This window comes from Babylonia areolata, chromosome 29, assembly GCF_041734735.1.
Source record: "Babylonia areolata isolate BAREFJ2019XMU chromosome 29, ASM4173473v1, whole genome shotgun sequence".
Taxonomy (NCBI): Eukaryota; Metazoa; Mollusca; class Gastropoda; order Neogastropoda; family Buccinidae; genus Babylonia; species Babylonia areolata.
In genome coordinates, this window is record NC_134904.1 from 15,069,075 (window position 1) to 15,211,574 (window position 142,500).

At 44.0% G+C, this 142,500-nt stretch overlaps 4 protein-coding genes across 6 annotated transcripts in view; 3 read left to right on the forward strand and 1 right to left on the reverse strand.

Moving 5' to 3' along the window:
* Positions 1-11,900: 11,900 nt before the first annotated feature.
* On the reverse strand, positions 11,901-16,089 carry LOC143274766 (uncharacterized). The gene is made up of 2 exons (XM_076578689.1): positions 15,575-16,089; positions 11,901-14,034 (listed from the first exon to the last, which is right to left on the reverse strand). The coding sequence occupies exon 2, from the start codon at positions 13,274-13,276 to the stop codon at positions 11,948-11,950; it is 1,329 nt and encodes a 442-aa protein (XP_076434804.1). The 5' UTR covers positions 13,277-14,034; positions 15,575-16,089; the 3' UTR covers positions 11,901-11,947.
* Positions 16,090-18,434: 2,345 nt separating this feature from the next.
* Positions 18,435-71,732, forward strand: LOC143302353 (piwi-like protein 1). Of its 2 annotated transcripts, none has more exons than XM_076616994.1 (19): positions 18,435-18,492; positions 20,698-20,815; positions 24,484-24,814; positions 26,145-26,359; positions 31,953-32,077; positions 33,122-33,202; positions 37,498-37,698; positions 39,545-39,653; positions 42,312-42,435; positions 46,601-46,718; positions 49,649-49,775; positions 54,868-55,055; positions 56,552-56,703; positions 59,144-59,268; positions 62,667-62,841; positions 64,803-64,935; positions 65,992-66,132; positions 67,048-67,195; positions 70,517-71,732. In XM_076616994.1, exons 2-19 carry the CDS (start codon positions 20,711-20,713, stop codon positions 70,631-70,633), a joined length of 2,715 nt encoding a protein of 904 aa, XP_076473109.1. In that variant the 5' UTR covers positions 18,435-18,492; positions 20,698-20,710; the 3' UTR covers positions 70,634-71,732. The 2 variants fall into 2 exon arrangements, with proteins under 2 accessions (XP_076473109.1, XP_076473110.1); XM_076616995.1 differs by lacking the exon at positions 18,435-18,492 and adding an exon at positions 18,538-18,558.
* A 15,779-nt stretch (positions 71,733-87,511) lies between these two features.
* Positions 87,512-123,666, forward strand: LOC143274918 (piwi-like protein 1). Its single transcript, XM_076578905.1, has 19 exons — positions 87,512-87,589; positions 90,265-90,404; positions 93,698-94,139; positions 97,649-97,863; positions 99,287-99,411; positions 104,431-104,511; positions 105,060-105,263; positions 107,695-107,803; positions 108,952-109,075; positions 109,823-109,940; positions 111,951-112,077; positions 112,930-113,117; positions 113,685-113,836; positions 114,756-114,880; positions 115,514-115,688; positions 117,916-118,048; positions 119,509-119,706; positions 120,903-121,050; positions 121,412-123,666. The coding sequence occupies exons 2-19, from the start codon at positions 90,282-90,284 to the stop codon at positions 121,526-121,528; spliced, it is 2,904 nt and encodes a 967-aa protein (XP_076435020.1). The 5' UTR covers positions 87,512-87,589; positions 90,265-90,281; the 3' UTR covers positions 121,529-123,666.
* A 12,220-nt stretch (positions 123,667-135,886) lies between these two features.
* LOC143274736 (ras-related protein Rab-34-like) overlaps positions 135,887-142,500 on the forward strand; it is a 17,413-nt gene continuing 10,799 nt past the window's right edge. The window contains exons 1-4 of one of the 2 annotated variants that reach the window (XM_076578646.1): positions 135,887-136,089; positions 137,661-137,770; positions 138,609-138,700; positions 141,181-141,246. In XM_076578646.1, coding sequence (XP_076434761.1) covers positions 137,702-137,770; positions 138,609-138,700; positions 141,181-141,246 — 227 coding nt within the window. In that variant the 5' untranslated portion in view covers positions 135,887-136,089; positions 137,661-137,701. The remainder of the gene's footprint in view (positions 136,090-137,660; positions 137,771-138,608; positions 138,701-141,180; positions 141,247-142,500) is intronic. The other variant, XM_076578645.1, reaches the window with a different exon arrangement.

The window sequence follows — 142,500 nt, forward strand, 5'->3', positions numbered from 1 at the left end:
CATGATTAACTCCTTGAGTGCCCCAGCACGTATCACCTGCGCAGTGCATAGTAACGTCACTGCTGGAAGGGAAATAACTCGGGAAGGCTGAAAATTCAGACAGTTTAGATTATCTAGAGTGGTATATCTCCAGACCGTTTACTCAGTTTTAGGTTTATTCTTTCTGAAAGTTGTATGACTCGAAACACCACTTTCTACTGTTTTGTTGTTTTTGATGTTTTTTTCTTTTTCTTCTTCTCCAGCACTGAAGGGGTTAATAAGCTTTAAGTTTGAGCAGTTTAGTAAACATTACAACAGTCTTCTTTTCCTCCCCCCCCCCCTCCTCAAGTTCTTCCACTTCAACCCCCCTCTTCGCAGACATAACTGATAAGCTCAAAGTTTGAGCAGTTTAGTAAACATTACAACAGTCTTCTTTTCCTTTTCCTTTCTCCTCAAGTTCTTCCACTTCTTTTTTCTCCGTTCTTCTTCGGTCCGGCTTCTCCTTTAACTCCCGGCCGGCGAAGAGTCATTGCCAGACCCACCGCCACAGAGCTGTTCACAACTTCTTCTTCTTCTGCGTTCGTGGGCTGCAACTCCCACGTTCACTCGCATGTACACGAGTGGGCTTATACGTGCATGACCGTTTTTACCCCGCCATGTAGGCAGTCATACTCCGCTTTCGGGGGTGTGCATGCTGGGTATGTTCTTGCTTCCGTAACCCACCGAACGCTGACATGGATTACAGGATCTTTAACGTGCGTATTTGATCTTCTGCATGCGTTTACACACGAAGGGGGTTCAGGCACTAGCAGGTCTGCACATATGTTGACCTTGGAGATCGTAAAAATCTCCACCCTTTACCCACCAGGCGCCGTCACCGTGATTCGAACCCAGGTCCCTCAGATTGAAAGTCCAACGCTTTAACCACTCGGCTATTCACAACATTCCTCCAGGTTGTGTGTCAAGTTGAATAAAAGCGGCCTGGGTCTCTGCAAATGGTTTTCACTGTCCATTGTGCAGTGTTATCAGCCACGTCTGATTCTCTTTAACTCACTCAGTACGGCCAGTCCTCTCTTCTCCTCTACACAGACCCATCGGATGTCCAGTGGGTGTTTGAATGACCCAGCCTTTAGCTTCCGTCGTCAGAATTGTGGTATTCTTTGTCAACATTCACCTCTTCGGTGTAAGAGCCTTCCGCTTGCAATATTTTGATGATGGTAATTGGGGTCAAACGCTGTTAACGTCGTCTCTTTCGCCGTTCGTATGGAGAGAGTTAACGAAACGAAAACTAAAGATTTATGTCAGTTCTCGCATCTCCCTCAGTCCCTTTTCCCTCCCATTCAGTAATCTCAACCCTAGACCCCCCACCCTCCGTCAGCCTGCTAACGTCAGTTATATAATGATTAGTTAATCATAGCTCCTGCCCTGTGCAAGTTTAGTCTCTACATTACTGTTCTTCGGAAAACTCGCTGTGTAAATTACGCATTTGGAGTGTACACAGAATGACAAATCGTCAATCGGTCACTGTATTAAGTACGCATTTTTAGTGGACGAATACACAGAAATACAAATCGTCAGTCAATCGGTCACTGTATTAAGTACGCATTTTTAGTGGACGAATACACAGACTGTCAGTCAGTCGGTCGCTGTTTAACTCTCTCCATACGAATGGCGAAAGAGACGACGTTAACAGCGTTTCATCCCAGTTACCATCATCAAAATATTGCAAGCGGAAGGCTTTTATACTGAAGAGGTGAATGTTGACAAAGAATACCACAATTCTGACGACGGAAGCTAAAGGTTGGGTCATTCAGACACCCACTGGACATCCGAGGGGTCTGTATAGAGGAGAAGAGAGGACTGGCCGTACTGAGCGAGTTAAAGTAGGCATTTGTCGCAGTGGACGAATGCCCAGAAAGACAAATCGTCAATCGGTCGCTGCCGGAACTCAGCCCACTCTCGGCCATGGTAATGACTAACGTGTCATCACTGGACACAACATCAGACACGATGATCTCACCGAGTCATCAATGTGACAAGTGCAGCAAACCATCAAAGCGCTGGTTGATATTGATTGATGTGGATACCAAGTTATATAGCGCCTATCCTCGGTCGGAGACCAAGCTCTAAGCGCTTTACAAACACGGAGTCATTTACACAACAGGCTGCCTACCTAGGTAGAGCCGACTGACGGGGCTGCCATTGGGCGCTCATCATTCGTTTCCCGTATCATTCAGTCAGATTTCAGGCACACACACATACACACTCAGACGAGCATGTAACATTTAATATTTTACGAGTGTGACCGTTTTGCTTATTTATCCCGCCATGTAGACAGCTATACTCCGTTTTCGGGGGTGTGCATGCTGGGTACGTTCTTGTTTCCATAACCCACCGAACGCTGACATGGATTACAGGATCTTTAACGTGCGTATTTGATCTTCTGCGTGCGTATGCACACGAAGGGGGTTCAGGCACTAGCAGGTCTGCACATATGTTGACCTGTGAGATCGGAAAAATCTCCACCCTTTATCCACCGGGCGCCATTACCGAGATTCGAACCCGGGACCCTCAGATTGAAAGTCCAACGCTTTAACCACTGAATACAATTGACAACACGAAGATCTGCTGACGTCAGGTGTCTTTTTTGTGTCTTTTTTTTTCTTTTCTTTGTTTTTGTTTTTTGTTTTTGTTGTTGTTTGGGTTTTGTTGTTGTTGTTTGTTTGTTTGTTTTTGTTGTTGTTGTTTGTTTGTTTTTTACTTGTTTGTTTGTTTTCAATGTGAAAGTCACTGAGTCAAAACTTCGTTGATATGACCACGAAACAAGATCCAGTGGCCTCAAGTTGTTCAGTAAAACAGTCCTCCAAGGAACTGCTGAGAAAAGGGAGGCAAAGGGGTAGACAGAAAAAAACGCCACCATACCGGTGGGATATAATGGGACCACTGAGATATAATACAGATATAATCAATATATATAATAATATGTCTATGGTATGGACGGACAATGTTGCAATATGGACGGCAAAACCATTTTAAAGAGTCCCGGGGTTTTGACATAAAACCGACAGACCTGGAGGATTCTGTTGAAGAGTTCTTCTGTGCGACGTTCCAGTGACTCTTCACAGAGTAAAGAAGAGGAAGAAGGCACCCGACGTTGAGTGCAAAATGAAGGATAACTCTGTAAATTTTCATTGTCGAAAATGTGAAATAGGGTTGTTTCCCTTCCTTTGACAAACCAGAAGGAGTTTCGTAAACAAATTATTGTCATTGCATGGATTTCACTTTATGAAAAAATGAAACCGCCTTCTGGGTCAGGATTACCGGTTTTATTTTCAATATCAATATGAATTAGAAGAGTCATTTTCCACGTTTGTTTCTATTATTTCGTGATATAATCAACGCTTTTTTTTGTCTTTTCTTTTTTGCTGTTTGTTTTTTTTAACTATTGTTTGCAGCTTTGGTTTATTATCTTTAGATTCTGGTCTGTCACATTATCTTCACACAGACTCAGTGGAAACAAACGATTCTGTATCCATTCATAATATCTGCCAGAAGTCTATACGATTCTACGTTTTCGCAATGCATGTCAGTGCAGATATGCAAATGCAACTGTGGAATAGACGCGGGTTGTGTGCCCTACCTGGCTATTTTGATGGGAATGTTTGTGTGTGCGTGCGCGCGTGCCTCAAGTTTGGTGTGTGTGGGTGTGACGAGGAAATAGACAAGTGGGAAGGACAGGGGTTTACGTCAAGTGGATGTTGATTTCACTGTGGAGTTGATTTTTTTACCGCAGAACTGATTTGCAATTGAATTGAGATGTTTAGTTAGTACATTGTAAAATGCTAACTTTACTGTTGAAATTTGATGTCTTTCTGCCTTATCTGGGTGTTATGTGCTTTAAATTATCATATTTAACTGCTCTGTGTTGTAATTTATTATATCTAACTGTTCTCTCTTGTAATTTATTACTGATGTTTAACTGTTCTGAGTGTTATTTTGTTTTATTTAACTATATTGTGACATGTATCATATTTCACTGTTTTCTTCTTCTTATTTTTCATATTCAACTCTTCTATGTGGCAATCTATGATATATGATTGTTCTATGTTGAAATGCATATAATTGTAGTTAACTAGATTTTCAATTATCATATTCAACTGTTCTGCGTGGTATACCTAATCTATTACATTTAACTGTTCTGTATCATTTGCATCACATACAATTGTTCTTTGTTGTAATTCATCTGATATGTATGTATGCATGCATGTATACACATCACTTACTTTTGTAGATGTGATACGTTCCATTCCATTGCACACAGAGGCAGGATTGCGTCACCAAAAGTTCCTATTTTGTTGTACCTTTCGAACTATAAGCTGAGTAGATATGACTTTTATACAGACTAAGATAGAGCAGTCAAAGGTATGAAAAATCTGAGACAAAGCGAACTGGCTGAAAAGGGTTTGACACACACACATGCATAACAGATATGCAACAAACATGCAGAGAAAAACAAAAACAAAAAACAAACTGGGTACATGACAGCCAAAACAATCATTACACAACAGATATCAATCTTTTCGGAAGGCCATTGGGGAGTCTCGTCCTCAGAAAGAAAAGATCTGAGCACATCACTCCTCTTTTGCAACATCTTCACTGGCTCCCTTTCTCACACAGAATGAAGTACAGGATCAGCACTCTATGCTATAAATGTATTCACAAATCTGCCCCTTCCTATCTCTGTGGCTGCCTTCACCTCTACACTCCATCTCGCTCTCTACGATCGGCTTTGGATCCACTCTGTTCACGCATACCCAGATTCAAAAACATTCGACTGTTGGCCGCCGTTCTTTCTCTGTCTCTGGACCTTGCAATTGGAATGAACTGCCTCTTTTGCTTCGTCAAATCTCCGCAACTCAGCTCTTTCAAGTCTGGCCTTAAAACCCACCTCTTCCCAAAATAGCTTCCCTTCCCTGCCTCTTCCATTTTCTCCAGTTTTTGAGTCATGCATGCGTGTGATTGACTCGTGCGAAAGCGCTTTGATTTGTCTCTGCACAAGATTCAGCGCTGTATAAATACTATTATTATTATTATTATTATTATTATTATTCATGTTACGTGGCCATACCAGCGTAGTTTTCTGTCCCAAGCTGATGTCAGCAGACCGATGTTCATGAAGTGTATGTAATGTGTTGCTTGATGGCTTGGCGTAGTGTGTTGTTGTTGTTGTTGTTGTTCGTTGCTGATGTCATCATTGTATATCAGTAATATTTGCGATAATACCTCATTAATTTTCCACTGAATTAGTAATGAACCAAACACCTCACACCCATCGGTTATGGGGTCGAGTCAGAGACAGGATTCGCTATGTCCGGCTGTTTGACAGCTGTCATCCACAGGGATTGCAAGTCCGTGAGTGTTTCCTGCAGCAGTTAAGGTCAAATCTCTCTCTCTCTCCCTCCCTCCCTCCCTATCTGTGTCTCTCTCCCTCTGTGTGTGTGTGTGTGTGTGTGTGTGACATCTTCAGTTTTACGTCTATTCACTATAAGTGTTATCAGACGAAAAGAAGAGAGGTAGTGGGTGAAAGAGAGGGAATGCTTGTGAATGTTAGTGACAATTAGTGTAGAAAAGTATTTATTTATGTACGCTTATAGTTGACTTCATCAAGTTTTTGCGCCTTATCCATATTATTATTATTAGTAGTAGTTCTTTTTTATGTATTTATCTATTCACCCCTTTTTTTCTTCTTTTTTTTTCTTTTCCTCAAGGCCTGACTAAGCGCGTTGGGTTATGCTGCTGGTCAGGCATCTGCTTGGCAGATGTGGTGTAGCGTATATGGATTTGTCCGAACGCAGTGACGCCTCCTTGAGCTACTGAAACTGAAACTGTAGAAAAGTGTTAATGTATGTATGTGTGTCTGTGTGTGTGTGTCGCCGGCTCTGTGTGTGTGTGTGTGTGTGTGTGTGTGTGTGTGTGTGTGTGTGTGTGTCCAATGATAAGAACACTTGACTGGAAAGCAGTTATTCATAATGATGACAATAGCTCCGAACAGTAGCAGAACGGCTATTTTTCCGACCATGATGAAGTAGTTAATGACGGAAGAAGAAGTATACCGGTATGGGGGAAGAACCTCTATATTCAGTCACCCATTCTCAGAACAGAAAGTCATTCCAAGTATTCATTTGATTTGATTTGATTTATTTCAATAGAAGAAGCTGAAAGCTGGTAAAACTGCCAGTCCAGATTATATTGTCGGTAAAAAATTTAAAAAAAAAAAAAATTAAAATATATATATATGGCACACAGTTCTGTTGTGAATTTCTAGTTATCATTTTAAACAAATCATTTGAAAGTGAAACATTTCTTTTGAACTGGGCAACATCCATTATTGTGCTGTCCATAGTAACAGAAGATGAAAAACACTCGTGTTAAGTTGAAGAGGATGCTGTAAGAAAGTGCGTTAAAAACACTGTACTCTGTTCAGTACAGATATAGCACGGAGAATATGTATCTGTTCAGCATACTGAGGGCAGAAAATGTAGATAAGATCCTCTCACTTGCATATATATATATATATATATATATATATATATATATATATATATATATGTGTGTGTGTGTGTGTGTGTGTGTATCTGAGGCAGTACATTTGCATACGGAAATTAAGACGACTATAGCTTCAAACACCTATTAATCAATTGTGAATTCTTGCTGATTCTATAAGAAAAAAAAAAGTAATTTTAAAACGTGAGGGTCAATTTGGTTCATGTAATTCAGTACTGGTTTGAAGAGTGTTCCTGTTAAATGCTACAATACTCTTTTTCTTTTTTCTCTTTTTTGTCACAACAGATTTCTCTGTGTGAACTTCGGGCTGCTCTCCCCAGGGAGAGCGCGTCGCTACACTGAGAGCGCCTCCCTTTTTTTTTTTTTTTCCCCTGCGTGCAGTTTTATTTGTTTTTCCTATCGAAGTGCATTTTTCTACTGAATTTTGCCAGGTGAACTGTTTTGGAAAGAGTGTTTATATTAGTATTATTGTTTCATCATATACATTGCATTATAAGTTTTCAGCTTGATTGTGTCAAACTTGACGAATGCTCGGGTAAAAAGGTAGCTGTGACGCCCATTGTTACGACAGGTTTAGCTGATGACGAAAAACAGTGTCGCAATGTCGTCAGATCTATTCAGTCCCCTCCGCTATTGCCGTCACAGTGTGCATCGTATGTGTGATCGTGTGCGTACGTGCGATGGGTGTGTATGGTTGATAGTGCCCGCGCAGATGTGTCGTAACAACAGTTTTGTGGAGATTGCATAATATATGGATCAACAGTGCGTGTTGCTGATTTCTCGTTTCTTTACCATCGATGAAATGTAACATTCTGTGAACAGGTGAGAGGAGGAAGATAGTGTGCCAGAACAGAGGCCATGTGCTTATGAAGAACTGAGTGTTGACTTTACCAAAAAAACACGACAAACAACAAAACAACGCTAGAGAGATCAACCCTTTTCTTGCCGTGGGTTCTTTTACGTGCGCTAAGTGCATGCTGCACACGGGTCCTCGGTTTATCGTCTCATACGAATGACTAGCGTCCAGACCACGGCCACTCAAGGTCTTGTGGAGTGGGAGAAAATATTTGCGACTGAGCCGTGATTTGAACCAGCACGCTCAGATTCTCTCGCTTCCTAGGCGGATGCGTTACATCTGGGCCATCACTATATGATAATGATTTGTATTATACAGCGCAGTTGAACATGTTATACATGGAAAAGTGCTTTATAAATTAGATTATTATTGTTATCATCAATATTATCATTATCATTATTATCATTATTTTCTTTCCCTTGTATTGTGTTCAAACTTTGCAGTCGAATGACTCGGGTGGGGAAAAAGGTACCGGCTGTGACGCCCCTTGTTACTGACACGGGTTTTTCAGCTGATGACAGTAAAACATCAGTGTCTCAATGTCTGTCCATCTATCTGTCAGTCTCTCTCGCTTTGCCGTCACGGTGTGCCACGGTATGTGTGTGCGTGCGTGCGTACATGCGTGCGTGTCTGTATGTGTCTGTGTGCCTGTGCGCGCAGGATGGTGTCGATAACATCACACGTTTTGTGCGAGTCATTGCATAATATACGTGGAATTCAACAGTGCGTGTTTCCTGTTGTTCCTCGTTTTCTTTTCCAGCCGCACGTGACATACATCTGTAACATTCTGTGACAGAGATAGAGAGAGAGGAAGAGAGAGAGTGTGACAGAGACAGAGCCAAGCATTAGTGAAGAACGAGTGTTGGACTTTCACACACACACACACACACACACACACACACACACACACAAAAACAAACAAACAAACAAAAACGCTAGAGAGATATATATTCACAAGATCAACTCTACAACAAAGGACCAATGTTGTTGACTGAGAGAGCCAGGGGAATTGCTGAACACACACACACACACACACACACACACACACTGGCGCGCGCGCACACACACACACACACACACACACACACACGCGCGCGCGCGCGCGCACACACACACACACACACACTGACACCGACACAAACGCGCGCGCTTTAGTTACTGCAAGACCACCAATGTAAGCCTACTTCGTCACCAGACGGTCTATCACTGACTTCCGTGCTTCATCTTGAGCATGGTTGTTGTTGAGTAAGGCAAAACTCAACTGACGAGCTCCACAGCTGGAATCACTGACACGGAGAGCGAGTGGCGGAACCATAGACATGATCATATTTGATGCAAACATTTATCTCAGTGGGCGGAACTAAAAAGCAGGATTCCGACAGTCGGGTCATTCCTGTTCAATCATTGATCTCTGTGTCTCTGTGTGTGTCAGTACCGGTGAGTGTGTGTCAGTGTGTGTGTGTGAGTGAGTGCGCGCGCGCGCGTGTGTGTATGAGTGCGTGAGAAAGAGTGAGAGAAAGTGTGAGTGTGGGTGGGTGGGTGGCCTACGCGTGTGTGTGTGTGTGTGTGTGTGTGTGAGTGCGTGTGTGTGTGTGTGTGTGTGTGTCAGTTTGTATGTGTGTGTGAGTGAGTGTGCGTGCGCGAGCGCGCGTGAGTGTGTGTATCAGTGTGTGTGAGGTAGAGTGAGACTAGACTGAAAGAGAGAGAGTGTGTGTGGGGGGGCGGGCGTGCGCGCGTGGGTGTACGTGTGTGTGTGTGTGCGCGCGCGCGGCGCGCGTGTGTGTGTAACACTCTACGGATATTGTCTCCCGTCCTGCTCTCAGTATCTGACAGCGATTACGAATGTGTGGAAGTCTCTGCTTCCGGCGAAAACCAACATCCATTGGCGACGGTTAGCAGCAAAATCTGGAACGCTGCCCATGAACCGAAAACTGTTTCCGGTTTCAGTTTCACTGAGTTCACGTCCGGGAAAGGTCACAGCGTGCGTACTGTTCCACATTTCAGTCGCCCTGTCGCCGGGGGAGGGGGCGGAGAAGATGGGGAGTGGAGTGTGTATGTGTGTGTGTGTGTGGGGGGGGGGGGGGGGGCTTGGGGGGAGGGGAGTGGGGATGGGGTTCAATGCCTGGCCCAGGAAAACAAAACAACAACAACAAAAAAAGCCACAGTGGATATCAATTTATGGTTGGTATGAAAGTTCAGCAAAGTATCCAGACGAACCATTAGGAAGATCAAGTACTAGTAGGTGAATACTGATGTGCACATTTCATGATTTATTCTTGAACTGGCGCCGCCCAGGTATGAAGAAGTGGAAAGAAGCGTGAGATGGCGTTTGGTGTAAACATCACACACACACACACACACACACACACACACACACACACACACACACCGGCACACACACGCACACACACATACACACACAAACGCACGCACGCACACACACACACACACACACACACACACTACCCCCACTAACTGTACGAAGCAACCGCAACAAAAATAGATAAATTCATTAATTGGATGATTAGATAAATAAATATATAAATGAATAAATAAGCAGATATACAGATAGATAGATAAATAGATAAATAAATAGCCTAATAAAAGATAAACTAATAAATAAATAAATAAATAATGAATAACATAGACACACAAACAGATGTATATGCAGACAGGCAGACCGTCAACGCAATCACCAGAACTTCATTTCTTCTTTCTACCACTCACTCTCAGTCAACAGTGGACTGGGACAAAACCCAAATGCTCTGTTTTATCATAAGTAGTATTCGTATTACTATTAGCATTAACATCAGTTATAGAGAGAAACCTCAAAGTTATTGTGAGTATGCGATACACGCATCAGTCGGCAGTCAACCTCAGTATATCAGTGACTTCTTCTTCTTCTTCTTCTTCTTCTCCTTCTCCTTCTTCGTTCGTGGGCTGCAACTCCCACGTTCACTCGTATATACACGAGTGGGCTTTTACGTGTATGACCGTTTTTACCCCGCCGTGTAGGCAGCCATACTCCGCTTTCGGGGGTATATCAGTGACAAGATATTTTCCTCTTTCTTAACCTGCAAGACAACTGATCATTTTCTTCTTCTTCTTTTTTTTCTTCCCCCCCCCCCCCCCCCCCCCAAGACCCGTCTTTATTCAGCGTTCCAAGCCATCTTATTTCTTCAATAGACATCCTAACACAACAGTGTCAATGATTGTTTTCAATGGAAAATACATGCGACTGTTTGACAGCCATAAAGAAAGAAAGAAATACAGAACCGAGAGAGAGAGAGACGGAGAGACACAGAGAGAGAGGGAGAGACGGAGAGACACAGAGAGAGAGGGAGAGAGAGAGACGGAGAGACACAGAGAGAGAGGGAGAGAGACGGAGAGAGGGGGAGAGAGACGGAGAGACAGAGAGAGAGAGAGAGACGGAGAGACACAGAGAGAGAGGGAGAGAGACAGAGAGAGAGAGACGGAGAGACAGAGAGAGAGAGACGGAGAGACACAGAGAGAGAGGGAGAGAGACGGAGAGAGAGAGGGAGAGAGACGGAGAGACACAGAGAGAGAGAGGGAGAGAGACAGAGAGAGAGAGACGGAGAGACACAGAGAGAGAGAGAGACGGAGAGACACAGAGAGAGACGGAGAGACACAGAGAGAGAGGGAGAGAGACGGAGAGACACAGAGAGAGAGGGAGAGAGACAGAGAGAGAGACGGAGAGAGACGGAGAGAGAAAGAGGGAGAGGGAGAGAGAGAGGCCAAGGTGAAACAAAGGAGAAGGTATGGGGAAAAGACAGTATGAGAGAGAAAAGACAAAACCGGCAGGTCAACATCTTTGTTAGGGTAATGAATAAGTACACTAGTCGAACTTGTTTTTTGTTGGGTTTTTTGTTTGTTTTTTGGGTTTTTTTTTTTTTTTTTTTTACTACAATTACATCAGGCCTATTTTGTTCCACGATAAGAAAAAGAGAAGAGAAATAGTATATCACAAGATAAATTAAAACCTCTAACAAAACAAAAATTACTGGGCGAATATACACATGTAAGAAAGTGAAAACAAACAAACAAGCAAACAAAACGCGACGAAGACAAAATATCTGCATTCCTCGTATCCCTCGCCTAACAGTGCTGATATGATCTAAAAGAAAATGTGAACAGTTTTCGGATCACCATCACGAACAAAAACAAAATAAAACTAATTAAATAAAACGGGAGTGGAAAAGAGAGGGACAGAGAGAGAGAGGCGCGGGGAGGGGGAGAGGGTGGTTCGTGGGGGGGGGGGGGGGGGGGAAGCTTGGAGGGGGTAAAGGATGGGGCAGCGAGTAAGAGGTGAGCCCACCAAGGAGACACACACACACACAGAACATCCACAAGTCCCCCCACCACCCCTCAGAACAACACCAACAACAGAGAGAGAGAGAGAGAGAACATCCAACCCCCCCCCCCCCCCCCCTCACCCCCCCCCCACCCCCCTGTGAGCCAGCCAGCGTTACTTTCGACAGAACATCAGCCGGCACTCCTGTCTGAAGCGCGCACTGCACAGACCGTAGATCAGAGAGTTGACGGCACAGTTGACGAAGTAGGACCGCACACCGATGTTGTAGGCATTGAGCGCAGCGTCGGACAGCCCCTGGCTGAAGATGTTGGACATGACTCCTGTGGCGTTGATGACCGTGTGGGGGAGGTAGGTGAGAAACAGGTGGCGGTCAGCACGAACATCATACGGGTGGTGCTGGACGGGATGGTACTGACCACCCCGACCACTGTCCTACCCGGAAGGCCAGGCGGTGTGCCCGCTGCGGTCTTCCCCGTGGTGCCGGTGTCTTCGTCAGGCTGGCGACTCCTTGGTGAGACGTGTCTGTCACCACCACCACCACCACCACCTCCACCAGCCAGGTTCTGAGAGGAAGGCCAGGTCACTTGGCTGTCCAGCTTTGGGCCGCCGGCTGTGTCCGAGTGAGCAGCAGTCTGCAACGGGGTCAGCTCAGCGCTGGGTGATGACTTCTTGCCTTCAGAGTTCGCTGGGTCCTTCTCCGGCACGGCGGGACTGAGCACCTGGCGGAGATGTTCCGAGTCTTTGGCGGCAGCGACAGGAGCTGGCCCTGGCTGCTTCCACTTCTGCCTGTCCCTGTGTCTCCTCAGCTTGAGAGCGATGCAGAGGTACGACACCGCCATGATGGCCATGCCGAGAGAGAAGGCCAAGGCCATGAGCACGCTGTAGACCAACGGGAGCCGAGTGCCCCGGAAGTGATCACTGATGGAGCACATGACCCCCGTAGCATTGCCCACACCCACGGGCACGGTGCGGGAACCGGTCAGGACGCCGTAGAAGACGGAGAGAGCCAGTGAGGTGACAGCACAGAGGGCCACGTTGAGCCGGATCCTCCTCAGGGACTTGGGCTTGTCGTGAGGCCGGCAGATCTTCTCGTAGCGGTCCCTGGCCACTGCCACCAAGACGAAGGCCGAGGTGGCGTTGACGAAGCTGTTGAACCCCCTCACGGTCTTACACAGCCACGGGCGATCGAACGTGAAGGTGTAGCGAATGCCGAGGATCTCGTTTGGTAGGAACAGGGCGTTGGTCAGCAGGTCACACACGCTGATGGCCAGAATGTAAGTGCGGGTGGCGCTGGGTTTGAACCTTCGGTAGTAAATGAGAAAGGCCAGGGTGTTACCCGTCAGGCCCACCGCCATCAGCGTGGCAATGTACACAATGGTGGGCGTCAGAGAAATGGTGATGGACAGGTTGATAGCCTCCAGGTCCACCCCCTGGCTGCTGTTCTGCAGCAGGGCCAAGGAAGAGTTGCCGCTGGTCTGCGCCGTTGTAGAGCTGGGTAAGGTCACACTGTCAGTGATGACATCTCGGAGTTTGACCAGGTCCATGGTGACACTTTCCCAGTCCCACACAACGACGATGGCGGCCTAGCCACAGGCTCAAGACTTTATTGTTTATACACATGTACAGAAATTGACCGTTCTGGAGTGGAGATGGCCTAGCCACAGGCTCAAGACTTGTTTATTGTTTATACACATGTACAGAAATTGACCGTTCTGGAGTGGAGATGGCCTAGCCACAGGCTCAAGACTTGTTTATTGTTTATACACATGTACAGAAATTGACCGTTCTGGAGTGGAGATGGCCTATCCACAGACTCACGACTTAATAGTTTTATACACAGGTTCAGAAATTCGCCGCTCGGGATCGTTCTTTAATTCAGTATCAGTCATTATTTCTGGTCTACGTAATGGCGATGATTTCTCCTGGAAACAGTGTCCAGCCTGTTGTTGTCTCAGCACAAAATACCCATTGCTGCTCCTTGGCAATCGTTAGCGAAAGACTCAGGAACCGGAACCATGTGCTTGTTAATTTTACAGTCAGCATGAACATACAGTTTCGGGGTAACGTGTCCAAGACCTCGTGTGACCTGTGAAGATGACCCGACCGGCGAGACAGCCGGTGAAGAATGTGATCAGAGGGGGCGGGGGGGTGGGGAGGTGTGAAAAGGAAGAGACCTCACGACTTCAGACCAGCCCCCTCCACCACACTGACCAGCTGGTCCTCAGGCCAGTTTCAGGTTCCATGATTTCGAGGCGTCTGAGCGTGTGCACTGGTCAACACGAGCTACACCACAAGCCAGCATCTGGAAACAAGAGCACATGACTGTTAGCTCACAAACCTCTGATGAACTCGTTCAATCAATCAATCAATCAATCAATCACTTTATTGTCTGATACAGACTGTACAGAAATTCGCCTTTAGGCTCGTCATAAAGAAAATAAACCATTACTTTAAAAGTGAAGACATTCATTCTGTGATTTAAATTAAAACACTCACACGGGCATGGCTGGAGATGGTTGGGGAGTGAGGGACGGAGGGGCGTTGCACCATCAACATCACAGTACACTTGTTCACAATGATATACACGATGGCTCGACATACAAATACATTAGTTAATAAGTCTTAATCATAAAACTAAACTTGGTTATAAATACATATATAACAAGGAACCTTTAAAAAAAATGCACAGTCACACAGTCACACACACACACACACACACACACACACACACACAGGGCCACAATGAAAGTTTGAGAACAGATAAGTCGCATATAAATTTTTTTTAATGCACACTCACACAGTCGCACACACTCACACACACACACACACGTGCGCACGCGCGCGCGCGCACACACACACACACACACACACACACACACACATCCAGGGCCACAATGCACGTTTAAGAACAAATAAGTCCCATATTAAGACCATTTCATATGTAGAATAGTAAATTATTCATATAATAAAATACTAAATGAATAAATCACTTCATCTATTGGATGAAGGCACACAAAACCAAATATAGATCACAGGCAAATAAAAAACTTAATTCTGTAGGTAACAAGTTAATCAAATAAAGTCGCACTGTATGACAGTTGAGTACAGTCACTGTGACAAAGAGGCGTTTGAAACAGATACTGCTGTAGGAACGAAAGATTTTTTTTTTAATATGTTTTTCTTTGGAAGCCGCGGCATTTTATATCGCCGATCAAAGGGAAGCATTTCAAAACTGAGATACAGAGGATGGGAACAGTCATATGTAACTTGATCTGGGCAGCCTTCCTCCTCGCTGCCTGGTGGTACAGATCATCAAAGGACAGTTGTTTCGTTCCGGTAAATTTGCCAGCCATGTTCACAGTTCCTGAGCACGCCGTCCTCTGTTTTTCATACTGATAATTCCATACCAAGAAACAACGTTAAAGATTAAAATGCTTTCGATAGATGTTCTGTAGTTTTTTTCTGGACTAACACTCATCAAAAGCTCTAAGCTTCCTCAACAGATATACACGTTGATGGGCTTTCTTTACTAGCATGTCATTCATAACGTTTCAGTCAAGCCAGAGAGGAATGTTTAACCAACCAAATGGCAAGTTACAAAATGACAGATCCAACAGATCCAACCCAAGTGCCCGTTGAATAAAGACGCACACTGTCTGCCTGTGACGGAGTGTACCGTACCCCCACGGGGACTGCACTGACCAGAGTATTAACAAACCCGCTTCATGTGTTTTCAGACAGACAGAGACAGACAGAAGAGAGACAAATAGGCTGACTGACAGACACACAGACAGACTAAGAGTCCAACCGGAAAATACCGAAAACACATGAACTTTCCTCACCTCAGTGCAAACGTTACACCAGCAGCATCGGGCAGTTCACTGCCTCAGTCGCCCATTCAGTGCCAGAACCACATGGTGATTGAACTAAAAGAGAAACAAGAAAGCGTTCACCAGTCAGCCAATGAACCACAATCTCTTCCCATCCCCTCACTGTCGCCAGCACGAAAGTTCCACAGAGATGGACATCCTATCTGGGAGAAACAAGAAAGCGTTCACCAGTCAGCCAATGAACCACAATCTCTTCCCATCCCCTCACTGTCGCCAGCACGAAAGGTCCACAGAGATGGGGGACATCTTATCTGGCGAAACCACCCAGTCTGAAGGATATCAGTACTAAAAACATAACAAGTAAGTTCAACGATCTAGTATCCATCGCCTTTCGAAATTAATGTCAGGATGCTCGAATGATGTCAACCTCGAAACCATAGGAAGAGGAACTTCACGAAGCAATGGGTTGGGCCATCAGTTGATTCTCTGACAACCACAGACACTTGAGATGGGAGTGTCAGTTTCTTTGGCTGGGCCAGTCACGCTGCAGATCCAAGGACTGACGCTGCTGTGTGACTCGTGTCCTGAACAGGTCTTCGCTACATTTCCGGACGTTGAAACGGCCCGCCAGAAGTGACGTATGTCTCTCTCTCTCTCTCTCTCTCTCTCTCTCTATATATATATATATATATATAAAGAAAACCAGTACTCTAAGAACTCGCAGAAAAGCGAGCTCGCAGAAAAGGGACGGCAGCCAACAGACCAGCATCAGCTTACACATGTGACCGCTGCGACAGAGACTGTCTCTCTCGCATCAGTATCTACAGTCACAAGCGACGCTGCTTCAGTGGTCCAAGTAGACAGCCCGATTAGACATTAGGTCGGATACACTCTATCCATGGTCAGCCATGACCGAAGGAGGCCTACTACTGTAAAGAAAACCAGTACTCTAAGAACTGTGCGGAATCATATGTAAATCAGTAGCGGTGTAAGTCCGGAACATGCCACCAGTTGCTTCTGCCCAGTTCAGTGCTGGGGAATAGCAGTGAATGGGAAGGAAAGGGAAAGGATGGATGGAAGAATAGCAGGGTTTCGTGTGAATAATATAACATCACACGCACACACACATACACACACACGCGCGCGCGCGCACACACACACACGCACACACGCACACACTGACACGCGCACGCGCGTACACACACACTGACAAACGTGCACATGCACACGCACACACACACACTGACACTTCCCCCCGCCCCCGCCCCCCCCCCACACACACACACACTGACACACACACACATACACACAACCACACACACACACACACACTGACAAAGCAGTCATGTACATCACATTACAATCAGCAGATGCAGTGTCCTTCACTGGTTGATGCATGCGCACATCAACTTGCACACACACACACACACACACACACACACACACACACACACACACACTGCACGTGAGAAGCGTGAAAGTCGGTTTGTGGACACTCTGCACTGAGCTGTATATGTACTGAGTGGACGGAATGATGAGAGCGAACAGGGCACAGGGATAAATAATAGGGGGTGGTGGGGGTTGGGGTGGGGGGGGGTGGAGGGATGGGAGGGGCTGGAGGAAGGGCGGGGTGGGGGGGAGGGGCATGACAGTGAGGGGGGCGGAAGGAGGTAGAATCGGGTGTGTAGTTCGTGCGCATGATATCGCCTGGTCTGCGTTTCATGCTTTCCGGCTTTGGAGGAGAGAGAGAGAGAGGGACAGTTTGAGTCGGGAGTGGGATAGAAGAAGAGGGCGGGGGATGGAGGGGGGAAGGGGGAGGGAATGGGGGAGGAGGGGTTCATATCGTTCGACCTGGATCCAGTGAGTTCATGACTAGATGTAATGAGGGAGTTGAAATGGCTTCTCTCTCTGTGTCTCTGTCTCTGTCTCTGAAGGGTGTTCGGTGTGATTGACGGAGGCGGCGTTGGTCCTGGTAGTTTTCTGCCGTGGGAGTGTAATAGCCGAGTGGTTTAAGCGTTGGACTTTCCATCCCGGGTTCGAATCACGGTAACGGCGCCTCAGTGGTGGCCGGTAAAGGGTGGAGATTTTTCCGGTCTCCCAGGTCAACATATGTGCAGACCTGCTAGTGCCTGAACCCCCTTCGTGTGTATACGCAAGCAGAAGATCAAATATGCACGTTAAAGATCCTGTAACCCATGCCGGCAGTGTTCGGTGGGTTATGTGGAGACACGAAAATACCCAGCATGCATGAACCATGACAGAGTCATCGGCAAGTCGATGTTGGTCGTGTAACGGAAAGAAGAAGAGAAGAAGAAGAAGGAGGAGTCCTGGCTGGGGGTCTGAGGGGGGGTCATTGTGTCTCTGAAACGACGGTACTTGTGGTGATGAGTTTAGCGATCTATCTGCGATCTGTCCTTATCTCTCTGACTGTAGTGACGTCCCCCTCTATTATAACGTCTCCTTCCCTCTAAGAGAGACTGAGTCAGAGACAGAGTCTTGTCTCACACCGGGAGAGAGGACCCCACCTTAGTCCCCATCAGTATCCCTTCAAGTTCCCAGCCGAAATCCGAGTCCAGCACCCGGCTCCGCCAGCACGGTCGCGGCCTCACACAATGAAACACTTTATGAGCGTATACGTCTCATAAAATTTCATTTGAGAGTAAATTTCTCGAAGGAATCCCCCCCTCCCCCCCGCCCCTACCCCCACCCAACTCCCCGTGCACGTTTCTCGTCAAATGGGTAAAATCTTACTACCAAACTTTTACCCCGGAGAAACAATTCTCGTGGGGAGTCAGTAAAATTATCATGGCTCTACACCGTTGACGTTTTCGGCGTCACGTGACAGAAATTGTGCGACAGTCTTGGATGCTGAAGAAGCTAGCGCAGACTGGCGGAACGCACGCGGACAGTGTGGAGGGCGTGAATTTCAGGTAGGTTCGTTTGTCAGCTGATGGAACGGAAAGTACGACATTGAGGTGTGAACTGAGTCCTCGGAGGTGATATGTTAGTGTTTATTATTTTAATTAATGTGAATGACGCAGAAAAGCAAAAGCTTCCTATTTAAACCAAGCTTAAGAAAATACATATATATACTGAATTAAAAAAAAGTCAGCGAGGTTTAAGCACGCAACTCATGCCATTAAAAAAAAAAAAAAAAAAATGTGGAACTTGACCATTGACCTATCCAGGGAATGAGCCAGAGCCGGTCAACAACCAGTTGGTGTAAGTGCTTGATGTATTTGTGTATTGTGTGTGTGTGTGCACGCACACGTGCGCATGTGTGTGCATGCATGTAAAAGAGTGCGTGCACGCAAGAGGTGTGCACACATGTAGGGGTGTGCACAAATTGTTATTCGTGAACAGTAGCCCAGTTTAGTTATGAAATTCATTTTAATAATGTGTGTACCTGTGTATCCTTCATGTTTAATATAATTATTTTGAGTTGTTTACTTATTTCAGTTTGGTTTGATTTCATTTGAGTTGTATGTTTTATAGAAAAATGTATACTTTTTTTCTTTTTTTCTCCCCCTTTCTCATTTTGGTAGGTTCTCAAGACCAAACTAGTGTACACTGTCAATGCTTAGGTCTGGCATGTATTTGTATTTCTTTTTATCATAACAGATTTCTCTGTGTGAAATTTGGGGAGAGCACATCATTACACTACAGCGCCACCCATTTTTTTGTATTTTTTTCCTGCATGCAGTTTTATTTGTATTTCCCACAGGTGCTCCCCACTTTATTTTAATTTTTTTTTCTTTTTTTTTTCTTTATAAAACAGTTGTGATGCAGCATATTGGGGTCCAGTCCACACACTTTCATGGCCCCTTGAAACTGTCGCATGAAGTATATGAGTAATATATTGTTTGACACATTTATTTTCTAGTTATACCAAAACTTATAATAGTCATAGTATCCAAAATTCTGGGACTGATTTGAACAAAGTTTTTGTGTATTTTCAGTATACCACCATGAAAACAAATGCTGTATAGTTTTTGTGCTGCTGATCCCCCTTTGCCTATTTTAGTTTCTGAAGGAGGTGTTTTTGTGTTCAGACAAATCTATTTTCGCAGCGCCATATTTCCTAGGCAGACGCCTGACCAACAACATGATGGGCGCAATAGCCGAATGGTTAAAGCGTTGGACTTTCAATCTGAGGGTCCCGGGTTCGAATCTCGGTGACGGCGCCTGGTGGGTAAAGGGTGGAGATTTTTCCGATCTCCCAGGTCAACATATGTGCAGACCTGCTAGTGCCTGAATCCCCTTCATGTGTATACGCAAGCAAAAGATCAAATATGCACGTTAAACATCCTATAATCCATGTCAGCATTCGGTGGGTTATGGAAACAAGTACATACCCAGCATGCACACCCCGGAAAGCGGAGTATGGCTGCCTACATGGCGGGGTAAAAAAACGGTCATGCACGTAAAAGCCCACTCGCGTATATACGAGTGAACGTGGGAGTTGCAGCCCACGAACAAAGAAGACGACGACCAGCAACATAACCCAACATGCTAGTCAGTCCTTTGAGTGCAGGCATATATTTATCTGTCAGAGTGGATTTCTTCCACAGAATGTTGCTGGAGGACAACACTCCTTACCATTAAAATTCTATGAATATTTTACCATCATGATAATCATTAACAGGAGAAAATGTAAACTTTCCACAGATTTGATTTTATTTCAGCTGATTTGATACCTGTCAACTATTCCCATGTGTTGGAAGCCATTAGTACATCAACTTTATCTCACTTGAAACTGTTGCATGTGTTCTTTTGCAGTGTGCACTTGAGCAGAGTAGAACTGAATGTTGATCTGAAGGCTTTAATGTGTGCGGATTTGGTTTTTGAAACATGAACAGTTAGCAGACTAACCTGAAGCTCATCCAAGAATTCATTAAAAGAAATCAAGATTTTGGTGAGTTGAAGGGCAGCTAAGAATAGAAGAGAACGTGACACTCCTGGGATCGTTAAAATCCTCAGATAAGCCGCATCATTGTATAAGCCGCAGAGGTTGAAGCTGGGAGAAAAAGGTCGCGGCTTATAGACCAAACTTTACGGTAAATGTGTTTTCCTTTTTTTCTTTTTTCTTTTTTTTTGCTTTGTTTAATTTTTGTCTCATTATTTTTGATGCACAGAAAATCAAAATAGATGGAACCAGAGAAAAAAGGCAGGGCAAGAGGCCGAGGACTGGCACCAAGGGGACGGGGTTTTAGAGAGCAGCAAGAGGGTCGAGTTCCAAGACCAGGTGACAGGGTAAGAGACTGATTGCATGGGTGATTCTAGCTCCATCAGTGTGGAAGAATTGAAGGAAAGTGCCTTTCCCAAGGACACAACACAATGCCAACAGGGGGCCTCGAACCCTGAACACTTGGGAGCTGCAAATTAGCGCTTAGATTACCATCCCTGTTGTTTGTTCCAGATTCCTCAGGTGTGTCAGGAACCATTGAATTAGCGCTTACATTACCATCCCTGTTGTTTGTTCCAGGTTCCTCAGGTGTGTCAGGAACCATTAAATTAGCACTTAGATTACCATCCCTGTTGTTCCAGGTTCCTCAGGTGTGTCAGGAACCACTGAATTAGCGCTTAGATTACCATCCCTGTTGTTTGTTCCAGGTTCCTCAGGTGTGTCAGGAACCATTAAATTAGCACTTAGATTACCATCCCTGTTGTTCCAGGTTCCTCAGGTGTGTCAGGAACCATTAAATTAGCACTTAGATTACCATCCCTGTTGTTCCAGGTTCCTCAGGTGTGTCAGGAACCATTGAATTAGCGCTTAGATTACCATCCCTGTTGTTTGTTCCAGCTTCCTCAGGTGTGTCAGGAACCATTGAATTAGCACTTAGATTACCATCCCTGTTGTTCCAGATTCCTCAGGTGTGTCAGGAACCATTAAATTAGCACTTAGATTACCATCCCTATTGTTCCAGGTTCCTCAGGTGTGTCAGGAACCATCCCAACATCATCAACAGGAAAAAAACTGGCTTTTAACTTCTTCTTTTTTCAAATTAAAGAAGACAACACGTCATGATGCAGATCCACCATTTAACTCATTGAGCCCTGCTCTCAAGCATTGCTCTAGCGTCAGAATTTGTCTCAGTAAAACAGTTTTCATGTTCCTACATATATACAAAATCTCAAGGAAAAGGGATCTAACTTCTGCAGCGTGTCCAGATGTGTCCACACACAATGTTGAGGAAAACTGGTATTATATTTTCTGTGGGTTTTTGTCTCCATCAGTACAGCATGGACGCCAGCCGAGGCTGTAGACTTCCCAGGGTTGAATGGGTTAATGTTACATTTTAAGGGTGAACTGATGCTGTATTCCTTTCATCCTTATTTGGTCATTGGTTTATTTCATGCATGGTTTTTCTCAGATATTTCTTCTTCGTTCGTGGACTGCAACTCCCACATTCACTCGTATGTACACGAGTGGGCTTTTACATGCGTGACTGTTTTTACCCCACCATGTATGCAGCCATACTCCGTTTTCAGGGGTGTGCATGCTGGGTATGTTATGTTCTGGCTATTGTGCCTGTATCTCAGGTATTTAAATCTCCTCCTCCCTTCATCTAATTGTATTTCTTTTTTTTTTAGGGGGGAGTGTTGTGTGGCTTTGAGGACATGAGCAAATTTGTTTTCTTGATTTTGGTCATTGGCAACCCTCCGTCCTGAAAGTTGTGGTTAAAATGGGAATAGATTGAAACTTGCTCTGGGTTGCTGGGAGGAGGGTAGAGGGGGTTGTGGCTGGGTGGGAGGGTAGTTGATGAAGCATACGAGGTGTTTGATGAAATCAATAGCTGAGTGGTTAAAGCATTGGACTTTCAATCTGAAGTTCCTGGGTTCAAATTTCAGTAATGGCACCTGGTGTATAGAGGGTGGAAATTTTTCCAATCTCCCAGGTCCACATATGTGCAGACCTGCTTGTGCTTGAACCTCCTTCGTGTGTATTTGCAAGCAGATCAAATATACATGTCAAAAATCCTGTAATCTATATCAGCGTTAGGTCGGTTATAGAAATAAGATCATACCCAGCATGCACGCCCCCAAAAATGAAGTTTGGCTGCCTACATGGCAGGGTAAAAACAGTTGTGCAGGTAAAAGCCCACTTGTGTACATACAAGTGAACGTGGGAGTTGCAGCCCTCGAACGAAAAAGAAGAAACAATAATCAGACACCAATCACTGTGACACTGACAGGAACTGAGTTTCTGCAGTTAATGGTTTTTGATTGAGAGGACTTTGTATTTGTATTTGTATTTCTTTTTATCACAACAGATTTCTCTGTGTGAAATTTGGGCTGCTCTCCCCAGGGAGAGCGCGTCGCTACACTACAGCGCCACCCATTTTTTTGTATTTTTTTCCTGCTTGAAATTTTATTTGTTTTTCCGATCGAAGTGGATTTTTCTACAGAATGACTAGCGTCCAGACCACCACTCAAGGTCTAGTGGAGGGGGAGAAAATATCGGCGGCTGAGCAGTGATTCGAACCAGCGCGCTCAGATTCTCTCGCTTCCTAGGCGGACGTGTTATCTCTAGGCCATCACTCCACATGTGAACTGTAGTTCTCTGATCTTTTTTTTCTTGGTCACCTGATGCACATCACCACAAGTGTGCTCCCATTTTCTCATTAACTTCTTGAATAAAGTTGTTAAAGACAAGATTTTTTTAGCTCGATCGTTTCCGAAAAAGAAAAAGGGAAGGCACCATGGCATTTATCAAAGTGAGATTTTGTAACAACTGTTTCTGTTTGTGTGTGTTTTGTGTTTGTGTGTGTGCGTGTGCATGTGTGTGTGTGTATTTAGTTAGAAATAAAACTGCTTGCTGGTTACCAAATGAAATGCACTCCTTGCTTTTCATTTTCTTTTTTTCTTTTTTTTCTTTCTTAAAAATTTTTTTTTTTAAGTGTCCTGTTGGAGGCTTTCTTCTTTTCCTGTTTTATTTACAAAGTATATCTGAGCAATGAAGACTTCCTCCCTTGTTTGTAGCCCTCAGTCTGTGGGGACCACAGTTTTGTGCCATTTCGGGGTTTATCGAAACAAAGTAAGCTTACAGAAGAAGTTGTAATGATTTTCTTAAAGGGGTATGCTCAAAGGGAACCACTCTCTGGAGTGCAAAAAAAAAAAAAAAAAAAAAAGAAGAAGAAAGGTGCCTTTGGTTCACATCCAAAAAATCTAAAATGTGATACATTGTAGTTCTGAAGTTCACTTGTGTGTTTACAGTTGTCATTAATCAGTGTTAAAAGCATTCCACTTGTTGTACGCATGTGTGTGTGTGTCTAAAAATGTGTGTTTTTAAGGAATGTGTTTCTTTTTAATCTAAGCATTATTTTCTTGATATTTTTATTGTTTGGTGGATCATGCTTTTTTTTTTTTACTCATTCTGTGAACACATTTGGATTGAGCTGTTGTAATGTTTTATGTTATGTTTATATCTGGCTCGATGATGTAAGGCGCTTTGAGCAGCATCAGTACTGGATATCGCGCCATAGAAAAGTTATGAATTATGAATTATTATTATTATTATTACTTCAGCTGTATGTTTACTGGTTGTCATTTATCAGTGCTTTTATGCATTCCACTTGTTGGTGTGGTTCTGTTTTGCCTTAACCCATTCAGCCCTGGGGGGTCCAGCCTTGATGCAACAACAACAACAACAAAAACCCACAGAAAATATACTGTTTTTCTTCAAATTATGTGCAGACACATCCAGAAATACATTTAGAAGTCAGTTCCCTTTCTTTGCGGTTTATACACATGCAGGATCACAAAAACCATTCTAATGAGACAAATGTTCGGTTGTCAGAGCTTAATATGTAAGAAACACCTTAAAAAACCTTTGCTGATGCCTTGTTCTTGTGTGTGTGTGTGTGTGTGTGTGTGACATACTATAGTTCTAGTTAGTGGTGGTTACCTTTTGACAACAGGGGGGAGCCGCTGGAGGTCCCCAACCCTCCCAAGGACCCCCGGCACCAACACCACTCTCACCGCCACAAGGTCAAGGTCCCCAGCCATCACCACAGCCACAGTCAGGTCCTCCAGAAATACGTTCCCTGCTGGCTCTTTCTCGGGCAGTGGCTGATAAGCCTTCAGGTCAGGGCGCTTCCCAGGGTAAACAGACCAGACCGGGAGACCAGCAAGTGGAGGATCTTGGAAGAAGGCTGCAAGGTGCGGCTGTAGGGGATGGGCAACCAGAAGAACGAGTCAACCCATATGAGGACCTCAATTACAGACCTGTAAGAATAAGGAACAAAAAAGGTGAGTTGCTTTAAAATGCAAGTGTGTAGACGTGTACATCTGGGCATTCCAGTTTTCTAAAGTCTTTGATTGTTTTTGGATTAGCAGTCATGCATTTTGAGTGCTTTCCTGGTTTACAGATGTGTTTTTGTTTAATTCTGGTCTAAAGACAGCATTATTACAATATTTTGTGCACAGTGACATAAGGAAAAAAAATCTGAACAGAACGCCTTGTCTGTAAAATGAATATGCTTGCTGCATGTGAACATTGAAACGCAGGGTTTGAATTCACTAGAATAAGCTAGATGAAAGTGTAAGGAAATTGAGTTGTGGTTCTCCATCTGCTATCTTTGTTTCGATGTCAGCTTTTGGGAAGAGTATTTGGCAAGTTTTGGTATTTTAGTTATGAAGTATCCTTGCCAAGGAGTAATGATAAACATAGGAAAAAGTTGCACTACATATGAAAATGAAAACCTTTCAATGTGCTTTGCCGTATGAGAAAACTCTCACATTTCGGCATATAACTCGTGGTTTGATAAAATTAAAAAGAAAGTGTTATTTCATGATGAGCAAAAAATATAACTTTGATCAAATGATGCATTTTACACAACTTCTGTGCATGTAAAGTAATTGAAATGATGTCTTAAACACCTGCCACCATTTCTCCCATCACCACTTTTTTATTTCTGTGTGAAGCAGTGTCTGGGTTTTACATGGGTGAAATAATTTTCTGGGTTTTCTCGTTACGCATTTTCAGATCACTGAAACACAATATCAGTAGTTGAAAGTGTCTTGCTGGCAGTACATGGATACAGAGACAGTTTGGTGGGTTACAAAAACAAGAACATACCCAGCATGCACGCACCCCGAAAATGGAGTATATCTGCCTACATGGTGGGGCAAATAAGCGAAACAGTCACACACATAAAATGTTACATGTCTCTGTGTTCGTGTGTGTGTGTGTACATCTTCTACTTCTTCTTCGTACGTGGGCTGCAACCCCCACGTTCACTCATATGCACACGAGTGGGCTTTTACGTGTATGACCGTTTTTTACCCTGCCATGTAGGCAGCCATACTCCACTTTCGGGGGTTGTGTGTGTGAATAAAACAGATTGAATGATACAGGAAATAGATAATGAGCACCCAGTGGCAGCTGTTAGTCAGCTCTTCCCAGGTAGGCAGCCTGTTGTGCAAATGATACCATGTTATAGAGAGCGTAGAGTTTGGATTGTTACCAAGGATAGGTGCTATTTAAGTATACATATCATCATCATATCATAGTTTTTTGGGGGTGTTTATTTAATCGGGGTTGTTTTTTTTTTGTTTTTTTTACTGCTTTCTTTGCCAGGCGCTTCCGGAAAAAAAGTTATCTTGAAGGGCAACTTCTACAGACTGAGGGTCCCAGAAACGTGGAGAATTCACCAGTACCATGTGCAATACAAGCCTCCCATTGAAGGCTTGAAGATGAAGAAAGGCCTCCTCTACAACCATGCTGATGTGATCGGCCCTGTAAGAGCCTTCGATGGAATGATGCTGTTCCTGCCCATCAGACTCCCGGATGACGTGAGAACCTCTTCTTCTGCGTTCGTGGGCTGCAACTCCCACGTTCACTCATATGCATACGAGTGGGCTTTTACGTGTATGACCGTTTTTACCCCCGCCATATAGGCAGCCATACTTCGTTTTCGGGGGGACGTGAGAACCATTGCTGTTTGTGTCACTTGTGTAGTAATGCCAGTTTGACGCTGACATCAGGGGGAAGGTGGCGGAGGAGGGTGGTGGAATGTTTTAAGACGCTTATCTGCCGATTCAAAAGTCCACGAGGGTTTGGGTTCAATTTCCAGGTCTTGCTCTTTCTCCCAAGTGTGACTGGAAAATCAAACTGAGCAGCTAGTCTTTCGGATGAGTCGATAAACTGAGGTTCAATGTACAGTGCGCACTTGGCACACTGAAAAAGAACCCAAGGCAACAAAAGTGTTTTCCTCTGGCAAAAATTCTGTAGACGAAATCCACTCTGATAGGTACACAGATATATATATGCATGCACTCAAGGCCTAACTAGCATGATGGGTTATGCTGCTGTCAGGCATTTGCCTAGCAGATGTGGAGTAGTTAAAACGAATTTGTCTGAGCAAAGTGACGCCTTCTTGAATGATAACTGAGACTGAAGCTGTCATTCTTTTTTTTTTGTTGTAAATCCATTTATAATTTGGAAAGATAAGTAAATTCATCATCAAGTTGTGGGTCCCCATCACTTGCAGTTGCACCCATCTGGTAAGATAACATGAACTGTTTTAACTAAATATTCTTCTTGGCTGTGGAAACAACGCAGAGTTTGTAATCAGGCTCCATAAAATAATAAGTGCGCCCATTGGTTGCTGAAAATAATTTTGACTGCTTTTGTGAATAACTGTTGCGGCAGTGCAAATTTCACAGCGGCTGTTCATATAATCTGTCAGTTGAACACTAATTTCTGCTGTATTTTCTTGATTGCCTTTATAGTTTTGACCAATAGCTAGCAGTATTATCAACTGCTTTCAGTACTTCCACCATTTTGGGGAGTGCAGTTGATCAAACAAGTTAGTAAGCGACAGTGAAGATTGATTTCTCATCACAATAGCAAAAAGACTTTGCTGTGTGGAGGAAAATGGAGGGGAGACAGAGAAAGAGCCCAGAGTCTGCACCAACATGCCGCCATGGAGATGGGGCTGGAGCAAAATCTGCTCTTGGAAATGTCAGCGTTGAACCTTCTGAGTGGTGGTGAACAGCCAGCTCGGCAGTGTGCTTCTCTGATGGGTCGGCCCTAACGTTTTCTGTTGTAGCGTCACAGCAGATTTCTCTGTGAAATTCAGGATGCTCTTCCTTGAGAGACCGTGCTGCCACGGTGCAGCGCCACCTGTTTTTCTGCGTGTTTTTTTTTTTCCTGTTTGCAAGTGTACTTATTTTTCTGTCAAAGTGGATTTTTCTACAGAATTTTGCTAAGGACAACCCCTTCGTTGTCTTGGGTTCTTTTTCGTGAGCTAATTGCATGCCGCCCACATGACTGGTTTATCGTTTCATCTGAAAGACTAGCACCCAGACCACCACTCAAAATCTTGAGGAGGGAGAGAAAATTCTTGGCGAGTGTTTGGATTGGATCTGGCACACTCAAGATATTCTCGTTTCCAAAGCAGACACGTTGCCACTACGCCACCGATCCTCACACTGGCATGATTGAGATACTCTGTCCTGCCTGATCCGGAATAATCCCCATGCTGTGGTGTTTCAGCCAGGGCTGCAGGGGAGAATGGGGACCCTGAGGTCTGTCTTGTGGGCAGCTTTAACTCTTTCACTGCCATGAAAAAAAACAAACAAAAAAACAACCAATGTGGTGTTTCAAATCATGAATGAATATCCAGAACAATCGGCCAGAAAGTGAGAAAACAGCCTGGGAGATATTCCACTCCAGATCAAACTTGTGAATTTTTCAGCCTTCAAGAGATACTTCCCTCCTTCTGACATCATCAGTGACATCATAGTGACCCTGAAATCTACAAGCATGGCAGTCAAGGGGTAGGGGTCAGTGTCGCTGACGACTCCAGGGCCTTCCTTTTGGCTGGATCCCCAGCGGTCACTAGAGCAGGGATCCAGCCCAGCCCTTCCCCCCACAGAGTGTGACGGGACACCCCACACTCCCCAGTCCTTCCCCCCCCCACAGTGTGACGGGACACCCCACACTCCCCAGTCCTTCCCCCCCCCCCCCCCACAGTGTGTGACGGGACACCCCACACTCCCCAGTCCTTCCCCCCCCAGACTGTGACGGGACACCCCACACTCCCCAGTCCTTCCCCCACAGAGTTTGACGGGACACCCCACACTCCCCAGCCCTTCCCCCCACACAGTGTGTGACGGGACACCCCACACTCCCCAGCCCTTCCCCCTACACAGTGTGACAGGACACCCCACACTCCCCAGCCCTTCCCCCCACTCCCCAGCCCTTCCCCCCACACAGTGTGACGGGACACCCCACACTCCCCAGTCCTTCCCCCCACACAGTGTGACGGGACACCCCACACTCCCCAGTCCTTCCCCCCACACAGTGTGTGACGGGACACCCCACACTCCCCAGTCCTTCCCTCCACACAGTGTGTGACGGGACACCCAACACTCCCCAGCCCTTCCCCCCCCCACAGTGTGACGGGACACCCCACACTCCCCAGTCCTTCCCCCCCCCCCCCCCACAGTGTGACGGGACACCCCACACTCCCCAGTCCTTCCCCCCACACAGTGTGACGGGACACCCCACACTCCCCAGTCCTTCCCCCCACACAGTGTGTGACGGGACACCCCACACTCCCCAGTCCTTCCCTCCACAGTGTGACGGGACTCCCCAGTCCTTCCCCCCAGAGTGTGTGACAGGACACCCCACACTCCCCAGTCCTTCCCCCCAGAGTGTGACAGGACACCCCACACTCCCCAGTCCTTCCCCCCACTGAGTGTGACGGGACACCCCACACTCCCCAGTCCTTCCCCCCACTGAGTGTGACAGGACACCCCACACTCCCCAGCCCTTCCCCCCCCCACAATGTGTGACGTGACACCCCACACTCCCCAGTCCTTCCCCCCACACAGTGTGACGGGACACCCCACACTCCCCAGTCCTTCCCCCCCCACAGTGTGACGGGACACCCCACACTCCCCAGTCCTTCCCTCCACACAGTGTGACGGGACACCCCACACTCCCCAGTCCTTCCCCCCACACAGTGTGACGGGACACCCCACACTCCCCAGTCCTTCCCCCCACACAGTGTGTGACGGGACACCCCACACTCCCCAGTCCTTCCCTCCACAGTGTGACGGGACTCCCCAGTCCTTCCCCCCAGAGTGTGTGACAGGACACCCCACACTCCCCAGTCCTTCCCCCCAGAGTGTGACGGGACACCCCACACTCCCCAGTCCTTCCCCCCACTGAGTGTGACAGGACACCCCACACTCCCCAGTCCTTCCGCCCACTGAGTGTGACGGGACACCCCACACTCCCCAGTCCTTCCCCCCACTGAGTGTGACAGGACACCCCACACTCCCCAGCCCTTCCCCACACACAGTGTGTGACGGGACACCCCACACTCCCCAGTCCTTCCCTCCACAGTGTGACAGGACACCCCACACTCCCCAGTCCTTCCCCCCACACAGTGTGTGACGGGACACCCCACACTCCCCAGCCCTTCCGCCCACACAGTGTGACGGGACACCCCACACTCCCCAGTCCTTCCCCCCACACAGTGTGACGGGACACCCCACACTCCCCAGTCCTTCCCCCCACTGAGTGTGACGGGACACCCCACACTCCCCAGTCCTTCCCCCCACAGAGTGTGACGGGACACCCCACACTCCCCAGTCCTTCCCTCCACAGAGTGTGACGGGACACCCCACACTCCCCAGTCCTTCCCCCCACACAGTGTGACGGGACACCCCACACTCCCCAGTCCTTCCCCCCCACAGTGTGTGACAGGACACCCCACACTCCCCAGTCCTTCCCCCCCCCCCCCCCCACAGTGTGACAGGACACCCCACACTCCCCAGTCCTTCCCCCACACAGTGTGACGGGACACCCCACACTCCCCAGTCCTTCCCCCCCACACAGTGTGACAGGGACACCCCACACTCCCCAGTCCTTCCCCCCCACATGTGTGACGGGACACCCCACACTCTCCAGTCCTTCCCCCCACACAGAGTGTGACAGGACACCCCACACTCCCCAGTCCTTCCCTCCACACAGTGTGACAGGACACCCCACACTCCCCAGCCCTTCCCCCCACAGTGTGACGGGACCCCCCACACTCCCCAGTCCTTCCCTCCACAGTGTGACGGGACATCCCACACTCCCCAGTCCTTCCCCCCCCACAGTGGGTGATGGGACACCCCACACTCCCCAGTCCTTCCCTCCACAGTGTGTGACGGGACACCGCACACTCCCCAGTCCTTCCCCCCACACAGTGTGACGGGACACCCCACACTCCCCAGTCCTTCCCCCCCCCACAGTGTGACGGGACACCACACACTCCCCAGTCCTTCCCCCCACAGTGTGACGGGACACCCCACACTCCCCAGTCCTTCCCTCCACACAGTGTGATGGGACACCCCACACTCCCCAGTCCTTCTGTGACGGGACACCCCACACTCCCCAGTCCTTCCCCCCACAGTGTGACGGGACACCCCACACTCCCCAGTCCTTCCCCCCACAGTGTGACGGGACACCCCACACTCCCCAGTCCTTCCCCCCACAGTGTGACGGGACACCCCACACTCCCCAGTCCTTCCCCCCACAGTGTGACGGGACACCCCACACTCCCCAGTCCTTCCCCCCACAGTGTGACGGGACACCCCACACTCCCCAGCATTTCCCCCCCTGCCCCCCCCTCCCCCCATGCCCCTCCTTTTACTGGACATTGAGTGATGGTCTTGATACTAGACGATAAACCGATGTCCTGTGTACAGCATGCAATTAGCACATGTAAAAGAAGCCATGGCAATTCTTGTAAGTGTTTGAACATGCCATTGGGAAGATGACAGATTAAAAACATGAGGGAAAAAAAAGAAGAAAAGACAACGGAAAGGAGAAAAATGATGATGGAAGGGGAAAAAAAAAAGACCAAAAGAAAAAAAAGATACAAAAGACAAAAAAAAACAAAAAAAACAACCTTCTAGGGATGCTGAAACTATCCTGCTCATTTGCAGAACGTTTAGGCATCCACTGATTTCTCCTAAAAAAAAAATTAAAAAAAAAAAAAATGTAAAAGAAGCCATGGTAATAAAAGGGTTGCCCTGGCAAAGTTATGTAGTAAATTCCACTTTAATAGGAAAACAAATACGCTTGCAGGCAAAAAACAAAACAAAAAAAAAACCACCCAAAAATGGGTGGCGCTCTCACAGTTGCAATGCACTCTCCCTGGGGAGGGCAGCTCGAATTTCACACAGACATATCTTTAGTGAAAAAAGAATGATAGAATACCCCAAGAGTTCCAGAGATTGACATGGCTGTCTGAACCAGATGTGGGGTATGGCTGTATGGTGTCGTTTTTTGTTTTTGTTTTCAGTATTGTAATTTTTGTCTTGTACCTTTGCAGTGTCACTAACCGTACTGACCATTTCATTTCAAGTTTTGATCTGGCTTCAGGAAACCGTGAAGTACTGCTACAGAAGATGTGATGGTGAACAAATCAGGATCAAGATCAAGTTCGTATGTGAAATGGTGAACATCAACCCATCGACAATTCAGGTCTTGAATGTCATCTGGAGGAAGTGAGTGTTGATTTTTTTTCTTCTTTTTTTCTGGACTTTATTGGGTCGACCACCGTTTTATTTTGTACATGAATTCATTATAACAATTCAGAGTGGATGGAAAAGAAAGGGGAAAAAACAAAGAAAGAAAAAAATGAATACAGTGTACATTAACAATAACATCGTCATCATAAATCATTATACTTATATTGTTCTATCAATTTGGTCAATGTGGACACATTTTCATCATGTGTAACAGTGCAGTTTTATAACATATAATAGACATTATATCTAGCATCAGCATAGAGTGGTGATTTGCCAGAATGGTAACATGGTTACAGATACTATGCACTCCCTTTTCTTTGGGATTGAGTGCAAAAGTCACTGTAGTCGTTTAATGAACCTGAACAATTCATCTTGTATTTTTATAGCCCAGCTAGGGCTCAGACGTGCAACTTCGTTTTTTCAGTGGATTTTTACTGAAGCACAGCCACTCCTATGGATGGCAGGAACAGGCAGAATGATTTCTAAAGTATTCACCTCTTGATCAGTTGCACTCTGCATCAGTATGAATCCAGTTGCAAAAGGTGTTGAATGAATTATTTCAGAAGACAAAAACCGACACAGGTATTTGATTCAATAGTCAGGACATTAGTATAAACATACAATTATTTTCATTTTACTGCTTGTAAGACAGGTCCCCCCCCCCCCCCCCCTTCCCTGTTCCCCCCAAAAAAGAAAAAAAAAAGATGCAGTCAGGTCACTTTCAGTCATATGTGATAAAACTTGTCTTTTGACCAGTTTATCAAGAGCGAGTTTGCTTGAACTTTTGCAAAAAGTTATGACAGCTTAGCACTTAGTGTTAATAGAAAAAAAGGCATTTTAGTCCTGGAAAAAAATCCTGGAGTATTGCCGTTACTAAATCACTGTGAACTCTTGTCATGTGGCTGGTGTGTACATAATAAAAGGTCTTTCGGGGGGGAAAAAAATGTTCAAGACTTGTTTGGTGGTGATGGTTGTTTTTCTGCTATCTGTTACAGCCAATGCTGCATTGTGTGCTTTCAGGATCATGACTATGATGAGCATGCAGCAGATTAACCGCCACCACTTCAACACAGAGAAGGCATACAAAGTGGAAGAGCATGGGTGAGTCGCATTGTATCGTATTGTATTACTGTTTGTGTCTGAATAGATTTCTCCATCAGAAATTTGGGCTGCTGTCCCCCGGGCAAGATATGTCACCATAGTGCAATGTGATCCTTTTCTTTTTTTTCTTTTTTTTTTTTTTTATATAATTTGTTTCACTACTGTGGATTTTTCTACAAAATTTTGCCAGTGGCATCCCTTTTGTTGCTGTGGGTTCTTTTACATGCGCAAAGTGTATGTTGCACACGGGACTTTAGTTTATCAGTTCATCCGAATGGCTAGTGTGCAGAGTATACTGCCGTTGAAGGTGTAAGTGGAGGGGGAGAAATGTCTGGTGAGTGTGGGGGTCAGTCCTGTCCTGTCAGATTCTCTGGCTTCTCGGGCAGATGGCTTACCACTTGGCCAGTTTCAGTTTCAGTTTCACTTTCTCAAGGAGGCGTCACTGCGTTCGGACAAATCCATACACGCTACACCACATCTGTTGAGCAGATGCCTGACCAGCAGCATAACCCAACGCGCTTAGTCAGGCCTTGAGTGCATGCTTACATATTTGTGTACCTATGAAAGTGGATTTCATTTTACGTAATTTCGCCAGAGGACAACACTCTCGTTGCCATGGGTTCTTTTTCAGTGCGCCAAGTGCGTGCTGCACACGGGACCTCAGTTTATCGTCTCATCCGAAAGACTAGACGCTCAGTTTGATTTTCCAGTCAAACTTAGGAGAAAGGGCGAGAGCGGGATTCGAACCCACACCCTCACGGACTCTCTGTATTGGCAGCTGAGCGTCTTAACCATTCTGCCACCTACCACTTGGCCACAACTCCACATTAGTCGTTGCAGGCCAGCATTTATTTGATGCTTTTCTTGTTTTAGCCAATATATATATATTTATATAAACAATATTGGTATGAAATTAGATACTTTTTTTTTACTTCCATATGTATACATACTTGGTCTGTGTACTTACATATGTATACTTGGTTTGTGTATTAATGCTGGTTTGGTTGTGTGTGCATGTCCATGGTAAAATACGACATAGCATTTTCTCAGCAAGTGTTTGGTGCACCGTATACTGCACCCTCCAACAATGTAGTGTTGTTGTTTTTTTTACTTCTTCAGATTTCTTTACCAACTTCACCTTACTGAAGACTTACTTTTCAATAAATGTGTTCATAAACTGGACAGTGCCTTTCTCTAGAAGTGATATTTTCAAGCCAAAGTTTTTATACTATATCGAAATTACTGGAATAATCAACCGTCCTCTTTAAAACTGATTACCAGTCATATTAATTCCAGAAGTTCGGTTAAGAAGTGTCTGGCAAAGTGGGGAAAATGTAAAACAGCAGTTTGGGTTGAAATTGTCTACACAGTTTCTTTGACACAACCAGTGATATGTTTAGGACCATTATTTATTTGATTCTTATTCTGATTATTTGTTATAATTTGTCTTGTATGTGAATGATTGATAGTGTGTTTGTGCAATGAGTGATTTTCACAATTGAAACTAATTCTGTTACTTTATGCATGCTGCCTTGCCCTTTAGTAAGACACAATGCCCAGCGCTCGGCTTATATCACAGATTGACACAAGTTTTGCAGTTGGGCCAACAGCAAAGTGAGAGAGGTATGATCGAAGGTTTCTCCAATGCAATGGGAAGTCATTTACAGCTTAGTCTTTTGTGAAGGACTATGAATCTGAAAGTAGGAGGCAAGATTTCGCTGTATCTTACTGCTGCAGCCCTAGGGGCTAGCTGGCCTTTGGAAATCATCCCAGCGCCAACTGTCCTAAAACCCTCTTGGTCAAGAGAGTGGGAATATAACCCTCCACTATAATCAAATTCTAGCCCAGATCTAATCAGGACAGCAGTTGCCTTCTCTGCTGTTCTGGTGGTTATAGTCAGACACGACTATCATACTCATACAAAAATTCCTGACATGGAAGGTGATAAGCACAAAGTGCACTCCCGGAGTTTACAGAAATACACACATGTGAACTGCATACATTCAATAAGCCTCGTCTCCTGAAAACCCTGAGCAGTCAAGAATCGTCCACATCGATGGGAGCTCTGCTGATCATGGGTGTGGCATCCTGTGTTGGGATGCCATCTTCGGAAGCTGGATCAGAATCTGAGTTGCATTTGTATGCCATCCACTCGGCATTGTTATTTTGTTCCAGTCTCTGAAAGTCTGATTTTGTCGTCTGTTGATCATCTTGTTTATTGGCTGGAACAGTTTGTGCCATTTCTGAAGCTTTCCCTTGATTGGACGAGTCCCAGTCCATCAGCTTGTTAAATCAGGATCCAGTCCACTACCATGACTTTTGGACTGAGACCGTATTTTTTTCCTCAACCATGACTGCTGTACATTATGCACAAATACACATTATTTGTGGATTGAACTAGAAACAGAACAAGCAGGCATTCTCCAGAATATATCACAGAATAGCAGAAGCTCAAGTTACAATACCAGTGAAGGAAAAAAATGGATAGATTGATGTTGTCAGGAAATAAGTTGAAAAATTATGAGATTGCCTCACAGAAATAACCAAAAACTTTACTTCTTGCACAGTCGATTGCAGAGCCTAGAGGGGAGATTTCTGTGACCAGTCAGTATAAATCTGAAAACAAAGCACTCACCCTACAGTTTTGTGTGTAAACAGAAATTGATCAGTGTAGTAGTAGAGTTCAACACTTGTTGACAGTTTCAAAAAAGTGAGCATCATCAAGGCAAATGCAAACAACAAAACAGTCAATACATTATACATTTTACCTTCTGCACAAATGGAAAGTAGTGCTGCAACCTGAATTTTGTATACCAGCATATTGGAAGAGGCTTGTGCACTTTTCTTACTGGACGCTGCGAGATCATGTTTCTTGCGTTTCTCATGCTGTAGTAACAATGGATCTGATTTTACGAGTGAGGGAGTCTTTTATCCTGTTTCTTGTTGTTGTTTTTTTTTTGGTTTTGTATTATTGCAAGCGCTACTTTGTTGAAAGATGACGACAGCTTAGGTTTCCTTCAGCCATTGTTTGCTAGTTCTGAAGTTATTTTAGAGATTCATGAATAAATTTATCCCCAGCTGGGATACTGCTTTCCTTTCCCTCCCAAAGGACAAAACTGTAGTTACGCTTCCTTTAGATTTGGCGTCGTATGCCGTTTAGTTTTAATTCGGTAGGATGGTGAAGGCGCCAAATGCAGTTTGCTTTTGATTCAATACGATGGTGAAAGTTAACAGTGCTGAACTGAACTTTGAGTTGCTGCAGTGTGTGTGTGTGGAATTTCTGAGAGGTAAGACTGAAGAATTAAAGTGGTGTTCAGTGTGGTCGTGTGTTTCGATCAGATACGCTGTCTGATGTCGAGAGGTGGCACCAAGTGATGGGTCAGAATTGTTTTCAGGCGCAGACAGGGTGCATGCAGCTACTGAGACACAGACATCAGATTTGTGTGAAAAAGGTTGTGCCACAGCATAGGCTGGAAATTGTTGTTGTTTTTTTTTTATGCACGCTCCTTTTAGGGCTGGATGTTTTTTTAAACATGTGTACTTGCTTATTATCAGTTACCCTTGTTAATTATCGTCCATCATCGATTACGATGTTGAAACCGGAAGTATATACTGGAGGTGGTGAACTAAGGGAGAGAACCTTGGAGACATAGCAACTGATGATGGCGGTTGTAAACCGTATGTTCAAGTAACATGGTGTTGTAGTCTAGTGTCAGTAGTTGACCAAGTCAAAGTGGCAATTTTTTTTTTATAGTGAACAGTTCATAGGACATAGTGGTCCACCAAATTTTCAGCCCTCATCAATAACGTTTTTGTAATGTTGAGGTCATCTTATTAAAAAAAAAAAAAGGCTTAACAGGGCTCATGTTTTGAATACAGTTTTCATCGGACTTGGTATTGTGACAGACTATGTTGACAGCATGATCCCTATTTAGATTTAACTCGATCCGGACGAAGTGTGTGCAAATTTAGAACAAAAAATATGGATACTTTCATCATCTCACTGTACGATATCGTAAGAACGGAGGAAGTTTTATATTTTGTCCCCTGACTGACTCAGTATGTTACTGATCAGTTTGGAAGTTTTCAGTTAATAAATTTCAACATTTGATTTTTGGTGATTTTATTTCTTATCCATACAAATGGGTCGTTTACAGGGAAAGTCAAGGGAGCTAACTGGCAGTACTAAGTCAGTTAAGGTAAAGGTCACAACATTGCATGTGCTCTTGTTCATTTGGTCAGGTCATTCTGAGGTTTTCTTCTTTCCTTTTTTTTTTTTTTTTTTCCTTTTTCAGACTTGAAGTGATGCCAGGATTCCAGACGTCCATTCTGCGGTTTGAGTCAGATATTCTGCTGGACATCGACATTGCCCACAAGATCCTGAGGATGCACAGTGTGTTGGACCAAATGAAGAGTATTGAGAAGATGTATCCAAAAGAAGGCGAACGCATAAAGCGTTGTAACAAAGAAATCATTGGATCTGTGGTGTTGACCAAGTAAATCTATTTTGAACTGGGAATTGGAATGTCTTTTCTTTCGTTCTTTTTTTTTTTTTTCTTTTTAATTAGTTTTCTTGCTTTAAAAGAGAAACAGTTTTTTGTGTTTTTTTTAATGTTTAGGATGTGTGAGGTATATGTTGGAAATGTTTGGTTTTGTATGTCTGTTATTAAGTATTATTTCGTTCATTGTGTATGACAGGCGCAATAGCAGAGTGGTTAAAGCGTTGGACTGTCAATCTGAGGGTCCCGGGTTCAAATCACAGTGACGGCGCCTGGTGGGTAAAGGGTGGAGATTTTTATGATCTCCCAGGTCAACATATATGCAGACCTGCTAGTGCCTGAACCCCCTTCGTGTGTATATGCAAGCAGAAGATCAAATATGCACGTTAAAGATCCTGTAATCCATGTCAGCGTTCGTTAGGTTATGGAAACAAGAACATACCCAGCATGCACACCCTGAAAACGGAGTATGGCTGCCTACATGGCGGGGTAAAAACGGTCATACACGTAAAAGCCCGCTCGTGTGCATACAAGTGAACGCAGAAGAAGAAGTTCATTGTGTATGTGTATGTTTTCTGCCTTCCCATTCCAGCCCCCTTTCTTTTTTCACGCAACCCGTGACACTTTTTTTTTTCTCTTTTCTGCAGTCTGTGATGTACTGTCTGCGGTGTTTTGCTCTGGCAAATAGGTAGTGAAATTGTGAACACTGGGATGGGCACTAACTATCCATTCTACATTATTTGCCTGTTGGCCATATTTGTGTATTTTTTGTTTGGCTTTGAAGTGGGTTTGTTTTTTTTTTATCCCTTTTTTAATGATTTTTTTGTAGCCTGGCGATGATGAATTAAGCGGAAGGGCTGATGTCCTGAGCACAGCCCAGAACTATTTGCTCTTTGGAGCTAAATGGTTAGGATAGTGTGTCATTAACTGTTTGATGCCTGTGGATGGGTGTGGAGGGGGGGGGGGTGTTGTGTGTGTGTAGATGTGACAGTCATGAGTTGACACGACTGAGCATTGGTATGGTTTGGCAGTCCTGATACGGCCCTGCGCGGTCAGCTGGAATACAAGCAACAGTAAACCGATGTTCATGATCCAGTTGGATTTTTGATCCTCTGAGAAACTGATGGAATGGTCAACGTTAGAGGCATGTCCAACGGGCGCAATAGCCGAATGGTTAAAGCGTTGGACTTTCAATCTGAGGGTCCCGGGTTCGAATCTCGGTGACGGCGTCTGGTGGGTAAAAGGTGGAGATTTTTCCGATCTCCCAGGTCAACATATTTGCAGACCTGCTAGTGCCTGAACCCCCTTCATGTGTATACGCAAGCAAAAGATCAAATACGCACGTTAAAGATCCTGTAATCCATTTCAGCGTTTGGTGGGTTATGGAAACAAGTACATACCCAGCATGCACACCCCCGAAAGCGGAGTATGGCTGCCTACATGGCGGGGTAAAAACGGTCATACACGTAAAAGCCCACTCGTGTATATACGAGTGAACGGGGGAGTTGCAGCCCACGAACAAAGAAGAAGAGGCATGTCCTTTGTTTGTGGACATGAATGTGACTGTGCTTGTGCCTAGATTTCTTTTCTGTGTAGGTTTTTTTTTTGGGGGGGGGGGTATTTTCTTTTTTCCATTTGGTCAGGTTCTACACGACCAATATTTAGTATGTCAGCCCTGACATAATGCTGAGTATTCAGGCGGGCTTTAAGTGACAAAAATATGAGAGATAAAAATCAGAAAGAGAAGAGAGCAAGGATGTATTCTGAAATATTACATAGTGAAGTGATGTGATGCAAAATGTGGTTATTTTGTCCTCTGTGTGTGTGTGTGTGTGTGTTTCAGGTACAACAACAAAACCTACACTGTGGATGACATAGACTGGCTCAGAAGAGTTACAGAAAAGTTTGAGAAGGGTAGCAGTTTAATCAGCTATGTCGACTATTACAAGTCGGTCGGTATTGTATTGCTTTGTATTATTTTTTTTTGCCTCAACAGATTTCTGTGTGTGAAATTGGTGCTTCTCTCCCCTAGGGAGAGTGCATTAACACATTCCACAATACATGGCCACCCTTTTTTTCTAATTTATTTTTCCTGTCTCCAAATGGGTTTGTTTTAGAATAAAAGGGGTTCCTCTACGAAATTTTGCTAATGACACTCCTTTGGTTGCCACAGGTTCTTTAAATGAGCTAACTGCATGCTGCATGTGGAAGATTGATTTATCATCTCATCCAATTGACTAGCAACCAGACCACCACTCAAGGTCTGATGGAGGGAATGGTAAAAATCCTGGTCTGCTGGTGGGACTCGAACTCATGGGCGGTCATTTCCTTTTTGGTTGATTTACCTAAACTGGGCCACCAGCGGACAGTTACTGTGTGTATGTGAATGAACTTGAGTATTGTCAGGCAGGCCATCACGCTAGGCATGGCTGTGATGCAAGACGTTCACTTTCATTGTAGTATTTCACAACTCGTCATCGTGGGTGAATGTGTATGTGAGTGCGTTTGTATGTGGGTGGGTGTGTGTGTGTGTGCGTGTTTCAGCTTGCTTGAACTTGTATTTGATGATAAAACAGGAGAGGCAAGGCCTTCAAGACTCACTTGTGATACACTTTTTTTTTAAAATCCAAGCTTTTTATGTATTGAGTATAATTTCAAAATGTAATGTTTAAGATGAGAAAGATCAGTTTAAAGCAAATTAAGTCCCCTAGCATTAATTACAGAGTAATTTCCCTTTTTTACTATCTGCACCAAAACGTTTGCAAAATAAATAAAATTTCCATGCTTAGCAAAAGAAGTTCCTGTTTGAACAAAAAATGATAATAATGACTGCTCGTGTTGTTGGTTCAGAATATCAGATCAAAGTGCCAAGTTTGGAGAATACAAAAAATATAAATATAACAGTAAATGCAGTTTGCAAATAATTAGGCTTCTTTTTTTTTCTTTCTTTTTTTTTGTGCCCATCCCAGAGGTGCAATATTGTTTTAAACAAGATGACTGGAAAGAACTGAATTTTTCCTATTTTTATGCCAAATTTGGTGTCAACTGACAAAGTATTTGCAGAGAAAATGTCAGTGTTAAAGTTTACCACGGACACACAGACACACACACACACACAGACAACCGAACATCGGGTTAAAACATAGATTCACTTTGTTTACACAAGTGAGTCAAAAACCAATTCTACATTGATCTGGGTCACAAAAACACAATAACCCTGATCAGGAATTCAAGTAAGTCCAGATATTATGGAAAAAAAGATCTGAGCTTGGTGACACATCACTTGTCATATCAACAAAACTGCATTTGAGTGTTTTCCGGTAATTACAGATAAAACTTTTCATTACATGACAGTTTCAGGACAGCGTGATAAATGACATCTTGTACACAACAGAAAAAGGAAAGATTTCTGACAACCAGTTTGATGTACTGATAGTCTTACTAAAAAAATGATTGTATGTAAAAAAATAGATTGCATAGATTTTGGTCTGAAATTGAAAGATGTAGATGTGTGTGTGTGTGTGTGTGTATACAATTGCTTAGATTTTAATCAGCAGTTTCAACAACAAAAAATGTAATAGTGAGCAGTGAATCATAAAAGAAACATTTCTCTGTGGCTTAACCAACTTGTTTTTCACTTGATGATATCTGTGCATTTGCCCGTGATTAAAAGAAAGAAAAAAGATGTGCATGTCATATTTGAAAGATTTTTCAATGATCTGTTCATTTGTGAACACACCATTGGCTGGGCTCATGATGTTCTGTACAGTTGTCTTAACTCACTCAGTACGGCCAGTCCTCTCTTCTCTTCAACACAGACCCCTCGGATGTCCAGTGGGTGTCTGAATGACCCAACCTTTAGCTTCCGTCGTCAGAATTGGGGTATTCTTTGTCAACATTCACCTCTTCAGTATAAGAGCCTTCCGCTTGCAATATTTTGATGATGGTAATTGGGGTGAAATGCTGTTAACGTCGTCTCTTTCGCCGTTCGTATGGAGAGAGTTAACTCATCCTACTCCAGGTATGCCTTAACTCCTACCATGATTACTTCCCCTGTGGACCAGGTACGAGTATTCTGGTACCAACACACTATAACTTATTTCATTCATTCTTGCTTGGTACAAGTGGCATTCTAAACTGAACCGTTTATGGATTCCAGAAGCATGAAAACGAAGCTTTGTTCGACTGATTAAATCGACAGTTCTCCTGTTTTCGCTGTTTTAGTGAAGCTTCAGTTGCAGTTTCAGTAGCTCAAGGAGGCGTCACTGCGTTCAGACAAATCCATATACGCTACACCACATCTGCCAAGCAGATACCTGATCAGCAGCGTAACCCAACGCGCTTAAAAATGGCAGCGGTGGGATTCGAACCCACGCCTCCGAAGAGACTGGTGAAGCACTCTGCAGTGGTCTCATGTAGAGCTGGTCCAGGGGAGTAGTAGCAGGGCACGTAGCTGTGGGGTAGAACGAGTTAAGAAAAGACTGGTCAAACATGGGTGGGTGGGTGTATGTGTGTGGGTAAGGGTGTACGTGTGTGGGCGTATTTGTGCGTGTGTGTGTGTGTGTTTACTCATGTGTGTGTGTGTGTGTTTCTCTGGCTGCTGTGTTCAGCAATACGGCAAAGAAATCAAAGACCTGAACCAGCCGCTGCTGATCACCAGGGCGAAGAAGAAAGATCTGCGCAGTGGACAGTTCCCCAACATCTACCTGGTGCCAGAGCTGTGCATTCTCACAGGTATGGACATAGTGGATTATTTTCATGCTTCTAATTTTACCAGCTAATTGTTGAGTGTTTTTGCGTTGTATGCTAGATTTAGAGATCGATCAGTCGTACATGCTTTGGATGGTAATGTTCACGCCATGTAACGAGTTGCCATCATTTTAATCGGCCATTGTTTACCTGGAAGTCATCGCATAGAAACTCCATAATTAAAACACACGAGAAGTTTATCGATTGATGTTTCTGTTTAAGAATATGGTAATCATTATAGTAATGGAAACACAAAGTTTGAAAACATATTGATACATGAACAATATCAGTATATTGATGTTTATTTCATCTGATTGAAATAAAAATAGATTTAAGTAGTTATGATAACTGGTGAGAACGTCTGGAACAGAAGTGGATTTCTTTTCGTTTCATTACTTGATCCCTCGCTCCCTCCCTCTCTGCCCCCCTCTCAACCTCCCTCCCTCTCTCTCTGTCATGTGCAGTTTCAGTTCAGTTTCAGTTTCTCAGGAGGTATCACTGCATTCAGACTACTACTACTTCGTTCGTGGGCTGCAACTCTGGGCTTTCAACTGGGCTTTCACGTACCCCGCCATGTAGGCAGCCATACTCCGTTTTTTTTAGGGGAGGTGCATGCTGGGTATGTTCTTGTTTCCATAACCCACCGAACGCTGACATGGATTACAGGATCTTTAACGTGCATATTTGATCTTCTGCTTGCGTATACACACAAAGAGGGTTCAGGCACTAGCAGGTCTGCACATATGCTGACCTGGGAGATCAGAAAAATCTCCACCCTTTACCTACCAGGCGCCATTGCCAAGATTCGAACCAGGGACCCTGAGATTGAAAGTCCAGTGCTTTAACCACTTGGCTATTGCGCCTGTCGCTGCATTCAGACAAACCACATATGCTACACCACCTGCTAGGCACACGCCTGACCATAATCCAGTGCACTTTTTTTTTCTTTGTAATGAACCTTTTTTAATTTCATTTCAGACAACGAAACCGAACATTGACACACGACCAGAAAAAACAACAAAAAAAACAAAACAAAATGGATAATCATCATCATTTCCTTACACTGAGTATATCATTCAATTATCCATGCAAATACATACAAACTCACACACATGCACACATACGTACATACGTACACATATAAACACAAACACACACTACCACAAGCACACAAATCCACAGACATGCACACAAACATATCGGCACCTGTATACACGCACCTTCATCCACTGATGTCTGCATGCAATGTATACATTAAACGTCATTGAACACAGCACCCATACCTCATAGCATGTTCAGATAATCGATGCTGTCCTTTTGTGGGTTTTTTGTTGTTTTTTTGTTGTCCTTCTGTATTCCACTCATGCCCCTAGAAATATTATGCAGCGATATGTATATATTGAACGAGTGATAAGTATAATCCAGTGCACTTTGTCAGGCCTTGAGTGCATGCATATATATATATATGTGTGTGTGTGTGTATTTGTGTGCCTTTCAGAGTAGATTTCTTCTGCATGATTTTGAAAGAAGACACTTTTGTTTCTATGGGTTTATGTGTCAGTGTGCCAAGTGCGTGCTGCACACAGGACCTGGGTTTATCATCTCCTCCAGATGACTGGACACCGTTTAATTCTTCAATCACACCTGTGAGAAAGGGCGAGAGCAGTATTCAAACCCAGACATCCCTCTCACAGACTGTGCATTGGCAAATAAGCTTAACTCTCTCCATACGAACGGCGAAAGAGACGACGTTAACAGCGTTTCACCCCAATTACCATCATCAAAATATTGCAAGCGGAAGGCTCTTATACTGAAGAGGTGAATGTTGACAAAGAATACCACAATTCTGACGACGGAAGCTAAAGGTTGGGTCATTCAGACACCCACTGGACATCCGAGGGGTCTGTGTAGAGGAGAACAGAGGACTGGCCGTACTGAGTGAGTTAAACACTCTGCCACCGCCCTGTTTATGTGCATGATACTCTTGATCAGGAATGCATGTTCTTACAGTGTGTCATCACATTCCCTTTTTTTTCTTTTTTTTTTTTTTTTTTCTTTTGCTTGCTACCCCAACATCTGCACCGTTTCAGTGGCATTACACCCACGCCGCTCATTTAGATTCCCCCATACACGGCCACACCCAGGTACGTCCATCGCAGTTCCAGCATCGGCAGTCCACCGGGAACCATCGATGTTAGGTCACCAGGAGGCCACACACCAGAGGAGACCCTGCACTGCTGCCGAGTCACTTCGGTGGTGTTCAGTGGTGCCTGTTCTGATTCAACGTACTCAGGACACCACCTACTAAGCCCCCTACTAACGACAATAATGGCTTAGTCGCGGAGCCAGACTGAGTGAGCGTCCCTCCCAGAGTGGAGACCGCCACCACATTCCTTTCCCGTTCCCCTTGTCCTAGCATGACAGCACAAGCAGAGAAAAAGCATGAGAAGTTTTCGTGTTGGAATACCACCCCTGCCAACCACCACCCACAGGGTTTCACCAACTATGCAAGACTTGATGAATAATAATGATAATGGTACTTATATAGCACTAAATCTTGTGCATAAACAAATCAAAGCGCTTTCGCACCAGTCATTCTCACGCAAGCATAACTCTAAAACTGAAAAAAAAAAAAACTAAAAAGACCAGGAAGAGGCAGGGAAGGGAGGCTATTTTGGGAAGAGGTGGGTTTTAAGGCCAGACTTGAAAGAGCTGAGTGTGGAGACTTGACGAAGCGAAAGAGGAAGTTCATTCCAATTGCAAGGTCCAGAGACAGAGAAAGAACGGTGGCCAACAGTCGAGAGTTTGAATCTGGGTATGTGTAAGTGGAGTGGATCTGAAGCTGATCGTAGTGAGCGAGATGGAGTGTAGAGGTGAAGGCAGCCACAGAGATAGGAAGGGGCTGATTTGTGAATACATTTGTAGCATAGAGTGCTGATCTTGTACTTTATTCGGTGTGAGACAGGGAGCCAGTGGAGATGTTGCAAAAGAGGAGTGGTGTGCTCAGATCTTTTCTTTCTGAGGACGAGTCGGGCAGCAGAATTTTGTATGCGCTGAAGGGACTGAATGGATGAAGCAGGCAAACCAGACAATAGAGAGTTACAGTAGAGTTATGAATCTGTTTGTAGATGGGTGAACTGACAGCTGGTATGGGGGAAAACGTACACTGGCAGGCAGAAGAAAAATGTGTCAAAATGGGTCACACTGCGCTTGCAGCAACACACTCTCCCTGGGGAGACCAGCCTGAATTTCACTTACAGAAATCTGAAAATGCAATGCAACGCAGCGCAATGCAATACATGCAATGCAGTGCAATGCAACACAGCGCAATGCAATACATGCAATGCAGTGCAATGCAACGCAACGCAACGCAATATATGTAGAAGTTTCACTCAGAGAAATCTGTTGTGACAGAAATGGAAAACAATACAATACAATACAGTACAATACAGTACATGTAGAAGTGCTTTCTGGTCGATAGAGAGGAAGAAGTGTGCATTATAGGGAGAATTTGACGGGCGCAATAGCCGAATGGTTAAAGCGTTGGACTTTCAATCTGAGGGTCCCGGGTTCGAATCACGGTGACGGCGCCTGGTGGGTAAAGGGGTGGAGATTTTTACGATCTCCCAGGTCAACATATGTGCAGACCTGCTAGTGCCTGAACCCCCTTCGTGTGTATATGCAAGCAGAAGATCAAATACGCACGTTAAAGATCCTGTAATCCATGTCAGTGTTCAGTGGGTTATGGAAACAAGAACATACCCAGCATGCACACCCCCGAAAACGGAGTATGGCTGCCTACATGGCGGGGTAAAAACGGTCATACACGTAAAAGCCCACTCGTGTGCATACGAATGAACGCAGAAGAAGGAGGGAGAATTTACTAACAGTACAGGTGCACCTTCAGTAATTACTAAACCTGTATACTTTTAAAACTTTGAAGCTGAAAATTCCTTTTTATAAGGTCCAAAGCTTCTTCAAAATCTTAGCAGAATTAAAAGCCTGAGTCAGTGTTTCTTACGGAGATGATTAATAAGGTCATTGATAGCTATATATTTTTCTGAGTTATCTGTTTGCAACAGATCCAATCATTCATTCTTTGTTTTTTTATTTGATTGGGTAGAAACCCATTTTCATGGAACTGTTGCAGGTTTGACGGAATCCAACAGAACCAACTACGCACTGATGAGAGATGTGGCCACCTACACACGGCTGGAGCCTGAAGGGCGTATCCAGAGACTGGATACATTCATCAAACAAGTACACAGGTGAGTGGTGTTGGTTTATATAGGCACTGTCTGTGTCACCAGACTAGAAGATTTCATGAAACAGGAACATGAGTGATTGGTGTTGGTTAATAGAGACTGTCCGTGTCACCAGACTAGAAACATTCATGAAACAAGTACACTAGTGAGTGGTGTTGATTTAACTCACTCCGGACGATGGAACGCAATAGCGGTTTTGACAATTAACAATTTTTCCACGTTTTCCTCATGAGGTAGCATTACAGTCGCAGCTACACCAGGCATTGTGAACATGCCAAGAGCCAAATGGAAAGTTTCTTCATGAGATTACATAACAACACACTCCACAGCGAGTCAGCAAGTTCAGGACCCCACACAAGCTAATCTGCATACGTATCAAAAATGGCATCGCAGGAGATACAAATGGAAATTTTTGGAGCAAACTAGATCACGACAGTGGCTTTTGCCACTGCTGAAGTGATTGAAATGCTTCAAACTGAAGGTTTCGACGTCAACGAGGATGATGAAGACATTGAATTAAGTATCTGCAGTGAAGAAAGCTACCAGCAAGAAGGTACTGATAGTGACTCAGCTTCTGAGAGCAGTGAAGAGGGAGGGGGGTGGGCATTCACATGACGTGAGGAGAGGGGTCAGTGGGCCAAGTACAGTGAGTTTCATTCAGTACTTTGTTTTGTATTTTTTGTGATTTTTTTTCCCTAACCGTAACAAATGGGTCATCTGTTGGGAAAAGCAAGGGAGAAAACTATTTGTCCAGAGTGAGTTAAAGGGACTGTCTGTGTCACCACAACTAGAAACATTCATGAAACAAGTACATGAGTGAGTGGTGTTGATTTACAGGGACTGTCCGTGTCACCACGACTAGAAACATTCATGAAACAAGTACATGAGTGAGTGGTGTTGATTTACAGGGACTGTCCGTGTCACCACGACTAGAAACATTCATGAAACAAGTACATGAGTGAGTGGTGGTGCTTTACAGGGACTGTCCGTGTCACCACGACTAGAAACATTCATGAAACAAGTACATGAGTGGTGTTGATTTACAGGGACTGTCCGTGTCACCAGACTAGAAACATTCATGAAACAACTACATGAGTGGTGTTGATTTACAGGGACTGTCCGTGTCACCACGACTAGACAACATTCATGAAACAACTACATGAGTGGTGTTGATTTACAGGGACTGTCCGTGTCACCAGACTAGAAACATTCATGAAACAACTACATGAGTGGTGTTGATTTACAGGGACTGTCCGTGTCACCAGACTAAACAACATTCATGAAACAAGTACATGAGTGAGTGGTGTTGATTTACAGGGACTGTCCGTGTCACCACGACTAGAAACATTCATGAAACAACTACATGAGTGGTGTTGATTTACAGGGACTGTCCGTGTCACCACGACTAGAAACATTCATGAAACAAGTACATGAGTGAGTGGTGTTGATTTACAGGGACTGTCCGTGTCACCAGACTAGACAACATTCATGAAACAAGTACATGAGTGAGTGGTGTTGATTTACAGGGACTGTCCGTGTCACCACGACTAGAAACATTCATGAAACAAGTACATGAGTGGTGTTGATTTACAGGGACTGTCCGTGTCACCAGACTAGAAACATTCATGAAACAAGTACATGAGTGAGTGGTGTTGATTTACAGGGACTGTCCGTGTCACCACGACTAGAAACATTCATGAAACAACTACATGAGTGGTGTTGATTTACAGGGACTGTCCGTGTCACCAGACTAGACAACATTCATGAAACAAGTACATGAGTGGTGTTGATTTACAGGGACTGTCCATGTCACCAGACTAGAAACATTCATGAAACAACTACATGACTGGTGTTGATTTACAGGGACTGTCCATGTCACCAGACTAGAAACATTCATGAAACAACTACATGAGTGGTGTTGATTTACAGGGACTGTCCGTGTCACCACGACTAGAAACATTCATGAAACAAGTACATGAGTGAGTGGTGGTGCTTTTTTTTTTTTTTTTTTTTTAGAGACTGGTCGTTTCTCAGGTCCTCCAGATGTAAAGGCCCCAAGCAGAGATGATGAGCTGCTTGAGCAAGACAGTAATAGTGGTAACATTATGTATCACAGTACATGATGACTTATAGAAATGCACTGCTTGTTAAGTAGGACAAAGAAAAAAAAATATAGTGGTGATGATGATGTGTTTGAAAAGCAATGTGTAAGGGATGATAGAAATTTATATTTGATGTAGAATTTAGATATGTTCACAAAGAAACCACGGATTTGAAGGAGAAAGATTTGTTATTAGCAGTATCAGTATTAGTGTTATAATTAGTAGTAGTAGTATTTTGTTTTTGCCCCAGAGGAAAGAGGTTACCCTCTTTCACAGATGTTTAGGGTACATATTAGTTACTTGCAACAGGGCTGTTATTTCTTCTGTTGGTTTTTTTTTTTTTCACGCTTTATAATTCAGAAGGGCAATGATATCCATATCTTCATCTGCCATCCTAAATGTCTGTCAGTTTCTCAAATTTCCTGACCAGCACTGCAGGTGTCTGTATCTCTTGGGCCTGGTAGGCGCGGAGTTACAAAATGAGAGTACAACCTTTGTCGAGTGGTCCCAAACCTAAATGGACCCACATGATAGCACCATAATCATCACCTGTATTATTCATCTTCATCATCATCCCCCACCCGACCCCCCAAAAAAGAAGAAGAAAAAAAAAAGGAAACAAAACGTCCCAAATTCTGGGGCACAAAAAAACCCCAACATCTACACACAAAAGAAAGAAAACAAAACGTCCGAATTTCTGGGGCTAAAACAGTCCCCACCCCCCCCCCCCTGACCCCCCCCCCCCCCCCCCCCCCCACCTACCTCCCCACCTCCCCAAGAAGAAAAAAAAACAGGATGTATTATTTCAGTACTGACGCCTGCGTGGTTTAGTACGTCGGCAGTGGTTCAGGAGCTGAGGGGTTGGCAGATGGAACTGGAGAGGGACGTGGTCACCATCTCCGCCCGCCAGCTGGAGAGGGAACAAGTGTACATGCGGGAACGTGACAAGGATGTTCTGGTGAGATGGCCTTCCTGTCTGTGGACTGTGATAAGAAACTCTATTTATCTTTGTATTTCTTTTTATCACAGCAGATTTCTCTGTGTGAAATTCGGGCTGCTCTCCCCAGGGAGAGCGCGTCGCTACACTACAGCGCCACCCATTTTTTTGTATTTTTTCCTGCGTGCAGTTTTATTTGTTTTTCCTATCAAAGCGTATTTTTCTACAGAATTTTTCCAGGAACAACCCTTTTGTTGCCGTGGGTTCTTATACGTGCGCTAAGTGCATGCTGCACACGGGACCTCGGTTTATCACCTCATCCGAATGACTAGCGTCCAGACCACCACTCCAGGTCTAGTGGAGGGGGAGAAAATATCGGCGCCTGAGCCATGATTCAAACCAGCGCGCTCAGATTCTCTCGTTTCCTAGGCGGACGCATTACCTCTAGGCCATCACTCCACTCTAGGGAGAGCTGGACAGTACAAGATCTTCTTCAGAGAAGAAGCCCCCACCCCCCCACCCCCCTCTCAAGTGTTTCGGCCCTTCGCTCCTTACACTCTAAGGGGGCTGGGACTGTCTTACACTACTGTTGTCTTAGCACGCATGCATGCAGTTCTTCTTAGCTTTGCCAGACTCCCCATCTCGTTTCTCCTCACCCTTCGTTCTCTTCTTAACAAACCTTTCATCGAACCTTTCTTCTCCCATCTCCAGTTTTTGTCTTCTTTCTTGTTGCATTCGTCCTGTAGGTTTTCCTTCCGCTCTTGACAGAGGGAGTCGGTGTAGTGACCTTGTTTCTGTTGTCTGCGTGGGTGGGTGGGGGAGTCGGGTGTAATGACCGTGTTTCTGTTGTCTGCGTGTGTGTGTGTGTGTGGGGGGGGGGGGGGTCAGTGTAATGACCATGTTTCTGTTGTCTGCGTGGGTGGGTGGGGGAGTCAGTGTAATGACCCTGTTTCTGTTGTCTGCGTGGGGGGGGGGGAGGGGTGTGTGGGGGGAGTCAGTGTAATGACCATGTTTCTGTTATTTACGGGGGGGGGGGGGGGGGGGGGGGAGTCGGTGTAATGGCCATGTTTCTGTTGTCTGCGTGGGTTGGTGGGGGGTGGGGGGGGGGGGGGTCAGTGTAATGACCATGTTTCTGTTGTCTGCATGGGTGGGGGGGGGGGGTCAGGGGGGGGGGGGGTCAGTGTAATGACCATGTTTCTGTTGTCTGCGGGGGAGGGGGGTAGTAGTCAGTATAATGACCATGTTTCTGTTGTCTGCGGGGGAGGGGGTGGGTGGCTGGGGGGGAGTCAGTGTAATGATCCTGTTTCTGTTGTCTGCGTGGGTGGGTGGGTGGGGAGTCAGTGTAATGACCCTGTTTCTGTTGTCTGTGTGGGTGGGTGGGGGAGTCAGTGTAATGACCATGTTTCTGTTGTCTGCGGGGGAGGGGGTGGGGGGGGTCAGTGTAATGACCTTGTTTCTGTTGTCTGTGTGGGTGAGGGGGGGGGAGTCAGTGTAATGACCCTGTTTCTGTTGTCTGCGTGGGTTGGGGGGGGTCAGTGTAATGACCTTGTTTCTGTTTGTGTGGGTGAGGGGGGGGGGGGCAGTCAGTGTAATGACCATGTTTCTGTTGTCTGCGTGGGTTGGTGGGGGTGTGGGGGGGAGTCAGTGTAATGACCATGTTTCTGTTGTCTGCGTGGGTTGGTGGGGTGGGGGGGGAGTCAGTGTAATGACCCTGTTTCTGTTGTCTGCGTGGGTTGGTGGGGGGGGGGGGGGGGGGGGCAGTCAGTGTAATGACCATGTTTCTGTTGTCTGCGTGGGTTGGTGGGGCGGGGGGGGAGTCAGTGTAATGACCATGTTTCTGTTGTCTGGGTGGGTGGGGAGTCGGTGTAATGACCCTGTTTCTGTTGTCTGCGTGGGGGGGGGGGGGGTCAGGGGGGGAGTCAGTGTAATGACCCTGTTTCTGTTGTCTGCATGGGTGGGTGGGGAGTCAGTGTAATGACCCTGTTTCTGTTGTCTGCGTGGGTTGGTGGGGGAGTCAGTGTAATGACCATGTTTCTGTTGTCTGCGTGGGTGGGGGGGGGGGTGTCAGGGGGGGAGTCAGTGTAATGACCCTGTTTCTGTTGTCTGCGGGGGAGGGGGTGGGTGGGTGGCGGGGGAGTCAGTGTAATGACCCTGTTTCTGTTTGTGTGGGTTGGTGGGGGGCGGGGGGGGAGGGGGAGTCAGTGTAATGACCATGTTTCTGTTTGTGTGGATGGGGGTGGGGGGGAGTCAGTGTAATGACCCTGTTTCTGTTGTCTGCGTGGGTGGGGGGGAGCGGGGGGGAAGGGGGGGGGGGGAGTCAGTGTAATGACCATGTTTCTGTTTGTGTGGATGGGGGTGGGGGGGAGTCAGTGTAATGACCCTGTTTCTGTTGTCTGCATGGGTGGGGGGGAGCAGGGGGGAAGGGGGGGGGGAGTCAGTGTAATGACCCTGTTTCTGTTGTCTGTGTGGGTGGGAGGGGGTCAGGGGGGAGTCAGTGTAATGACCCTGTTTCTGTTGTCTGCGTGGGTGGGGGGGGGGGGGGGAGTCAGTGTAATGACCATGTTTCTGTTGTCTGCATGGGTGGGAGGGGGGGGGGGGGAGTCAGTGTAATGACCATGTTTCTGTTGTGTGCGTGGGTGGGTAGAGTGTGGGTGTGTGCGTGTGGGTGTGTCCATGTCCTGGTAAACTTCAACAAAGTCATTTTCTCTAGAAAATAACTTTGTCGGTACCAGATTCAGCATTAAATCAAGGTGGCAATCCTTCCAACATTCCAGATATTCCACATTCCACTTTTTGGGGTGCAAGGGGGATTGAATTGTATTTACACATCATGAGACTTTTATATTGTTTGCTTCTAGTCAGCAAGATTGTCTTGGTTAACTGCCAGGTAGTCGCTGAATCAGTGCAAAAGGCGTTAAGTTAAGTTGCAGATTTAATACATTTTGACATTGCAGTTGTCTGCAGTTAAAAGAAATATTCTGGATGGGCCACACACACACAGCACCATTGAGTTGTTTATTTCATGATGATATTATAAAAGAGGGTACTGAATTAACTGGAATCAACTTGCTGAATATTTTGAGTTGGCTTCAGCCACCATTTTGCTTGAAGGTCGGGTTCAATGGGAATGGTTTAACATGCTGATAGCTGCTTTTGGTATGAAGTTTCTTAGCAGTAGAGTCGTGGAAAACCGAGAAAATGGTAAAAAGTTCAACAAACATGTGACAATAAGCTGTTTGGATATTTAACAGTGAAATTCCATTCTAGTGTGACCAGAACTCTCTAGCTTTGATAAACCGTCACATTCTGACACAACTTTTCAGTCAACTGCAAAAAAAATTTTGTTGTTGTTGTTGTTGAACAATAACAAAATTTGGATCAACTCAGTACAGTTTACTTGTCATTTAACTGCAGCTATTTCAGTTGTTTAGAACAAAACATTTTTCATTCATGTTTTATTCCTTTAAAAGCAAAGTGATTAATGGCTATTTTGCCTGCATATCAGTTTGTGTGCAGTGTGCTGTAAAAAGGTTTGGAGTGATGATTTTTGAGAGCCGGAAAGTGGTGAGAAGAAAGGGAAAGGTTTGAAACTTTGACAGGTGTAATTGTAAAACAATGAAATGCCAGTTGATGTGGATTAGTTATTCCATCATTCCATTTCCAGCACATTCCGTCAATCAATCCGTCTCCTGCACAAAGTTTTTGGATCATTAAACACTGTTCTGATGGTTAAAAAAAATGAAGTTTTGAATCAATATAGTATTTACATGTTTTGTGGAGTGATGGCCTAGAGGTAACACATTCGCCTAGGAAGCGAGAGAATCTGAGCATGCTGGTTTGAATCATGCTCAGCCGCCGATATTTTCTCCCCCTCCACTAGACCTTGAGTGGTGGTCTGGACGCTAGTCATTCAGATGAAACAGTAAACCGAGGTCCTGTGTGCAGCATGCACTTAGCGCACGTAAAAGAACCCATAGCAACAAAAGTGTTGTTCCTGGCAAAATTATGTAGAAAAAAATCACTTCGATAGGAAAAATAAATAAAACTGCACGCAGGAAAAAATACAAAAAAAATGGGTGGCACTGTAGTGTAGCGACGCGCTCTCCCTGGAGAGAGCAGCCCAAATTTCACACAGAGAAATCTGTTGTGATAAAAAAAAAAACAAGAGAGGCAAGGCCTTCAAGACTCACTTGTGATAAATTAAGTCCCTTTGCATTAATTACAGAGTAATTTCCCTTTTTTACTATCTGCACCAAAACGTTTTCAAAATAAATAAAAATTCCATGCTTAGCAAAAGAAGTTCCCATTTGAACAAAAAATGATAATAATGACTGCTCTTGTTGTTGGGTCAGAATATCAGATCAAAGTGCCAAGTTTAGAGAATACAAAAAATCTAAATATAACAGTAAATGCAGTTTGCATATAATTAGGCTTCATTTTAAAAATTTTTTGTGCCCATCCCAGAGGTGCAATATTGTTTTAAACAAGATGACTGGAAAGAACTGAATTTTTCCTATTTTTATGCCTAATTTGGTGTCAACTGACAAAGTATTTGCAGAGAAAATGTCAATGTTAAAGTTTACCACGGACACACAGACACAAGGACACACACACACACAGACAACCGAACACCGGGTTAAAACATAGACTCACTTTGTTTACATAATGTTTACACAAGTGAGTCAAAAAAAAGAAAACAAAAAAGAAATATAATCCTCTTGTAGCAGCTTGATTGATTGATATAAGAAAAAATCCAGTGTGCATTGGGAAGTCTCCACCCATTCATGTTCCCCTTTTTTTTAATCAGTACGAATCGCACATGAGCCATGAAGTATCTGCTTCATTGGGAAAAAAAAGAAAAAAAGAGAAAAAAGAATAGTCATTGGAATTGCACATGACCCTTAAAGACTTTGTCTCTCTCATTTTAATCTCGTGTGTGTGTGTGTGTGCGCGCACGCGTGCGCGTGTGTGCATGTGTGTGTGCGCGTATGTGTGTGTGTGTGATGCCAGGATTTCCTTGCAACGAGGTGATAGCATCCCTATTTGCCAACCGTCCAGATAAATGTACCTTGGGCTTCGATCTCGGTTCACCCGTTCGTTCTTTTGTTGGCAGCTAGCCTTCAAACAGGATGAGGCAGACTGGTCCAGGGACATGCGGAGGAAGGTGATGAGGTCTGTGGTGCCTTTGACCAAGTGGGTCTTGCTCTTCCAGAAGCAGTCCAAAGAAATCGCCCAAACCCTCTCGCATAGTCTCAGAACAGTCGGGCCCGACATTGGCATGCGTGTGGAACATCCCACAATGTGAGTGGATTGATGGTGGAAGAAAAACCTACCTCTCCCCTACCTACCCTTCTCCTTTCTGTCTGTTTTTTTCCCCATGTCTGTCTGTTCCCCAGTGAGAGCTTATCCTAGAGCAGTGACAGCTTATCCTGGAGCAGTGACAGCTTATCCTAGAGCAGTGACAGCTTATCCTGGTGCAGTGACAGCTTATCCTGGAGCATTGACAGCTTATCCTAGAGCAGTAGCAGCTTATCCTAGAGCAGTGAGTGCTTATCCTAGAGCAGTGAGAGCTTATCCTAGAGCAGTGAGAGCTTATCCTTGAGCAGTGAGTGCTTATCCTAGAGCAGTGAGAGCTTATCCTAGAGCAGTGAGAGCTTATCCTAGAGCAGTGACAGCTTATCCTAGAGCAGTGAGTGCTTATCCTAGAGCAATGAGAGCTTATCCTTGAGCAGTGACAGCTTATCCCAGAGCAGTGAGTGCTTATTCTTGAGCAGTGAGTGCTTATCCTTGAGCAGTGACAGCTTATCCTTGAGCAGTGAGTGCTTATCCTTGAGCAGTGAGAGCTCTCCTAGAGCAGTGACAGCTCTCCTAGAGCAGTGACAGCTTATCCTAGAGCAGTGACAGCTTATCCTAGAGCAGTGAGAGCTTATCCTTGAGCAGTGGCAGCTTATCCTAGAGCAGTGAGTGCTTATCCTAGAGCAATGAGAGCTTATCCTAGAGCAGTGAGAGCTTATCCTTGAGCAGTGAGTGCTTATCCTTATCCTTGAGCAGTGAGTGCTTATCCTTGAGCAGTGAGTGCTTATCCTTATCCTTGAGCAGTGAGTGCTTATCCTTGAGCAGTGACAGCTTATCCTTGAGCAGTGACAGCTTATCCTAGAGCAGTGAGTGCTTATCCTTGAGCAGTGAGTGCTTATCCTTGAGCAGTGACAGCTTATCCTTGAGCAGTGACAGCTTATCCTAGAGCAGTGACAGCTTATCCTAGAGCAGTGACAGCTTATCCTTGAGCAGTGGGTGCTTATCCTAGAGCAGTGACAGCTTATCCTTGAGCAGTGACAGCTTATCCTAGAGCAGTGACAGCTTATCCTAGAGCAGTGAGTGCTTATCCTAGAGCAGTGACAGCTTATCTTAGAGCAGTGACAGCTTATCCTAGAGCAGTGACAGCTTATCCTTGAGCAGTGACAGCTTATCCTGGTGCAGTGAGAGCTCTCCTAGAGCAGTGACAGCTTATCCTAGAGTAGTGACAGCTTATCTTAGAGCAGTGAGTGCTTATCCTTGAGCAGTGACAGCTTATTCTAGAGCAGTGACAGCTTATCCTAGAGCAGTGACAGCTTATCCTTGAGCAGTGAGTGCTTATCCTTGAGCAGTGACAGCTTATTCTAGAGCAGTGATAGTTTATCCTTGAGCAGTGAGACTTATCCTTGAGCAGTGACAGCTTATCCTCACTGGGCTGAGCAGCCTCAGGAAGCGGTATTTCCAGACGACTTCCCATCCTTTTCTTTCATTTCCTTTGTGTCTAGGGTGGAGCTGAACAACGACCGTAACGACACGTACCTGACGGCGCTGAGGTACAATGTGCAGCAGGACACCCGGATGGTGCTCTGCCTGGTGCCCAGCAGCAGGAAGGACTGCTACGATGCCATCAAGAAGTTCTGCTGCATTGACAGTCCAGGTGCTGTCTGTCGTGTTGTGTTTGCATTTTGTTTGGAAGAACCGGATGTTTTGGGAGTGATGTGTACGTTGTGTGCCTGTGGACAGGTGCTGTGCAGAGATACCAGCTGTTACATTTTCGGTGTATTTTGTTTTCAATCAATTGTAGTTTGTTCCGATGGTATGCCAACGTCCAAAATTGATCCGACGAGTTCATTTTCAACTTCATAGCATGGTCACATGCTTTACTGTCGTAACATTACCCAGACGCTCTCGATCTGTTGATCAGGAGGCCAGAGCAATCACTTCTAATCTTGGTCACACGTGATGATGCTCAGCTGATCGAGTGAGTGTTGACATTGAAACGGTATTGAGTGAACCAGCCGGCTGAACTGTTTGCCTGAACAAGAGAGAACGTGGCTGAATCAAGTTGCGGCTCTTGTCAGACAGCGTCTGTTGCCAGGTGGATTTAGCTGTGGAGTGCAAGGAAGGGACAAGTCGATGTGGCTCAAGAGTCCAAGTGTTTCTACCTAATTCAAAATGTTCTTACCAAGTTTCCTGACTGTTCCTACAAACACTTGACAGGGGCTGGCATCTTTGGTAGTGAGTGCCTGTGGAGGATGTAGTGAGTGGTGTTGTGTGCCTGTGGAGGATGTAGTGAGTGGTGTTGTGTGCCTGTGGAGGATGTAGTGAGTGGTGCTGTGTGCCTGTGACAGATTAGTGAGTTTTGTGTGCAGATGTAGTGAGCGGTGTTGTGTGCCTGTGGAGGAGGTAGTGAGTAGTGTTGTGTACCTGTGGACGGATGTAGTGAGTGTTGTGTGCCTGTGGCAGATTAGTGAGTGGTGCTGTGTGCCTGTGGAGGATGTAGTGAGTGGTGTTGTGTGCCTGTGGACAGATGTAGTGAGTGGTGTTGTGTGCCTGTGGACAGATGTAGTGAGTGGTGTCGTGTGCCTGTGGAGGATGTAGTGAGTGGTGTTGTGTGCCTGTGGACGGATGTAGTGAGTGGTGTTGTGTGCCTGTGGAGGATGTAGTGAGTGGTGTTGTGTGCCTGTGGAGGATGTGGTGAGCGGTGTTGTGTGCCTGTGGCAGATTAGTGAGTTTTGTGTGCCTGTGGACAGATGTAGTGAGTGGTGTTGTGTGCCTGTGGACGGATGTAGTGAGTGGTGTTGTGTGCCTGTGGAGGATGTAGTGAGTGGTGTTGTGTGCCTGTGGACAGATGTAGTGAGTGGTGTTGTGTGCCTGTGGAGGATGTAGTGAGTGGTGTTGTGTGCCTGTGGAGGATGTAGTGAGTGGTGTTGTGTGCCTGTGGAGGATGTAGTGAGTGGTGTTGTGTGCCTGTGGCAGATTAGTGAGTTTTGTGTGCCTGTGGACAGATGGAGTGAGTGGTGTTGTGTGCCTGTGGAGAATGTAGTGAGTGGTGTTGTGTGCCTGTGGAGGAAGGTGGCAGAATGGTTAAGACGCTCAGCTGCCAATACAGAGAGTCCGTGAGGGTGTGGGTTCGAATCCCGCTCTCGCCCTGTGGACGGATGTAGTGAGTGGTGTTGTGTGCCTGTGGACGGATGTAGTGAGTGGTGTTGTGTGCCTGTGGACAGATGTAGTGAGTTTTGTGTGCCTGTGGACAGATGTAGTGAGTGGTGTTGTGTGCCTGTGGAGGATGTAGTGAGTGGTGTTGTGTGCCTGTGGAGGATGTAGTGAGTGGTGCTGTGTGCTTGTGGCAGATTAGTGAGTTTTGTGTGCCTGTGGAGGATGTAGTGAGTGGTGCTGTGTGCCTGTGGACAGATGTAGTGAGTGGTGCTGTGTGCCTGTGGACGGATGTAGTGAGTGGTGCTGTGTGCCTGTGGCAGATTAGTGAGTTTTGTGTGCCTGTGGACAGATGTAGTGAATGATGTCGTGTGCCTGTGGACGGATGTGGTGAGTGATGTTGTGTGCCTGTGGACAGATGTAGTGAGTGGTGCTGTGTGCCTGTGGACAGATGTAGTGAGTGGTGTCGTGTGCCTGTGGACAGATGTTTGACTGGAAAATCAAACTGAGCGTCTAGTCTTTCGGATGAGACGATAAACCGAGGTCCCGTGTGCAGCACGCACTTGGCGCACTGAAAAAGAACCCATGGCAACGAGAGTGTTGTCCTCTGGCGAAATTACATAAAATGAAATCCACTTTCATAGGTACACAAATATGTAAGCATGCACTCAAGGCCTGACTAAGCGCGTTGGGTTATGCTGCTGGTCAGGCATCTGCTCAACAGATGTGGTGTAGCGTGTATGGATTTGTCCGAATGCATTGACGCCTCCTTGAGAAAGTGAAACTGAAAACAGAGCCTGTGGACGGATGTAGTGAGTGGTGTTGTGTGCCTGTGGACGGATGTAGTGAGTGGTGTTGTGTGCCTGTGGACGGATGTAGTGAGTGGTGTTGTGTGCCTGTGGACGGATGAAAAGAGTGGTGTCGTGTGCCTGTGGTTGCAGTGCCGTCCCAGGTGGTGGTGGAGAGGACCCTGGGCAACAAGAAGCGCCTGATGTCTGTGGCCACAAAGATTGCCATCCAGATGAACTGCAAAATGGGTGGAGTGGTGTGGACCTGCCCCATTCCTGTGAGTGATTTCCATTGCGCAAGTTCGACTTTTCTAGTCGCTCCAAGCATTTCTCTTCACCTGCATGGATTCCCCCCCTACCCCATGTCCACTCCCCATTGCTCGTCCCCTTCTTGTCTTGAAGCCTTCACTGCACACACACGCACGCATGCACGCACGCACGCACGCACGCACATATATTTTTTCTTTCTTTCCTTTTTTTTTTTTCTTTCTTTCTTTTTTTTTTTCTTTCAGCGCTGCTGAACATACAAAATGATCTTTCCTTACACCAGTATTACAGCATTATAGTAAATGAAGTTGACACTATCAGGATCGGATCAGATCCTATCAGGAACTGGATGAATTCTAACAAAAAAAAAAAAAACAATTAAAGGAAGTGAAATTCACATAACATTAATGCGCAAAACATTGTAAGGCAAACGGCCACAGAGGGAAGATAACAGTCTCGTCCCACTTCTTTGTGATTTATCTGAAGTTGAATAAACCTCTCCGCTCCTGTCAGCCATCATTTCTGTGCAACAGCAGTTCAGGGGGTTGAGTGTTGCCTTGTAGACAGTCGAGCACATGGTCTGTGCCAGTTTTGGCAAAGCCTGGCAAGCTCTCTGCCTTCCTGAGAGAGCGGTACATGCAAAGGCGTGATGGGGGAAAAAAATACAAGGTCACTGACATAGTTGTTGTGGTCAGTGCAAGTCTGACCAGTGTTATCCGGAAAGGAATGGTGTCTTGTTTCCATTTCCAAAGCCAAAGAGGAGGAGAGAAGAGTGTAAAATGTGGATAAAAGTGCATGTCGGACCCAACAATCAGCTGCAACAAGACATCGTTACCGTTGTATGTCAGTTCCAAGGTATGTAAAATGTGGATAAAAGTGCATGGCGGACCCAACAATCAGCTGCAACCAGACATCGTTACCATTGTATGTCACTTCCAAGGTATGTAAAATGTGGATAAAAGTGCATGTCGGACCCAACAATCAGCTGCAACAAGACATCGTTACCATTGTATGTCAGTTCCAAGGTATGTAAAATGTGGATAAAAGTGCATGGCGGACCCAACAATCAGCTGCAACAAGACATCGTTACCGTTGTATGTCAGTTCCAAGGTATGTAAAATGTGAATAAAAGTGCATGTCGGACCCAACAATCAGCTGCAACAAGACATCGTTACCGTTGTATGTCACTTCCAAGGTATGTAAAATGTGGATAAAAGTGCATGTCCGACCCAACAGTCAGCTGCAACCAGACATCGTTACCATTGTATGTCACTTCCAAGGTATGTAAAATGTGGATAAAAGTACATGTCGGACCCAACAATCAGCTGCAACAAGACATCGTTACCGTTGTATGTCAGTTCCAAGGTATGTAAAATGTGGATAAAAGTGCATGTCGGACCCAACAATCAGCTGCAACAAGACATCGTTACCATTGTATGTCAGTTCCAAGGTATGTAAAATGTGGATAAAAGTGCATGTCGGACCCAACAATCAGCTGCAACAAGACATCGTTACCATTGTATGTCAGTTCCAAGGTATGTAAAATGTGGATAAAAGTGCATGTCGGACCCAACAATCAGCTGCAACCAGACATCGTTACCATTGTATGTCACTTCCAAGGTATGCACAACGTGTCTTATTGTGTGTGTGTGTGCGTGTGTTCGTTCTTTAGTTTGGCATCTTTTCACTATCAGTGATATTAGATGTTTAAATAAAAAAAAGGAGTGGGGGGGAGGTTGGGGGAGGAGGGAGGGGTTGGAGGGGGGGGGGGGGGCAGGGAAGAGGAAAACAGAAAAGGTCAACTAGAAAACTACCAAAAAATGCATAACTCACATGCAATTACATTAAACAGTAACAATTCAATAATAATAATGATAATAATCAGAAACCATTAACACAATTCTGAAGTGTGTGTGTCTGTGTGTGTGTGCGTGTACTTACCAGTGTGTGTGACCTCTGTGTGCCGTGGATTGTAATGATGGTGTGGATGTGTCGTAATTGATGATGATCTCTCTTTGAGAGAGAGAGAGAATACTGTACATGAGAAAAACTATGTTTACTCTGAATGTTACTGTCTTGAGATGATTTCATTCAGCCTAACCAAACCAAACCACAAGGACTAGTTGGTGGCCTCCATTGAGTCACTTCAGACCAGAAAGAGTGCCACTTGATAACCACCCTCCTCTAAGTCTCCACTATCCGCAGTACTTAACTTTAGTATATCCAGGACCATGACTGAATCAAATCAAAAGAAGAGCCTGGCAAATAGATGTTTGCCAGAAACTCTTTCCTTCACTTGCGTTACTTCAGCTTCAGTTTAAATCCCAGTGCACGCTTTAGATGTACGATTGTTGTTGATATTGTGTAGTCATACCTGTAATGATCAGACATCCAGACACTTTCTTTTGACAAACATCATGACAGGCGCCATAGCCGAATGGTTAAAGCGTTGGACTTTAGATCTGAGGGTCCTGGGTTCGAATCACGGTGACGGCGCCTGGTGGGTAAAGGGTGGAGATTTTTACGATCTCCCAGGTCAACATATGTGCAGACCTGCTAGTGCCTGAACCCCCTTCGTGTGTATATGCACGCAGAAGATCAAATACGCACGTTAAAGATCCTGTAATCCATGTCAGCATTCGGTGGGTAATGGAAACGAGAACATACCCAGCATGCACACCCCCAAAAACGGAGTATGACTACCTACATGGCGGGGTAAAAACGGTCATACACGTAAAAGCCCACTCGTGTGCATATGAGTGAATGCAGAAGAAGAAGACAAACACCATGAAAACCCAGCAGCCAACTTCAGGCAAAACACACGTTCACAGATGGTGGGGATGCTGGGAAAGAATGGATCAGCCGTCACAAGAAAATGAAATTGCACATCTTGATCATCTGTTGGTGAATAGTGGGGTCCTGTCGGGTTCATGCCAGCATACACACTGTCTGTGCTTGTAGCTTGGAATCACACAGCAAAGTGTGACAACGGCACTGTCTAGTACATGTATTGCTAGTTATATCTGATTGCAGATGGTGGTAAAGTTTAAAGTGAAAGGATGGCTCCACCTAGTGTTGCTAGTTATATCTGATTGCAGATGTCAGTGAAATCTAAAGTGAAAGGGTGGCTCCACCTAGTGTTGCTAGTTATATCTGATTGCAGATGTCAGTGAAATCTAAAAAGAAAGGATGGCTCCACCTAGTGTTGCTAGTTATATCTGATTGCAGATGTCAGTGAAATCTAAAGTGAAAGGATGGCTCCACCTAGTGTTGCTAGTTATATCTGATGGCAGATGGCAGTAAAGTGAGAGGATGGCACTATCTGCTGTTGCCATTTATGTCTGATTGCAGATGGCAGTAAAGTGAGATGATGTCCCCAGCTAGTGATGCTAGTTGTGTCTGATTGCAGTTGCAGAATACGATGCTGGTTGGCTTTGACACCTACCATGACTCGGCGTGTAGGGGCCGGTCAGTGGGGGGTGTGGTGGCCACCATCTCTAAGGACTTCACACGCTACCACTCCACCGTCACCTTCCAGACGTCTCACGTGGAACTTCTCAACCAGCTGCAGAGCTGCGTGACGTGTAAGTACAGGGGCTGTACTGGGCTGCGTTTCTCATCTCGGGGGAGTCACTGACGTGTCCATCGCTGGTGATGTGACTTCCATGATGATGATGATGATGATGAAGCACAGGGTTGTTAGGGTCAGCATGTTGGTAGTTTTCCTGTGTGAAGGCACTGACAAAATTAAAAACAAGTTTGTTTTTTGTGTTTTTTTTGTTTGTTTGTTTTTTTGTTTTTTTTTGCTGCCCCATCATCTGCGCCATTTCAATGGCATGACTCCCACGCTGCTCATTTAGATTCCCCCCATACACGGCCACACCCGGGTTCGTCCGTCGCAGTTCCAGCGTCGGCAGTCCACAGGGAACTATCGATGTTAGGTCGCCAGGAGGCCACACACCAGAGGAGACCCTGCACTGCTGCTGAGTCACTTCGGTGGTGTTCAGTGGTGCCTGTTCTGTTTTAACGTACTTAGGACACCACCTACTAAGCCCCCTACTAACGACAATAATGGCTTAGTCGCGGAGCCAGACTGAGTGAGCGTCTCTCCCAGAGTGGAGACCGCCACCACGTCCCTCAAACAACAGCCCCCCATGAATCTGCCGACACTGACGACATTGACAGGACTCACCCCAAGCACGGAAGTGGAGGGGTATCGAAACTGAGGTCACCAAGAGAGCAGGGCATGAAAGGTCACAGACTTTGAGACTATTTTGTTTATATTGATGACGATGAAGGAGAAGGAGGATGACAATGATGATGACGATGTTGCTATGGAGGTCCATTTTGGTTTGGGACTGTGTGACAAGGCTGTACTCTACGCTTCCTGTCATAATGATATCCCGGCGTTAACCAGGCCCGAGAGACACAGACACTTGCAGTGTTGGTCGAGTAATTAGAGCAACACACCCAAAGACGCATCCTTAAAGTGGATGACACTCAACTGTGTGGTCCCAGTCTCCCCATTTAAGCCCACAGCACACTCAACTCTGGGTAGGAGCCGGCCATGGGCCGAAAAACCCACCTCCGCTGGGATTCGAACCCGCATCCTCCCAGCCGTCAGTCCACGACGCTAACCACTTCACCACGGCGGCTGGTTAAAAACAAGTTTTGTCATGAATGCATGTTCTTAGTTTTTATTCTACAAACGAACATGGGGATGCAAGCCTTCCAGATAAAAAAAAAATTTTTTTAAATCATCTGCCTTCAGATCAGTAAGATTTTCTTTGTCTTCTCCAGATCATTTCTGGATTAACAGAAACTATGTTTGGTGGATTCCTTATCAGGAACTTGTGGTGTGAAAATCCCAGTCCATTACTTTGCTGCAGTGAAAAGAAAAGAAAAGAAGAAACGTTTTGACTGCCGACCCTAACTGTACTCCTGACATGTTTATTGCATGCCAGTATTAAAAAGAGGGTTTTGAATTAACTAGAATAAACTTGATGAACATTGGGAATTGCCAGTACAATTTACAATTTATAAAAAAATCTTTGTTCACCTTGCCTCAGTGTCAGTTTCTGTGGGAAGCATTCAGCATACAGTAGCATCTATTGTTATACAGATGCTAGAGCAGTAAAAGTCTTAGGAAAGATGGGAAAGTGTGAAGAGTTTGACAGAACATGTAAGTTGTAATCCAAGGCTAGAACTGGCATTGGGTCCATGCACTGACTAGATATTTTACAAGTGTATTGAAGTTTTGCTGCTTTTTAATGGACGACACTCCACACTGTAGGGGTTCAGGGGTGGGGAGGGGGTGGGGGTGGATCTTCTACTATACAAATTGTCAGGTAAGAGTAATTATAACCTAGCATTCAGATTGTTATCAGTCTTGATGGTCCCATTATTCACCATTGTCCATCCTGCCAGACCATAGTGGCTTTTTTTTTCTGACGGAGATTGCTGTCCTTAGGCACTTTTTTTGCACATCGGAAGGGGACACAAATTTCTGTCTTGGGGCACTCAAGAGGTTAATCTTTGTGTGCAGCATGCATCAATGCATACCGGAGATCAAATGGTGCAGCTCCAGAGAAAGTGATTGTCTTCAGGGATGGAGTGGGCGATGGACAGCTGCATCTGGTTCATGATCATGAGATTCCGCAGATAAAAACCGCTGTTGGGTAAGAAAGGATACTGTGCATTATCTTGTGCTGATAGAACTTGTTTTGGGAGGGGGGGGGTGGACGGGTGGAAGGGTTTGGTCTCATACTTAATTGTGGCACCCAGTCTGTCCTTGTTGCTCATAAATCCACTCTATGTTGAAGTATGTAGTGCCACAGGGTTCAGTCTTGGGCCCTTTTGTATTTACTGTATACACACAGCCTCTTGAGTCTGTTATTTGACAGGTTACTCATACCATTTTTTGTGCAGACGATTCCCAGCTCCACAACTTAGCTGTTCCCTCAGACTTTCCAGCTCTTACCTGTAGTTGATGAGGATGTTGATGATAGATATGGATACTCATATGGATGAGTGAAAACAAGTTGATGATGAAGATGAAACTGAGCTTATTGCAGCTGCCACCAAACAAAAGATAACCAGGTCACTTCTACTGCTGTGTCCACCTCTTGCTGTCACATACCATTCTCCCAGTCTGTTAGAAACCACGGCTTCTACTTAAACGAAACACGCCCCATAGCTGCTGATTAGAAGTGATCTTGTAAACACTGGGATGGGCAGTATTATTTGCCTGTATGTCCTTTTTATGTATATTTTTGTGTGACTGTTTTTTGGTTTTTTTTGTTTGTTTTTTGTTTTGTTTTTTTTAAATCTGGGATGATAAGTTAAGCGGAAGGGCTGACATCCTCAGCACAGCGTAGTCTTGTTTTAAGGAGCGTAATGATTAGGATATGTCATGAACTGTTATTTTGCAAGTTTTTGTTGTTTTTGTTTTGCTTTTTGTTTTTCATTTGACAGAATTTTATTTTCCAATGTTGTTGAATTTTTATTCTGCTGAGGCAGTCCACACCTGGCCCTGCGCAGTCGGCTGGACAACAAGTAACGGTGTCAGAAAAGTCTGGCTTCAGGTGTGCAGGTCAGAGAGATTCAGAAACCTGGGGCTTGTAGGCCTTGTCTCTTGATTGTCAGTGTGTTGATTGCAGTGTGTGCGATGGCGAACACTTGTGTGGACAGCGGTGTCGGCTGTGGATTACAGGACCATGGTGCGTTGTGTGCAGCAAAGCCAAACTGTCCTTCGTGGTGGTGAAGAAGAGAACCAACGCCCGCTTCTTCCGGGAAGTACAGGGAGCCAGTTCCACGAGCCATGTCAACCCTGGGCCTGGCACCGTCATCGATGACGTGGCAACCAAACCCACATGGTAAGGAAAAAGAGTCTGGACTTGTCATCTGCACTGTGTCAGTGGCATTACTTCCACACTGCTCATTCTGAGTCCCCCATACACAGCCACACCCAGGTTCGTCTTGTCACCGTCCCAGTTCCAGCGGTCCACAGGGAACCATTGATGTTAGGTCGCCAGGAGTCTTTTACTGTACAGGATGGATTATCGTGCTTGGTGTGTTCAGATTGTCCTGGTTATATTGTTGATAGGCCAGCCAAGTCCCAGCAAGATTTAATGAACTGGATGTTGTTGTTTTTTTTAATGGGAGTGGCTTGGTACTGGAAAAAGTTGAACCAAACCGGCTTGATGAAACCAACTGATGAAGAGGGACCTGTGGCACTACAGCTACTCTGTTGAACCCAGAGTAACACAGACTGAATAGGGAAAAACTCCTGTATCAAGTTCTTTACATTGTGATAAAGCAGTTGTACCAGTTTCCCTTTTGAGTACACATGGCAGAAGATGTCAATAAAGGGTTTAGCTGTGGTAAAGATGTCAATAAAGGGTTTAGTTGTGGTAAAGATCTCCCTTAGGAAAAAAAAAAGAGTTGAATGCTTGAAAATGAATGTAACTGGTTGCCAGCAGATTTTTTTTGCAATAGAAGTTTGAATGTGATGTTGATTGTGTGAAAAAGACATCAACATTTTGAGTTTAAATGAAATATTTTATCCTCGGGTCTCAGAATATGTAATGAAGGGATATGAGAAAAGTTTGGGGTTTTTTTTTTGTTGTTTTTTTTAATTTCTTTCGTAATGCAGCTATGACCGGTGGGAACCCAGTTTCGGTTGCATTCCTTTTGAACTTGTGTACTACCTGCAGACAGGACGTCCTTAAACTGTAGATGTAAATGGATTGGTGTGGTACAGCAGGTGTTGGACTGGTGTCATGTTGCAGGTATGACTTCTTCCTGGTGGCTCAGTCTGTGCGTCAGGGCACAGTCACCCCGACCCACTACAATGTCATCCTGGATGAGCTGTCAATGTTGCCTGACTACTACCAGCGGCTGGCTTACAAGCTGACTCACATGTACTACAACTGGCAGGTAAGCCTTTATCCCGCTGTGCTTTGATGTCAGTCATTGTGAGAATACATACATATATGTGTTACGCATAATTCTTAAATCTTCATTGTTTTGGCATGGCAACAGCGGTATCATTGTTACTCTGGTCACTGTTGATCGACTACCACAATGAAAAGGCAACTCTCAAGTCTTGATAGGGATTGTCAGGTCTGTGTTGAAGACAGGTTTGGGTTAATAAAATGTCAGTATTGAACAAAGTGGTTTTTTGTTGTTGTTATTTTTTAATAAAGGCCTAGCTTGTTGACAGAGGCTTGGGTTTGTGAAGGCTCAGCTTGTTGACAAAGTTTTGGATTTATTAAGGCTCAGCTTGTTGACAAAGGTTTGGGTTTATAAAGGCTATTTGTTGACAGAGGTTTCAGTTTATAAAGGCTCTGCTTGTTGACAAAGGTTTGGGTTTATAAAAGCTCAGTTTGTTGATAAAAGTTAAGGTTTTAAAAGGTTTAGTATGTTTACAAAGGTTTGGGTTTATAAAGGTTCAGCTTCTTGACAAAGGTTTGGGTTTGTAAAGGCTTCAGTTTGTTGACAAAGGCTTGGGTTTGTAAAGGCTCATCTTGTTGACAAAGGTTTGGTTTTATAGAGGTTTAACTTGACAAAGGTTTAGATGAAAAAGAGGCATTGTTTGTTGTATGTTTGGGTTTATAAAGGCTTGGTTTGTTGACAAAGGTTTGGGTTTATAAAGGTTCAGTGTGTTAACAGTGGTTCAGGTTTAGAGGCTCGTCATTTTGACAAACATTTGGGTCTAGGAAGGCTCAATTTGTTGAAAGGCTCAGTTTGTCAAAGAAATTTGGGTTTGTATAATCTCATTGTGTTGAACAGAGGTTTGAATTTAAAAAGGCTCAGCATGTTGACAAACGTTTGTAAAGGCTCACCTTGTTGACAGAGGTTTGGGTTTATGAATGTTCAGCATATTGAACAAAGCTTGAATGAAGATTTGGGCTTACAGAGGCTTGGAATCAATGGCAGATTAACTCCCTCTGGACAAAGGGCCCCAGTCGAGGCCCTACTGTTCTCAGCCATTTCAGACGAAGGGCCCTGATTGGGGCCTTATAGTTTTGAATTTTTGGAGTGGCACCTAATTTCCATAATGACATTATGAGCTAAGAATATGTTAACCCTTTGAGCCCTGACCACCACTTTACCGGTGGTGGGGAGGGGTGGCATAATGCCTGGCCACCGGTTGAGCGGTGCATAAACACTTGTGTCGTGTTTTGCTATTGGTTGACTTATATTGAAGAGCCAATCAGAAAAACCGTAATATTCTGACGTCAGCGATCGTACCAGCATTGCCGCGCATTTGTGTTTTCAGCATGTGCTTTGGATAAAAAAGATCGATTTCTACCGTGAAGCGTGCAGTCTCAACCTGACACGCCTCCTTTGATCAACTGATTCTGCATGCTCAGATTCATTTTCAACATCACTGTCTGTAGCAAAATCATCCGATTCGAATTCCACCTCACTATCAGAGTAATCATTGTCATACTCTACTTCCGATCATCAAGCATATCAATCACTTGCTGCATTGTGTACAGTTGTTTTCTCACACGTTTTGTCCCTGATTTCTGCCCTGACGGGCCAGGTTGAGACTCTGCACGCTTCAAGTGTTTGCGCACCGCTCAACCAGTGGCTGGGCATTGTCATTTTTCTCTGCCACCAGTAAAGTGGTGGTCAGGGCTAAAAGGGCTTAATACCAATTATTTGCAAATTTTGGCACAGGAGCTCAGGCAGAAGGGTTAAAATTGCTCAGGAACTCAGGGCTCAAAGGGTTAACTGACCTTTCCACTCTCCACTGCGACCAGTGTTGTTGTGCTCATGAGCAGGAGGGTTATTTTTGCTGTGACTGATTCACATGAACAGTGCGTGCCAACAAAGGCTTCTGACCCAGTTTTGTCTCGGTCACAAGGCAGACAACAGAATTAGATGAAGGGGCCCTGTTGTCGCTATATAACATTCTAAATTGAATTGGTTTCAAACTCTTTGTGCTTTCCTGGATTTGTTTTCAAGTCATCAGTGTGTGCAAATTTCGAAAAAAAAATATGGATACTTTCATCAACTCACTGTATGATAGCATAAGAAGAGAGGAAGTATATTTTGTCCCCAACTAACTCATGTTACTTATCAGTTTGGAAGTTTTCAGTTCATAAATGGTAATATTTGATTTCTAGCAATTTTGTTTCTTTCCCATACAAACAGGTCGTCTGTGGGGAAAGTCAGGGGAGCTAGCTGGCAGTACTGAAGGGAAAGATTTTTTTGGTGTATGTGTGTGTGTGTCTGCTGCCCCATCATCTGCACCATTTCAATGGCATGACTCCCACACCGCTCATTTAGATTCCTCCATAAACGGCCACACCCAGGTTTGTCCATCACAGTTCCATTGTTGGCAGTCCTCAGGGAACCATCAATGTTAGGTCGCCAGGAGGCCACACACCAGAGGAGACCCTGCACTGCTGCCAAGTCACTTCGGTGGTGTTCAGTGGTGCCTGTTCTGATTTAACGTACTTAGGACACCACCTACTAAGCCCCCTACTAACGACAATAATGGCTTAGCCGCAGAGCCAGACTGAGTGAGCATCCCTCCCAGAGTGGAGACCGCCACCATGTCCCTCAAACAACAGCCCCCCATGAATCTGCCGACACTGAAGACATTGACAGGACTCGCCCCAAGCACAGAAGTGGAGGCGTATCAAAACTGAGATCACCATGAGAGCAGGGCATGAAAGGCCACAGACTTGAGACTGTTTTGTTTATATTGATGATGATGGAGGAGGATGGCGATGACGATGTTGCTATGGAGGTCCATTTTGGTTTGGGACTGCATGACAAGGCTGTACTCTATGCTTCCTATCATAATGATATCCCAGCATTAACCAGGCCTGAGAACTACAGACACTTGCAGTGTTGGTCAGGTAATTAGAGCAACACACCCAAAGACGCATCCTTGAAGTGGGTGACACTCGACTGTGTGGTCCCAGTCTCCCCATTTAAGCCCACAGCACACTCAACTCTGGGTAGGAGCCGGCCACAGGCTGAAAAACCCACCTCCGCTGGGATTCGAACCCGCATTTTCCCAGCCGTCAGTCCACGATGCTAACCACTTCGCCACGGTGGCTGGTGGAAAAGAATTTCCTTATTGAGTCAAAATGGGAACATGTTGTTTTCTGCAAGATACTCCCCAGCTGCTTGCCAGTTAGTCACTGAGGCATGCAGTGGAAAGCAAAATGTTTCCCCAGTTTGTCACTGAGCTATGCAACTGAAAGTAAAGAATTTTTCTGTCCTGTGTTTCAGGGAACCATCCGTGTTCCTGCTCCCTGTATGTACGCCCACAAACTGGCCTTCCTGGTGGGACAGTCCCTGCATACAGCTCCTGCAGCTTCCTTGAGCAATTGCATGTATTACCTGTGAGATTCCACTTGGTGTTACTGCATGGATAAGGCAGCAGTACCAGTTAAGTTGCCCATTGCTTGCCTGCTGATTGCATTGCAGTGTGGGTGTTGACTGGTTGACTCAGGGTGTCTTCTGGACAATAGAGGATGTGCTCTTTAGGGCGACGTTTTGGACTTCATGGTGGAATGCGAGGATCCACTATAATCTTCCACTCTTGTTTTGTTTATCGTGCTGTTGGAAAGCAAAGACTGCTTTTGTTTTTCTTTAGCTTGTTGTTGTTGTTGTTTACTTTTTAAATTCTTCGGTTTCTAGTTTTTGGTTCACATGTGTGAAAAAGAGTGAGTCTTTGTAATAACCATGTTTCGGTTGTCCATGAGTCGGTATGTCTGTTGCCAATATTGTGCAACTGTTCTGCCTGTTTGATGATACATCATTGTGACCTTGATTTGGGGCCAGGATCAAAGAAATCAACTTTACACTTGCTGTCCGTAAGTTGTTGAATGAATTGGATGAATCCAGCCTTGGGCAAAATGAAACTAAGCCTTTTTTTTTCTTTTTTTTGGCAGAAAGCCTCGATTTTTTTTCTAGACTTGATAATTGGGCATTCTTACTATGTTTTATTCTTTTTTGTGCCTTGGATGTGTGAGGTGTTGGTTGACATTTTTTGGTTTTATATGCGTGTTGTTATGATATAATTTGGTGTATTATATGAATGATGAAGTTCAAATTCAGGTTAATTGGGTATTTTTTAAAATCCTGAGATGAAAATTGACAGAATGGTCAACATCAGAGGCGTGTCCTGGGTTTGTGTGCATGGATGTGACTGTATTTATGACTCATTTTTTTCCCTTGTATTTTCTTTTTTTCCAGGTTGTAGGGGACCGATATTTAGTTTTCCAACCCTCATACGGCCCTGCATAGTCAGTTGGGCAATATGCAACAGAAGATAAAGACAAAAATCCCAGTGTTTTTTCATTCATGGTGTGTGCGCATGTGGGTCGCTGATTATAATTTTTTCTATGCCCAAATTGTATTCATGTTCTGTTTTATTTTGTCAGAAATGCTTTATCAGTTGTTGAGTTTTTATTCCATATTCAAAGTATGACAGGGTTTTTTTTGTTTTTGTTTTTTGTTTGTTTTTTTTGCCTTTCTTGAATAAAACATTTTAGAAAAGCATTAAATGGTTCTGCTCTAGTCTGTTGTGTTTTGGTGTGTGAGCACTTTTCCTTGTCAATTTATAATTCATCCTAAGAACCCATAGCAACATAAGTGTTGTCCTCTGGCAATATTCTGTAAAAGAAATCCACTGAGAGGTACACAGGTATGCATGTACTGAAGGCCTGACTAAGCCTGTTAGGGTTATGATGCTTGTCAGGCATGTACTGAGCAGATGTTTTGTTGTCTGACCGCTAGACATTGGTTGAGATGTTAAAGCGAGGTCCTGTGTCTAGCATGCACTCGGCAACACTGTATGAAATAAATATGGTAGAAACAAATTGACCGGAAGTTGTCACTACACACATGGCGCGTACGGGGGAGTATCGGGACCAGGGAGTATCCGTCGACACGCTCCCCAACTGAACTGATACAGTTCAAATCATGAGATGAGATTTTTTCCATGAATTTAAGGAAATCAGTAAATCTCAGCCCTAGGGGTCGATCCTGATTGAGATTCGTGTAAATCCGTCGAGAAAATAAACTTGGGGTTGAGCAGCCATAAATATGCATTACAGACAGATAGATAAGCTAATAGAGTGGGCAAACACATGGAATCTATATTTTAATACAGATAAGTCAAAAGTATTACATGTTGGGAAGAACGACCCCCACAATGATTATGAGACTCAGTGATGGGCAGAAGAGTTTAAGTAAATGTTCAGAAGAAAAAGGCTTGGGAGTTATCTTTGATGATTATTTAAAATTTGATAGACATGTAATATTAAAGACAAACAGAGTACTCAGGATTATAAAAAGAACATTCTCATATATGGACAGTGACACTTTTGTTATATTATTTAAGACACCAGTAAGACCGCACCTCGCATATGGAAATGTTACTTGGTACCCGCTATACAAAAAGCAGTCTGTTGCAGTTTAAAAAGTTCAAAGAAGGGCAACAAGGTTTGTTACTGGACTGCAGGAAAAAACATATGAAGAAAGACTGAAATTATTTAATTTAACATCTTTGAAATTTCGTATAATTAGAGATCTAATACAAACATATAAAATACTCAGTAATACTGATAAATTCGACCTTTTTTCAAAAAAACTTTAACTAACATAACAAGGAATGCCACTAACAAACTAGTAAAGTATTGGAGAACTAACATTCGAAAAAATTGTTTTAGTAACAGAATTGCACCTTATTGGAATGCACTACCTCTGTATGTTAAAAGCAAGTTGAAATTAATTTATGATGAATGATGAACTTTTTTTTTTTTTAAATTCTATTACTCCTGAGCAAGCAGTATACTTGAAGCTCCAATCAATATTTTTGTTAGACTGGGACTCGCGCGTTGGTCCGTATTCCCAAACGGTTTGGATTCTTGCTTGATTGAAAACTAGTGCGGCGAACTGTACGCTTAAGATGACCCTTTCAAAACGCCACCCAACGGCACACTTTTCTGCGTGTTGCGCTGTGCATGGATCTGCACCTGAATTAAATACACTCCAAAGTGGAAAAGCTCTCCAGTCAGTATTCATGTATAGAGGCTTTCAGTAGAGAGTGACTTGTCAGAGCACCTGTTTCTTTACCGTGGCGGTTGACCGCTGAACATGGTCAAGTCTACGCTCACTGGCAGTCCGGGTAGCTGTTGTCAAAACTTGATGACGGCCGATCCGTCCTGACAGGCGATCTCTCCATAGCACGTATTTAGACCACTAGGAAAAATGACAAACGGCACACACGCACACACACACACACACACACACACACGTTTCAAGTTTTAATTATCCTTTCACTCCTATTGGAGTATGCAGTATTCTGCTGCCGCAAAATAATCTTTTCATGCCCAGAAAAACTGAACATTTCAAAACACACAATGTCACATAAAAGTTGAGAGAACACAATGTCTTTTAACTCCAAAAGTGTAGCTAGGCAACATTTGCAAATCTAATCATACAGGTAAAATTACTATTTTGCCTCCAGGACAGGAATGTCAGACCCCTGCCGGAGTCTGCACTAGTTGGGTCACGGTAAGTATGTTATTCAAACGTAATTTTAGATAGAAAATTTCCTTTTTGCCTCCTCTGAGCATCTTACAAAAACTGTTAAAAACCGATTTTGGAGACTTTTTTTTTTTAGGAACACACACACACACACTCTTGGTACACACACACACACACACAGAGCACCCCAGCGTGGTACACATGCACACACTATACAACACACGCGCGGCGCGCCCACAATGAAACCGTGTGACCTGAACTACGAATTTGACGTCAACTGATGCCAGCCGTTAGTTACATCAGCCAATCAGTGACGTAGCAGTTGAGAAGACTGAGGACTCGGTAGGACTTAATGACTGTAGATACTGCCGAGTACAAGTCAAGTTGTTTAGATCTGGGATCTCTTGCCGGTGCACTAAAGATTAATTCGGCACTAATCCGGCGGAGTTATAAGCAGTATTAAAATGTATTTGTTCAAAACGCGGAGAGATAACCATGTATTCAACTGCACTGACGTGAATCTCGTTAGTTTGATTTCAGCACTGCAGGGACACTTGCATTATCGCGCGCACGCACGCGCACACACACACTGAGGCCGACACACACACACACACACACACACTGACACACACACCGAGATTCAGAAGGCCAGTGAACTGGCTGTGATTCTCAGTCGTTTATTTCGATAAGAGCAGGGGCATTGCACTGCACATTGTCACGTTGTCAGCACACACACACACACACACACAGATTCAGAAGCAGAAATTACGTGATTCTCTATTTCGATATGAGCACCGGGGGCCCGTCATCGCATTGTGTCAGTACACACACACACACACACACACACTCCCTTTGGGAGTCCCATCACACACATGAGTCTTAGAGACTTACAGAGAAACAGGTAGTATTACCCCTTGATGAACACAGAAAAGTATCTGCCACAAAATTTGTTTTAAGAAGCTCAGTGCCCGAGTGTAGGACGCTTTCTCCAAAAATGAAGTTCACTTAAAATCAAAGATTTTGCAGAAAGGGCCAGAACAATCCAGTCCCTATATGAAGCCTGTCAATACATTTACTGAAGATATCGTCATCGATTCAGAAGTTGATTTTAAAAATATTGCTGTTAAACCGTCATTCTCAACCAACATGATACCAACCTGGGAACTGAATTGAGAAAACCAAACTTTGATACGGACTCCACAAATCTGCAAAAGAAAGAATAAAAAATGATTCACCGAATATACTAAAGAGCTTCGTGTTCTCTCATTTTGAAAATGAATGTAGAAATTATCTTAAAATCTATACAGATGGCCAGTTCAGTCCTTGATTTCTTGATGAATGCGGGCAGAGCGGGAGCAGCTTTTGTGATACCGAAATTGAACCGTGAGAAAATGTACCACCTGGGCAAATATCTTTATCTTATCTACTGAGCCGGCTCGTCGCAATACTTATGGCCATAAACTACATTCTGGATTTTATATCAAAAGGATAGTCAAATCCTACTTTGCGTAGATTCAAAATCGGCGTTAAATGCACTTAGATCTGCAAATCAAAAATCACGCCTTGAGATGATCACAGAAATAAAACACATTGTACATCAATTATTGATCGAAGGCATTGTACATCAATTATTGATCGAAGACATCCATGCAACTTTCATTTGGGTGCCTTCTCACTGTGGAATTTTTGCAAATGAGAGGGCAGATCAGGCTGCCAGAAAGGCAGCGCGAAACAGTGAAGGCTCAACTGATCCTCCTCAGGATTCCATTAGATCTACAAGAATGTTGAGGTGTATAGTGTCAAGTGATCGACATAAACATAGGCTAAAAGACTGCCAGTATTACCGTCACTGTATGAAGACAGTTACAGCAAGCAACCCCAAGGCTTTCTTAAATGATTTATCTGTCTCCCAGTCAACTGAGACCAGGTAGAAGTTTAATTCATCGATTCCGTTTGAATGCCCTTCGAACTAAATTTTGCAAAAATATACAGTGTCTGTGCGGAAAAGAAGTCAATGTCTACCACATACATGTCCAGAGTCCAAAAACAAGACAACTGTTCTTTCAAAAACTAGCCGACCAGTTTCCACCAAACAAATTTTTGACCTTCGGAGATGTTTTGAATAATTATTCATTACTTCAAAAAAGTTCTTAATGTTTGTTTCAAAGTCCAGTTGGAATCTACCTTTGACTGATCACGTTTTTGTTATCATTAGCATGCTTTTTTTTCTTTGCTTTTTTTTACTGGTATGTAGATGTTTAACTCACTGTTGTAATTCATATTATGATTCACTGTTAGTCACTACAGTCCTTCTTAGCTCTTCGTTTTCCACTACTCACGATAGCCATCCCACAACCTCTTCTCATGTATCCCACGCCTCATCTCCAATGCGCACATACTTTTTTCTTCTTTTTTTTTTTTTTTGTGCCCGTCTAATATAGAATAGAATATGTCTTTATTACCAAGTGTACCGGGGTCACAAGGAATATTGGGGGGGGGGGGGGGGGGGGGGGATAGTACATAACAAAGTACGAACAAAAATCGAAAATCATACACAAACACAGATACAGTAGAAATTAGAGTATATCGCTAAACAGTGAAAAGACGTTAAACTTAACACACACACACAACTGAATACCAGCCTGGATGCCCATGTGGTAAGCATGTCAATCAACATAAGCAGAGGCAAATGTTTCGCTCTGGAACTCGGAATGGAGTGTTTTGCCTCACGTAAACTAGTATTCATCACATATTCATAGTGTGACTCAAATGCCAGATCTTTGTCATTGTCCGTATCAGTGTGCACGAAATCTGTTTAAATCCAAGTCTTACCTAGATTTATTTCTGTGAACACTTTACTTTTTTTTTGAAAATTGATTAAATCTGCAAATGTATGCATTATCGTGTTTATAATAACTCACTCTATACCATGGTAGTTAGTGTTACGTAAGGGGCCACAGATGCTTCACGTTATCAGAAAGCAAACTTCAACAGTGCTTGGCAGCAAGTGGGGGTCAATGTGTCCAATGCGTCCAAAGTATTCATACACGTCAGTAGCCAATGTGTGCAAGAGAGGTACTGTCTTATTTAGAAAGTTAAAATAAACTGTGGTGTGTAGTTAGCAGGAACATCATTAAACAGTCATGTGATTTGACACGAGAGAATATATAATCTCTCTCTCTTGTGTAACTGTAGCCATAGCTGAAAACAATGGCCCCGCATCCTGTTTGTGTTCAGTTTGGTTGTCAGCTGAGATAACAGCTTGAGGTTTACTGACGTCGCCTGCCCTTGAGAACACCATGGGTGAAGCGAGAGATACAGCATACGTCTGAGTGAGTGAGTTGATCGAGCATCACTACACTAACCTCTCTCTCTATTTTTGTGTGTGTGTGCCGGTCAGTCTGTCCCTCTCTCTCTCTGTTACGCTCTCTCTCTCTCTGTATATGTATATATATATATATATATATATATATATCTGTGTGTGTGTGTGTGTGTTTCTCTCTTTTTCTGTCTCAGTGTCTCTGTTTCTCTCTCACATACGCAGCCATGGCAGCACTGATGCCGTACGAGATAACACCACGGACGGATATTCATTTATTTATTTATAAGTTCGTGGATAACACTTGCACAGCTCGGCGCCGGATGGCCAACTCAGTCAAGTGGCTCATCCGCAAGTACAGCGTGCTCTTCACTTCCTGTGCAGTTGCCGTTTGTAGTTGTGGTTGAGGAAGGTTTGCATCACTGATAAAAAAAAATAAAAAAAATTTAGCCGTGAGATCCACTAACCTGCAAGTAGTGGAAGGGGTTACTTTGCGGGTGGGAATTCGAGTTCATGAACTGATTATGTTAGCCCTGACAGCGAGCACGGACACTCTATAACCATGATTTTGAGGTGGCGTCCTCTCATGGAGTAGAAGTCATTGCTCAGTGTGTGGGGAAAGTTTTCCCGCTTCCACTGGGCTAGTATATAGACCACTGAGCTGAATAGTATTGATGACGATGTAGAAGCACAGCCTGTTAGTTGCTGCAGTCACCTCCGGACCCACACTGAGGCACCGGCATCTGATATTTGAAGCCATGTGTTACGTCATCTTCGAACCTGAAGGACGAACATCATACAGACGCTAGTTACTGCGGTCGCAAACTTCGCTGGGATTACAATATTATATGCGGCCTGCGAAGTGCTGGCCAGGCATCCTGCTTGCTGTGGGTGCTGTCTGTGTCTTGGCGGCTGTGCCGTGGGGGAGGGTGGTGTTTGTGAGGGAGGAGGTCCTGGTGGGGGGGAGGGCGGACCCGGTGCCGGCTGTGGCGGAGCCCAGAGTGCATTTTACTGTCATCTGTCGGTGAGGATTGAAAAACAAAATACACAAAATATAAAATAAGATAAGATAAAATAAAATAAAATAAAATAAACAATAGAAATAAATCACGCGCGCACATGCGCATGCATACACACGCACGCAACACACACACACACACGCACACACATCGTGACACACACACACACACACACAACCGACAAGTGATAACAGCCTGTGCCCCGGTGCCCAGATGGTAAATATGTCAATCATGCTCTGTCAACATAAGCAGAGCGGACCGTTTTTCTTTTTCTTTTTTTTCAGTTCTTTAAAAAATATTTAAATTTTTTTTTTATTTTTTTTTTTTACCATGCACGTTTGACGTGGTGTGCATGGAGGTAACCGATTTCACTATCCACAGATAGCCAGGGCTCTTTTTCATCAGTGAGGATTATACTTAAGTCATGAAAGCTGTGTCTTTCTTATATGATTTTTAATTACCATTTTTATCATGTGTGTCAGTGGCTATGCACCAACACTGACCACACACAAGACTCACCAGAAGAATGAAGAGTACAGGAGAGTGTTGTCTGGAAAGTGATTAATTAATTATGTGGAAGTGACCTATCCAAACTGCCGCGATAATAGACAAGAGCTATAACTTTGTATTGTTATTGAAATTTAACAGCGAACCCGGGCCTGCGTATGCCGCCGCGGTTCTTTAAAAAGTAGTGTGACTCGGATTTTTTTTATGTTTTCACTTGTTGTTAAAGTTCAGTGTTGTCGCGTTGTTGCACTAAAAGTAACACAAGCAGGGCAGTTCTGTTCCCCCGGCTTTGCAATTATAAACTCAGTATAAAATCTGTTCAGCACAGTGGTAATCAGTGAACACTGAGTCAGTTGAAACTGAATCTGAAAAAAACACACCATACACTTTAATCCAGCACTGAGGCCACGATTTACAATTCCTGCTGTAAATGCAGGGGTTTTACTTTAATGAAGAATAGAAATACTGATTCCTGTAATCCATAAACAAAGGTGACGATTTAATTGACTCTCCAGAGCCGATCACTATATACGGCCTACATGATTATACGAGTAAACAAACTCAAGCGCCTGTGAGGTGCAATGCTCAGTGACAAATGATCCCCCTATTCCCGAGGGCTAGTGAACCCTCGGACTAGTGAACCCACGGACTAGTGAACCCTCGGTCTAGTGGGACGTTCCCTATTCCCGAGTTCCTGATCTGCCAACCTAACCACCAAGTGTATCACGCTGCTTCCAAAGATGAGAGCCTACACGAATTCTCTGCGATTCCGAGTGCCAGTGAGCACGGCACCGACGCAAAACAAATCGCGCGCTCGCACACACACACACACACATACACTGTGACACACACACACACACATCCACTTACTCGCATGCGTACACAGTACCCTCGTCTAATATCACTTACAGTGAAAAGACGTTAAACTAAAGAACGAACACACACACACAACAGGCGCGCGCGCACGCACACAACATATATCACGCCAATAAATTCAATAATTTATTATCAAGATACATGTAATCCCTTAAAAAAAAAAATTAATCTCTTCTTAAAACTCATGACCACACACAAAACAGTAATGGATGCCGTGCATCCCGCCTTTTATTTCATATCAAGCCCACCTCACTACACCCTCCCACTCCCTTCCCCCTGCACCCCGCCTTCAAAAACAGCGTGTCGTCAAGAGCGCAGTGCCATCTCTACCCTGCTTCGTTCCACATGGAACGATTCATGCCGTGTCGGCTGTTTCGTCCAATGCATGGAGTAGTAGTGACCTTGACCCAAGGTTTCGCACGTGCGCGCTCGTTTCCCGCCAAAGTTTGGACAAAATGGCAGCTGTTCAAGACAAGCATAATTATGGTCGAAATCGTTGGTTGGAGCAAATTTGTGTTGATTGGTGCATCCATGACAGAGCAGTTGTCTTTATCAAATTAATCTACTACTATTTTGCTCATTATAGGTGTCAGTGTCTGTCGTGTTCCAGTGTGTGTGTGTGTCTGTGTGCGCGCGTGCGTGCATGCGTGCGTGTGTGTGTGTGTGTGTGACCATATGTGAATGTTTCCAGCGTTTCACTTTAGGTGTGCGGCGTTCCACTGAGATTTATGCTAACATATAATACATGTTAGTGCATGGTGTGTGTGTGCGTGTGTGTGTTCGTGTGTGTGTGTGTGTCATGTGCCTGTGGATAAAGTGTGGTCTCTGCACCCTACACACTGCTTTCAGCCACATGTTTGACCCACAGACATAAACAGTTAAGTCTCTGTTTAAGAACCCACCTCTGTCCTACTTTCCCGTCCTCTGTTCACGCCCTACCCCCCACATCCCCCCTCCACTCCACCCTGCCCCTGACCAACGTTTTCCTCCCTTCGGCCTCCCCCATCTCCCACCCACTCTACCCCTTTCAAAACTCACTGTGTAGAACCGGAAGCCGAGTATTGCAAATATAATACCCTGAGGTGAGAGCTGATTCACCAACTAAGCGCAGAAACTAGAAACGGAAAAGCGGCAGAAACAACGTTCAGAATATGGTGCAACGCGAGTTTAACCACAGAGTTGGTCACTTACTGCAGAAGAGGGGAAGGGATGGGAAGAGAAAGAGAGGATGTACGAAGATAAGAGAGATAACAGCTGGGTTGTGGGTTGTCTTGCTAATAAAGGAATGAGGGAGGAGGGTGAGGCCTGAATGCGGGAAAAGGGAGGGGGGGGGGGATGTCGGAGGGGAGATAATAGAGGGCATGGACTTGTGAACAGATGGATCTGTTTACAAGTCTGTGCGGTCATGGTCAGACAGACCCAGAGGAAAAGAAGGAAAACATGCAGATAAAACAGTGCCTTTCTATTGGGAAGGCAGCTCGTCCAAGAGCTATACTGGCCCCCCACTGCAGTTAGGACTGGGTGTGCAACTTTTTCATCAGTTCAGTTCGAGAAGAGTCAATCATTTCTGATATATATATATATATATATATATATATATATATATATATATATATATATATATATATATATACACCAGACAGTGTTGATCACAACACCTGTACGCTGGATAGCCACAATACTTTTCATGAAATGGGTATCATTGCTGTAAATATACCTTGCGGCAAGTTGATGAAAACAGTTCCAAGATTAGAAGTCAACACTGACCAGGTCTAAAGAAAAAGCTCGCATTGTGACATCTTATTACCAAAACAGAAGCAGTAGCTTGGACAGTCTCTGGTTCAGTGACATCAGACAATTTAACTGAAAACACATGACCCATAATGACAAGCTGACTTCATGTGGGAAGTTTCTTGGCCACTTCGTACCTCAAGGCCTGGTTGGTCAGGTATGATGCAAACTGTTCACACGGGCAGTCACTGTGGCATCTCTGGTGTTCACTTCCTGCCCATGATCGACTGATCTCAATCCAAGTGACATGACCTGTCTCTATTCCACCATGCATTAATTTTCATCATTGTGACAAAAGAGGCCACACAACTCAACACCTATACTGGCTCTGGATCAACTACTCTGGTGGAAAGCCAAGGACATCATTCTTGCAAATGAGCCTTCCAACCACTGAGTCATATGAAGTCGATGGTGCTGCGCCTTCAGTGGTGCTTTCTATGTTGAAAGGAGCTTCTCAGGCTGCACTGGACGGTTGATGGAGGGCGGTGGGTTGCTGGAGTTGTCCTATGCTCCAAACACTGCCATGCACATGATGCAAGGCAAAGCAGTGACACGAGCAGTGAGAGGACATTTTTTTTTAGTGGACTCTTGCTTGCACGCACCCTGTGACTACTAAGACATTTGGTGTCAAGCTGCCAACTACACTGAATCTATATCTTGTTCCAGAAGGTCATTATTTAGAACCAGTAGATCAACATGTTCAAAGTGAAGTTCAAAATTCAAGTACCACTTTCTAGTCAAATACTACTGATCACACGGACTTCGTAGGACAAGTTTTAGATGAAAATCTTGGTCTTGGACTGCCTTTGTATGATTCTCGCATGGAAGGCAAACCTGTGGCTCATGACCCTGAGGGAAACACGCATCTTATCTCCAGAATATCTGACAGGTTGGATGCAAAGAAAGATGAACTGAAACAACAACCCACAGCTGCCTTGTGGTTGCAATAAACGCATCTCATAGATATTTTATGACATTTTCTGAAGGCACAGAGGAAAGGAAACAGACATCTACATCTGAGTACGTTGCAGGAGGTGATACTTTTTCTGGTTTCAGCTGGTCACCGTGAATCTGTACACAAAGTCAATCCAGCTGTGCCTACAAGATATGGTGCAGCTTGAACAAACCAACACTGAAATGTATACCAACAACAAATTTGAAGAAGGTCATCCGCGGAGGTGATCAGTTCTGGGCTGGTCTTTCTTCTGACACTGTTATTGAGCAAGTGCATCAACTGACACGGGGAATGACACGTCAGTGGTCGTGGAATGGCAGACTGAATCCCAACGTGCAGCATGGCTTCTAGAGAGAGAGAGTGTGTGAGTGAGAGAGAGAGTGTGTGTGTGTGTGAGTGAGAGAGAGAGAGTGTGTGTGAGTGAGAGAGAGAGTGTGTGTGTGCCGCATGCGCATTTAGTGATATTTTACTTAGAAATTCAAAGTAACTATTAGCTTCTCTCTCTCTCTCTCTCACACACACACACACACACACACACACACACACACACACACACACACACACACGCACACTTGTTTGAAATATCCCCATAAAAAAAGATAATTGAAATGCGACGGTAAAAACAAAACAACTGAATTACAGACAATTCGCAATGACAAACTGACAAAAGAATAAGCGAATAAATCAATAAATCGATAAATGAGTAACAAACAGATACAACGAACAAACAAACAAACAAACTAACTAACTAAATGACTAACTGACTAATTAGTTTTTGAGAAGAAAAAAAAAGAAAAAAAGAACAACACAGAATAATGGCTTGTCGTTACTGCAGATTACACACGTATCTCAGTTGATGACCGTTCGTGTTTCCATTTTTGGCACTCAAAAAAATCTCAAGAAAGTTTGGTATCGTAATTTTTTCAGCGAAAGAAACTTTGAAAGCGCGTCGGTCATAGACGTTCACCATTGTCCAACACATCACCAGGGTCTCTCTTCTGTGCCACCCGGCTTTCATGGCGTCTATCCAGACGCAAGATAACTGTTATTACATTTCAGTAACTTACTTTGTAATTGACAGTTTTAAGTGTGTTTCATTGTCTCGGAAACACTAATTCATTGCTAACAATTCAATGCAAAACGTACGATCGTGAGTGAAACTGTACTGACGAAACAGGTTGAACTGCACGGAGAGTAGAAATTAACTCACTCAGGACCAATACCGCCTCGGACTTCCACTGGATGTCTGAATGACCAAACCTTTTGCTTCCGTCGTCAGAAATGCAGTATTGGTTCTCTACATACACCTGTTCAGTATAAGAGCCTTCCGCTTGTGATAGTTTGATGATCATGTTAATTGCAGTGAAACGGTGTCATCCTCGTCTTTTTCGCCGTTCGTATGGAAAGAGTTAAGCACGACGGAGGCTGCCCTCGCGATTGACACTGGAAGCAGCAGCATCAAGTATTATGTTCCTTCCATCTCAACCTATTTATTTTTCTTCATTTTATTTTCCTGTTCTTATCTGACATTACCGTAGATTTTCTTAGATTTTTTGCAGGCGATAGTGCGAGAAATCATGATCACGAAGAAGAAGAACAACAACAACAACAACGACAAACGGCCAAAAAGAAAAAAAAAAACAACACAACAACAAAAGCCACCGCCACCACCACCACCACCAAACTTTTCTTGCAACTATTTTTAAGATTCGGTCACTTTTTTTTCTGACAGAAATATTACTAAACTAGCCAAAATCAACGAGTCATCGAGGCAAACTATCCGGCAGCGCAATCGCTGAATTCCCAACCTTCACTCCTTCACCCCGACTCCTACCGTGTTGTTGAATGCGCGTGGGGCTGGGCCCACTGATCTAAAAAAAAAATTAAAAAGAAAAAAGAAAAAAAGGAACATACATATCATTAACTGTGCCGGTAGGGTGTATTTTCCTAAACAGGGACTGTTATTATATGGATTGGACCAGGTAGAGACGTAAACATCCAAGTAATATATATATATATATTATTTTTTTTCAGCCTTTTTTTTTTCCATGTCAGGTCTTTGTCCAGATTCTTGGTACCTTCCACACGCGAAGAAGAAGAAGAAGAAGAAGAGAATGAGCGAGGGATTGGATGCGGGGGTTGGGATTTGGGGTGTCAGTTACTGACTGAGGAGATTAAAAAGCTAACGGTGGAGCTGTATAGGACAGTAGGTGGATGGGGTCATCAGTCGAACTGCCAGTAACTGAGAAATAACGAGCTGTCCACAGCCACAAAATAGCATGTGACCTCAGAAAATGGTAGAAGATGGTATTTTATTGTATTGTATTTTTGTCACAACAGATTTCTCTGTGTGAAATTCGGGCTGCTCTCCCCAGGGAGAGCGCGTCGCTACACTACAGCGCCACCCCCCCCCCCCTCCCCCCCCCCCCCCCCCCCTGCGTGCAGTTTTATTTGTTTTTCTTATCGAAATGGATTTTTCTACAGAATTTTGCCAGGAACAACCCTTTTGTTGCCGTGGGTTCTTTTACGTGCGCCAAGTGCATGCTGCACACGGGACCTCGGTTTATCGTCTCATCCGAATGACTAGCGTCCAGACCACCACTCAGGGTCTAGTGGAGGGGGAGAAAATATCGGCGGCTGAGCCGTGACTGGAACCAGCGCACTCAGATTCTTCGGCTCACTTCCTAGGCGGACGCGTTACCTCTAGGCCATCACTCCACTAGGGATAACAGAAAGTGGTATGCTCTCAAGGACTGGCCTTAAAATTTGGTTTATTTCATTTATCTGTTCATCTGTTGGTTAATTTTTATTACATGATTCTTATCAGGTAAATGTGATGTTTAGAATGCGAACCACTTTCCACTCTTTGACACTTCTGGACTAGGGAATTTAGATTAAAATTTGAGTGAGCAACACCCCCGAAAGCGGAGTATGGCTGCCTACATGGCGGGGTAAAAACGGTCATGCACGTAAAAGCCCACTCGTGTACATGCGAGTGAATGTGGGAGTTGCAGCCCACGAACGCAGAAGAAGAAGAAGAATGAGTGAGCAACATCATACATCATTTCGTGATAAAATTTCACCAGACAGCATAAGCCAGAGTCAAGGTAATTAAAAGGGGTGATTTTCTACTTTGAGTTTTGATGCAACAAGTATTGAACTGAAAGCAGTCTTATCAGTCAACATGAGTAAACTTGTTTCGAAATCTTAGGCTGTATCTGAATACCACCGAATCTCGCCATGTGTCAGAAACAGTGACTGTGTCTAAACTTAATCGGATGAGAGAAAACTGCATAAACAAACCATAACAACAACGAAATTAACATACACATTTATTTTCAAACAATATATCAACCATTTGGTGCGAATGAATATTCAGTATTGGAGATTTCCGTGTAACACTTGTAAATTTCACACACTGTTGAAAACACCACATTCTCTGAATCTGTGTTCAAACACACGATTGAAGGGTGTTTTTCAAACAGATTTACGCTTTCCCGCGATGAATCTGCATGATTTATGTGAAAATAGTTTTAATTTTGTTTACATGTATATTCAGTTTATTGGGACGTTTACATGTACAGAAGTAACACAGAAAAGAGGAACCGAAAATCAATATGCGACGTCATATGTATTTTGATTAGTTGAATAGTCATTTTTACCAGAAAATGAGTGTATGTGCTGTCGAAGATAGCTGTGTTGACCACCTGTTGCAAGTAAAGAACGAGTGTTGTGAAATCAAGAATGTGCTTGCCTTTGAATGAATGAAAAACATGTCAAGTGGAACCGGTTGTTTACGTCTGTCACACTAGTTTTTTGCGTAATATTTCAAACTTAAGATAGCATTTTTATTGATGATCGATGTTTTATAATTACAACAAATAAAATATAGACCAGGTATTTATGGACTCGATTTTGATAAGGTTTGTACTTATTTATTTCTGACCACTTCATGTTCAGACACATTGCCATGTCACAAAATGGCGCCGAAATTTTGAGTGTTTTTAATAGCGGTTTACAACATATTTAAGACAAAAGAACAAAACAGATTCTCACAAAATTGTTGCAGATATTTCTTTATTCAGTTGCAATCCTGAAAGAGAGAGAGAGAGAGAGAGAGGGGGGGGGGAGAGAGAGAGAGAGAGAGAGAGAGAGAGAGAGAGAGAAGAATTATCATTGTAAACACATGACTATATTGAATCAGACTGAGAGACCCCCATTTCCAACAATGTTCTGGAGACCGACCCATTTTTATCTTCCAGTTAGTCTTTGCTCTTCATGGCTATTTGATGCACTTCATTTTGCCACCTTCATACTCCAGCCAAATGCATTCTCTTTCCGACACTAAATTGACGTGTCTGCTGCACCAGGATTCACATTTACAAGTACTGGTTCATTTCCAAAGAAAAATATGTTTTTCATACCGTTCTTTTCACATCTAGACATGATGTTGGTCGATTTTGCGATCACCTGCCTCCCATACTTTCTGAATTAATTCTGGACAGTGCTCCATCAATATTTATTTAAACAAACCTGGTTAAAACGTATTAATGTATATATATTCTACACATCATTAAGCAGAGCCTGAAGTATTTCTTGTGCTTTGCGTAAAATGTCAAAAAACTATTGCACTTTCGAACTAAATGGTCCCATATTGCCATCGTAGATTCACCTTTGCAGTCAGTATGATACTGTTTTCATTTTCCGCTATGAAATGTCATGACTGGTAAGAAACTGTAAAACATTCATAAAAGCAAATTTGCGTCTTCTACCAATTTAGTATAAAATACACGAAAATTAAAAATGTTTGTTTCCTTTTTACCCCAAATAATTCTCTTACTTTCTGTACGGTATCTGTCATTTGCTGCAGTGCCCAATGGATAGAGGTATAGGACAGCATCAGCGCGGTAGCAGTCAGTCACATGTACTGTACCGCGCTAAACGCTGCCGAGCGACTTGCGGTCCGCGCTTGCATAACCGCCTTAATATGCTCTCGCCTTGCGACTCCTTGCGACGGCCAGAATCGTGAAAAATAATTATTAGAAATCAAAATCTACCGATATTCCCGCCCCTCTATAGCGATAAACTTTACAACAACATAATCAGTATGATTTATTCTATTGGATCGTAAAGATAACGGTTTTGTTGCTTGCATTTGGACCATTTTTGTATCTGCCATGGACGATTCATTGAAACCGAAACTGAAACTGTGTGTATGACGATTGGACTGAAGTTCAGCCAATCAGATGATTCTTTGGTCACATGGTCAAACCGTTTCCGTGCGTGGGGCATTTCTGCAGGTCGTTGGAGGGAGCTATACGAGAATCGAGAGGACAGAGGTACAACATGAATTTCGATTTTTGTTCTTTCTCCAAAGCATGTCAGTTATCAGAATTGAGTCCATGCATAGGACATGATACTCAGGTTTCAATTTAGAATAAAAATATTAAGGATAAAGGTGTTCTTCGCACGTCAAAGATGAAGACCATGAGATGTTTATCTTGTTGCAGTATCTGATTCCGGTGAATGCGAAGCCAGCTCGTTTTATGGGAAGAAAAGAAAAAGTTTTTTTGAGAAAGCAGATGATAATTTGTGATTTTTTTTTCGTTTTTCTTTTATTCGCGTGAACGTTAGGAGGCAAGGTGGGATGACGAACGGCGAAAACATTACGAGGAAGCGGCTGGACAAAACTCGCGAAATTGTGGCAGGCAATATGGCGGACAGATACATGGCGGGCAGATATATGTCACAAACAATTCCGGCCCATTTCTAAAATTTAGGCACCGAAAATTTGATGAACATCCCCACCCCAGACAAAAACAGAAAACAACAACTGCAGTTCGGTATAATTTTTAGTCCATATTCGCGGAGTTCCATTTGAAGTTCCTTGTATTGACTCAGAACGCGTGCTAGAATTCGTCCACATTTTTCCGCCACGAGACTTCACTGACATGGGTCATGTTGATGTGACCAAGTGTCGTGACCATGAGGGGGGTTGGGGGGAAGGGGGGGGGTGAGGGAATAGTACATAACAAGATACGAACAACATAATCGAAAATCATACACAAACACAGATACAGTAGAAATAAGACAAGTGCATATCAGTATAAAAACCTGCATACTCACCATGCACGCACTGCACACGCACACACACACGTTTGAACAGAAGCTGCATATTACATGTGGATGGGCTGATGACTAGATATTCAGGTAGATGGTTGTTGGTTGCACAATGCTATTTATCACACTGGATTTGTTCGAGAGACAGGACATTGACTGCTTTGGGGAAAAAGCTATTGGTGAAGCGATTGGTTTTCATCCTTATACAAATGTCGACCAGATGGGAGCATCTCGAAAATCCCAAAAGCTGGTTACACATACTTAACCATGACCCACTAGTGCAGACTCCGGCAGGGGTCTGACATTCCTGTCCTGCGCAAATTACTATCCGCCTATGTGGAGAAAACAAAAGTAGCTACGGCCGATAACCTCCCGGAAGTAGGTAACCTCCCCTTTGTCCCCGGTGTGATTCGTCCTGGCTGATTGATTTTGCTTCTTTGAGTAGCCGCTTGTGATATGTCTTCTAGAGAATGTAGATCAGCTGCGGTAATCTTGGTGGCAGTTTTTACGATTTTGTTAAGGGCTGCAACTTCTGCCTTGGAAATGTTTCTGTACCAAACAGTAATAGCAAAGTTTAGCACACTTTCAGTGACTGCTCGGTAGAAATCAACCATGATTTCTTTTTTAATTCCAAACTTTTTGAAGCGCCGAAGAAAGTACAAGCGCTGTTGTGCTTTCTTGACAATTTTTTGTGTATTTTTCTATTTTAAATCGTTGGAAATGGTCAGTCCGAGAAATTTAAAGTCGCTGATGATCTCTACTTGCTTGTCTTCAATGACAAGTCGTAAGGGGTCAGATCTGGTCTTCCTGAAATCTAGAATTAATTCTTTGGTTTTTGATACGTTGAGTTCTAAGCTGTTTTGATCACACTAGCTGACAAGTTCATGTACTTATATTTTGACTCATCACTGTTCATAATCAGCCCATCTAGAGTTGTATCGTTGGCAAACTTGACCATGGTGTTACATTCATTTTGAGTTGCACAGTCATGTGTGAATAGCAAGTACAACAGTGGGGATAGAACACATCCCTTTGGGGTGCCTTAACAGATTATAAGTAATGAATCAAATCCAAATGCACAGCGATGCATGGAACACTTGTCTACTGAACTGCTGTTGTCCACTTTTGTGGGGAGGGGTTGCATGGGTGGGGAAGGGGATCCAGTGAATATTTTCTTACAGCAAGATGAGGGGATGTTTCAATTTATTAGTTTGTGATAACCATAATCTTCAAATGTATAAAACAAGTGCCATTAATACATTAAGCAGCTGTGATAACAAACAGCTAAATAACTAACAAATATTTTAGCTTGAAACCATTTTGGTGTTTTCATTTACTATTAAATACTGTGAAAGCTTCCAGCTGAAATTTGTTAACAGTGAGCTCTTGTGTAGTAATATTGTGTGATAGTGTTCATGGGTTTTTGGGTGGCAGGGTGTGTATATGTGAGTGCTTATGTATAGTGTTTATATTAAAACATGACAGTGGAGGAAACAACATAACTGCACTTGATTATGTCTAACACATTTGCTAACAGCACATTTTCCACCTGTAAATTAAATTTTCTTCTTTTTTTTTTCAAAATATTTTGGGTATTTTACTTTTACATGTGAAAATTTGAATTATCTTTCCCTTATTGTGAGTTATTGCATCCTGTCAATAAATTATGTACTCCATTTTTCTTTAGCAATGTTCAATATATTTTTACATACTTTTAAGCGCAAGTTTTTGATTTTTTCTGATTTGTTTTTAGAGTTTGGTGATTATTTGCAAAAATCACAAATAGGGGAGTGAAAGGGTTAAGCAATATATATATATATATATATATATTACAGTAAAATTTAGCTGTATCTCTTGAAACTGATGTGTGCTTTTTTCATATTTCTTCCCACAGAAATTCCAGATGTTGACATGGCGGACCAGGAAAATCCAAATCCTGGTCGAGGCAGGGCAAGAGGTCGAGGACGAGGCCAAAAAGCAAGAGGACGGGGCTTCAGAGAATCAGAAAATCCCATTGCAAGGCCAGGTGATAGGGTAAGATTACTGAACTATATTGTAGATTGTATGAGTGATGGATGCTTATTTTTTTAACCCTATCCCACTCGGAAGACCTGCTGCCACCCACCGTGTTTCCGCTTTGAGAATCCTGGAAGACTCGTGAGAACCCACTGAAACCGGATTCGGGTCATCATTTTCTCGGTTCGATATCCCATAAGCCTTTACTTTTATGCAAATGAGCGAGATCTGACGCGAGACTTCCGTTCTAAAACTGCCATTTGCAATTTACAGCGTGTTGATCGGTGCAGTAGTTTCTGAGCTACGATTTTTTTTAAATTGTGGAAAATTCAGTCAGTCATCAATGGAAAATGGCAGCAGAAAACAACCGTGAGTGGTGGTACAGCGTTATGGGCCACACAGATGATGATGAAAGTGATTTTGAAGGGTTCGAATGCAGTGAGATGGTGAAATATGATTCTGACTCTGATGCCGATCTGAACCTGTTGGTGAACAGTGAACTTCTTCGTCAGTTACAATCAGACTCATCGTCGGAAGATGCAGAAGATGAGAATGGTGATCACAGTGATATTTTTGAATTACCAGTTGTTTCTGGTTCAAGCCAGGCGAAAAAAAAAAAAAAAAAGACAAAAAATAAAGAAGACTGTGACAGCGAACTGGTCAACAGTAACAAAGGATGTGAACGCACATGGAACTTTTCAAAAACTGGACGAAGAGTACAAGCTGGAAATCGGTGTGTCACACAATTTGCCAGTGGATGCCACGCTCTTCGATTATTTTTCATTGTTGATTCCGGAGACTTCTTGGTCTGATAGCAGTACAGACCAATGAGTATGCCAAGGAAAAACAAGAAAAAAAAGGAGACCACTGCTGAAGAGATGAAAATATTCATTTATATCCAGTTTCTTTTTGGAATCGTAAAACTTCCAGACCTGTCAATGTACTGGTCAACAAATCCAATGCTGAGGAATTCCGCTGTGGCAGATGTTATGAGCAAAGGAAGATTTCAGAAGCTCTCAAAATACTTTCACTTGAACAACAAACAAAATGTTGTGCCCAGAGGTGAACCAGGCTATGACCCCCTACTCAAGGTTCGACCTCTACTGGATCTGGTGTCAAACAACAGCCGCACCCACTACAACCCAGGCATGGACATCTCTATCGACGAGGCCATGATCAAGTTCAATGGTCGTCTTTCCTTCAAGCAGTACATCAAAGGTGTGTATAGAACATGAAAGTGTGTGTCAGTGTGAGAGTGAGTGAGTGTGAATGCGCACATGCGCGTGTCAGTGAGTTTGTGTGTATGTGTGAGTGTGTGTGTGTGTTTTATCAGAAAATGATACTCATACTCATAGTGAAAATATTTTTTTCCAGGATCATTCCACTTCAGTCTGCTGACAAGATGGGCAAAATCAGAACTAACCAAAAAAAAAAGAACAAAAAAAAAAATTTTTTTTCAGGCAGCTGGTATTGTTAGAACTAACAGAAGAAATACATATATTTCATGCTTTTTGTTTCCAGGAAAACCAAATCCCTGGGGTATCAAGGTCTGGTGTGCTGCTGATCCCAGGACAGGATACCTTCTCAACTTTGATGTGTACCAGGGGGCTGTCGCAGAACCAATGCTATATGGCCTGGGGTACCATGTGGTGATGAAGATGGCAGAGCGCTTCCTGGACACTGGACGTCACATCTTCTTCGACAACTATTTTTCATCAGTGAAACTGTCCCAAGATCTGGAGAAGAGGAAGACATACATGTACTCCATTGTTCGGCTGAATAGATCCGGTTGGCCCAAGGCGCTCAATGCCACAGCTGCCAAAAAGATGAAATGTGGCGACGTGCAGTTTCGGCAAGATGGCAACATGGTTGCAGCTCTTTGGAAAAACAAGAGGCCACTTGCCTTCTTGTCAACCAATGCGGAACCAGTGATGGGGGAAGTAGAGAGGAGAGCGCCTGGTGGAAAGAGGAAAGTGACGGTTCCGGTTCCAGTCCTGGTCTACAACCAAAGCATGTTTGGTGTAGACCTCTTCGACCAGTATGTCTTGTACTACCCTGTGGGACAACCCTCCATCAAATGGTGGCGGTACCTGTGCTGGCGGCTGCTGCAGGTGGCAAATGGTGAATTCATTCATCATCTGGAAGATGACCCACCAGCCTTCACCCTCCAGAAAAGGACTTCATCTGGTAGACTTTGTCTGGCTGTGAAGAAGACTGTCTGAGGCAAACATCAGCTGCCCCCATGCAGCTCCCCAGGCCATCTCTCGGGCAGGAGTGACCGCTTCACAGCTTTTGACGTACACCATTCAACGGATTCCCAGCACCAAAAGAAACTGCTTTATTTGCCAGAAGGCAAAAGTGCAGACTGAGAAGGGACATGGTGTCAAGAGCATGTTCGGGTGCCTTGTCTGCAAAGTGCATCTGTGCAAGGGACAGTGCTTTGTTCAGTTCCACCAGGAAATCATCCAGAAAGTGCACACAGATACACAGTAGCATGCACACACAACAGACAACACTGGCAGAACATTAGGCTGCATTTATTGGTCTTTTTTTCACAGTTCTTTTTCAGTGTTCCTGCTTCCTGACCAGATGAACCCTTTTTTTTTTTTTTACCTGAAAAAAGACATGGAAAAAAAAAAGAAAGCACAAACAGTTTGACAATCATATCTTTGTACAATGTTGATGAAACTTTTGAGATGGTGTGGGTGAAAAAAAATGTACTGAGTTTTATCTTTTGTTGGTTGTAAATGAAACCATGGTTCACAGAAATGAAAAAAAAAAAAAGGAAATCCTACTTTTTTTTTTAAAGTTCTGTTTGAAATTATCACTCTGGACTTGTGTATTTCTTACAAAATAATCTGTGTGATTTTTTTCATCTATGTCCTGATTAAAGGTGATTGAATATATTTTTGTAAAGTGTATGTAAATGTTGTGCAGAGTTATTTCCCTTCCGGTGGGATTTTGATAGGAAATCGCCACAAGACTGAATGAGTGGGAATGGTTTTAAAAGAAGTCATATCCAGGGAAAAGGGTCACTACACTTACATGAATTTATAAAAATTGAACTAGTAGCTGTGGTGAAGTGGTTTGTGTTGCAGACTGACAATGGGAGGATACAAGTCTTGAGTCCTAATGTCATATTCTGTTTAAAGCATTACACTTGTTGCTGTAGTCCTGTGCTGCCTTGAACAAACAACCTCAAAAACTTTCTTTTTTTTTTTTTTATTTTTTTTTTTTTAAGATAACTTTGAGAAATTGTTTCATGTGAAACAGTATGATGGTTGTAATAAGAGGAGGTTACCTGTTAACAGCCGGTGGGAGCAGGACCCCCACCCTCTCAAGTACCATCAGCTTGGGGTCCCCCACCCTCTCGTGGACCCCCACAGCCACAGCCACAGCCACCGCCACCCCAACCAGCACCACAGCCAGCAGTGGTGGTTAGTGACTTTCCACCAGAAGGGGCGGTAGGAGGGAGTGGGCGTGCGACTCGCAGAGGCACTTCCCGAAGACCTGGGGACAGCAAGGAGGTGGAAGAGGCTGCCCGCAAATTGGCAGGTACAGGAATAGGAGGCAGTGGAGAAGGTGGAGTTGGACCAGGCCGTGGAGTTGGAGCAGGTGTTGGAGGTGGGCCAGGGCGTGGAGGTAATGGAGGCAGACCAGGGCGTGAAGGTGGACCGGGAGGTGATCGACCACCACGACGCAATCCATACGATGATTTGTCGTACAGACCTACTCATGTGGAAACAAAAAAAGGTAAGTTGCTGAAAAAAATATCAGTTTATCAAGAATCCAATAATGTTGCAAGTGTGTCTACCATATGGGTGATGGGTGGGGGGCGGTGAACCCTATTACTCCATGACAACATCCCTTCTGCCATTGATGTTCACACCAATAAAGGAGTAAGAATAGAATAGGAGATTGTGTAAGAAAAAGGGAAAGGTTGGGTGGAAGGGAGTGAGGGGATGCACAAGAAATGTGGGATAAGTTTGTTTTGTGTGCAGGGCTCGACATTAACGGTTGCCCGACTGCCTGGGGCAAGTAGATCATCGTGTCGGGCAAGTATTGCCCTCACCGAACTTGCTATATTTTCCAAGATTAGCATGTTTTGTTTTCAAAAATGTCCGTCACGTTCAAGACACCGATCGTCTGACACTCTTCCTCTAGCAGACGATGTTTTAAGTCTGTGACAAGTGGTCACCAGAAAAAGAGAGCTATCATACAGCTCTAAAAGGTGATTTGCCATTGGTTGCTATTTTTGGAGAGCCAATGGTAATTCTTATTGCGTAGTTCATCTTCCACCCATCACATCACAACTAAAAAAAATCACGTCGCAACGTACTCTGTCGTTCCATTTTAAACAAGCAAACGAACAAAACAAAACAAAAAAACCCAACAGAGTTTGTTTCTATGACAGACCTGTTTACCAGTACCATTTTGGGGTAATTTGTACATCATTTTGACTTACACGAAAATAGATTTCAGTATAACTTGTGAGGAAAGAAAAAAATGTTTTGGCCAAAGTGAGGAGTTTTCACTGCTGCTGGGGTGGCGACGGGTTACATAACTGCCAACCAGGCCTGTCTGTAGCCAGTCCAAGAGGGCAACCTTCATGGGCTGTGCCCATCTTCCTCCCCCCCAACCCACTCTTCCTCCGCCAACACCTCACCCCTCCACTGGCAAGGTTGTCAAAACCACTGCAGCACTATCCCTTCACCACCCTCCCCTCCCATCCATTTCTTTGACTGTGATCTGCCTGTCTTTCCGTCTCATTCAGCCTCTCTTTCTCTCTGTCTCTGTCACTCTCTCTCCCTGGCATCTCAGTGTAAAGGTCAAGTTGGTAAATCATAAAGGAAACAGCCATTCTGTAGAATCATAACTTAACCCTCAAAGTGCTGGATATAATAAAATATACTTACAGAAATCATGCTTAAAACAAAGGGATAGTTTGCCTCCGCTACCTGTGCTCTGATTTGGGGCATCTGTATGCTTATCAGTAAGAATAAATAGGTAAACCTATACATTTTTGGAAAGTAGAGTGAATGAAGAATCAGATAAAAGTAAGAAAAAGGCTGTACCTTGTAAGTAGTTGGAGATATTCCACAGGATATAAACAACAAATTTTGCAAACTTGTTTTCCGAAAACGTCATCCACAATGTTTATAGGTATTTTCACATCTTTTACTGAGTCAAAATCTCAAAATTGGCATTAAACTGTGCAGAAAATGTTCTGGCTGCAGAATCATGAAATGAATATAACTGAAACAATGAAATTATAAGCACTGTATTATTTGTTTGAGACACACCCACCGACGCCACGCACGCACACATCTACAATACTTTATGCAATCACAGGCAAAAACAGAAATAAATGTTTTCTTTTAGCTCATGTTGCTTTCAAAAGCAGCAAGAATGCTTTAAATCAAAATAATTTCCAGTTTTCTAGCTTGATTTGGTCAAGAAATCGCAGTAGACCCATGCCTAACCCACTTTACCACCCCTCCCCACCCCCATCACCCACCCCCCAGTTTTTGTGGCTGGAGACACAAAACAGAATGAACAACAAGCAAGCCAGCATGCCCAAGTGTCAAAATAACAAAGCCGTTTTCACCAGAATCCCTGTCAGCAAATGAATCATCACTAGTGATAAGGTCACTCATTTCCTGAGCTTTGTCAACTTCAGTGTCACTCATTGTTTACAAAAAATACGAAGATCTGGACTTATAAACTCGTCAAAGTTTGTGCAAACACAAGCAGGGAGGCAGTAACACCAGAACGAGGCAGTTTTACGAAGGCTGCCGAGCATAGTGGCCCATCGCACTTCACCGGGAAAGCCACGATCGTGGCTCATCGCGCTCTCCGGGTTAAACCAAGTCAACACAGACATGACCTCCACAATCCCCACCCCCCCCACCCCCACTCCCACCCCCCATCTCATTCCTTCACCCCCCAACCCCCTAACTTCTCTTTGACCCCTCCTCCAGACACCTCCCATATAGCAGACTTAATTGTCCTTAGCCCCCCCAGACCGCCAACCCAGTCACCCCCCTCCCCCCTTTTTTTTTTTACATGGTCAGACTGGGAATAGTAGAAAGGATGGAAGCAGGGTAGAGGTCAAAAGTCCGGTTTTGCTGAGGGGATCCACACATATCAGAGGACATTGTGGAAAGCTCCGTTGCTAAGCAACCTCCATGTAGAAGAACAGCTGTACCACCTTCCCTCTCTGGAACTGTGACCCTTCACCATCCCCTTTCACTCACACACACACACACACACACACACACACACACACACACACACTCTCTCTGATGCCGGGTGAGAACAACTGAAACCCATCCTGGTGTGGCCATCCTGGCAAGTGAATTTTCAACGGAGTTGCCATACCAGGCAAGTGAGAAACAGTAACTGTTGACCCCATCTAACAGAATCACTTGGATCTGTCAAATCCTGACCGTGATTGTCTCACAGTACAAATGCTGGCTTTTCTTTTTAACTCTGCATGTTGCTGTTTGCAGTGGAGGTTAAAAAAGAAATAATTTCTGTGGCTGACAGTCAACTGCAAAAACATGCCAAAGGCAGTTTTTGTCAAGTGAGACTGTTGAAAACAACAGTTATCTTTGGTGAAACCCAACAAAACAAACATCAGTTAAAGAAAAGGGTTTGACTACTTTGTGTGTGTGTACTTTGTGTGAATTTTCCAGTCACTTGCCCGACTGGGCAAGTGGGAAGAAAAGTTAATGTCAGGCCCTGGTGTGTGGTGATTTGAGTCATTTTACTCAGTGGATCTGGGTACTTTGTTACTGATGGCTGTATTGGCTGTCCAAATAGCAATTTTGTCTTGTCACCTTACAGCTGTACACCAAATCTTGATTATGCTTATCAAAGTCATGACTCCAAATATCTGATGATCAGACAGAGAATATCTGACGATCAGGATCAGGAGAAACCCTGAATTACATGCAAGTGTTAAGAAATATGCTTGTCTAGTCTGGAAAATTCAGTAAGGGCTTGGTTTGCCTGGGCAGTCAGGCAACTGTTAATGTTGAGCCCAGTATGCATGTTTGCTGTGAAGGTAAAACCCCCAGCCCCTTCCCCCTAAAAACAACACCCCCCAAAAACCAACACAAAAATCCTCTCCATATGTTCAGTGTTACATCCATCTTCAAGTATTTTACTTCGTGCATGTACTTTATTAAAATGAATTGTTAAGGGAAGTGAGCTAGAATGGTTGAAGGTAGTGAATAACTGTTTTGCTTCTTTAACAGGAAAAGCGGGAAGGTCTATTGCTTTGAGAGGCAATTTCTTCAAATTGAGGGTTCCACAACAATGGACAATTTACCAGTATCATGTGAACTTCACCCCACCAGTTGAGGGTAAAAGGGTGAAGAAAGGCCTCCTCTACACCCATGGTGATATCATTGGCCCTATCAGAGCCTTTGATGGGATGCTTCTCTTTCTGCCAACCCGACTGCCTGATGATGTAAGCAGTTTTTGTTTTTTGGCAACTTTAAAATAAAAAAAATCTGCATTTCTAAAATACATTAATGTGAAATTCTTTTTTCTCTTAACTGTTTTGCTTCAGTTTGGAAAAACTGCAAATTTTATGCTGCAGGTGTGTTATATCATCACTTGGAATTATGTTAGCATGAACTTAGATGTAAAAAAGATGTTTGTATGAAGAAAACAAGAAATGATGGTTTTAGGTTGAAAGACATAACAGAATTGTGCATGAAGGTTTGTGACGATATAATACAGTGTAACCAGCAATGTCTACAACACCTGTTATCAGAAAGTTCATTAGAGTGAAGACAGTTTAGCGCACAAGTTTAAATGTTTAATAAATACAGCAGCTCACAAGCACTTGGTATTCAGTTGGTTTTCTATTCAGTGTGTCGGTTTTGTGTATAGATAGCTCATGTGTGTAAACAGCATGTGATCAGGGTTTACCGATTGATCATGGGTGTGTGTCATAAAAATGTTTATAAATGCGAACTACTAAGATCTTTTCTGCGCATTTCCAGTTTCACAAGTGCAAGTCTTACAGGTTAAACCTTATTTCCAGATCATGACAATTTTACTTTCTTTCCTCCAAGGTTCAGTGCGAGCCTTATACATTACTGCATTTCTGGACTGTGACCGGTTTTTTTTTTTCCAATAAGATTTGGAGGTGGCATTATTATGGGGGGGAAATTGTTCATTGAATTGCTTTTAAGACAGTATGACAATTCTGTTTCCACTGTTAAAGAATCTGGATTGACCACACTGACTGCACCACTGATATGCTTATTGCTTACAAATGTTCAGAGGATACTGACTATAATGAATATGATGTACAACTCTTCCATCTGCCACCTTGCCTCAAAGTTTGTTTCTTGATTTCTAATATTTTTTATCGATTCTCATAAAAAATGGAACGTCCATTTTCTGGAAAAAGTTGGGAAGGCCATGCTCTATAGTTTGCGGAAGACATCTTTAAAACAAAAGCTGAAGAGCTGTTTTGAAAGTGTTGGTCCATGTCCACTGTTGTCCGCTGTTCTTTCTCTGTCTGTGGACCTTGCTTTTGGAATGAACTTCCTCTCTCACTTCGTCAGGTCTCCACATTCAGCTCTTTCAAGTCTGGCCTTGAAACCTACCTTTTTTCAACATAGCCGCCTTCCCCTGCCTCTTCTTTATGTTCAGTCGCTCAAGTGTAGCGTTATGCATGCATGTGAATGACTGGTTTGAAAGCACTTTGATTTGTCTCTACACAAGATTCAGCGCTACATAATACTGAATTATCATTATCATATGTAGACCCCATAGTAAAGTAGCTTTGAGAATAGTGACTTTTCATGTACCAGTTAACTTGATGTGAACTCAACTTATAGTAGAACTGATCATTTTAAGTTTTCATGTGTTTTCAGGAGACTGTGGTGCATTCTAACAGAAGGGCTGACAATGCCCAAATCAAGATCACTTTGAAGTTCACATGTGAACTTGTGAACATCAATCCAGCAACCCTTCAGGTCTTGAACATCATCTGGAGGAAGTGAGTAGTGATTTGCCAGAATGGTGCATTGGTTACAGATTGTAAGATGGGAATACCCTTTTCCTTGGGATCAAGAGCAAAGGTCATAATGGTCTCATGAATTTGAACAATTCATTTTCTGTATTTATAGGCCAACTAATGCGCAAATACGTAACTTCTTTTTTCAGTGGATTTCTGCTGAAGCACAGCCACTCCTGTGGATGGCAGGAGCAGGCTTCTTCTTCTGCGTTCCCTGTGATCATGGTCTCAGACTTGCAGTCCTATGCTGGAGATGAAGGTGGTGGTCTTGGTCTTTGGTGCCCCAGAGCTTTTCTGCCAGTGTGGCTCCATAGGGCCACTGCTGTGTCCGTGCATCTTGGTACAGGGGGCAGGACTGCAGGATTTGCTCCGGGGTTTGTGGGCCTGTTTTACACGGGCAGTCAGGAGTGTGACAGCTTTATTCGGTACATGTGGTCTCGCAGGCGGCAGTGCCCCGTGCGTAGTTGGAATATGATTGTCTGCTGGAATCGCTGCAGGTGAGGCATGACCAGATGTTGTTGCTGGAATATGTTTTTGAATTTTCGTTTGACCAGGGTTTTTGCCTCCCTGTATGAGACTGGCTGGTTTGCTCCAGTCTGCTGCCAGACTTGGCCAGTCTGTCCGCCTCCTCGTTTCCTGCCAGACCACAGTTTTGGATGGTTGATCTGCAGTCTTTCAGAAAGACGTGTTCAGGCGGGTGTTGGTCTGCATTGATCAGTCTGGCAGCTTCTCATAGAGCAGTAAGTTTAGCCCAGTAGTTTGACGAGCGTCCACCCGCAGGCAGAGAGTGTGTAGAGGTGTGGCCATCTGGGTGACTGATGTAGATTCCACTTCCTCCATTCTTGGTGGCTGCATCAGCAGATCCGTCAGTGTAGATGCGAGTCCACACTGAGGCGTCGTACTTTGCGTGCAGCATCTCCAGCGTGAGGGTCTTCAGCATGTAGTCTGGCTGGTCTCCTTTGCTGGTCACTCCTGGCATGTCTGTAGCGTAGAACACGCTGTCCTGCTGAAGATTCCATTCTTCGGCATCTTGGAGAGGCTCTCATTCTTCAGGGGTGCTGGGGAGGATGTCGCTGTGGGTTCTCAGCAGTTCTTTTGCCAGGTGGTTGAAGCTGCTTCTCTTCAGTCTGTTTTTGGTCAGTTCTTGCAGCTGTTGGTGGGCTGGGTGTGAGGGAAGTCTTTGGAGTTTTTCATGCTGTATGAGAACTTTCTCTTCTCGTCTGGTGTCCAGGGGAGCGAGTCCTGTGGTTGCTTCAAGGGTGATGATGGGAGTGGTTTTCAGTCCCCCAGTGATGAGCCGCATGCTTGTGTTTTGCACTTTGGCCAGCCTGCTTGTGTTGGTTTGTGCAGCAGTGACTCAGGCTGATGATCTGTATTCCATTACTGGGTGGATGTTTGTATATACCTGTTTGAGAATGGTGTTGTTGGCTCCCCATTTGGTGCCCGCTAGTTTCTTCATGAGGGACAGCCTTTTTGTAGCCCTCTTTTCTGTCTCTTTGATGTGCGGGTTCCATGATAGTATCCTGTCCAGTTTGACACCAAGGTAGGTTGGTGTGTCTTCTTGTGGAATTTGCTGGTTGTTGACCGTCAGTTTGATGTTCTCAGTAGTGGTGGAAAGGGAGAAACAAGTGGCCACTGTCTTGAGACTGTTGATGGTGACACACCAGTCCTGCACCCATTTTGAGGTGTTCAGGGCGTCTTGCATCCTGACTGTTGCTGTTGAGGTGGACTGTGTGTTATTCCACATTGCAAAGTCATCAGCATGCAGGGCTCAGGAAATGTGGGTGGTCAGGCATTGTGTGATGTCGTTGATGAAGACGACAAAGAGGGTGGGAGAGATGACGCCTCCCTCCTTCCCTGATGGTGATATTGTGACTCAGGCTGCCATTGAGCTTGACTTGCTGTTCTGTGGCTCAGGAAGCTTTTGACCCAGTTGAACATATGCCCTGTCACTCCCATAGTCGATAGCTTCAGGAGGAGGCCTAGTTTCCACACCTTATCAAAGGTCTTGGATAGGTCTATGAATGTGGCGATGACTTTCTTCTTCTCCTGGAAGGCGTTCTCTATTGACTGTGCCAGGTGGATGAGCTGGTCTTTGGTGTTTCTATTTTTCCTGAAGGCCGTCTGTTCTTTGGTGATCAGGTTGTTGGTTTCCAGGTGCCACATCAGTCGTTTGTTGACCATGCGCTCGAGAGTCTTGCCGAGGCAGCTGAGCAAGCTGATGGGCCTGTAGCTGTTCTTGTTCTTGGGGTTTTTCTCCTTTTTCAGAATAGGGATGATGGTGGCTTCCTTCCATGCTGATGGGAAGATACCAGTGTTCCACGACTGGTTAAAGAGCTCAAGTAGCTTCTGTCTAGCAGATGGCCCAAGATGATTGATCATTTCGTTGCAGACTCCGTCTTTGCCTGGGGCTTTCTTGTTCTGGAGCTTCTTGATTGCATCGTTGAGTTCTGCCATGGTAAAGTTTGAGGTCATGGTTGGGGACGTGATGGTCTGCAGCTGAGTCTGATTCTGAAGTTGGCGCTCAACTTCTTTCCTTCTTTGTGGTGGGACCTTTATTATGCTTTCGTTTCTAAAGGCGTCGGCAAGATTTTCTGCACTTTTCCCAGTGTGGAAACTGCCATCTTCTTCCAGTACTGTTGTACCACGAGTGGATGTGGCGTCCTTGTTGAGGGTCTTGACGAGTCACCATAGTTACCCTGTGCTGCTTTCCAGGCTGAGCGATGATGTCTTGTCATGCCAGCTTTGTTGGAGTTCCCTGACTTTGGTGGTGTTGAACTCCTCTTTCAGCTCATTGTGCCTGGTCAGTGGTGGTTGTCTCAGTGTTGGGGTTTAGTTCCATGCTTTCTCTGGCCATGGACAGCTTCTGATGGAGATTGGCCAGTGTTTTGGACCAGTAGGGTTTGTAGTCCTTCCTGAATCCACGGGGGATGGATTTCTTGGCTTTACCGAGAATGGCTTCTGTCAAAAGCTTTGTGTTCCGATTGACGTCCTCTGTGAAGGTGATGTTACAGAGGGTCTCTACATGGAGCTGGTAGTCTGTCCATTTTGCCCTTTTAAAATTCCACTGGCTCTCTTTCTACGGTATTCTTTAGTGGTCTTCATGTCAGATGTGGAGAGTGATGGGTAGGTGGTCACTTCCACCAAGCTGGCTGTTGACGACTAATGACCCGCTTCTGGATGTCTTCCGTGGCAAGGGCAAGGTCGGGGGTGGATGTTTTTTTCCAGGCTCTGGAGTAGTAGGATGGCTTATCCTGAGGCTTGTTGATCAGTATCAACTGGTTGTCCGTCATCCAGTCCTGGATCTCCTCTCCTCTGGAGTCAGTAGTCTCATACCCCCATGCGGATCACCTCTCCTCTGGAGTCAGTGGTCTCGTACCCCCATGCGGATCTCCTCTCCTCTGGAGTCAGTGGTCTCATAACCCCATGCGGGTGAGTGGCCATTGAAGTCACCTGTGATGAGCTGTTTCTCTGAAAACAGCTGGAGGGTGTGGAGGTGTAGCCTTGTGCTTGATGAACTGTAGCAGTTCGTGATGTAGAGTTTTTCGCCCTTCATGAATGTTCTGATGGTGATAAATTCAAGTTCCCCTTCTGCTGATTGGGCTGTCAGAACTGCCGGGATGCCTTGTTTTATGAGGGTTAAAACTCCTTTGAGTCCAGTCGGTCTATCTCGTCTGAAGATAACGTATCCTCTAACAAAGAATCTGCGGTCTTTTGATAGGTGGGTTTCCTGGATGCAGATGATATCCACTTTGTTGTCTCTCAGGAAGGCCTGCAGCTCTGGTTTCTTTTTCTGGATCCCCTCCGCGTTCCACTGTACCACTCTTAAGGCTGTCGTTGGTAGAGAGGTGTGACCAGTAGCTCTACTCTGCTTTCCCCTGTCCCAGGTCCGCAGAGCCGCCAGTCGCTGAGGTGGGCCCTTTTGAGGCAGAGGGCCCGGCACCGTCCCTGCCTGGCATAGGTCCACGGGGATGGCACCACATCGAAATACCCATTTGTTTTTTCTGAGGCATGATCATTTTTAGGGTTGTGTGTGGACTCGTTGCCCCTACCGGAGTTCCCACACTATGCTGGAGCATAGTCAGATTCCACGCTGACTTCGTTGGGTGACCAGCAGCCGAGGTCCACAAGCTATGGTGTGGTTCGCCCCTCGTTCTGTCCTGGATGGCCGCAGCATCTTTTGCATCCATGCTCATGCCCTCGTAGTTGTCCAGGCAGCTGGGGTGTCTGTCGATGGTGGGTGATGGGCATATCTACCTGTCCTCTGTCTTCGTTGGACGAACTTCCGTAAGGGTGGATGTGCCCAGTCGGGGGTGCTATTTCACCCATAGCTGGGGGATTTTAAAATCAGTTTCCATCTCCTAGGAGGTTTTATGGCTCTCCAGCCTGACCAGTCCATGCCCGTGCCACTTTCGTCAAGACTTGCGTCGTGTCCACCCTGTCCCGTGTCCCTTGACTGAGGAACACCCACATTAACGTGGCATGGAGGTGCGGCTACGGTGTTCACTCTCATGCTAGGGATGCACTAAGGCACCCTAATATGAGAGTTCTTTGCAGGGCAGAATGATTTCTAAAGTATTCACCTCTTGATCAGTTTCACTCTGCATCAGTATGAATCCAGTTGCAAAGGGCCTTAGATAAATAGTTTCAAAAGACAAAAATGAACATAAGCACTATCTTTTCTATTTTATTCAATGATCAGTGTACGATACAAACTTGATGATTTAATTTCCATTTTGCTGCTTATGTGAAAAAACAAAACAGGAACAGACAGACAAAAAAAACAACAAAAAACCCAGCAGTCTCTGGTCTCTTTGTCTCTGTGAGGAAGACTCAATTGTTATTCAGAACAGTTTTGCTTGAACATGTATGTATATTGTAATAGAAACTAATTTTGGATTATTGCCGTACAAAATCCATATCAGCATTAGTGCAGACTGTTTGCATTATACTAATTCTTTTGGAAAAATATTAATTGAAAAAGACATTTTGCACTTTCAGGATCATGACTATGATGGAACTGCAGCAGATCAACCGCCACCACTTTAACACACGTCAGACACTGACAGTGAGAGAACATGGGTAAGTTGTGTTGTTTTCTAGTTGATTGTTGCAGATTAGTATCGTTTGTGTGTGGGGGGTCCCCCTCCCCTCCCCGCACCCCTGCCTCCCCCAACACATACACAACACTTTTTGTGTATGGTATTAAAATGTATGATTTATTATTCACACAATGTCATGGGTGCAACTCCGTCCTGAGATGGATTTCCGTTTTTAGGTTTTTGTCATAAATGGAACCTCTGTTTTCTGCAGGAAAAAAATAAGTGCCTACCCGTTTGTGTTAGGCAGTCGATGGCCAGTGAGACCTGTGTAGTCAGTCCAAGAGAGCAATGTACTGAATGGCTGCATCCACCTCCACCTCGCCCTTCCACTCCACTGGCAAAGCTGTTAAAATCATTGCATTGGTTTTGTTGTACAATAAGATTTATATGTGAATCATGAAGGCTTTGCTTTTTTGTTTAAAGATTCGGATTCCATAATTTGTGTATTGGATTAAATATGTATCACACATAAGTCCCGCATTGTTGATGTGTGTGATGGTGCTATATTTATCTTTTCTCCTGTTTCAGACTTGAAGTGATGTCAGGATTTCAGACGTCCATTCTGCGTTATGAATCGGATATTCTGTTGGACATTGATGTTGCCCACAAAATCCTGAGACAACAGACGGTGCTGGATCACATGAGCAGAATTCAACAAGAGTGTAGGGGTGATGAAAGACTTACTCAGAAGAGGATTGAGAAAGAGATCATTGGAGCTATTGTGATGACCAGGTAAATATATTTAGAAATGGGAACAGACACATGTTCAACATGCATGCAGAAAAATTTCCAGCAAGCGTGTCCTAAAACAGGGCTTATACGGATTTAAAAAATTGAAGAATTTGTAATGAAGTTAAATCTGGTTGTATTTTAAAACATGAATATTAGATTACTTATGTTTTTTTGTTTGTTTTTTTTTGGGGGGGGGGGGGGGGTTCCAAAGGGTGCAAATTGAGTTTGGTTGGAATGAGTTAGAAGAAAAAATAAGACTGACCCCTTTGAGGCTTTCACTCCCAGCTGCAGGTATATATATATATCCGCTGTTTAGGGATAACTGCATTATCAACAGTCCAGTTGGTCACACAAGTATACTTGTTTACTTGAAAATGGCAACTGCCTTTTAGCGTATTTGAAACAGTATCTCGAGCTTCAGCTCTACTTTGATGCAGACTTTTATGTATTGTATAACAGAGTTGTTGAGTGTGTCAACATTGGTTCTAGGATGTACAGTGCAGAAAAAGAGGCTAGAATTTTGTTTGATTTGCTGCACAATCGCCACAATGACTATTTGTCTCCAGAATCGGTTTTTAATTTTTGTAATATGCTCAAAGGAGGCAAAAAAGTCATTTTAGCTGTAAGAAAGAAGATTAGATTTGCAAATGTTGCCTAGCTATACTTCTGGGAGTTAAGACATTTGTGTTTTCTCAACTTTTATGTGACATTGTTGTGTGTTTGGAAATGTTTGTTCTGGGCATGAAAAGGTTATTTTGCAGTGATCCTCCATACTCCAGTTGGAGTGAAAGGATAATTAAGTCACTCAGGACAAGTTTTCTCCCTTTCTTTTCCCCACAGATGGCCCATTTGTAAGGGTTTGGGAAAAAATTACAAAAAATACAAAATACAGAGTAAGAAAATGAAACTTCCAGAACTGGTTTATTACATGTTGAGCTATTACATATATATATATATATAAATCAAATTTCTCATCTTATTTTTACAGTTTTGCCATATGTAGAAAATAATGCCAATTTTTCACCCCGAATCACCATACCCATGCTTGCTTTCTGCATTAAATTCACTTCTTCGTCATCATCCACCTCTTCAATGTCCGACCCTTCAGTTTGTAGCATTTCAAGTACTTCGGCAACACTAAAACATTGCCGTCGCTGCCTTGTTTGTTCCACAACATTTGAGAAGAGCCCGCTTTGCTAACAGGCTGGCACGCTAGCAGACGACCGGTCATTGACTTTGTCAGAGTGTGCGAGACAGGCCACACATGGCAGGCTGGCCAGTCATACCATTCGATTGTGGAGTGACCCCCAGAATAGCGCACTCTGCTTGGCTGATCACGAAATCAGTGTACAGCGCGTGATGGATTTTTATTTCTTGAAAATGCTATTCCATTCCATCATCTGAAACTGAATACATTTTATGTAGGAATGCTCACGCATTCCTTGGTCCGGAGAGAGTTAAAACTTGAAACTTGAAAGTGATAGAAAATGGAAGTAATGTTCATCATCCTAAGTGATTTCTGGTTATCCTGAAGATTATAATAATGCTATAGAGTACATGGACAGATGGGGAGATACGATAGTTTTGGAAGTGGGTGTTGAAAAATCCCAATATTTTGCTTGAAAACTTTATTTTGGGGTTTTCAGTTCACTATGAAGCCATAAGATGAAAATTTCAAATGGAAATATATATATATATAGCTTTTGTACTATATTGTATAGTAGTGTTTATGTTGGTGGTCAGGAGTTTGTATGTGTGTTTATGTAGGGTGTTAATGTGTGATAAAGGAAAACAGCACAACTGTTATTGGTTTGTGTATAACACATTTGCAAATTATATTAAAGCACCATCTCTACCCATAAGATAAATGTACTTAAATCTTTTTTTTTTTTTTTTCCCCCCAAAAAATGTGTTTCTAGACATTTCCCGATTCTTATTCCTGTCAACATTGAACATGTAATTATTGCGTTTTGAATTCTTCAAGAAAAATACTTTTGAGCATATTTTGATTTTTATGATTTTTTTCCTTTTATGGAATTTTTTTTTTATCATGATTTTTTTAAATAATTTTTTTTTATTAGAGCTTGATTTTTTTATTTGCAATAAATGGAAATAGTTTCAGGAGTCAGAGTTGAATAACTGTCAAGGTTTGACTTTCTCTTCATAAAATAAAATCATTTTGTTTTTGCTTTGAAGACTGGAAATTTTGAAGAACTTAGATGTTGGCTTTTCACATGTTGTTACCAGTGGCAAGGTGCTGTAGAGTTGTTTTATCCAGAAATTTGGCAGATGTGAAAATTTTCGGTGTTGCAAAAGACTGTTCTTTAAATCTGCCTTTATTTCTGTTTTTGATGAAGGGTGCTTTCTTAAATTTTACACAATTCCGTGGTATGATGTAAAATGTAATTTTTTGCATGTGTGTGTGATTTAGGTACAACAACAAAACATACACTGTTGACGACATTGACTGGGATAAAAGGGTCACTGACTTGTTCGAGAGGAACAACAACATGATCTCCTTTGTCAACTACTACCTGTCGGTCAGTACATTTGACACTTTTGGTCCACTGAGTGCATAAGTTACTGTGTTTATAAATATAATGAACTTGAGTATTGTCAAGCTGGCCATCAAGTTCGGCATGGCTGTGGTGCAAGACGTTTCACTTTCAGTTTAATTAGTAATATTTCTCTATTAGTCATCCAGGGTGAGTGAATGTTTCAGTTTGCGGTGAATTTTAATTGGGCAAGAGATACTGCCTTTTCGAAAAGTTCCAGAGGCCATTCCTGCGATCAGTGCAAATCCATGGAGTAAATACATCTGGGAGGGGAGGGTGGGGTGTGAGAGCATAAAACAAGCACACAGCAAACTTTGGTTTTCTTGAATAATTTCAAACTGAGAATTAAAAATATTTAAAAAGGTGCAAAACCATGGCCAAAGTTTGTTTTCCACGGTTTCCTTCAAAGCTTTATTGGGCAGTTTCAGCAAATTACTTTAGGTATTTAATGAATATTATTTTGTCATTTTATTGGCAGGCATATGACATGAGGAACAGATGTAAGATGGAAACAAAGACCATTGTTGCTTCCATCCTTTGGTTGCAGAGCTTATTTTCGTTGGTTTATTTCTGGACTTGCAAGTGTAATTTGTTGCACTGTTCATGTGCAAGTGTGTGTTTTCAATCAACTTAAATTACTGTACGTGTCTGAAATTGTCCCCTCCCTCCTGCCACCTCTGTTTTGTTTTATTTCATTACATTTATTTCTTCATTTCATTTTGTTTTTGCTGTGATCTTACAGACCTGCTAACAATGAGGATAAAGCTTATCAGTTTTCTGTTCGAATAAAATAACCAGTTTTGTTATTTTTTGATAAAGAGGGTTATGGTCAAGTGATAAGAATTTTACTATTCTCATTTCATAAGATAATGAAAAGTAGTTTTTTAATCAGTTAAACATAGGAGTGAACCATTGTCATTTGTGGAAAAGACCGGAAGGTTTAAGTATGTTTGTTACAGACAACCCCCACCCCCCCAAAAAAAACCCAAATTACACAGTTCATGATTTTTATTGAGTGGATTTGTTCCTAGGAAAATAAAACTGGCCTTGATTTTCATTGATTTTGAAAAAGTACTTGTGCATATAGTGATGATGAGTATTTGTAAATGCATTTTTTCCCCTTCTATCTTTAGCACTACAACTTGGAGATACATGACCTGAAACAGCCAATGCTGGTTACAAGGGCGAAGAAGAAAGATCTGCGCGGTGGAGAAAACCCCAACATCTACCTGGTGCCAGAGTTATGCTTTATCACTGGTACGGATGGTTACTTTTTTTTTCTTTTTATTATTAATTTTATTTTTTTACCAAGTACTGGCAACAAAAGTTATGAATTAGATTATCAGTTTTTGGTTTTTACCAGTATGTTGTATTTTTCGACTTCTTAAAATGGGGAAATAGGAAAATTGAAGGTTGAAAAGAGATAAGCTGGTGAAACTTCTTGAAATGAACAGACTGCCAAGTTATTTCATAATTCTCTTTCTCTCTCTCTCACCCCCCCTTCCCTCCCTCTCTTGTTCACGATACATGCTATTTTACTACATTCCTTGTTCCAGCGTTCCAGCCTAAGCAGAGATACCCCGCTTCACCCACCATTCTCAGTGTTACAATATAGCATAAGCTATACCATAAACAACAGTATTAACAGTATTTTCAGTAAAGTACTGTTTTTCCTGAAATCTTTTCTTCTCTCTGTATTGGGAAACACAACACAGATTTTATCTTAAGACTGGAATGCTTGCTCCATGCCACAGGGTTAAAAGTTTTGTATGAGACAATTTATCGATATTGTTGATGTTCCTGTTGTGATAAGGAACTCAGCTGTTGGCATTGTTCGCTACCAATCAGTTAAGTGTTTTGACTGTGAACTGAATCACTTTTCAAACAGCACTTTCCCCTGTGTGCTCCGTCATTACCCACTGGCTGTAGAAAAGGGTAGTAGCTGAAATGGTCGTCCACCTTTTCTGATAATCCTGAAAATCCCTCTTCATGGAACTGTTGCAGGTTTGACGGAATCCAACAGAACCAACAACGCACTGATGAGAGATGTGGCCACCCACACAAGAATTGACCCAGCATCCCGGGTCAGAAGACTGGAGGACTTTGTAAACTCTGTACACGAGTAAGTTGTGTTTGTTAGGGACACCCTGCCTAAAAAATTTTTTAAAAACATGCCTAGAGTTGGTAATAATGTGTTGCTTGTTAAAAACGATAAAAGTGTTTGTGGTAATATCAGACCTGTTCAGTTCACAAGTTAAGTATGATTTTTTGTATACTTTGTTCAGTTTGACTGAGGGGTGGGGGGATCTGTTTAAAGGGGTGATTTGTTTTGAGACTGCCAGAGATGCTCAAACCTGTTTCTCTGTGGCTTGGCAGTCCTTTAGCTGGCATGGTGTTACCATTTGGGATGATCATTTTGGTAAATGAGCAGTTGTGTTGCCTTTCAGCATCAGGTTAGGATCAGATGTTTCCTTTGGAAGCCATGCATCTCATCTTACAGAAAAGATCCATTACAGATGTGTCTTCTTCAGTTTTATGACTTTGCTTTTAAAGTGATATTTGTAGTGCTGTTTAGGTGAAAAGTTGATGGCTCAAACGACAAAACTGCTCTTGCAGTGCCATTCACTCACGACTGCAGTTTTTGTTGTTGTCACGATTCAGGAGTGATTGAATTAGGCATGCCTGATGTCCCAATTTGCCTTGTTTTTTTCTTTGTATCTGTGTGTGTGTAAAACAAAAAGCTGTTGGTTGTGTTAACATGACTGCCTGGGAATACAGTGCAAAAGAGGCTAGAATTTTGTTGTGTGGTTTGGATTTTGATTTTGCTGAAAATATGGTGTAGGGTTGTGTTTGAAAGAACTACTTGAAAATACCACTCACCGCCATATAATTTTTCACATTGCACACTTGGATCAAAAACGGAAGTGCTCCTTTGTGTTCTTTGTAAATCCTGCATTGAAGAGATTTGAAGAGAGAGTGACTTATCAAAGCACACAGTTTGAAGCCACAGGTTACCAAATGGTCAATATAAGTCAAGACCACAGTTATCAAAATCCGATACTGTAAGAAGGCAGTCTGTCTGCGGCACGTGATAATGCATCTGAAAAACAAATGGCCCACGCACTCGCACAGATGCACGCGTGCACACACACTACACACACGTGTTGCCTCCATCCCAGTCAAGTCCCTAGGACTGGGAACATAGAGCTGACACTGTTCATTCAGCAAAAGCCAAGAATCACTGCACACATACAGCAACAATACATATTTGTAGCTTTTGACATCAGTGCTTTTTTTGTGCTGAAATTACTGCATTGGATAATGCAGAAGTACATTTCATGACAGTAAAACTTAAAAGTTGTTTTGATCTGGGATCTATAGCTGGAATACCATGGATTCATCTGCTTTATAGGCTTGCAGTGTTATAATTTTTTTTCAAAGTTGTGTGCAGTCTGTCTCATTTAAACAACTGTACATTTTGTGTTCTCATGGCTGTATTTCTGGCTTTCCAACCTTTTTGTAACTTTGTGTGTGTGTGCATGTGTTTGCATAGTCGTGAGTTGAAGGAATTGGTGATGCACACGTAAACTCTCAAGAGTTAAACACAGGCATGCATGCGTGAGCATGCGCACTCACACACACACACACACACACACACACACACACACACACACCTTGTTTACACATTCACACCTCTCTGACACATTCACACACCAGTGCTCGTTCTCACAGAGTTTAAAGGGGCTTTGCCCCCTTATCCCCCCCACCATCGGCATCTCCTGATGAGCCCCTAGCCCTCCCCACCCCTAACCCCATGCTTGTTTCAGTAAATTTCAAGAGTTAAAAATCTTTGTGTGTGTGTGTGCATGCCAGGTGGAAAAAAAAAAAAAAACACAAGGAAAAAATGCAGAACAATGAAATAGCGGTGATTCCTGTACAGTTCTTGGGTTGCGACCAACAATTTTTTTGTAGGCTTTTAGGGGGAGCTAATATCCCCACATGGTGACACTTCCCAGCAGAGCATTGCCCATGGACCCCAGCTACAGTAAGCTTTTTTGTTTGTCCATCTCACATTCTTATAGAGAGAGTAATGTGTGTGTATACTGAAGTACTGACCACTGTCTGATTGCAGGAAAGCGTCTGTGGCTCAGGAGTTGAAAGGCTGGCAGTTGGACCTGGCAAGGGAGGTGGTCAACATCCCTGCCCGTCAACTGGACGTTGAGAAACTGTTCATGCTGGACCGTGGCCGGGAGGTTCTGGTAAGATATCCTTCTGATGTGTGGATTGTCTTTTTCTGCTGTGATCTTTGCATGCATGGACGTTGTGTAGTTTTATGGTAAAAATATCTGCATTGACCTCATTCCACCAGTCGCTGTTATTCCCACACCTTGCCTACTGCTCTGCCATTAGTCGCATATTGTGCGTCCTGTTATCAGGTAGCAGTAGATAACAGGCAGATCTTCAGTTTCTACAACCGTGTGACATACATATCAGGGTACACAGGGGCTTTTCTGGTCTTTTTTTTTTTTTATTTTTTATCAAGTTGATGGTATGTTTATTGGGTCCTTTTTTTTAAAGTCCTTTTTCTGTAAATTTATGGGAGTTTTATATCATAAACAGTTGCAAAGCCACTGAACCAGAACCCTCTTGCATTCACACAGTTTGGGTTTTAGAGCTCAATATCAAGAAAACTATCAGCTTGTATAGCTGGGAAAAAATGGCATAATTACTATATACAAAATATTCTTTTCCTTAGTTTTTAGCCTTCTGTGTTGCTTAGTAAACATGCAGTGATCATGTAAAATCAGTGATTTGTCCAAAATCTCAAAATGACGTGTAAAAAAGGCTCAATTTCAGTAAACTTCAGTTGGCTGTAACTTTGGTTCTAATATAGATAGAATCATAATTGTTTTGCTGTGGGGTGTTTGTTTTGACTTGCAGTTCTAATCTAAGCTTGTTGTAACTGACATTTCTTTATGAAAAAAGAAAAGAAAAAAAAAGGCTGCTGGTACCTACACTGTGTTTACCTGTGATTATTGCATGTCTTTACTAACAGTCCAAGTATGTCTCTCTTAACCTGCAATTTCATTTCCCGTTTCTTTTGTTGGCAGCTAAACTACAAGCAGAATGAGGCAGACTGGTCAAGAGACATGCGAGGGAAGGTGATGAAGTCTGCTGCGGACTTGACCAACTGGATAATGATTTTCCCACAGCGATCAATGACAAAAGCCAGAGAGCTGGCTGATCTTCTGTCGAAAGTTGCCCCTCCCCTGGGCATGAAATATGAATTCCCGTCACCGTAAGTAGATCAAGGATAAAGAATAAAGCAGTATTCGGCATTGCTTTTCCTGGTGTCATTTCATCAGTCCTTTTTGGTCAGCTGAAAACAAGCTATTCAGACAACAACAAAACAATACAAACAAAAAGATGGGGGTGTGGGGGTGAACTTTAAAAAAAAGAAAAGAAAAAAAAGTGCAGTAAAAGAGGGACAAACATAGAATTTCAATAACCCATGTTTCTCATATTCTTCCAGTTCTCCATGAGGATGTAGTGTTGAAGTGTTTCCAAAGCAATTGTGGCCGTTTCATCTTTTGTGGATTTGTTGTCCCTGAAATCCCTTGTTAAAGAGTTATGGAGATACTGTTTATTGATAACAATTAGGGACTGCAACCCTGATTCATCGAAGACATCCAGAGATGGCAGTCCTACAGAGAATTCCCCAATAACACTACCTTTCAAAAGATGCTGTGTTTGGTTTGGAGTTAATGATCATGATGTGAATGTGCTTTGTAAACTGTAATATGGACGGTAATTCTTGTAATCAAACTTTTATACATGTTTCTCACCACTTTCTCTTTGTTTTCAGAGTTCAGATTGACACTGATCGCAATGATGCCTATCTGACCACGCTGAAGCATACAGTCACACCTGACACCAGGATGGTGGTGTGCATCCTGCCGAACAACAGGAAGGATCGTTATGATGCCATAAAAAAGTTCTGCTGCATTGATTGTCCAGGTATCATATTTTTGGTTTTCATTGTTTCCTGTTTGTCTGGAGTAGAGTGTGTGTGGGATTGACTGCTTGCCTGTACTGAGCCATGGGGGCTCTTCAGGGGTGAACGGCAGTGACATGCGTGTCAACTAATACTGTTAAGAATTGATGTGATGTCATTTTTTGACTCACTTGTGTAAACAAAGTGAGTCTATGTTTTAACCCGGTGTGTGGGTGTCTGTGTGTCCGTGGTAAACTTTAACATTGACATTTTCTCTGCAAATACTTTGTCAGTTGACACCAAATTAGGCATAAAAATAGGAAAATTCAGTTCTTTCCAGTCATCTTGTTTAAAACAATATTGCACCTCTGGGATAGGCACACACACACACACACACACACACACACACACAAAAATGAAGCCTAATTATATGCAAACTGCATTTACTGTTATATTTGTATTTTTTGTATTCTCTAAACTTGGCACTTTGATCTGATATTCTGACCCAACAACAAGAGCAGTCATTATTACCATTTTTTGTTCAAACAGGAACTTCTTTTGCTAAGCATGGAAGTTTTTTTTATTTTGCAAACGTTTTGGTGCAGGTAGTAAAAAAGGGAAATTACTCTGTAATTAATGCTAGGGGACTTAATTCGCTTTAAACTGATCTTTTTCATCTTAAATATTACATTTTGAAATTATACACAATACATTAAAAGCTTGGATTTTTTTTCCAGTGTATCACAAGTGAGTCTTGTAGGCCTTGCCTCTCTTCTTGTTGTTGTTTTTGTTTTTTTTTAATTTTTTTTTTTTTTTTTACTATGCTATGAACTGATGAACTGTCTCTGTGTGTAATCTGACTTCACAATGAACTGATGTGCTGTCATTGTGTACTATGCCATGAACTGATGTACTATCATGGTGTGTAATCTGTGGTTGCAGTGCCCTCCCAGATGGTGACAGACAAGACCCTGTCAAACAAGCAACGTGTGATGTCTGTGGCCACAAAGATTGCCATCCAGATTAACTGCAAAATGGGTGGTACAGTTTGGTCCTGCACCATTCCTGTAAGTAATTTCCAGTGCATGAGTTGGCTTTCCAGTCACTCTAACCTTTTCTCTTCACCAGCATGAATTTTCCCCCCTTTCTTTTGAGGGTTTGTATTTTTGCTGCCATTGGCAACTGTTGGCTATGTCGTGACTGCCACGGGCAATAGTTGGTGACTTGGTAAGAGACTACATGCAGCTGTTGGTGACTTGCAGAGACTATGGCCAGCATTTGGTGACTTGGTTAGACTACAGGCAACAGGTGGTGGCTTGGTTAGACTATAGGCAACAGGTGGTGACTTGGTCAGACTACAGGCAACAGGTGGTGACTTGGTTAGACTACAGGCAACAGGTGGTGGCTTGGTTAGACTATAGGCAACAGGTGGTGACTTCGTCAGACTACAGGCAACAGGTGGTGACTTGGTCAGACTACAGGCAACAGGTGATGACTTGTCACCATATTTTGGTATTTGTGCTAAGATAGATTTGGCAACGATCTATATAATTTTCATGTATGTGTCTATGTTGTTTCCCCCCCCCCAACCCCCTCCTCCCCAATTTTTTGGGTTTTTTCAGGTGTGTGTGTGTGTGAGAGAGAAACTTACGGCTTTGGGAACATGGTCTGGACTAATGGGTGCTGGTTGTATGTTACAGATGAAGAATACAATGATTGTTGGGTTTGACACCTACCATGACTCATCCCACCGGGGCCGGTCGGTGGGGGGTGTGGTGGCCACCATCAATTCAGAGTACACACGTTACCACTCCACCGTCACCTTCCAGACGTCCCATGTGGAACTTCTCAACCAGCTGCAGAGCTGCATGACGTGTAAGTACAGGGGCTGTCACTAGCAGGGAGGACCATGGGCTGGAATCCGAGATAGTGGAGGACAGATGAACTTATTTGTGACAGTTTGCCAGCAGTACTCGGCAGCGAGTCCTGGACTTAGTGTGCCCGACAAGAGCGAAAGCTCAATGCTTTTCACATGCGTAGCCTCCGATACATTCTGAACATCACCTGGCAGGACAAGGTCCCAAACACTGTCCTGGAAAGAGCTGGATGCACCAGGATGTACACGCTGCTGAAACAGACGTATGCGCTGACTCGGCCATGTCATGCGGATGGACAACAGACAGATCCCTAAAGACCTCCTCTACGGAGAACTTGTGCAGGGAAAATGTCCCACAGGCAGACCACAGCTGCGATTCAAAGACGTGTGCAGGAGGGACCTAAATGCCTTGAACATCGACCAGAAAACTGGGAAGCAACACCCCTCGAACAGTCAGCCTGGAGCCAGACTGTGCAGAAAGGTCTTTCCAAGTTCGAAGAGACACTTGCTCAGCAGCACGAGGAAAGGAGAATGAGAAGGAAGACTGCAGCCCAGGCAGACAGACCAGCGTCAGACTTCATCTGTGCCCTCTGCCACAGGGACTGTCATTCCCGCGTCGGACTGGCCAGCCACACCCGATGCTGTACCAGAATAAACACCTAGAGCGCAACTTCATAGTCTTCCGAGACTGAAGGATGCCTATATATGTTTCTGTAAGAAAAACACTCCCCAGTGACATATTTTAGACTTGATGCTCTATCACGTGATTTTGTTTGTGTCAGAACAACACTGGACTTTTTCATTTCAGTCTAAGAGGGAAAGTTAATTTCCTATTGTGCTGGAAAGTTGGCTGCAGCTGTTAGAGATAGGATTTTCCCAGTTCACACTTTCTCTCTCATTTGGATATCGATACATTTCTCAGTCACCATTATCTTAATTTGTTCTCATGTGACTGTATTGCACAACATCTTCGGCTTCCCACCCTTTCTGTAATGCACGTGTGCATGTTTTTTTCAGTGACTAGTTGAAGGAATGCTGCATGAACACACTTGCATGTACTCTGAGTAAAATTGAAAACACACTCACTCACACACAGTTGCATTCAAAACAAATCTCTCTATTTTTAAATGAGTTATGTTACAGTATTCCATATCTTTGGAAAAAGTATGTTTGTGGTTTTACGAGTCAGTTTGTATCTTTTAACCAGTTCAGTTGTTCACCACTTACGCCCCCACCCCCCACCCCCCCTTTTTCTTTTTCTTTTTTTTTATATTCAGGAGAGCCTTCTGAATGCCTTAAAGAAGAAAAGAAAGAAAAGAAAAAAAAAGTAGTTTAGCATCCAAATAACCTTTTGAACCATAGTTATGATTCTAGAATCTCATCTCTTAGCAACTGAGGTTTGTGAAATGTGAAAAACAGTCTGTTTGACATGAGCCTTCATTGTCAACTAAAGTCGCATATTGCGATGAACTTTCAGCACAAGTCTCCTGCAGCAGCGAAAGGGTTTAATACCAGTATTATGTAAACTAAAAAAAAATGTCTACATTTTCTGGGTCAAAAGATCCACTGTAAATGTTTCGATTATCCCAGTATATTTGTCAGCCATCAGGTTTTCCACACCACTCAGCTCAAACACTTTCATGCCTGTCATATTGTCACTTGGGCTAGCACTTGTCTTTGATCTGTAATTGATGCAATTGCATGTGATGCAGTATGTTGCATAAATAGGGCTGGTTATTTTTATAAGATGCGGATGCATTCGATGCAGCATGTTTAAACAGGGCTGGTTATTGTCACTGGAAACTATGCAATGCAATGTGTTTTATAAATAGGGCTGGTTGCTTTTTTAAAGGACACTGATACATGCAAGGCAGTGTATTGTTTGCATACTAAAATAGCACTGGTTCTTTTCCATGACTCTGGTGCATGTGATGCATTATGTAGTGAAAATAATTAAATCCAGTACAAAGTTGAACGGATTAATCATAACCCAGTATGTAGACTGCTATCAGTCTTGCTAGTCTCTTGGCAGAAGGTTCCCTGTTATCTGTCCTGTCAGTCCATAGTGGTTATATCTGTGTACTGGTTCTGCCCTGCTGAATTGTGTCTGGAATCTGTGGAAACGTATGCATTTATATTTTGAAAAATGGGAAGGAGTGTACTTCCATTGCTGTAAAGACTTGCTCTCCCCGTTCTCCTTGCTCTTATTTAATGTTGTTTGTGCAGCTTGCGTCCGTGCTTACACGAGAATGAATGGGAGACCTCCAGAGAAAGTGATCGTCTTCAGGGATGGAGTGGGTGATGGACAGCTGCAACTGGTCCATGATCATGAGATAGGGCAGATCAAACAAGCTATTGGGTAAGGATGTTGTACATATTCCTGTGCTGTCAATGAATTTAAAAGTTTCCACAGTCTTAGGATTTTTTTTCTCCTTCTCAGAACTTAACACTTAGTCTGATACTGATGGAGCAGCCATTTTATGTCTTTTAGTTCAGATAGCTACTACTTCTGCTTTGTAATGTGGTTACATTGACACATCTGCTAGGATATAATATGATACCAGTCTGCAAAACAAAAAAAAAAAAACCACACCTTTTTGGGGGAAAAAAAGATTTCAGTCTTAAAACATTAAATTTTAAAAGATGACTTGGCACAAAAAGGCTGCTTTTACACTCGATATCAACGTTTTGCATAATCTGCTTTCAAACAAATGGCCTTTTTGTTGGAAAATAAAACCTATTGAATTTTATGTATATTATCAGCACATGCATGGCATTGATTGTTCATAACATATTGAAAAGATGCTTAATTTTATTCGGAGAATGATTGGTGCTTAGGCTGTACCACTTACTGTGTAAGGTCCATGAATTACCCTCAAAATCGTATCTTCTTGACTTGCGGTCCAGAATTTTTCAGTTATTTTGCTTTATGCATTCATATTTAGACTTTCTAGAGTTTTAGAAATTGAATCCACCTTACATTACCCCAAGAGAAATATTTGAGTTTTTGAAGACAAGTGTGTGTGTTACCATAGATTCTGACAATGAGTTGCTTGAAGAACCTTTTAGTGTATAATGTCCTGTCTGCCAGTGACAAGTTTGCCAAAGGGATTGGACTTGTCTGGCGCAGTTGTCATGTACATTATGCATGAAAATGTGTATTGAAATTTTATTATGGTTCATCAAAGCCGAAAAGGGTCCAGAATGTCAGATTTTCTGTTGCTGATGACAAACTGTCCATCACTTATTCATTGGCAGATAAGCTTGGACAAATAGCGAAACAAGGCCATCTCTATCACATCCTCAAGGTAGTTCCAATTCAAACAGCATTTGATCAGCATATAATCTCCTTTATGTATACACTGAAGAACATCCATCCTTTTTTTGACTGGCTGAGCCAGAAATGAAAAGATTGCTAGAGACTTCTGGCCAAAGTTTATGGAATGACGTACATTTGGAACAGATGATAGTATAAAGCCAACATTGCTTTGAACACCAGAGTATGAAAAAAAAGCCTTAATGGTAGAAGAATACACAGCGCTCTTAAACAAAAATGATAAACTGAACAATTTAAAAAACAGCTGAGAAGGTAAAGTAAGTGGAGGTTGAAGAAGAGAAAGATTTCCTTTTCATGTTTAAGAGGGGAGACTCAAGTTATTGACTGTTCAGGAGAGACACTGTAATGAAGTCAAGAAATTAGAATGAAGGTAGTCAGTTTGTTTGCTTTGTTGACTCTGAAGAATTTCAAGACTTTCTCTCAGCTGTTCTTGAAACGTTTATGTTGGTAATTGTAATAAAACTATGATGCATTGTATGTAGCGAAGCCAGACTGTCGTTCGTGGTGGTGAAGAAGAGAACCAACGCTCGCTTCTTCCTTGACACTGCACCTCAAGGGGGCCAAGGTCGAGGGGATCCTCGTGGAAGAGGGGCAGGAGCAGGACCAGGAGCTGGCTCTGGGCGGTATGTCAACCCTGGACCTGGCACTGTCATCGACGATGTGGCAACCAAACCCACCTGGTAAGGAAAAGTTTGAATTTATTGTATGGATTATCATGTTTTATGGGTTCACATAAATTGCCCTGGTTATATTGGTGATAGTCAAGCCAAGACCTGGCTGGATTTAATGGGGGGGGGGGAACAAAACAACTCAGATGAAAAGCCCCAATCTGTTCACAACCGTTTCAGATGAAAGGACCTGATCGGGGCCTTCGAGAGTTTTGAATATTTGGAGTGGCATAATGACAGTATCTTGAGTGATCCTTCCACTCTCCACTGCGACCAGTAAATGTTTATTTTTTGCTGTGCTCACAAGCAGGCTAGGTATTTTCGCGGTGACTGGTTCACATGAACAGTGCTTATCAACAATAGCGTCTGACCCAGTTTCGTATCAAGTCACAAGGCAGACAACAGAATTAGGTGAATGGGGCCCTTATGTGGCTATATAATGTTCTGAATTTAATCTGTTTCGAACTCTTCGTGCTTTCTTGGATTCATTTTCTGTCATCAGCGTGTGCAGATTTTTAACAAAAAATATGGATACTTTCATCATCTCAATGTATGATAGCATAAGAAGAGAGAAAGTTTTATACTTTGTCCCCAACTAACTTTTGTTACTGACCAGTTTGGAAGTTTTCAGTTCATAAATTCTAACATTTGTTTTTTTGGCAATTTTGTTTCTTACCCATACAAATAGGTCATCTGGGGAAAGTCAGGGAAACTAACTGGCAGTACTGAGTTTAAGTGAAGTGGCATAGGTGGTGGTAAAAGTGGAATTAAACCCATCAGGTGGAGAGGGGCATGTGGCATTATACGTTGTAACTGACTAGTGATAAGACCTGTGTCTGATTTTTTTTTTTTTTTTTTTTTTTTTTTTTTTGTCTTCTTTTATAGAGCAGTCATATCAATTTATCTTAGTAATTACATGTATGGCAGGAGATGTGTAAAAGTTTTGCTTTTGAAAATTTTGATCGAAATGATTGCATCCATTGCAGAGATATTGCATGTTAAAGACTTCATGTTTTTTCTTTTCTTTTTTTTTCTCTCATAAAAATGTTGCTTGATTGTGAGAACTTTGTTTTTGTAGTGTTCCTTGGTATCTAATTGAAGCGTTCCTCTGTATTTAATTGAAACGTTCTGCCTGCAGATAGGACACAGGTGTTGATGTAAATGGATTGGTGTGGTACAGCAGGTGTTGGACTGGTGTCATGTTGCAGGTATGACTTCTTCCTGGTGGCTCAGTCTGTGCGTCAGGGCACAGTCACCCCGACCCACTACAATGTCATCCTGGATGAGTTGGCAATGTTGCCTGACTACTACCAACGGCTGGCTTACAAGCTGACTCACATGTACTACAACTGGCAGGTAAGCTCAAGGACTCCAGAACATGTGATTTCCACTGTTAACAAATGTTAAGCTTCAAAGGCTTACTTGTGATAATGAAATGAGGATATCAAAGACTTGTTCATGATACACAAGTGGTGGGGTCAGAGAGAAATAGGGGCTTGTGAAGACTGTAAATTGGTGGAAGGGGGAGGGAAACAACCTCCCCTACCTTAGTTAATTGGTTGTTATTGGTTGTTTTTTTGTTTTTTTTTAACAAGGTTTTCCCCTTCCTTAGTCACTGGTCAGTCACCCAGCTATAATGGCTGAAAATAAAAGTTTTCCCCTTTAGTCGCTGGGCTATGCAACTGAAAGTAAAGAATGTTTCTGTCCTGTGTTTCAGGGAACCATCCGTGTTCCTGCTCCCTGTATGTACGCCCACAAACTGGCCTTCCTGGTGGGACAGTCCCTGCATACAGCTCCTGCAGCTTCCTTGAGCAATTTCATGTATTACCTGTGAGATTCCACTTGGTGTTACTGCATGGATAAGGCAGCAGAACCAGTTAGGTCATCCTGTGCTTGCCTGCTGCTGCTGATTGTGACATTGCATGGCAGTATGGATGTTGACACAGGGTGTCTTCTGGACAACAGACAGACATTGCCGTATGGATGTTGACACAGGGTGTCTTCTGGACAACCGACAGTGTTCTATAAGGCGATACTTTGGACTTATGGAAAACTACAGGGATCCACTGTAATCTTCGCCTGATTTTTTTTAGTGTTGTAAAAGCAAAGATTGCTTTTTTTTTCTTTCTTAAGTTTTTGTTTTGTGAGAGTGATCTGCTTCTGTTTTTACCTTCATCTCTAACATGAGCAATGTTTTATGAGTTGACATTCATTCTTTATCAGCTGACTTTACACACAAAATGTGACTGTTGAAGTGTCAGATTGGAAGTCCTCAGTTTCTTTCTGAGATCCAGTCCTTCAGTTTTAAAGTCAAAATCTTGAATATTTCAGTTTCAGGTACATTATTATAAGTGAATCTGGATGTGCCTGTTGAGTATGTAATCCAGATAAGAAGTTGAATATCATGTTTTATTATGTTGAGCTGCCCTTTGTGACCTCAGACAAAACTAAAATGACTAAAATATTGCAAAAATCACACACACACACACACACACACAACCACACAATGTGCACACATGCATGCGTACACACACCATGCGTACACACACTCAAACAGTAGTTCTTCACATGCTATTCATAACAGCACAACCATTGCCAGCCCAGTTTAATTGGTTTTGATGATTTCTTTCATGAAATGGAAAAAAAAACACCCATGAAATATTGCTCTGTCAAGTTCTTTAACAACAAACAAACAAAAAAACAAACAAATAAAAAAACCACCAGAAAAAAAAAAACCATGGCAGTATTCAGAGGGTAAGGATTTTGAGCATTGTGATGATACCAACCAGGCTCCTGGACCCTACTTTGACTCTTTCATTCATTTTAAACCTCATGCCTGAAATTTGGAGTCCTCACAAAGTTTCATATTATGTCCATTTTTGAAATACTACGCTTTTGATAAGTTTCATGGGGCGTCAAACAATGTGGTGCACATCTTAATGCCGGTTGAAGGTTCTTAAACACAGCATGATGCTCAGAGAGTGTGCAACAACCTGGTGCTCAACCAGAATGCAAAACACAGCATGATGTTCAGCAAGAATGTGAAACCCACAACCACCAGACCCACAGACCTCACTTTTTTTTTCTTTTTTGGGGGGGGGGGGTGGGGGGGGGGTCTGTTTTCTTACCTCATCTTCATTGTTCAATTAAAATTCCCAGAAATGTTTTGTGCCTGTGAGGACAATGTTTTGAGACAAGGTTTGACATAAAACAAGGTTTTAGTTGAGATGTGTGTTTGGGAAAATGTTTTGAGACCAAGTTTGGCCAAAACATGTTTTTATTTCAAATTTGTATTCCAAACAGTGTGTATACAATGGTGCTTTTTCTGCTGTTTATTTTTCATTGTGTGAAAGGAACTGACTGAACTTCTGAATGTATCATGGGCTTGAGCAGCAGCTTTTCTGAATGAATGTCATATCATTTTAGATAAATTGAAGACATTGGCATTATATTTTTGTACATAAATTGTTTTATGATAGGACAAACAACAACCTAAATCAGAATGCATACTGTGTGTATGTTTGGTTAAGCGACTGTTGAAATACATTGTTGTTTTTTGTTTTGTTCTTTAAATGACGATGAACAAAGGAAAGATGGATGAAGAAATGTTGGTGTTTGAGAAAGCGGTTCTTTTAAATTTGATAATTGAAGTGAACATGGCCAGAGTCGTTCTTTTGTTCATTTTTATTTGATTGATGATTTGCAGACATGTCCATTGTTTCAACTTGATTTTGCCTTGCGCAAATGACAGAACCTGTCATTGGAAGCTTTCCAGTTAACTCATGATTGCATATCAGGAGTTTGATTTTGTTTGTTTTTTTCCTCTCATTTCATCACAGTGCCGGTGCGGTGTCAACTTAGTGTATTTGTTGCATAAGCCAGTTTGTCTCTATACTATTGATTTTCATCATGTTTTGTTCAATTTTACCAAAGTCTGTACTCATCAATAAAAAGGTTTATAAATTCACTAAAGTCATGCTGAAAGTGTTTCATGTTATGCGGTGTTGTGTAAGCTTTTTTCAGTCGATTGACTGGTGCATCCATTCAGGCGTACCAGTAGGAGAAGTCAGTGTGAGATCACTGTAGGATTAGCAATTCAGTGTTCTGTGTTTCCCTTTTTGACTCACTTGTGTAAACAAAGTGAGTCTGTGTTTTAACCCGGTGTTCGGTTGTCTGTGTGTGTGTGTGTCTGTGGTAAACTTGAACATTGACATTTTCTCTGCAAATACTTTGTCAGTTGACACCAAATTAGGCATAAAAATAGGAAAAATTCAGTTCTTTCCAGTCATCTTGTTTAAAACAATATTTAATCACACATACTTAACCGTGACCCAACTAGTGCAGACTCCGGCAGGGGTCTGACATTCCTGTCCTGTGCAAACTACTATCCGCCTATGCGGAGAAAATGAGAGAACTACGGCCGATAACCTCCCGGAAGTAGGTAACGTCCCCTTTGTCCCCCTGGTTATCGCCCTCTTTTTCCGGCAGCCATCTCGACACCTGTACCTGTGCACTTCATACGGCTAAGTTTTTCGCATTTTCTACCTGTCTATCGATTCTTTGGCGTTTCTGTTTTGTGTCCGATTATGTCTTCAAACAGGTCACACAATTATGTAGCCCGATTGGGAGATCGGGCTAAAATTAAGGCACGATCGCAATCGATTCGCGATCAGTCTGGGCCCTCTACCTCTGCCGCTCTCAGCAACGCCAACCCTACGCCACCCCCACTTCCTCCGCTACCTCCGGTCGACTCCAGACCACCACTACCCACTACGCCTCCTCCGGCGACTTCTACAGGTTTGCTTACCAATACACAGGTCAGTGGTGCCATTCACAATCCTTTTTTCGATTCGCGATCGGACTCGTCGCGATCCGCGATTTCTCGGCTCTGCCAGTCGGCAGTACCCGAGTCGACCTCCTCTATCCCTTTCCCCATGCCCTCAGTCTCAAGGGATTTTTGCACAAACCCTTTGGGGAAACAACGCAAGTCACTTGCTCTGGATCCGCACACTAGTCTGGGCCCTACGTGCGATGCGTCCGTGGTGGCGGCCGTGACATCGGATCACGAGCCCCCCACGCGGCATGCCTCGACCGTCTCGGATCCTTTGGCGACCGTGGCGTGTAGGGATGCCCTCCCATTGTGCAGGGAGGAAGGTGGACCACTAGGGGACACGCTTGCCCATACGCGTGCACCCCTCCCCTTGTCACGATTTTCCAATCCAAGGGAGGCAACTCCTGCTTCGGTCCCCTTATCGGTGACCGCCGCAGTTACTTCCCTTGCACCGTCACTGCCCCTTGCCTCCAGTGCAGGCGCGTGCACGGTTCCACCAAGCCATGCAGTGATGTCCACATCTGCCATTTCTCCAGCTGCTGCTGTTTCCCAGCCACAAACGGTCTCACAGCAAGCTGCTCAAACAAACAATCAGCAGCTCATTATCAGCTTGCTGCAGCAATTATGCTCCACTGTCCTTCCTGGTGCCACACCTTCTCCTGCTTCTGCTCCTTCTTCTAATGCAATACCACCACCCCCTGCCACCCACCAGCAGCTACCCTCCACTTCAGCAGGACACACTCAGAGCACCCAGGACAGCCACACTGGCCACGTGCCCAGCACACAGCCTGATCCATCACCCTATGCCACTGAAGAGACTTTTTCTGATGGTGACACAGACTCAGAGGAACCACCTTCAGAAGAAAACCAGTTGGTTTCCCTGCAGGAAGCACTAGGACACCTAGCTTCCTACACTCCAGACAGGGTGGAGACAATTCATGCACCGGGCACGCCTCAATCTTGCGGTGCTATGGAAATCATGGGCATCCACAGATCCTCCAATGGCCCTCACTATGCCCTCACACAGTCGCCCATGGTACTTGATGCCCTGCATAGTACGCTGGCACGCATCAGGGGCCAACCCATCAGCGAGGTCCCCTCTGATTCTGTACCCGATTTCCCCGCAGCAATGGGTCGAGGCAAATTCTTAAAAACCCAACCCAGACCCACTTCAAAACCCCCACTGTTAGCTCCGGGTCCTATCCCGCAAAGGCCCCTGCCTCTTTCTCAGGAGGACCTACTACTACTCCCAAACAATTCGCAGGCCAATCGCTCAGTCACAGTGACAGACAGATTCTTGATGGACCTGGAAGAAGCTGCAAGGTTGTCCCTTGAATCAACTGCAGCCATAGACAACTTCCTGGCGGGCCTTGCCACAGCACTGATGGAAACGCCAGCTGACCCACCAGCCGGCCTTGACATCTCGGTCTTCTCTCCCTTCGTACAGCAGATCGCCCAGCTCCTTATGCGCTCTGCCAATATACAAGCGCAGGCCTACATGAACGTGATTTTGGCCAGGAGGGACGCTGTGCTCAACCACTCTCCATACGTGCATTCTCTGCCAGAACATGCTTCCCTCAGAGCGCTTCCTCCCGCCGACGGTTCCCTTTTTGGTCAAGGCTTCCCCACTGCGGCCATCAAACGCCGCGCAGACTTGGGTAGGGACCTTGCCCTCGGCGCAGGCCCTCTCCGCACTCAGGCACACCCACGGCATGCTCAACGGCATCAGCCCTACACCTTAAGGCGTAGCAACATTACCTCCTTCCGACCGCGCCCGCGCCAATCCACAACCTCAAACGCCAGAGCACAACCCAGGCCACAACCCAGGGGTCAGCCCAGACCGTACAGGCGCCAGCCGCACTCACTCCGCCCTCCACGCAGGCCAGCAACCAACTCCACTCCGGCCCACCCCCAATGACTTGCCCCCGCCCTTCACCCGCCACTCGCGCACCAACAGCCAGCAGGAAGCCTGTCCAGGCACATGCCAGCGTGGCTGTCTCTCCCAGCATGCGAGTGGGTCCTCCGGGTGATAGGGTCGGGGTTCCGCCTGCCTTGGCTCTCCTCCAAGGCACCTCTCACTCTCTCTCCTCCTCCCTTCCCCCCCCCTCAGGGCGACACAGCCTGCTCAGCCCTGCGGGACGAAATACTCTCTCTTCTCCACAAAGAGGCCATAGAAGAAGCTCCTCCTCTCTCCCCGGGCTTCTTCGGCCGCATTTTCGTCGTTCCCAAAACATCCGGCGGATGGCGGCCAGTCCTAGACCTTTCGCCCCTAAACAGATATCTCCAGCACAAATCATTCCGCATGGAATCACCTGCGTCAATCAGGGACTCCATCAGACAAGGCGACTGGGCAGTCTCCATAGACCTCACAGACGCTTACTTCCATGTCCTCGTTCACCCCAGGGACCGCAAGTGGCTCCGCTTCTCATGGGAAGGCAAGTCCTTCCAGTTCAGAGCCCTTCCATTCGGCCTGGCTCCAGCCCCGTGGGTCTTCACCAGAGTGGTCAGGGAACTATGTTTGGCCCTCAGGAGCAAGGGCATACGCCTGAGGGTCTACCTAGACGACTGGTTGATCCTCGCAGAGAGCAAGGCCCTCTGCCAGCATCACCTCAACCTCGTCAGGACCCAGTGCCAAGCACTGGGCTTTCTGATGAACACAGACAAATCGGAACTGGAGCCCTCTCAACAGTTCGAATTCCTGGGTATGGCGATCGATTCGGTATCAATGACCATACGTCCGGCCATGCCTCGCCTCCACAGGCTACACAGCCTCCTTTCTCATCTATCACAGGCAGCCTCGGCGTCAGCCAGGGAGCTTGCCTCTCTACTGGGCTTCACGGAGTCTCTTGCTGCACTGGTCCCCTTGGGCAGACTACACAAACGCCCATTTCAGCGCCACTTCCAGAACAGGTGGTCCCAGTCTTCTCAGACGTGGGACACCCAGATTCCTCTAGGCACATGGTTCTCACAGTCGACCCAGCGCTGGATGGACATGCAATGGCTCAACGCCGGGGTTCCCATCTCGAACCCAACTCCAGATGCAGAACTATACACAGATGCCTCCAACATGGGCTGGGGTGCCCACATGGAGAACCACACAGCGTCGGGGACTTGGTCCCCACAGCAGCAATCATGGCACATCAACAAACTGGAACTGGAGGCGGTCTCCCTTGCCCTCCAGCACTTCCTCCCCCACGTTTCGCGCAGGTCGATCTTGCTATGCACAGACAACACGACGGTAGCATGTTATCTGAACAAACAGGGGGGAGCTCACTCTCACCAGCTGTCCCTGCATGCGGAGACAGTCCTCCTCTGGTGTCAGGAGCACAACATCCACCTGACAGCACGACATGTCCCAGGCAAGCTCAACATTCTAGCAGATTACCTCAGCAGATCCCACACAGTGCTTCAGACGGAGTGGACCCTGTCACACTCAACACTTCAGCCGATCTGGGACCATTGGCACAAACCACATGTGGATCTCTTCGCCACAAGGTTCAACTTCCGCATCCCCACATACGTCTCCCCAGTCCCAGACCTGCAGGCCTGGGCCGTGGACGCCCTGTCGATCAGCTGGTCCAACCTTTCGGGGTACGCCTTCCCCCCACTGCCAATCATGGGAAAAGTCCTCAGAAAGGCAAGGCTGGAGAGTGCCGTCCTGATTCTCATCGCACCCCACTGGCCAGCACAGCCGTGGTTTCCCGACCTTCTCCACCTCACTCACGTCCCCCCACTCCGCCTTCACATCGGCAGACACTCCCTAGTTCAGCCCCGCTCAGGCATTCCCCACGGAAACCCAGAGGTTCTCAACCTACACGCCTGGCTACTGTGCGGGAATCTCTGTCAGCACTAGGCGCCTCTGATGACACAGCCGACCTCGTATGCAGGTCACATCGCAAAGGCACTCAAGGCGTTTACTCTGCACACTGGAATCGCTGGCTCTCCTGGTGCTCTACCCACTCAGTCAATCCCACACACCCATCCAACATGGACCTCGCCAACTTTCTCGCTTTCCTCTCCTCCTCCAAAGGCCTCTCCGCCTCTGCAGTACGCGTCCATCGCGCTGCAATCAGCTCCACTCTTCGGCAACTAGGCGGACCCTCTTTCTCAGATGACCCCCTGCTTAGGGCATTAGTCCGAGGGGCTTCCCTCAGCCACACACGTACATCCCCTCGGTCCCCTTCTTGGGACCTGTTTCTGGTACTACAATACCTCCGCAAGGCACCCTTCGAACCCCTTGCTATAGCTCCCTTCAAGCTACTCTCAATGAAGACACTCTTTCTCGTCTCACTCGCCTCAGGCAGACGTTGTAGTGAGGTCCATGCCCTCAGTGGCGTCACACAGGATATAGCCTTTGAGCCGGACGGATCTATCTCACTTAGGTTCCTCCCTGAATTTCTTGCCAAAAATCAGACTCCCGATACACCCTCTCCCATTCTTTTCATCAAACCGCTCTCTTCCATTCTAGCCCATGATGACGAGGATAGATTCCTCTGCCCGGTCAGGGCCCTGCGCATATACCTCAAAAGGTCGCGTCCTTTCCGAGCGTCCAAGCGACGCCTCTTCATTAGCTGGAACCTAGACCATCCACGTGACATTAGCAAAACGTCGCTGTCTCGATGGATAGTCAATGCGATCAAAGGTGCATATGCAGACGTAGGTTTGAGACTCGATGCCTCCTCAGCCAGAGCGCATGAAGTCAGAGCGTGGTCCTCCTCTCTTGCCCTGGCGCACTCAATACGGCTACAAGACATCTTAGATGCCGCCTACTGGAAAAATCCTGCCACCTTCATCGACTTCTACCTGAGAGACGTCGCACGCCTGCGGGATGATGGCTCAAGAGGCATCGCTTCTGTGGTAGTTGCACAGCAGGCTATCGCAGCACATAGACAGTAGAACAGGCTAGCCCGCCACCTTGTCGCGCTATTCTGCACTAGTTGGGTCACGGTTAAGTATGTGTGATTAAAAGGAAATTTTCTATCTAAAATTACGTTTAAATAACATACTTACCGTGACCCAAATTTAAGACCCTCCCGGCCTCCCCGCTTCCTGTTCTCCCTGCTCGCTGCGCTGCTGATGGCATATTGCCGTCAAAAGAGGGCGATAACCAGGGGGACAAAGGGGACGTTACCTACTTCCGGGAGGTTATCGGCCGTAGTTCTCTCATTTTCTCCGCATAGGCGGATAGTAGTTTGCACAGGACAGGAATGTCAGACCCCTGCCGGAGTCTGCACTAGTTGGGTCACGGTAAGTATGTTATTTAAACGTAATTTTAGATAGAAAATTTCCTTTGCACCTCTGGGATGGGCACAAAAAAATAATAAAAGAAGCCGAATTATATGCAGACTGCATTTACTGTTACATTTATATTTTTTGTTTTCTCTAAACTTGGCACTTTGATGATATTCTGACACAACAACAAGAGCAGTCATTATCATTTTTTGTTCAAACAGGAACTTCTTTTGCTAAGCATGAAAGTTTTATTTATTTTGCAAATGTTTTGGTGCCGATAGTAAAGAAGGGAAATTACTCTGTAATGAATGTAGGGGACTTAATTTGCTTTAGACTGATCTTTCTCATCTTAAACATTACATTTTGAAATTATACTCATACATAAAAAGCTTGTGTGTTTTACTCAGTGTACAGGGCTTTCACTGTGTTCATTCGCCTAAGTGATCTTTTTCGGAAAATACAAAAATCAATACAACGAGTGGACTTTACAGATCTGTTGGCTGAACGCTGAAGGTCATGGGCAAATATCAGTTGCATACACTTATTTATACACATTGAAAGCGCGTGCTCATATTCTTTGCGAACGCGAACGATGCCATTTTGTTTCAAGTTGTTGACCTGCCCGTTCAATCCTATATTCAATGGACAATACACGATAACATATGATGGAAAGTTAGAGAAGGAGACCGATAAATATTTATTCAGAGAAAGATTTGTGAACGCCTCATCACATACTGGATTATGCCCCAAACTGCCATAAAATAATCCACAGAATCAGTTGGAATTTACAGTTAAAAATTGTAAACCATGCAAGTTAACACCCTTGAATTGATCACGATGAAACGAAAAAATTTCCAGTTTTGACTTTTCTCAAAATGAAGTCCTTTTCACTTCTTATGACATTTAGAAGTACTTGTACTTGGCTCTATATGTTATTAGTTTAACAAAATACTAAATTTTCATATCAACTTTAAAACTATAAAACAGAATGAACGTGAAGAGAAATTGAATCGACCGTGTCGTACTACATTCCCAGCGGGTGTAACTAGAGTTGTACATCTATCTAGATCTAGTGAAAACAGCTAAATGTTGCAGTGTGATTGCGGCAATAGCCATAAAAAAAGAATTTTTTTATTGCCCTTAAAGATTTTTTGAATGCCCAAGATACACCAGAATAATATGATTTAAACAGCGTTCTCACTGCGAATACCGCAGTTGATTTATCGCCCTTTAAAAAAAGTATGTTCAAATATTAAATTTTAGAACGTCCGTTAACGATAGTGTAATAGATGACAGTTTCTTCTCACCGGAACACGTGGGGTTCAGATCTGGTTAGGACTTTTTTTTTTTTTTTTTAACCCGAAGCTTTAAACTTTATAATAACAAATACAGAACACATTTTAACGATTAGATTTTAAAAAAATTTTTTTTTATCACAAGTGAGTCTTGAAGGCCTTGCCTCCCTTGTTGCTACATTTTCCCACAAAACTTGTCTTACAAATTGATATTAAACGTTATTAAGCAGTCCTTTTTATTAAGTATATATTCTGTTCTGAATTATTAAAAATTATGTTGCTGTGATTACACAATGAAGCTGATACTATAACATGGGCTGTTAAAACAAACAGTTCCAAATGGCCATGAAAAACTTATTGGAATCCAGGTACTGGAGAGTACAGCGATAGAAATCCAATGATTTTAATCTTTGACTTTAGCAAAGGATTTGGTACCACTCCATGCACTAGGCTCCACCTGATGCTGAAACCATGTGAAGTGAGAGGACTTGTCCACATTTAGTTAGTTTCTGTGGAGGGAGATAATGTTTCTGACAAGTTGACATTGCATCACTGTGTCAGTGTTGATTCATCAGAAACAAATTAAGCAGAATGATGTCCTCAGCATGGCCTTATCTTATTTGTTCTAAGGAACTAAATGGTTAGGATAATGTGTAGATTTATCTTAAATGTTTTTTGTTTTGTGTATGCGTATGTGACAGTTTTGTGTTTAACACGGTTGGACATTTGTGTAGTTGTGAAGTGCTGATAGGCCCTGTGTAGTTGGCTGGACTATAAACAGCAATAATAATAATTCATCAGAATCCCACAGTCTAAAAGTACAAACTGGCTTCAGTTCAAAATTGGGAAGTACTTAGCACAGAAGCCAGAGTGTGTGTGAGATAAAGAATTTCCTATTCTAGAGACAATAGTGAAAGACTGGTGGCATTGTCTGAAGGTCAGTGGTGTGAATTAGTATTATCGGTGCCAATGTACTTGTGTGATGATGCCACCACAGCTAAGCCACAACATGCCGGAGACGCATCCAGTGAAACACAGACGTTAAAGTGCCCCACAAAGGCAGTCATACCAACAAGGAAACAGCATCACCAAGCCGTGGTGTCTTCCCTGCCGAACCTGCAAACATACCACGCCAATCCCCTGTATACTACGTCAGTGCTTTTAACAGACTGACACAACTGCAGCTAGAACTTCAGGAACTTTCAAACACCCAAACCAGCTTCCAGAGCCAGGTCAAATGCATCACACGACATGAAAACATTTACGAAAAACGAACTTCACCCGATAATAACAAACACCAAGAACTGAAACGGCACATCGAAACGTTTGAAACCCGCTCAGCCAGTTTTGAAAAAGAAAATGCACAATAAATGAAGGAAATCACTTAATTTGTCTCAAAACAAGTGGGGACAATGCATGCAACCATCAAAGAGATAAAACCAATCCCCTGCCAACCACCCCCACCATCTCACCTTTGGTCCCTAATCCCAAATCCTCCATCTTTCCTCATCCTTCCTCAATCCACCCCCATTTTCCACCACGAGGGGCACTTGACGTGTCAAGAGACCTGAACACCACAGGATGGGACATCCATACTATCACCCAGGCAACGCCAGTGTTCCTGACATATTCATCATTCCACAACACATCTTTGATCAAGCATCAGTCACAACTGTATACATACATGTGTACTTGCCTGTTTTTGTATCTTTTTGAGGGGGAGTATCGGGCCGTGGGAGTATCGACACAGGGCTAGCCCCTTTCGATTATGTGTGGGGGGCGTCGTCCACTGAGCTGTGAATACTATAAAAATCGAAGAGAGAAGAACAAAGAGAGATTATAGTGGGCTTTGCCCTGTATTTGCAACAACGTCAGCAGTGAGACACAGCAGCAGGACAGAGGTAAAATGTTCGTGGGGGGTGTCACGAGCAACGAATAAAAACTTTCGGTGTGTCGGTTGACGTCTAGAGCTGTCAGGGTTGCGGGCCCTGAGCTATAGATAGAAATCTACTTCCAAACATAGACACTAATATCTCAAGGGAATTCTAGTGTCTGTCTATGTTCCAGATCAGTGGTTGTGTGACGCGGTGCATCTGCTGACGACCTTCAGTTTTTAGTGACGCCGACCACGAGGCGCACGGTGCTTGTGAGTGAGTGTGACTCATAGACATATATAGTTGAATATATATACTCTGTATGGGTGTGCGCGTGTCTGTGTAACGGGATACTCTGAAATGAGACACGATGATGGGTGGTGAGCCAAGGATGTTGAATAACGCGCGTCACGTGGTATACATAAACACGTTGCTAATGGAGGTGTCGCAGACTAAACGGTTCCACCCCAAATTGTTCTCCCGGACACTTTTAAATGGCCCCAGGCCGATTTTTTTCCCGCTCAGACTGAAGCCCCCTCACACTGACACAAGCACGCTGCGTCACTGAGTGGAATGTGTGCGCACATACGCACCACAGAGACAGACAGAGACACACATACAGACAGACAGACACAGACAGAAAGACAGACTGACACACACTGGCACACATTGCACACACACACCTCACACACACACACCGTGACACACACACACACTATTACGTGTTTGACTGATTCAAGTTTGGCTTGAGATATTTCAGCTTGCCCGGGAAATTAGTAACCCAGGTCGGAGACATGCCTGAAACATAGACAATAGATAATATATATGTCTATGAGTCACACAAACAAAAGTGGTAATGATAAACAGATAAAAATAAAATAAAAGGACAATAATGATAGTAGATGAACAAACGAGCAAATAAATGTAACTTGACACACACACACACGCACACACACACACACACACACATACACACCGTGACACACACACACACACACACACACACACACACACACACACACACATTGGCACACACACCGTGACACACACCTCCCCCACCCTCTCTCTACATACATCCATGCATGCACACAAATGCCCATTATAATTCCCCTACCTCATTCCCCTGCCCACTCACTCATACACACTCACACACACACACACACACACACACACACACACACACACACACACACACACACACACACACACATTCACACTGTCTCTCACTCTTTCTCATCAAATTAAGGTTTCGTAATGTAATCAAGACGACATATTACATGTTAGGGTCGAACAGTTCCACTAATTAGAATAATGGGAACTTTGCTCTACAAGTAAATCTGACGCTATCACCCAAAACGAAACACTACTTTGGATTAAATAAAACAGAGGGGAACCTCTGCAACAGAAAGGGGATGAAACAAATTAGAAAAACCGACCAATTGGATGGCTTTTAATTAGGTCAACTGCGGTTTTTGTCAGACACACACACACACACACACACACACACACACACACACACACACACACACACGGCAAAAAAAAGAAGAAAAAAAAGAGAAGAAACTGAAAAAAATGAACTTAAGAAAAAAGCAGTTCCACAAGCACGAAAGCTCAGACAAAAGTGCACAGGCCCACCTACACACACTGACACACACCATCTCCCAAATCATCCTGCACCCCCCACCCACCACCCCACATACACTCATTCCTAGGCTGCGTATCGCAGCGCTCTAAAACAATCAACAAACCGGCAACTTGGGATGCCCCTCAAAATGTCAAAACAAGTATAGTTTTCACATATTGATTGACTTGATTGATTGATTGATTGATATGGATATATATAGTGCCTATTCAGTCTCCGAGTCGGAAACCAAGCTCTAAAATGAGCGCTTTACAAACACGGGGTCATTTACACAACAGGCTGCGTACCCGACTGTGACTGACGACTGCCATTGGGCGCTCATCGGCATTCCGGTTTCCTGTGTCATTCAATCAGATTTCAGGTACGCACACATACACACTCAGACACACATGTAACATTTATGCATATGTATAATTTCCCGCATCAGTTTAATGTACAACTTGAAAATATTAAACAACTTGAATATTCAGTCCACTGACTTACATTGCCGGGAACATTATACGGGAATAATAAAACGCCAAATCAAAATAAATCTATGATCAGAAGCATTTGTGGGGCCAGATTAATTTGGTACAGGTGTAAAACAGTGTGCCGTGGATATTTGATTTGGGATTCATTGAAAAAAAGAAAGAGAGAGAGAAAAAAAAAAAAGAAACTGAAAAAAAGAAAAGGAAACTCACTTCCATTTCAATTGCTTTCTAAACGGATACTTCGTTGTGTGGAAAACTTAATGTTCTTCCTTTTTGAATAGTAGGCGTATGGTGGGTGGACAGACGGAAAACTATGTGGAGTGATGGCCTAGAGGTAACGCGTCCGCCTAGGAAGCGAGAGAATCTGAGCGCACTGGTTCCGGAATCACGGCTCAGCCGCCGATATTTTCTCCCCCTCCACTAGACCTTGGGTGGTGATCTGGACGTTAGTCATTCGGATGAGACGATAAACCGACCGGAGGTCCCGTGTGCAGCATGCATTTAGCGCACGTAAAAGAACCCACAGCAACAAAAGTGTTGTTCCTGGCAAAATTCTGTAGAAAAACCCACTTCGATAGCGGGAAAAACAAACGGCAAAACTGCACGCAGGAAAAAAAGAAAAAAAGAAATGTGTGGCGCTGTAGTATAGCGACGCGCTCTCCCTGGGGAGAGCAGCCCGAATTTCACACAGAGAAATATGTTGTGATAAAAAGAAATGTAAATACAAATACAAATATATGCGAAATGATCTAGGAAATGTCCCGGAGACAGTTTACACTGGGGGAGAATACGCTGGCCGATGACAAGGGCACACCAAGACTTCATTTCCGCATTGCTGAGAGCGCGGGGCGTCCTTAGTTGTGAGGAGAGAAAGGGAGAACGAGTCGACAACGCGTTTGTGACGGGGCGCCAACTATGTTCGCTCGCTGCTATGAAATACTGTCTCCTAACAACTGGTAGTGGCTAAAAAGTGTGAAAGAATATCCACAATTTCCCCCCTCGAGACGGAACACGGCTTCACCGGCTTCGCATAATTGTATCAGGCGAGTATGTAAGTGAGTAACACCCGAACCCATACAGGACATTTTTGGCCACTTTGTGCACACGAACAGGATCTTTTCCAGTACGGACAGTCACGGTTGTGGCACATGCATCAGAATTCATTTTTGTTACGTTTCATCAGAGTTTGATGCCCACTCGGAACTGCCCCCACAACTTAGGCATTATTGTCGTCAATAGGGAACTCAGTAGGTGTAGTTGTCGTGCATGTGATCAACTGAAACAGGCACGAATGAATACCAGCGAAGTGATTCAGCACCAGTGCAGGGTCACCTCAAGTTTGTGGCCTCCTGGTGACCACAATAACGTTTCCCGTGGACCGCTGGCAGCAGGATTGACGGGCGCAATAGCCGAGTGGTTTAAGCGTTGGACTTTAAATCTGAGGGTCCTGGGTTCAAACCACGGTAACGGCGCCAGGTGGGTAAAGGGTGGAGATTTTTCCGATCTCCCAGGTCAACATATGTGCAGACTTGCTAGTGCCTGAACCTCCTTCGGGTGTATATATATGCACGCAGAAGATAAATACCCACGTTAAAGATCCTGTAGCCCATGTCAGTGTTCGGTGGGTTATGGAGACACGAAAATACCCAACATGCATGAACCATGACAGAGCCATCAGCAAGTCCATGTTGGTCATGTAACAGAAAGAAGATGAAGAAGAAGGATTGCAGCGGTAGATGAACCTGAGTGTGGATGTGTCTGGGGTGAGAGGGGGGGGAGGGGGGGGGGGGGACTCTGGATGAGCAGCCTGTGAGTGATGTTGCTGAGCAGACATAGATGATGAGGCAGCAACAACAACCAAACAAATCAAACCAGACAAAAAACAACAACACCAAGAAAAGTTGATGGAGCTGAATTGTGACACCATGCCTGCCAACTTCACTCCTTGGCCAGCTCGAACCACATTCCACCCTTACGTAAATAGTTGTCACGATCAGTTCTCTTTTTTTTTGTGTTGTTGTTGTTGTTATTGTTAAATCATCACAATAGATAGATGTATGTATAAACAGATATCTGTGTATGTAAGTATGTATGCTTGTATAAGAACAAAGAGAGATTATATTATATATATGTGTGTATGTGTGTGTGTGTGTGTGTGTGTGTGTGTGTGTGTGTGTGTGTGTGTGTTTTCTTCAGTTTAACGTCTATTCACTATAAGTGTTTTTATACGGAAAGGAGTAAAGTAGTGTATAAACAAAAGGGAATGCATGTGAATATTAGTGTGTGTGTGTGTGTGTGTGTGTGTGTGTGTGTGTGTGCGTGTGTGTGTGTGTATGTAAGGCCTTTGGGCCAGAAATTTGTGGAAAAGGTAAAACTGAGACAGAATTAAATGATATGCTGATGTTTTGTTGGTCATGGTTGATGTATCAGTTGTTGTTTTAAATAGTGATGTTTACCCCAGCAAACGGAGTATGGCTGCCTACATGGTGGGGTAAAAATGGTCATGCAGGTAAAAGCCCACTTGTGTACATACGAGTGAACATGGGAGTTACAGCCCATGAACGAAAAAGAAGAAGAAGAAGAAACAGTGATGTTTGTGTTGCGGTGTGATACACTGTGCAGGGTGAGGCATTGTGGAGCTGAGGTGAGGTGCAAACAGAACCATGTCGTCAGGAAGAAATTCTGCATTGCTGGCAATATCAAAGGATCGCATCATCACCCAGTTGCCCCAGGTAATATTCACACACCCACGTGCGTGTGTGCGTGCGTGTGTGTGTTTACAGGTGGGTGGTTGTGGGTGTGTGCGTGCATGCGTGCGTGTGGGGGTGGGGTGGGTGGGTGTTGGAATGGGTGGGTGGGTGTAAGAATAAGCGCATACATTTGTGTGTATCATTGCAGATGATGCACACCTAGTCAGTTTTACTATGTGATATCGTTCTGTGACCACTTCCATCTTGGAAGACTGAAAAAAGCCTGACAGAACCAGATGTTGTGGAGGCGTTAGTGTTGTGGACTGATGAATCATGATGGAGAGAATGGAGGTTTGATGTGAATTCACAGCCCCAATGACTGTGAAAGACTGTGGGACATTTAACCCTTTTAACAACCCATACTTAACCGTGACCCACTGGTGCGGACTCCGGCAGGGGTCTGACATTCCTGTCCTGTGCAAACTACTATCTGCCTATGCGGAGAAAATGAAAGTAGCTACGGCCGATAACCTCCCGCAAGTAGGTAACCTCCTCTTTGCCCCCCAGACTAGCGCTCTTTTTTTCCTGTGGAACATTTAACCCTATATATGTATATGTATATATATATATCTGTATATGTCTATATATATAATATATCTATATCACTATGTATACATACATTGAAGAAGATGCATCACACACACACACATACACACACACGCATACATGCACTCACAGAAGTTTAAATAGCACGTTTGTCGCTAAGGTGGTGGGCAGAATGGAAGTGAGTTTTGAGAGACTGTATGCTATGTATGCATATTTCATGTAAATCAAGGCAGAACAGATGAAGCAGATCAGTTTTTTTTGGTTGTGGTTCCAGCCATACCGACCAGAGGCCACTCCATACCAGTCCATCCACTTTCATCCCAAGGTCAAGGCTGCCTGTGCAGAAAATAGAACAGGAAGAGTAGGGTGGGTAACTGTTTGTGATGTTTTCATTGTTGACTTACCTTCGTGTGTTCTTCTATGCTGTTCCCATGTCTGTCTTTTAACTCTCTCCATATGAACGGCGAAAGAGACGGCGTTAACAGCATTTCACCCAATTACCATCATCAAAATAGTGCAAGTGGAAGGTTCTAATACTGAAGAGGTGAATGTTGACAAAGAATACCACAATTCTGACGACGTAAGCTAAAGGTTGGGTCATTCAGACACCCACTGGACATCCGAGGGGTCTGTGTAGAGGAGAAGAGAGGACTGGCCATACTGAGTGAGTTAACCCTATGTACTCTGACCATTTTACTGGAAAAAAAACAAAAAAACATGCGCAAGCTTGAAGGTTTTGAGAGTTAACTGCAAATTTTATGGTTGCTCCAATAAAACATGTATATCTCAAGAACTACTTGATGAAACTTACTTACTGGATGTTTGTTTGCTTGCTGATAGATTAATAAGTTGTGTTATGTTTAAAATTCAGGCCCTTTCATTAAATTTTGTCATTGTTGATGTTTTATTTAAAGTTTTTTTATGAACACGCCCACTTGATGTTGATTGTTGATTTTTTTTTTTTATACTCCAATTTCATTTATTTCACCACTTTCTAAGCAATATAAGGCTTCATTGATGAGTGTGTGCATGTTTTACATTTATTTGCTTATTTATCATCATTGTTGTCTTTTTTTTTTGTTTTTTTTGTTGTTGTTTTTTTCTTCTTCAAGATTTTGCGCCTTATAAATATTATTATTATTATTAGTAGTAGTATTTTTATGTATTTATCTATTATTTGTTTATTTATTAATTTAATTTTATTAAAATATTTTTTTTCTCAAGGCCTAAGTGCGTTGGGTTACACTGCTGGTCAGGCATCTGCTTGGCAGATGTGGTGTAGCGTATATGGATTTGACCGAACACAGTGACGCCACCTTGAGTTACTGATACTGTTGCTGATGAGTGTCATGACGATCCATGCTGTTTTTCCTTCTTCAGACAAGAGGCTGAATCTGTTGCTTTAGGGTCAGACCTGAAACCTTCTTCAGACAAGAGGCTGAATCTGTTGCTTTAGGGTCAGACCTGAAACCATCATCAAGTCAAATTTCGTTGAGAACTTGCCTGACAGTAAATCACCCTGGTTTGCTATTTTAGAGTCGTAAAACGATGAAAAAAACAAAAAAATTGCTTCAGAAATCGCTGTCGAAAGTCTGAAACTCACTTGAAGGGAAGAAGCGAAAGAGTAAGCGTCCTTCCATGCCATTTGAAACGAAGGTATGTGCTTGTCACCAACTGACAGTTTGTGAGTTGCAGGATTCAGTGAGCTAAGCTGTTCCTGTATCTGTCCCATTAACTGTCCTGTTACGATTCTGCTTCTGAAGATGAAGTGAATGTTTACTTTAATCCAAAGAATGGAATATTTTAATGACCCAAAATAAGATATTTTACTCACTATCAAACTAATAGAGGATTTAAAGGTATGGACCAGTCTTTGCTCTCTCTCTCTCCAGGTCCAAGGTAACTCAGAACTGACAGAAATATGGCGACCAGTTCTCAAAAGGGAGATTGAAGAACCGACACTGAAAAGTCAGACAGCTTTGGATTAATGCAATGCAGCGACGGGCGCAATAGCCGAGTGGTTAAAGCGTTGGACTTTCAATCTGAGGGTCCCGGGTTCGAATCACGGTGAATGCGTCTGGTGGGTAAAGGGTGGAGATTTTTACGATCTCCCAGGTCAACATATGTGCAGACCTGCTAGTGCCTGAACCCCCTTCGTGTGTAAACGCAAGCAGAAGATCAAATACGCACGTTAAAGATCCTGTAATCCATGTCAGCGTTCGGTGGGTTATGGAAACAAGAACATACCCAGCATGCACACCCCCGAAAGCGGAGTATGGCTGCCTACATGGTGGGGTAAAAACGGTCATACACATAAAAGCCCACTCATGTACATGCGAGTGAACGTGGGAGTTGCAGCCCACGAACGCAGAAGAAGAAGAAGAAGAAGTAATGCAGCCTGGCAGTCCTACAAACATTTTGCATGTGCAGCACTGACACGCTCATGCACTTTGAATCCAACCTGGGCCACTCTGAAGCATGAACTCGCACACTTGTTTGCAGGGAAAGATGCAAACCAAACTCATACATGCAGTCTCTCTGTCTCCCCCGCTCTTTCTCTCTTTCTGCCTCTCTCTGTCTCTTCAAGCTTGGCAAACATAATGATTTCACCCTGGTGTGTGTGTGTGTGTGTGTTGTGTGTTGTGTGTTGTGTGTGTGTGTGTTGTGTGTGTGTTGTGTGTTGTGTGTGTGTGTGTGTGTTGTGTGTGTGTGTGTGTGTATGTGTGTTGTGTGTGTGTGTATGTGTGTGTGTGTGTGTTGTGTGTGTGTATGTGTTGTGTGTTGTGTGTGTGTGTGTGTGTGCGCACATGCATGCATGTGTGTGAGGTGTGTGTTTGTGTCCACAGATTGAAGATCTGCAAATCTGTCATTGTGGGGGATGTGGCTGTGGGTAAAACCTGCATCGTCAACAGGTGAGACAGGTGGACTGATGTGAGCGTCTTTGATGATTCACTGCTTCTGTTCTGATCTCCATCTGGTGATGGTGATTTAAAAAAAATTTTTTTATAATGTGCATGATTTGTCAGTATATGTGGATTGTTTTGTGAAGAACTTGTCATGATGTATGGGTTGTTGTGTTTTTTTTTTATGCATGATTTGTCGTCATATTTGTGTTTGTCAGTTGTGGGTTGTGTTGTGTATGATTTATCGTATGGATTGTTTTGTACATTATTTGTCATGATGAATGAAAAAAGAGAAACACCCGTAGGTGCAGGAGAGGACCCAGAGAAGCACTGTCTCCACCCGCCCTGGGAACAATCCTGCACCACCCCTTGGAGGCCTGCGCTGTGTTCACGATGGGTGCAGGCACGCACAAGACACTCCATTAAGAATTCAAGGGACGTAGCTGCTCCCGAACAGAGGCAAAAGAGACCACAGGATGCAACTCGCGACAGCCTTAAAAGAAGTATCCCTATGGGTGTACTCAGCCAGTATTTCATGACTGCAGAGCCCGCCGGCAAAAGACACCACCCTTCAGCAGCTGAGCACACCCCACAGACCAAACCGCCCCTGCCCGCAGACAGATGAAGACAGTGCCACTCCAGACACAGCCATGCGGTCTTATGTGCCCTCAAAAAAAGAATCCCAAGTTGTAGTCTTTCCCACTGTCAACAGGACTTTCCCTGTGGTCAGTGGGTCTTTCCTCACCATCACTGGACCTTTCTCCAGGGTCAGCCTGGTCATGATGTATGGATTCGTATTAGTTTTATGCAGGATTTGTCATGGTGTGTGGGTTGTTTTGTAGGTTTGTCACCACTTGTGGAGTTGCTTTGTGCAGGATTTGTCATGGTGTGTGGGTTGTTTTGTAGGTTTGTCACCACTTGTGGAGTTGCTTTGTGCAGGATTTGTCATGGTGTGTGGGTTGTTTTGTAGGTTTGTCACCACTTGTGGAGTTGCTTTGTGCAGGATTTGTCATGGTGTGTGGGTTGTTTTGTAGGTTTGTCATCACTTGTGGAGTTGCTTTGTGCAGGATTTGTCATGGTGTGTGGAATGTTTTGTGCAGGATTTCTCACATGTGGATTTTTGTGCTTGATTTGTCATAAGTAGCTTGTTTTGTACAGAATTTGTCATGGTTTGTGGAGTTGTTCTGTGCAGGATTTGTCATGGTTTGTGGAGTTGTTCTGTGCAGGATTTGTCATGGTTTGTGGAGTTGTTCTGTGCAGGAT

Excerpts from the sequence above, each read along its gene's own strand:
- LOC143274918 (XM_076578905.1), top strand. The coding sequence starts at position 90,282 with ATGGCGGACCAGGAAAATCCAAATCCTGGTCGAGGCAGGGCAAGAGGT. Across the intron at positions 104,512-105,059 it reads CTGACAGTGAGAGAACATGG|ACTTGAAGTGATGTCAGGAT; the intron begins GTAAGTTGTGTT and ends CTCCTGTTTCAG. Across the intron at positions 114,881-115,513 it reads TTTGGTCCTGCACCATTCCT|ATGAAGAATACAATGATTGT; the intron begins GTAAGTAATTTC and ends TGTATGTTACAG.
- LOC143274766 (XM_076578689.1), bottom strand. The coding sequence starts at position 13,276 with ATGGACCTGGTCAAACTCCGAGATGTCATCACTGACAGTGTGACCTTA.
- LOC143302353 (XM_076616994.1), top strand. The coding sequence starts at position 20,711 with ATGGAACCAGAGAAAAAAGGCAGGGCAAGAGGCCGAGGACTGGCACCA. Across the intron at positions 55,056-56,551 it reads CGTGTGGAACATCCCACAAT|GGTGGAGCTGAACAACGACC; the intron begins GTGAGTGGATTG and ends CTTTGTGTCTAG. Across the intron at positions 62,842-64,802 it reads GCTGCAGAGCTGCGTGACGT|CATGCATCAATGCATACCGG; the intron begins GTAAGTACAGGG and ends CTTTGTGTGCAG.